Raw genomic sequence first — 144,179 nt, 5'->3', positions numbered from 1 at the left:
AGTTGCTAATTAAAAAGTTGTGTTGTGAACTTAAGACTGTGTGTATGAATTATTTTGTCTGTATCTTGACTTCATATAATGCGATGCGATCAAGCAAAATCATTCGGAACTCGGAAATATAAAATTTTCGATTTCTTATAGGACAGTAAAAAACATTTACAAAGCTGCATTTTGCAGAAAACCCCATTGAAATTGAACAACCAGTTCCAAAGATATTAGCAATTAAGAGTTTCCAAAACAAAAGGAAATATTTTCTTTGTTTGGCTATATCTCAAAATCAATATTTCCGAGTTCCAACTGATTTTGCTTGATGCTTGTATCTACTGGGCAGTGGCCATTTTCTCTCGTTTCCAGCAATACCAGGCAACCCACAGTCCAATACACCAACAACCGTTCTCCCTGATAGCTGTAGGAAATCTCCCCGATTCCAGGATGTAAATGTTAGCATCTCTAGCAGTACTGAAAATGTTATTCTGATCCGCGATCGCCTTACGATCACGTCACACTGTTGTGTTTCTACCGGCAAAAATGCCAGGTGTTGTACGACATGATGTACCTCGTACTACGGTTAACTGTTGCATGGTGGCCGCCCACACTGCATCCCTTTGAACGGATCTGTTTCTATTGAGCATGTTAACTGGCAACACTCCACACTAAACCACATCACCCAGTAAACCTTTTCGTAATAGAAACACAGATAGTATACACATGTGACCAAATATTTAAATGACACTTCCACACATCACAGATCCTGGATGCTCTAAGCAAGTTTTCAAATGCCCCTAAACAAGAAATCTCATGCCAAATTTTCCCAAGACAAGTTATGTACCCTTGTGACAAATAATTGGAAAGTTAAAGCCATATTATAACATTTGCTGAGGAAAATGCCCTCAATGGAAATATTAGTTGAACGCGTACACGATGTTCATGAACAAATAATAAGGACCTCCCTCACCGATTTTTGAAAAAGTCCGGACGATATACATGTTATTTTTGTTACTTGGCCTTATCTATTTTGTATGGAAATGTTATAATATGGCTTTAACTGAATATGGTGAGAAGAAACGCCCTTTTTCTTGAAAATCAGTGCCTTTAAACCCTGTAATTGTCAAAATAACAATAACAAGACAAGTTATGTACCCTTGTGACAAATAATTGGAAAGTTAAAGCCATATTATAACATTTGCTGAGGAAAATGCCCTCAATATTTTTTTAAATTCTGTTTTTACATAATTACAATGTATTTTATTAAACTAACATACCCTGCAAAAATCAAGACTAAAGGTGCTGTAGTTTTTTGTTTCAAAATCCGAGAATTTGAATAAAACGCAGGAACCATCGTTTAATTACTATGATGGAAATATTAGTCGAACGCGTACACGATGTTCATGAACAAATAATAAGGACCTCCCTCACCGATTTTTTTAAAAGTCCGGACGATATACATGTTATTTTTGTTACTTGGCCTTATGGCAAAGAAATACTAATCTATTTTGTATGGAAATGTTATAATATGGCTTTAACTGAATATGGTGAGAAGAAACACCCTTTTTCTTGAAAATCAGTGCCTTTAAACCCTCTAATTGTCAAAATAACAATACCTTGTAGTTTGGTCACAATGTGTGTACAGCATGTTTCTTGGGGTGTCTGACTGGAGTGCATAAAGTGATGGGCACTGACAGTTTTGCTACAGGACTAATCTGGAGTGAGAGAAACTAATTTGAAAACACTGAAGCTTTGTTTGCTAGTTTGTTGCTGCAGCCAAAGAAATTACAGAAAAATGGTGCTGCATTTTTGCAATAGCTCGATGGGGGAACCAGCCATTTGTCAATGTAAATTTTCACTTCGGGAAGCATGTCCCCCACCCTATGCCTTTATTCGCTGGCATAGTGCACATTAGAATACAACCGGCATGTTGCTTTCTTTGTTATGAACCACTGATCGAAATGATCACAACACAAAGCCTATGGCATATAATTTGGAACAGGTGTATGAGCCCATGTTTGAACCAGTAACCAATGATTACTAACGTGCCCTATGACGGCGAATAATATGATGAACCTCTGAAGCACGAAAGAACAATTTAAATCAATTGGCAATTCGCTGGGGTAGTGCAGTAAGTGCATGTTAGAATATGACCGTTGCTAGGTCAACTGGCTCACCCTTTCTTTGTTACGAACCACTGATCGAAATGATCACAACACAAAGCCTATGGCATATCAAAATTCGGAATTTGGTTACTAACGTGCACTATGGCAGCGAATTGTCTACATTTATGGCAATTCGTTATTCTCAGTCAGGATTATCCTTGGTATAATAAGATATTCATTGAGGAACTAATTATGTGCTCTTACAAAAATGATAAATCAAAATATATATTTTTGTTACTACCACCCTCTCCACTCTCCCAAGTAAGTATGCAGTATCCGATTTTATTTATGTGTCATGAGAACAACAAAGGTAACATCTGTGACAAAATATTATAAAGAAAATCAAGATTTCAGAAGAGCAGGAAAGTGATCTTCGGAACTCCAGGTTGTGTCCTCTAGCACTTCAGATCGCGTCAGATAAGAGGGCCATTTTGTTGAAACTGACAATACAGGAAGGATCAGGAATTTTCAACTGATTTCACAATATCTTCACTTTCCATTCTTTATTCTGAATATTTAGTAAAACAGATCACTTTCAGTATGTTTTAAAACAATGTATGCACATGTTATCGCTCACAATGTCCTTTGTAAACTTCAATAGATACAGTAACTATTCATTTAAAGTAAATCAACAAGAAAGTAAAAGATGTCCTGAACATGTTCCTTTAGTCTTAGAATACATAACAACCATGCATGTCAAAAGCAAAACATTCATTGTTTTGAGATAATCGGCTATTCTATTTGAAATCGGCCTTACGCCTGTAGAAGATTTAAGAAGAGTCTTCCACAGAGGGAGTACGTTTTTAAAATGGAATTGGTTAGGAATATTATTTTGACACTCGTATTCCCTGTATATGGCTTTACCCATATATTCTACAACTGGAGTGAGGTAGGAAGTTAACAAATTGTGTACTCTATTGTATCTTCTCCCTGTGTAGAAGACTTTAGCTAAATCTTCCACAGGCGGAATATGAATTCCAAATGGAATAGCCCAAAGGATAGGCAGAGAAATCTTACTGATTTGATGTGACTTTTCTTTTGCATCTAGCACTGTGTAAGTTTGCATTTTGACTTGATTACAGGAGACAGGAATATAATGGTTTAATGAACATAATATTTGTTAATTTACAAGGGACTACTTCAACAGAACTTTTCTGAACGGAAAAAAGATCATCATGTCTTTGCTGCATAACGACAAAGAAAAGCATGCACCATCTGCGTTTGTAAAACTTGCCATTGTCTTCACCATTTTTGGCATCACTACAGGAACATACACGTATATGGATACATGGTCATTTATTAATGATCGACATAACAATGGACCATCAATAGCTCTAGTTTGCCACACCAAGACTAATATAGAGAGTGAAGACACAACCCAGTTTCTTAGGTGGACATTTGATGGTAAAATCTTGACTGAGAATGATGAAGTGAAAGAAGCAGATCCATCGCGGTATAGTGTCCGTATCATAAACGATCCTGACCATTACAGTATTACCACTAAACTGCTAATTCATAATATACTGAAGGAAGATGAGGGTGTTTATCAATGTCAATTTGAGTATCAAATTAATGGAAATACTCACATCGACACAGAAGAAGTGGACGTCAATCTGTTGGAACACTATCTCCCATCTCCAAGCTACCCCGAATGTAGTATTGATCCATCGGCTACTCTGATCGATAAAAGTATTGCAAGATTCAATTGCTTTGTTCGGAAATCATCTGTAGATATTACAATGAATTTGACCCTTCAATATCAAAATGGGTTCTCTCTGTACCTTGGTAATGCTTCTGTTGATAGACCTGTTTCCTTGGAAGACAACAATGCGACTTTTGTCTGTTATATGACGAGTGAGACTTTTCCAACAGCACATCGTAAATGTTCTGTTGGTCCTATGAGAGTGTTGCAACAGGTTAGTACTGGACCCACCAGGTTTGTAATACAGCAATCAACTACAAGACCGTCCACAAAAGAGTCAATAACGCAATTTGAAGTGAAAGAAACAATTATTGCGATATTTAAGTCACCAGAACTTGTTACAGAAGATATTACAGAAATGGCAAGCCATGAGACATCCAGAACAGCATCAACAACAAGCTCATTTAGCAAGGTGTCGCCAACATCAAGGCAAGTGGGTGAAGACACCATGGTGAATGATTCAATCAAAACTTCATTCATTTTCAACATCTTATTTATAGTTGTAGGTGTCCTAATTGTCATCTTGCTGATAACGCTAATACTAATAATTGTGTGTGTATTCCTCTACAAGCACAATAAATCTGACAACTCGGATGGGATGGTGACAAACCAAGACACTTGCACGCAAGACGGCGCATCTTCAGTAGCTACTGCAACTTATGATAGACATATCGTCAGTTGTCATGGTTGTGCAAAATTACGATTAGTAACTGGACATGAACGTTACTCTTCCGATGAAAAACATTTTACAAGAGTATGCGCAGATGGGTACACAGCCGGATCAGATACTGACAATACCATATATGAGACCTCGCTTGGTTCGCTGTGTTTTCCCAACCATGAAACAAATGTACCAGAACAAGCATCTCCAAGATCAGACATCGATGGAGCCATCTACGAAGCAGCACCTGGTCAACCATATTCATCTAGTCGGGAAGGAGGGATACCAGAACATGCATTTCTAGCAGGATCTGACGTTGTTGGAGTTATGTACACGGCACCACCTAGTCAATTAGCTGCGTGTTTTCATGAGGTAGATATACCAGAACATTCATCAGCAGAATCAGCCATCAATGATCCCATTTTTGCAGCATCACCTGGTGATCAACCATCGTGGTCAGGTCATAAAGCAGGCATACCAGACATGCCAGAACATACATCTTCAGCAGTTTCCAACATCGATGGAGTCATCCATCATGCCTACGAGGTACCATCTGGTCAACTATCTTTATATTGTCATGAAGCAGATGTGGCAGACAATGCGTCCTCAGCAGTCTCCGACATCGATGGAGTCATTCATCATGCCTACGAAGTACCACCTGGTCAACTATCTTTTCCTTGTCATGAAGCAGATGTGGCAGACAATGCGTCCTCAGCAGTATCCGACATCGATGGAGCCATTCACCATGTCTATGAAGTACCACCTGGTCAACTATCTTTTCCTTGTCATGAAGCAGATTTTGCAGACAATGCATCTTCAGCAGTCTCCGACGTCGATGGAACCATCCATCGTGCCTACGAAGTACCACCTGGTCAACTATCTTTTCCTTGTCATGAAGCAGACTTGACAGACAATGCATTGTCTACAGTATCAGACATCGAAATCGATGGAGCCATCCACCATGCCTACGAAGTACCACCTTGTCAACTATCTTTGTCTTTTCAAGAAGCAGATGTACCAGACAATGCATCTTCAGCAGGATCAGACATCGATGGAGTGATGTATGCAACGATACAATGATCACATGGTCAATAATATTTTGCTGAACTCAGTTTTTGAAAAGTTTCGTGATCTTTTTCAAACTCAAAACAGTAAATTGTACCTCATGTAAAAAGGTTCTAGGACTCTAATGCACTTTCTGCTAACAGGTTCCCAGCAAACACAATTAAAAAAACACGTTCTAAACGCTTTTTGGGTTTGGTCGAAACGTTGCAATAGCCATGATAATATTTAAATTTCGGGTTATATAAAGGTCGTGAAAGCATTATTAAAACGTATGATATGACAGAACACTACTACAACATTTTTTAAATGTTGTCAAAATGTTATTGCAAAATATTTTTGGCAAACATTTCGGCAAAATATTTTGTCAACACTTAATACTGTTAGAACGTTTTTAATCAAGTTTAAAAACAACATTTTGAATGATATTAAAACGTTTTACACCCTTTATATAAATCGAGATCATAGATGTCAACGTTTTATGTAAAACGTTTTGGATTTTCCAGGTTCTTCCGATGAATGTCAATATATATGGGGACATTAATTTCGCTACATTCATTTCTTGTCTGATTCCCTTTAAGATTGACATGTCCATAGCCATTTTCATGAAAAGGGTATTTATAGGGTCCAGGTTATTGTTAGGGTTAAATAGTAACCCCTGACCCTAATTAGCAAATCGTGATGGTTTGTCTTAAATGACACAAAGACCCCACCCAAGACCACACCTATAAGAAGCTGCTATAATTGCCGCTAAGGTTAAAGGTCATCTTACAATAGACAGAACATAGAAATATTAATTGTGACTGTTAACATGAAAGACTTGTACAATCAGCACTGCATTGAACCATTGATATCATATCAAGTCAGATTTGCCATGATCTTTATTAAAATATAAATAATAAATAAGTAGATAGCCGCATTTGTCAAATATTGCTGTGCACGGAGAGATCTTGTGGTCTCCTGCTTCGCAGCCAAAGGATGATGATGGCAGACTTTTTAAATATTTCCAATTTATTTTAAAGAGGCAATATTTCACTGGATGGAAGATAATTGAAAACATAGGTCATCGCCGCTCACTTTCATAATGGAGTCTCCATATGCCAATAAGAAGAGGTGTCGAGGAGGAGAGCTTGGGATTTTTAAGGGGAGGGTCCTCATTCATGAGACACACATGCAGTTTGACCCACGTGTTACAGTAACCTTTCTTCTTCAAATTCCACGAACAAATCATGCAAAAGCAAAACTAAAAGGCGGATTTAATACCAGTAAGAGAGATCTGAACCGCAAACACAAATTAGGTAGCATATGCAAATATATAATTTTGAGATATTATTAGAGGTCCAAGCGACAAAAAAGAGTGAGCTTCAGAGCCCCTGGTCGAGCTCTGTAGCGGTCAGCGGACCAGTTCGTGCATAGCTTGTCCCAGGTACAGTAATAGCTTGTCCTGGGTACAGCAGACCTGGAGGGCCATTTTGCTGAACCTGGCAATACAGACATTTGACATTTAGAACTCATTTTCTCATTTCACTTTCTTTTCATTTAGTCACAAGTTACAACATTTTATTTAAGGATCACTTTCAGTGTATAAAATAGAATAACGTACATATGACTTTGCTCACACAATGTCCTGTATAAACTTATGACAGAAACGGTTGATGATAAACACAACAAGAAAGTGAAAGATGTCTATGGTTCTTTATAGAATACATGACAACCATAGCAATAGCAGAAGGTTCATTGCATTGGTCTTGTAACTATCTTGAGCGGCATTAGAAAAGTGTTTCACTCGTCTTTATACTTTTGCCAGGACTTTTGCACCAAATCGGTGCATGTGCAAACTTATATGTTGACGGTTCGAGTTATACAAGTAAACTTTAAGTAGGCGACATCACCGTGACAATTTAGCATGTTTTTACAGAATTACACCCAACAAATACCAGTTGTTTGCTAGTATTATTAGTGGTGCGAGTTATGCAGGTCAACTTAAAGTAAGGGACCACAGGAACAAATTCTGGAAGAAAAATTCGGCATGTCTGTACTGCATTATGTCCAACAAATACCATCTGTTTCTGTGAAACTTGTCATTGTCTTCAGCATATTTGCTTTGACTACAGGATGGTACATACGTACATGGACATTGATTGATGATAATCACACGAATGGACCATCAATCGGTTTAGCCTGTCTTACCCACACTGATGAACATGCTGTCAATAAACTTCAAAGCTGGATATTTGATGGTCAAATCCTGACTGAGAATGATGCATTGAAAGAAGCAGACCCATCACGGTATAGTGTTAGTGTCTATGATCTTAACAGCATTCACACCATATATCATCTGCTGATTCATAATATGCTGAAGGAAGATGAGGGTGCTTATCAGTGTCAAATTGAGTATCAAATTAATAAAACAACCTACAACGACACAGAAGAAGTTGAAGTCAGTAATTTAGTTCAATATCTCCCCTCTCCAAACTATCCTGAATGCAGTATAGAACCATCAACTACTCTGATCGATGGGATTATTGCAGGATTCAATTGCTTTGTTGGGAATTCATCTGCAAATATTACCCTCAATTTGACTCTTCAATATAAAGATGGGTTCTCTTTATACCTTGGAGATGAATCGATTGCAAGATCTGTTTCTGTTGATGACAACAATGCTGCTTTTGTCTGTTATATGACGAGTGAGACTTTTCCAACAGCGCATCGCAAATGTTCTGCTGGTCCTATAAGAGTGCTGCAACAGGATAGTACTGCACCCACAGGGCCTGTAGTACAGCAATCAACTTCAAAACCGTCCACAACAGAGTCCCCAACAGAGTCAACAACACAATTTGAACCGGATGAGACAATTGCAATATTTAAGTCATCAACAGAACTTGTTACAGAAGATATATTTACAGAAATCTCAAGCCATGAGACATCCAGAACAGCTTCAACAACAAGCTCATTTAGCAAGGTGTCGCCAACATCAAGGCAAGTGGGAGAAGAGACCACGGTAAATGATTCAATCAAAACTTCATTCATTTTCAACATCTCATTTATAGTTGTAGGTGTCCTAATTATCATCTTGCTGACAACAATACTAATCGTGTGTGTGTTCCTCTACAAGACAATTTGGATGTGATGGCGACAATCCAGGACATTTGCACTCAAGACACATCTACAACATCCGTCCTCTGTAACTTATGGGAGATCTGTAGTTAGTTGTGTAACATTTTGGCTTTGAAACCAAACATTAAAGTACCTCTCTGGTGAGCATTACTAAAATCCTTGGCACAGGAAGGACACGCGGATAGGTACAATGTGTATAGCTGAATCAGACATTGATGATGCCATGTATGTGACGTCACTTGATCATCTGTCTTTTCTGATAATGAACAAGCATCTTCCACCGGATTTTCCCAATATAATCGGTAGGCCTATATATTTTGCCAATTCTTTTAAATACAAGTCGTTGAACAAATAATAGAGCGACATGTAGAATCACGGTTGAAAAGTATAAAAAATGAATCTTTCAATATCTTATTAAGGGCAGATTGATTGCCGAAAATTATTACTATTAGCTGCTCAAAGACTTGAGATGAGCATGTATATCTGGATTTATCCCGAATCATCTTTAAAATCTATCCTTGTTCAAGATTGAAAATCTAAATATATGGGCTCCAAGTCTTTGGAAATTGCTGAAATAATTTATAGCTTGCGATGTACGACTGTGTGCTGTTATTCCTGCTTCGTTGGAACTGAGCGTCAATCAAATGAATATGGCAAATGTTATGAAAAGATACAAATGGCAGAAGTTGTTATCAAGAGATATCATGGTACTATAATTTAAGGATATAAGTAGTTAATTTACATATGTTTTCTATTATTGCAGACATTATAGTTAAAACACGATTTTACAGTGTATTATTTAAAGCAAGTGAAATTGATTTAACTTAAGTCCTCATTTTATTCACTTCCTTCTCTTGTATTCATAATAAAAGTTATTTTCAATTAAGAAGGATCACTTTCTGTGCATTGTATAGAGCAAGCAATAAACTACGTATATGTGACGTTGTAAGAACAATGTCCTTTAACTTTGACCATGATGACAGAAACAGAAACTATAGAGTAAATAATTTATTATAAAAAACGAACAACAAGAAAGTGAAAGATTTTACCCGAGAGTATAGAACACAATATGACAACGCGATTACCGAATAGTACAAAAGTTAATTAGTTTCGTAACCAGATCAATAAATTATATCATACAATCCATAGTGGTTGAATATAATTTAATAGATTTTACCTTTGCACAAAATCTGTATGTCTTTGGTATTATATCTGAGGAATACCCAAAGAGCAATATTTTCGTGTGAACTAAATGTATATAACAATAAAATATGCATTGTACCAAAGGAGTACCATCTGCTCCTGCAAAGTTTATATTTGTCTTAGGCATATTTGGCTTGACTACTGGACAATATATCAGGACATGGACATGGACTCATAATCTACACAACAAAGGCCCGTCAATATATTTAGGATGTGATATTCAGACTGGTGTATATGCCACTCACATGATTCATAGGTGGATATTTGGTGAGAAAGTCTTGACTGAGAATGCTGACATGAAGGACGCAGATCCATCGAGGTATAGTGTTTTTTATACCATCTGGAACGGTCATGACTTCGATAGCAATCAGAGCATTTATACTATGAGCGAACTTTATATTCACAATACACTGAAGAAAGATGAGGGTGTTTATCAATGTCAATTTGAGTATCAAGTTGATGGCGATTTTCAAAAGTACACGGAGGAAGTTGAAGTCAACGATATCGATCAATATCTTCCATCTCCAAACTACCCTGATTGCAGTATCGACCCATCAGCTACTCTGATCGATAAAAGTCTTGCAGGATTCAATTGCTTTGTTGGGAAAGCATCTGTAGATATTACACTGAATTTGACTCTTCAATATCAAAATGGGCTCTCATTACACCTTAGTAACGCTTCGGTTGACAGACCTGTTACTTTGGAAGACAACAATACTACTTTCATATGTTACATGACGAGTAAGACTTTTCCCACAGCGCATCGCAAATGTTCTGCTGGTCCCATAAGAGTCCTACAACAGGAACAATCTAATACTGGACCCACAAAGCCTGCAAGACGCAAAGCAATTATAGGTCCTTCCAGAAACAAAGGAGTGCAGTTTACACAGCATTCCGCATCCATAACGTTTAAGACCTCAACGAATTTTGTTGTAGAAGATGCATTCACATAAATGTCAAATAGTGAGGAGACATCCCGTTCAACAATGAGCCCAGAGTCGGGCCCAGAATTGTATAGCAAGAAGTCACTAACATCAAGGCCTCGTGATAAAGAGACCTTGGTGAATGATTCAATTAAAAATATGTTCTTTTTCAATATCTCAATAGTTGCAGTTGTCCTAATTGCCATCTTGCTGACAACGATTGTGTGTGTGTTCCTCTACAAACACACCCCGTCAGACAACTCGGATATGACAGCTACAAACCAGGAAACTTGCACTCACGACGACGCATCTTCTGCTGCAACTTATGAAAGACCAATAGTCAGCTCTGCAACATTTCGATTAGGAAATTGTACACTCTTCATAACTGAACATGAACGGCACTCTTCTGATGATAATCATTCTACAAGAGCGTACATAGCCGGATTAGACGTTGACGATACTATATATGAGACCTCGCTTGGTCCGCTGTCTTTTTCCGGGCATGAAGCAGATATACACGCATCTTCAACAGGATCAGAAATCGATGGAGCATGCATCTACGAAGCACCACCTGGTCAACCATATTTAGCTAGTCAGCAAGCAGATATACCAGAACATGCGTTTTCAGCAGGATCTGACATCGACGGAGTCATCTACATGGCACCAGCTGGTCAACGGTCTTTGTCTTTGTTTACCCAGGTTGGTCCGTGAGGAACACATGCTAATCCATGGAAAACCATGGACCGTTCCAAGCTCATACAAATGCACAAGCCTGGATAGCCAGTGTAGGCTAATATATGCATGCTGGCCTAGATAGCTTTGATAAACAAAGCAAGAAATGGAAGAAAATAGCTAGGAAAAAGAAAAAAGAGAGAAGGCCACTCCCAAACACAATTGTACAATTTTACTCTTAGCCCTTACTTCGTGAGAAAGGAAACTGGAATTCCAATCTCAGGCCCCGATGCAAAGGCTGTCATGAATCAGATATTCCAGAACATTCATCAGCAGAATCAAACATCGATGACACCATTTTCGCATCACCATCTAGTCAACAATCTTGGTCAGGTCATGAGGCAGACATAGAACATACATATTTAGCAGTCTCCGACATTGATGAAGCTATCGTCGCAGCATCACCTGGTCAACCATCTTCTTTAGGTCATGAAACAGGTATGCCAGCACATACGTCTTCAGTAATAATCTCCGACATCGATAGAACCATCCACCATGTCTACGAGATACCACCTAGTCAACTCTCTTTGTTTTATCATGACGCTGATGTGTCAGACAATGCATCTACAGCAGGATTAGACATAGATGGAGTCACATATGCAACAGTACAATGAATGATCACATGGTCAATGAAATTTGGATGAACTCAGTTTTTAAAACTTTCAGGAACCTTTTCAAATTCATAGCATTGAACAAGTTATTAGGACTCTAACTCTGATGATTGTCAAAATATGAGGAAAAATACTTCACTACATTTTGGGAATTCCTTGTCTTGTCAGGATCCCTTTAGGATTACATCATGTACGATTACAGAGCCATTTTCATGAAAAGATTTATGTTTATTCTACCAAGAAGCTGCTAAAATGGCTGTTAAGGTTAAAAGACAGAACATAGAAATATTCGTGACTGTCAACATGAAAGACTTGAACCATTAACAATGATTAATATCAATATATCAAGTCAGATTTACCATGTTTACAGAACATATTATTTTTTAGATAAATGATATGTTCAATTTTCTAATGATTTGTGTATAAATACTAATATAAATAGTATAATAGATAATACATTAAGAAGCAGTTGTTTTCTTTGGTGTCAGGGCTCAGAAAAATTCGATTACCAGGTTGAGAAATCTTGAAAGGGCATTACATGTAGGTCTGCCAAAAGAGCGTGCCATTATGTGACAGTGTGATCAACTATAGAGTCTTTAATACTATAGAAATGTTGTAGCAATTTGGCAGACTTCTTATCTTACCAACTGTGTATGGAATCGCTAGCTGAAACTAGGGCACATGTTTCGTCTGCCAGAGGAAGAACCTGCTAATGGTATACTGTCATGCACCTCATGCCAAAAGGAGACTTTGAAGCCCACGCACCTCCTATTTCACAAATATCAAATGTGTGCTAAGGTACGATGAAGGCATGATTCAAGCAGATGCAGAACAGATAGCGGCATTCGCCAAAGATCGCTTTTCATTGAGAAATCTTGTGGTCCCCTGCTCCGCAGCCGAATGATGATGATGGTAGACTCAGATATTTCAAATTGCTTAAAAAGTGCAATATTGCACTAGATGGTAGATAATTAAAAACATGGGTTATCGCCGGTCATCGGAATAAACAAATCTTTGAAAGGGGGCAATTTGGACTATAGATCATCGTCAAGACCATTACGTTTAAGCCAGTCTACTATGATAATAGTCCCCACCGGCCAATAATCTTCAATAAGAAGGGGTGTAGTGTAGAGGAGGGGGAGAGAAGCTTGTGATTTTTAAGGAGTGACTCGTCATTCCTGAGACACACAGTTTGACTCACGTGTTTGACTCAAGTAACCTTTCTCCATAAACGTACAAAACATGCAAAAGTAAAACTGAATGGAGGATTTAGGTCCAGGAAGAGAGACCTCACCAGCAAACACAAAGTAGGTAAGACGGGCTATATTTAATACATTTGAGATATCACTGCAAAAACAGTGTTTAGAAAGTGATGGCAAGAATGTGTTTAGAAACGTTATGTTTAGAACATGGATGTCAGATGTTTAGAAATTAAACACCATCACTGACCAATGTTCAGAAATTTGGCACATGATGTTTAACTTCTAAACGTGTTTACAAAGTGATGGCAAAATTGTGTTTAGAAAAGTGTTTTATCGCTAAACACTGTTTTTATGTGATGTTGAGAGGTCCAAGCCGCAAATTGCCGGGATGAGAGAGGAGTTAGCTTCAGGGCTCGTGGTCGTTTCCTTCAGCGGCTATAGCAGGCAAGATCGGGGGTTAGCTTGTCCTCCCAGGTACAGCATCCCACCCATTTTGCTGAACCTGACAACAAAGAAACATACTTATTTTAGGTATTTGACATTTTCAACTGATTGAACTTTCTCATTTTGTTTACTTTCTTTTTTGTTAGTCACAAGTTTCAATGTTTATTTAACGATCACTTTCAGTGTGTTTTAGAATAAAATAGAACAATACTACGTACATATGACTTTGCTCACACAATGTCCTGTATAAACTTGAAACAGAAACGGTAGCTACTATAAACATTGAAACAACGAGAAAGTGAAAGATGTCCAAATGTTCTTTTAGAATCATGCGTGACACAATCATAGTAATAGTAGAACGTTCGTTAGATTGGCGAGCAGCATTATAAAAGTATTTCACGCGCCTTTTGTACCAAATCGCTGTGAAAATTGATATGTCGGTTCCAGTTACAGAGCTAAACTTTAAGTTTAAGTAGGCAACACCACCATGACAAATTCTGAAGGAACTTTCAAGATGTTTTTACAGAGTTACATCCAACAAATACGATCTGCTTCTGTAACATTTGTGCTTTTCTTCAGCATTTTTGTATTGAGTACAGGGACGAATATCACCACATACACATCGGTGGATGAGCAACACAAGAATGGCCCATCAATAGCTTTACATTGCCAGATCCAGACTGATGTAAGTAATGCTACTGATAAGATGCAAAAGTGGATATTTAATGGGACAATCCTGACTGGGACAATCCTGACTGAGAATGATGAAGTGAAAGCAGCGGATCCATCACGGTATAATGTTACAATCACCGACGATGGCACTGTCTACAAACTTGTGATTCATAATCTAATGAAGGAAGACGAGGACGCTTATCTCTGTTTCTTTCGTATTACTAAAGTGTCATTAGCGTCATTAGAAGTATATCTCGAAGATCACGAAGATAAAGTTGAAGTCAATAATATATCTCATTACCTCCCTTCTCCAAACTACCCTGAATGCAGTATTGATCCATCAATTATTTTGATTAATGGAAGTATTGCAGGATTCAAATGCTTTGTTGGGAAAGCATCTGCAGATATTACACTGAATTTGACTCTTCAATATCGAAATGGCTTCTCTTTATACCTTGGTAACGCTTCTATTGATAGACCTGTCTTCATAGAAGACAACAATGCTACTTTTGTATGTTACATGACGAGTAAGACTTTTCCCAAAGCGCATCGCAACTGCTCTGCTGGTCCCATACGAATCCTACAACAGGATCCTTCTAGCACTGGACCAGCAGAGCTTACATCAAAGCAGCAACCAACTTCGCAACCCCTCACAGCAATGCAGTCTACAACTTCAAATGCGTTAGATTCAACATCAGAACCGGGTGTCTTCACATGGATTCCAACCCACGAGGACTCAACAGATAAAGAGACTAAAAGGAATGATTCAATCAAAAGATTGTTCTTCCTGACTATGTTTGGAACTATAGCGGGTGCAGTTGTCATCTTGCTGTTGATGGCTGGATGTATGTTCCTCTTCCAAGGAACTAAATCGGGAAACACACGCCATCCTCCAGAGTTGATGGTTCCAAACCAGACCCCTGGCACTCCAGATGATGCATCGTCATCAGCAGCTGCGGTAATTTATGATAGACCTGTAGTAAGACGTCCAACACATCAAATTACATTCGTTGTAAATGTACATGAAAGAAACTCTTCTGATCAGAACCCTTCTCCCAATGGACATCCAGCTATACCTGATGGATTTTCAGCCGGACCAGATGTTGATGGAGTCATCTATGCAAAACCATCTGCACAACTGTCTCTGTCCCGGCATGAAGAAGATATTCTAGATCAACCGGCATCTTCAGCAGGACCAGACATCGATGGAGCCATATATGAAACATATTTGCTCGGTTCTGAATCGAACAAAACTTATGCAAATTGCTCTCGCATATTCTAACAGGGATCGAATGGGACATTTACCAATGATTATTGAGAATTGTAAATCTTTGGGCAAGTTGTTGCGTTTGTATTTATCCATGTGTAGTTGTAAATTTCAAGCTTAGTAAACCGCACTGAATATCATACTGGAATAACACATTGCACGATGATTATGTTCTTAGTCAGTGGCAGCGGAAGCATTAAAATGTAGGGGAGAGGCGCATATTTTCGAGGGAAAATTTTTCAACAATACTTGAGACTATATGAGTCCAAAATGAAAATGAATTTGGGTATTTTATAGTGCGCGTAAAATATTGCAATTTTATCCTACTTTATCCCAAAACATGGTATTTTACGGGCTAAAAAGGAAGCGATGCACACGGCAATTATGGTTTTTTCATTTCCTATTACGATTTTAGTGGCATGTACCCCAACTCCTTACGCTTCGAGCATGCTCTTAGCGAAATGATTCAAAATATCCTAGCACAATAGTTACTTCATCAATACCAATTAATATCAGCAGATCATTTATTACTTTATTAATCCCAATCTCGGTTGTAGTTACGTACTTCATCAATACCAATATCAGCAGTAGATATAGCTACTTCATCAACACCGGTATCAACAGTAGATAGCTACTTCAGCAATGCCAATATTTGCAGTAGATAGCTACTTCAACAATACCAATATCAGCGCAGCAGTAGATAGCTACTTCATCAGCACCAATATCAGCAAATAGCTAATTCATCAATACAATATCAGCAGTATATAGCTACTTCGTCAACACCAATATCAGTAAATAGTTACTTCATCAATACCAATATCAGCAGTAGATAGCTATACTTCATCAATACCAATATCAGCGCAGCAGTAGATAGCTACTTCATCAGCACCAATATCAGCAAATAGCTAATTCATCAATACAATATCAGCAGTAGATAGCTACTTCGTCAACACCAATATCAGTAAATAGTTACTTCATCAATACCAATATCAGCAGTAGATAGCTATACTTCATCAATAACAATATCAGCGCAGCAGTAGATAGCTACTTCATCAGCACCAATATCAGCAAATAGCTAATTCATCAATACAATATCAGCAGTAGATAGCTACTTCGTCAACACCAATATCAGTAAATAGTTACTTCATTAATACCAATATCAGCAGTAGATAGCTATACTTCATCAATACCAATATCAGCAGTTTATAGATAGCTACTTCAGCAATGCCAATATTAGCAGTAGATTGCTACTTCAACAATACCAATATCAACAGTAGATAGCTACTTCATCAGCACCAACATCAGCAAATAGCTACTTCATCAATACCAATATCAGCAGTAGATAGCTACTTCATCAACACCAATATCAGCAGTATAGATAGCTACTTCATCAAACCCCATATCTGCAGTAAATAGCTACTTCATCAACACCAATATCAGCAGTAGATAGCTATACTTCATCAATACCAATATCCGCAGTAGATACGGTAGCTACTTCATCAATACCAATATCAGCAGTAGATAGATACTTCATCAATACCAATATCCGCAGTAGATAGCTACTTCTCATCAGCACACACAAAGCAAAGCACAAAGCTATTATAGCTGCGTCATTAATACCAATATCAGCAGTAGGTAGCTACTTCATCAATGCCAATATCCACAGTATAGATAGCTACTTCGTCAATACCAATATCAGCAGTAGACATCGACACCATCAGTAAATAGCTACTTCATCAACACCAATATCAGCAAATAGCTAGACCTACTTCATCAATACCAATATCAGCAGTGAATAGTATCTTTATCAATTCCAATATAGCTTCTTCGGTTCCAATGTCCGCATTTGGTAACGGTACTAACATATTCCAATAAACAGTGGATTTTCTTCAGCATATGTTCAGTTCTAGTCTGAGCAGGAAATTATCTAACGTAACAGTCCTGTTAAAATCACTAAATGGTGGACATGTGAGCAAACCAACTTAAACAGAAAATTCCGAGGGGACATAAAGACAGGTAATTGAGAAATTGATATCGATTGCAAGTGGAGGTGCCGGGTCCAAAATGGGCTGATTTTACATAACATTCTTTCTATTCCCATTTCATCCGAAAATATTTTCCCAGGCGACATTCTGTTCACTGCAAAAACAAGTGTTTATATTTTAACACTTTATCAACATTTTGACACTTGTGGATAAATGTGCATATTCCCATAATATTAAGTATATAGTGTCTCAATTTCATGTTGTAGATGTCTAACAGGCTCCCACACAAGCTATTATCACAAATTATGTATAAATGTTGTGCATTTAGAAACTATTATGATTGTGTTAATAATAAAACGTCATAGTGTTAACTTACTTATGGTAATGATTATAAACTAACACCAATGTGCTATTTTGAAAACACTGGTAACATCAGTATGTATTTCTTAACACATAAGTGTTGTGCTCATAGTGTTTATAGAATGACAACCATATTTTACAGCACTCACACACCCCTCATTATGCTCGTGTCTGTCAGTCTGTGGTGAATTATTGGTCTTGCTTATACTTATAGTAAACTAGATTTCGCGGTTCTCGGGTTGGGCGGTTCTCGTGATAGGCCTATCTCTAATTACCCAACGCCCGTTACCTATAATACTTCTCCTGACCTTTCAAACTACTATACGATATACGTCTCTCAATGATCAACTGTAGCTGTGACGCTTACTTCGGAACCTATAATCTGAAAACCCATCGTTCACCTCTTCCAAACCCTGTTCTCGGAGGACCCCAAAATACCCCGAAATTTTAGTAGTGTCTGGATGTAGGCCGTCAATTCAATCGGGAGAAATGTGAACGCAAACGGGTATGTTAATCATGTCTTTAAAATAGGCCTATTGGTCCGATGAGATGCACCTGTTAGTTACTGTAATGCTTTCCGATGCTCGCACTGCGCCCGTCGGTACTCCCCCAGACAAACAAGAACCTAGACCTATGACTTTGACTCGCGTAGTGAAGCCGACACTGCTTAGCAACGAATTTGACAAGGACGCATACCCGGACGCAAACAAGCAGACATGTTCGCGTCTATGGAACATGTTGCATTTGACGCGGCGATAACGGCGCAGTAATCACGCAAACGAGCGCGTCAAACATGTTTGCGATATTTCTCCGCGCCTAGTAACCCCGTCAATCCGTCAATATCACCTTGGATACGGGGCTTCACCTCCCGCTGTGGTAAAGGATGGGCAGTAATAGGTCTAGGTTGGTATGTCTATGGGTACTCCCATCCGCAGCACTACGCGATAGCGCACCGCGCACACGCGATACGCACCGCGAGCTCGCGTTATACGCACCGCGAGCACGCGTTAGCGAGCCACTCGCACGCGATAGCGCGCGGACAGAGGACGGACACGCCATAATTAGTATTAAGATGACACTCAGTATTAATATCAATACCGGTATTGCAAGTTTGGTATCAAAATAATAATCTTACTATAAATAGGCTAATGTTGTGTGTATGTATGTGTGTCCACGCAAAAGCTCTGTCAGTTTCGATCCAAATGTCGCCAAATTCATACGGGAGATCGAGGAATATACGACAATGTGTTTAAAATTTATTTGGTTGAAAACGGTCAAGAATTGGCCTCAAAATCAGTAAAAAGTGGGGTTTTCGGGCAAATTTATAGCGGTTGTTTCTTTACGGCCTATGCCAACCAACGCGTCCACATGTCTGCGCGTCGGCGTACATGACGCGCGCCACTTGACTTGCACGCACGGGTGCAGCGTGCGCATAGCCAACTTGCGCTCAGGGTTATGGTGTACGGGATATGGGATAACGGGATTAGGCCTATGAAGACATAAATATCGTAAGGGTACGGGAGGGGGAAAAGAAAAGAAAGAAGGACATAAAAAGGTAGGCCTACTTTGGATGGATTACGGGCACGGGGTTGTGGTTTAACGTGATGGGGTTACGAGATTACCAAGGTGATAAAAATCGTAAGGATTCGGAAGGAATGAGGAATTTTCAATGAGTTTACCTGTACAGTAATTCCTCCTGTTTGAGTGGACGCTTCCGTTTACTCATCTAGCGGGGACCCGCGCGAAGCGCGGGTGTCCCGCTAGTAATGATAAATTGGCTTTGTCGTTCCTGTTGTTTTGTTATTTTGAATACAATAGTCATGAGCGTTTCAAAATGGTCATGATGCATTGGTAGTGTGACTTTGGGGACAACAGACTTAGGGGCACTGTTGCGTTTTGATTGAAATACACACATTCAAAAATCTGTGCAACTAATGGGACTATTTGCGCTGTTTGGAAATGAAACAACATTCTTCACGTTTAATTTTAAAAAAATTAGATCGACAATGTAAGTTTTTCAGTTAAATTTGTCTTTTTTTTTTACCTCAAACAGTAATTTTTGAAGCTTTTTACCTCTCAAAATCGGGTACTACAGCAGTGATCGCCATACGCCAAGTGTTTCTAGAATGCTGCTAAAATAAGATAATTTTTAATGCTAATTTATTGCACATTCTAGGGAAGCGTTGTTACCTTTTTTTTTCGCCGAGTGGGAGGGTTTTCAATGAAATATTTTTTGTGTTAAAACTGAACCCCGCCTCGTGATACCAATTCTGTTTCATTTCATTTCATTTTCATCATGTGGCAAATCATTATAGGCTATCTAAACGGTAGGCCTATTAACATGATTAAAGTTAAACGTCATACTCTTTTCCTAGAAATCGAATACTTTTCCGGGTTCAGACCATTATGTACGTATTAGTTTGGTTATTATTTATTTTCAACCCTGACTTTTTGGCATTAGCAAGAAGGAATAGTCAAACACTTTAGCCCTAATTTGCAACAAATTGTTTCAAACTTTTTTTTTCAGATTCATATTTGCATGAATTACGGGTGTGAATCATTTTGAGAGTATTGGTTTGCCACCGATTTTCGTTTGGAGCTTTGGTGAAGCCAATAAATTATTACTAATTTTGTTGGATTTCAAACAAATTGACCTGTTTTGCGAGTGGAAATAAATGGTATGAAAACCCGGAAATAAGGCCAAAAATGTTTTCTTTTTCTTATTTTTTTTCCCTTAAAAATAGGCCTAATAATTATAAAGATTTGACTTTTATTGCCACTCAAAGTTCCAACTATTAAGGACGGATTAAGGCAGCTGTGTACTCTAGACATTGTTTCTTTCGCAAAATTGAGTTTTTTTGATATGTTTGTACTTTGTTATGTTTTTTTATAAATACAAGGAATGAAAATCCAGATTTGTAAACTCCAACTGCAATATTTTAAGGATTTTATTTCACTATTCCACTCGTGTTTGAAATTGAAAACGAAAGAAAATCTTTGTTGTACCAGCAGGGTACACGCGCGTATCGCGTAATTTGTTAACGCACAAATACGCTACGCATACGCGACGCTTATCTGCATGCGCGGCGCATCTTATGGAAACACCACGGAAGCACAAAAACCTAGTGGTCAAATGGCTCCGTTTTAGCTGATAATATGTGGGTTTTTTTAAGTTCTTTCCCCCGATTTAAATATCAAGTTATGAATGGATTTCGCTCAAACTTCTTAAGGGGCCGTGGATTGACCCGATGTTTATGTATAAATGTAAGGTAGAAAAATAAAAACTGCCGCATTCTCCTGCGAGATTCGATGAAAGTGCAAAATGTGACCACTTTAAACTTCAACGGCCATTATTTCAATGTTCATTTTCTCGCTAAAATGACGATTTAGGTACACGATAACTCAATAATTACAGCATCTACAGGTAAGCAAATATGATCATCGTAAAAAAGCATGATCGACTCAAGAAACGGTTTTCTCATTTTTGGTCTATTTCCGATTTTAGGCATCATTTTGTGCAAATAGGCGTTTGTGAATTTTAAAAAGTTCAATTTGATGCCTTATATGGTCAATATCTCAAAAATTAAGGCCAATATCAAAAAAATAAAAAAAACCGTTTTTGGATAAAATCGATGTTGTGTCATATTTCCCTGTTTTTAATTGTGAACTTGACTTACTCATTCTTTCATTTCTCTTGACAATTTTTCATTTGCCCACCCTATTCCTTTTAAGAAATTTTTATTGGATGGAGCCTCAAGATTGAGCTAAAAACAAAATAAAATATTTTGGAAAGAGTGTTTTTTTGTTATGATGTACCTAACGAATATTGCCAAAAATTCACTTTTTGTGATTTTCTTCATAATTGTTGTTTTTACCCCAAATCTGTATTTATATTAAGATTTATTGATGTCTTGCCTTCATAAAAATGTATACTTTTATATGTCTTGCGCGAATAATTACAAAGTTATTGCACTTTTACTACATGCATGTCTGAGAGTACACAGCCTCCTTATTAAGATCGGGCTTTTGTTTCATTTGGCAAAACGAGAAAATATATATTTTTAAATCACCAACTGCTGTATTTTCTGGAATCGAGAGGTCTTGTAGGTCTATAAAGTTTGGAAATTGCAGCAAGATTTGCAGATGTTTTTATTTGAACAGTACCAGTTCACCAGTTTTGCTAGTTTTCCTAATCTTTGGGCTAAATTAATAGCATCGTGAAGGTCATATATATCATTTTATACTGACAGCTTCGGCATGTAGAAATACAGCTTGTATGTGCATTGTGTGCAGTGTGTACTGTACATATAGGCTATTTACTTTTCAAATCTTTGATGCTTGTATAAGGTATTATAGACAAATTATTAGAATGCATGTGTACCAGTAGAAATGGCCCAGGTTGAATAAAATAAATAAACATATGAATGAATATTTTATTCCCTGGATTATTTTTGTTGGGACAATAATAATGATATAGTTTGACGCTTTGAAATACAGTTATGTTAATCATAATAAAGTTACAAAGTTAAAAAATAATATCGAAATATTGTAAAATCAAACATTTCCCCTCATAAGTTGCAATACAACATATTGAGGAAATTGATATGACAGATTTTTAAACTTTGATATGGAAAGATACCCCAGCCCTGTTGTCTCACCAGAGAAGATGAGCAGAAGTCTTTCTATCTGATGATAAAAAAAACCCTCTAGGTATGATTACGAAAATGTTTTAAATAACTATTATCTACAAAAGTTTTATAACCATGTTTTATATAAAATGTTAACATAAAACGTCTTGTGTTATGATGTGAAGGGTTAATATAAAAACAGGGAAAATCTGTTCCAACTGACCAGCAGAGAACAAAGGATAAGCAATAGATCAGATTAAAATCAGGAAAATATGACACAACCTCCAATGGGGAATAACAAACGTATAAACGTATAAAGTTAAAAAAACTCTTTTAACTTTATTTATACGTTTTGTGTTATTCCCCTATTGGAAATCGATGTTGTGTCATATTTTCCCTGTTTTTAATTGTGAACTTGACTTACTCATTCTTTCATTTCTCTTGACAATTTTTCATTTGCCCACCCTATTCCTTTTAAAGGAATTTTTATTAGAGTTGTCCTTCATTTAATTCTTCCTTGAAAGAGTTAAAATCACTCTTTTCAGAGTGGTTTTAAAGTTAAAAAAACACATTTTCACTCTTTTTTGAGTGGTCTTAGGCCTAAAATGAAGCACGCTTTTGGGGAGTGAGTTTTTCACTCTTTTACATTAGGGGAAAAATAAAGGAAAACCCAACGGGACCCAGAAGAGGAGGAAGAAAGAAAACTTATACCGGGGGTAGATAAACAAATAATCATGGTTGCCAAAGGTTGCCCTCACTGTCCTGCCATGCTAACAAAAACTTTTTTGATGGACTGAACAACAGAGGACGCTGATCAACCAACTCGGCAATGAAACTCGGGTGTTGTTCGGAATTGTCCGGTAATCACCGCGTTTCATCGGCGTCGTTGCCGTGGAGAGAGAGTCAACATGGCGGCCTTCAGGGGCACGAAGTAAACAACGATTTTTTAAATTTATGCAGTGGTATTACACCGTATTTTGATCTTGATTTAACAACGAATGTATTTGTAGCGAACAAAATGAGAAGGTAATGAACTAATGGTATTGTATTATAAGTTAAACTTGCCAGGATTTGTAAGCTTTACTAAAATGAGAATGTTTTTATTAAAAAAAGTCATGAAAGTTGACGAATTCGACACCAAACACTTAACACTCATGAATGACACTTCACTACTATAATCAAATTAAGTAATTCTTGGCCAAACTGGAACACTGTGAACGCTAGTGGCTCCACGAATATAGTGCGGTACCGTACAGAACAGAAGAAAGTATACACGCGCCTTACACTGGCACGCGTACACGCTTATACTTATAGAAAAATGAACAAATTCGTGTACATCGTGGAACATTCAACTACGCTTGTTACTCCGTGACTAATCATGCTAATACACAAGCGTACAACGCTACTCTGCGCGTCCATATATGCGAGGTTATCTGCGTACAACAGCGTACTACGCACAGCCACGCAAAGAGTATGTTCCACGATGTACACAAATTATAGGTATGCTAGGTGAATTCAAATTTGCCATCAAACTGCATCATTTTACATATCAAATTAAAGCCCTTGAGTAAAGAAAGCCAAAACTGAAAACATTTTTGTCATAGCACTTTCCGTAACAAAGTTACATCTTGTCACAAAGATTGACTTTCATCAAAAAGATTCTGCTAGCAAAATTCCCCAAAATGGCATTTAGGGGTGTTTCTAGATCTTAGTCTCATGGTGATAGCAGCTTTTTTAATGGAACTGCTATCAAAATCCTCTAAAATTCCATGTGCGACTTGATTATCACCATAAAAATCATATATTTGGGTCAAGTGAAGTATAGAAAACATATTTATGTAGGTTTCCTTCACCGACCTATTCTCGAAAAAAATTCAAATTTCTATGTAAATATGCATTGTGTTTGGGCCCCGGTCTCGGCGAATTTCGCTGACTAGCAAATGTGTTAACTAAGGTTTGCCTGGGATACCTACAAATTAAATATTTTTTAGTACCGTAACATGGGGTGGCTTTGGACAATTTTGATGTATTGTCGTAAATATTTTTATAATGATCAGTAGAATTCTGAGTTTCATGTTGGGTTTGGCAATTGGCAAGCACCAATATAGGACAGTTCATGCCCATAAGGTCAACTCGAGTTTATTTTATTTTACAATAATTTTTGGGGGGCAAAGTTTGTCCAAAGTCACCCCTGGGTTTGGGGTGACTTTAGACACCATGTAATCAAGTGCATGTCCAAAGTCACCCCGACCTGAAGAGTAGAGCAATGGAGAGGGTGGAAGTAGTTGTGAGGTGGGTAGGAGCACAGAGGGCACTGTTGTGGTAGGGCATGGTCACTGTGGTGTATTTTTAACAAAGTGTCAAATTTTTTTGTATTCATTTGTTATGTCCAAAGTCACCCCGGAAAGGAAGCCAAACCCTGGGGTGACATTGGACACAGCCTGCTTTTAAATTCTTAAGAGTGGCTAGATATCATGACTATCCAGGTAGGTTCTTGATTCATCTGTGTTTACTATCCAACCAAAAGGCTTGAGTTTCCACTCTTATGTTCCGGTGGAGTACCGAAAGTTTGACCACCACAAAAATCCTGTATTTTATGGACCCCGCTAAAAAGTTCTGAAAAACATATAAGATAACACATAATACTGGAAACCTTTGGTCATTTGTAATGTCCATACATTACCACATAAGAACATAAAAAAATATTCTTAGAAATATTAAAAGGTAAAACAGCCTACCGGTACATGAAATAATAGTTTTTCCCATGTGTGTCCAAAGTCACCCCAGTGTCCAAAGTCACCCCATTTTACGGTACACTACATGGACGCAACACGCTTGTTCCAGTTTGGCCAAGAATTACTTAATTTGATTATAGTTGTAGTAACTACAAATTTTGAACGTTTGAGGACTTGTTCTCAAGTTGTAGGTACTCCCGTAGGATGCCCCCCCTTTTATTTTGGCAAGTTTGCTTTAGTATATCTGGTAAAATACTCACTTTAGAAACCTGTGTTACTGATGTATGTCATCTGTGATAGCTAAACTTGTTCTATGCATCAGCTTTTGTCCAAAGAAATATTTAAAAAGACGATTTTTTGAGCGATTTTTATGAGCAGCGAAAAGTCCACTCCCCGACTATGTACATATATCTGATGCGATTAAGCAAATCAGTCGGAACTCAGAAATATTAAATTTTCAGTTTCTTTTAAGATAGTAAAAAGCATTTGCAAAGCTGCATTTTGCAGAAATCCCCATTGAAGTTGAACAACCAGTTCCAAAGATATGAGCAATTAAAGATTTTCCAAAACAAGAGGAAACAAAAAGGAAATATTGCCTTTGTTTGGCTATATCTCAAAATCAATATTTCCGAGTTACGACTGATTTTGCTTGATCGCATCACATATGGTGATGAATGCACGCTAAATCGCAGCGGCACATACACAATACACATAGCTCCTTGGAACTCACGGTCGGAGCCGTGAGTTCCAATTATTGGAACTACTTCACTACAGGTAAAGCTTACTCATGTATTATTAATCACGTAATATTATTATGCAGGTAACAGATCACAGCAGTCGTAAAACATGCCGTGTGATTTCAATTTGTTGGATGGGAGTTTTAGGCAGTAGGCTATAATTTTTGTCAGAATTCCTTAATTAAAAATTAACCGTCCAGCGCGTATTATTTTCCACAACTCTCTAGGCTATGTGCACGCTTGACGTCACGCGCGTAGCCGTAGACGCGATCATTAACGCATAAAAGGAACTTTGCAACAGATTATAGTCTTGATTCAAGCCCGTATTAACGCGGCTGTTTACTCTAGCCATTGTTTCTTTCTCAAAATTGAGTTTTTATGATATGTATGTACCTTGTTATGTTTTTTATAAATACAAGGAATGAAAATCCAGATTTGTAAACTCCAACTGCAATATTTTAAGGATTTTATTTCACTATTCCACTCGTGTTTGAAATTGAAAAGGAAAGAAAATCTTTGTTGTACCAGCAAGGTACATGCGCGCAACATTCGCGTTGCGTATCGCGCAATTTGTTAACGCACAAATACGCCGACGCTTATCTGTATGCGCCGGCGCATCTTATGGAAACACCACGGAAGCACTGATTTCACAAAAACCTAGTGGTCAAATGGCTCCGCTTTTAGCTGATAAAATGTGGGTTTTTCAAGTTCTTTCCCCGATTTAAATATCAAGTTATGAATGGATTTCGCTCAAACTTCTCAAGGGGCTGTGGATTTACCCGATGTTCACATAATATAAGTTACAAAAACGAAAACTGTCGCATTCTCCTGTGAGATTCGATGAAGTGCAAAATGTGACCACTTTAAACTTCAACGGCCATTATTTCAATGTTCATTTTCTCGCTAAAATGACGATTTAGGTACACGATAACTCAATAAATACAGCATCTATAGGTAAGCAAACATGATCATCGTAAAAGCATGATCGACTCAAGAAACGGTTTTCATTTTTTTATATTTTGGTCTATTTCCGATTTTGGGCATCATTTTGTGCAAATAGGCGTTTTTGAATTTTAAAAGTTCATTTTGATGCCTTATATGGTCAATATCTCAAAAAATAAGGCCAATATCAAAAAAATAAAAAACGTTTTTGGAATGGAGCCTCAAGATTGAGCTAAAACAAAATAAAATATTTTGGAAAGAGTGTTTTTTGTTATGATGTACCTAACAAATATTGCCAAAAACTCACTTTTTGTGATTTTCTTCAAAATTGTTGTTTTTACCCCAAATCTGTATTTATATTAAGATTTATTGATGTCTTGCCTTCATAAAATGTATACTTTTATATGTTTTATGCGAATAATTACAAAGTTATTGCACTTTTACTACATGCATGTCTGAGAGTACACAGCCACCTTAAACACGTATCCACCTGGCCTGGGTCCACATACTGTATGTTTACAGCCAACGACGGTGATTGATTCTCTAGTGATGGGGGTGCTCAAATATAGGTCTTGATCAGTTTGTATTAAATCTCTGAGATTCCAGATTTTATGTAGACTACAAAATATTATAAAATAGTGAGATGCCGCTGAATATTCATGACTTTAGCCATCCAATCATGTACCAAGATCTTGTTTGTCATTTACTCGCGCCAGTGGTGCATGCACGATGTGCAGCACAACTGTTTTGACCGCAATGACAGCAAATGGGCGGTCTGATCATGATCGTACAACCACCAATGAAAACAGCATATTTCGTCAATGCATTGCCAATTGGGTCATTTACATACAAACATTAATGAGCTAAACAAGTTGTACAAGACGGTTGATCACGCCTTCACGGTCTGTAAAATCATGGAAGATATTCTGCCAGTGTCAATAGGTGTGAGTGATCGCTTCGCTTGCCAATGGTGCCAAATATAAATGATTGATCAGTGCAGAAATTTTGTTGATGTTATTGGCCGTATAAAGCGGCCGGGCTTGAGGAAATAAGCTGGCTATCGTATATTGAGACCGTCTTGAACAAGACTAGCAGTAGGCATTTGGTCGGTCGGTCGGTCAGCATTTTGCCGGGATTTGGCTGTTCCATCTCGCACCCGGACATGAGGACACTTACTGTTGCACTCAATGGGGGAAAATCACAAAACATGTCAAAAAAGAAATATCGGTACCTCTTCAATTTGATGGTGAAACATTTCAAAAAGTTTGATTTCCTATCAGGCAGGGGAATAGATAGGGTTAGGATGTTCATAAAATTTTGAAGAACTTTCAATATTTAATAAAAGTTCTTTCATTTGAAAGATAATCAAATTACTTAGATAATAAGGGGTCAACCATGTTTCTAGTGCATATACTTTTGAAGTTACATACAAAAATATGTCACCAAATTGCCCAAAAGTTTTTTTTATCTTTTTCGTCCATGTTGGAACCATTGGAGTATGGAAGAAATATTCATTAACTGACTGAAGTAATGCCACAATTTCTCTGTTTGTACCGGGCATTTTTCGACACAGAGATTTCTACAAATTCGTCCAAAGGTTACCAAAGGGTTTGGGATTGCATTTTTAACTGTCACTATTCCTTCGGAGTTGAGGTCAGACAGGGTCTAATTCTGCATAAAACCGGCAACGCTTATTTCTATAGATCTGCTGCGCATTCAAATTGCATTGTATTGCATCGTAATTTCATTTGTGTCTATGCTAATTATGTTTACACAACATGAACTCACGTGTTTTCAAGCAAATTCGCCGATAATAGGTGATCAAAAGCGATCGGAATGTTACAAAAGTACAGATCGCATTCAGCTTACTTCATATGAGATGATCTTTGGAAAAATACAGCATAATTTGTCTTGGTGTTTGCGGAATGCCATGCAGTAAAATATTAATACGCTATGGCAATTCATGATTGACAACTAACAATCGGCGTGTCCTTCCTAGCCTCCACTGTCAATTTCTTATCCACTCACTAATCCTCACAAAAGCTTTGTGTTGATTACGTAATGTGTGGAGGCAAATTGCAATAAGTACAATGAAATAATGAGTAGGGCGGGCTCCGAGGCGGTTTCTTCTTCATCTTACGTAACAGTATTGTTCTCCAAAAAACCCGGAAGCTTGTTGTTTGGAGCTCTAGCTGAAATACAGCAAGATAATGTAAGATAGTAAATGTAAACCTGTATTTTAGCTAGAGTATCTCGAGCTAGTTGAGGTCAACTAAAAAGTAGACCATTTTGAGGGCTGTATTTGGTGTACATGTCACGTTTTGAACAGAGTAAAAAGCGACCATACATTCAAAGATTTGCCATACCACCACGCAGCAATACTGCATATTGCTGTATGACCCACACATAGAGCCCCTGTACAAACCAATAGGGATTTCTCGAGGGTGTCCCCTTAGATTGCGTGAGAAGTCTAGCCAAGAATTTGCTCACCGATAGCTTCACATTCTAGGCTAGAGACCATTGCATTCAAAATCTGGTTGGATTCGTTGAAGCAATACACATTGTAAAGCAATGAAAGTTCAGACTTCAGAAGTTAACACAGCCGATCACAACAGGCGATTGCATCAAAAATGTTGCTAAAATTACACTTCAGCACAATTTTAGCCTGCCCAAAGTAGGCAAATCTTGCTCAAAAGATACAGTTGACTCATCGAAATAAGGGCCGTCCATAATTTTTCGCCAATTTCACTTATGTACAAAGCGTAAAAGCGTCGTAAGAGGGAGGGAGGGGTAAAATTCTGGGCATGTGTACGTAAGAAAAATGGCGATTTGTTTGAGCAATAAAAAAATGAAAGTGAAAAATTATGGTATTTTCCAATATATTTTTTATACATAAGTTATAACCAATTGACCTAAAATTGTTCAATTCGTTTTAACAATTTCTATAAAATTGTTCAATTCGTTTTAACAATTTCTATTACATGCCATGCAAACAATGATTTCTCTTTAATTTTGAATCTAATATCATGCACAGTAGTGGTCCTATTTTACATTATGCTTAATTGATTTCATACCAAAATACTTAAAAAAAAGTATTTTCTATCTGCGCTAGGATCAATCGCAGCAAAGGCTCTAGTGTGGATTGTCACTGTTGCGACAAAAGACATAAACCCCATAGTTTAATGGCAAGAACATACACCAAACATACCAAAGGGATGTCCCCCTGTTCGATGTGACCCCGGGGATTCTCAATGGAAAATCAATGGAAAAGAGAGTATAGGATGTTCAGCAGATTTTGGAGTGCATTAGTCATTTAGTTTAGATTCCGGCTGCATTTTAATTTATTGATGGCTTTCGCTTTCATGAAAATATGGTTTTAAAAAAGTTTTTTCAACATTTCTCAACTTACGTATCTGTTAAAACATTAATCAAAACCAACTGCCCTCCTGGAACACTAATATAACCTTAACCCCAAACCTAATCGAACCTTTAACCTGAACTCTAACCCCCCACCTCAACCCAACATCTCAATTTTGCTATTAGTAGTAGGCCTACTCGTGGAAATCTTTCGCCATTTTATTTGTACGTAACTCGAGGGAGGGAGGGGGGTAAAAAGTTACGTACGCTATGTACGTAAGTGAAAATGGCGAAAATTATGGACGGCCCCTAACTTTCATCCAAATTTCACCATTAACAGAATAAATAACCTCCGGTGCACAAAATTGCACCGCTGTCCGACCGAAAAACAATAGCAAAGCCCTCTAGCATCTTTTGCATAACTATCGTATGCAATTTCGAAGCTAGAGTTCTCGAGTAACCCTTAGACAGACGTGTGAAGTGCAATCATGGATGGAACAACCCTTACTCGAGAACTCTAGCTTCGAAATTGCACACGATAGTTACGCATTCGATGCTAGAGTAAGTTGCTATCGTTTTTAGGTCGGACAGCGGTACAATTTTTTGCAACATAGAATATATTTATTCTGTTAACGTGGAAAATTGGAAATTTGGTTCTCATCCGGATGATTTTTATGAATTGATGTGGGAGGGAGGGAGGTTTTTTTTTTTTAAATGTAAAATTAGCATTGTTAGTAATTATTAGTAATAGAAACGGTGATCGGGGTAAAGAAGGCCATTTTTTTTTTTTCAAATGTGATATATCTGAGGGATATGGCCCTCTTAGAGAACACAAAAAGACTTGAAAGTGATCCTTGTTCTCTAATAAGCTTGTTTATAAAGTTTTCCGAAGTCTTCAAATTTGTTGAAAAATCTATAAAAAAAAAGTCAAGTCAATTAAAAACATTGATTAATTCCTGCTAATTCCACAGGGAGTTACTCAAGAGGAAGAAGATGAATGACCATTTTGACAGATTTTATGCATTTTCTGCATTTATCCAAAATGATGAATGTATCTCTCCTTTCTGACATTCTTGCGCCCTTTCCGCTCATCTTTTTGTGTGACAGAATAATGCTAATTTTATGAAGGTGTGATTTCTTGTTTTCTGATTATATTTAGATTATATTGGGGGATTAAAACACCCTATTGTGGTATGGTAGCTGTATAAGTATGTACCATGTTTGCAGCGGGAGTTGTTGTAAAAAAAAGATAAATCTGTTTTATTTTTCATACTTAATCTCAACAGGTAGTTTTGCAAAGGAAAATTTTGAACTATAGCCAACACAATGAACGGGGTCCACAGATCACCGGTCAGAGATGTGAGTGGCAATGGAACACCAGATGACCAAAGCCTTGGTCTTCCTGGTGTTGACCAAGAGAAACTAATCAGTAGACTGTATTCATATGCACCCAAACAAGTTGGTGTCAACACAAAGGCATTGAAGTTTAACAGATTAACACCTGCTCAGAGAGTGACAAGGGCCAAGCCTACTCAAGCTAAACTTGAACCACTGGTGAGTTGAGGAGTAAAGATAAACGATATCATATGCTAAGTGACTGAGTGACAAGGGCCAAGTCTACTCAAGATACGTGCAGGGAAGGGAAATACGTGTGAACTATATCATATTTGTTGCTTAAAGCCATATATTTTTCACAAGCTTGATTTGTTGGCATATTTGTAATGTTAACACATGTTCCAACTTACACCTAATTGGAATCAGCTAAATTGGATGTGTATGTCAGGTAAAAAGAGCAGCTTCGCACATTAAATCCCCCGTAGAACTCCATGTTAAACAGCCAAAATAGCCAGTGTGGTTTCTTTCACGTTATTTTGTTATTTCGGCTTAAAATGGACAGAAACCTCTCCTGACAGTTATTAGTATTACTAATATTATTTCAGCACTTTGAATAAGCATCAATTAAAGTTTGCTGGAAATTGTATATTATGGCTTTAAAATCCAAATGCGATGTTCTCAAAACTTTGATCAAACTTGCTATTGCAGCCACTTATTCAAAACAATTTGAAGTGAGACTTGAATAATGCCCAATTCAAAATGAACTGTTGAATTTGAATGACAATTTCAGAAAAGTAACAACAAAATATCCAACTTATTGTTTCACAGCCTGGGCTAGCTAAATTTCAAGCACACAATCAGCCTGAATACAGGCGGCGTAAAGCAGCTGAGGAGCTCGCCAAATCACGAGGAGGCAGTATCCAACCAGAGAAAGGAGATGGTGAACCTGATAACAAGAAGACAAAAAGGAGCATCTCAGTGGATCCATTGGACAGACCGTCCAGTGCATCACCTTTGCCTGATCTACCGGATGATCTCAAACAAAAACAGGTAAAATCATCAATGGTGCATTGGCTCTATGAGTATCCTACAGGGTGGATATGTGCAGAATCTGTATTGTATAATTTTATTGCGTTTCAGGTAATATACATGAGGCATAATGGAATTTCCAATAAAGTTTCTAACATGGTTTAGTATTACAGGAATTTGGGAATCAATTCTTGTAAAAATTTGGTTTAATTAAAGTCAATATAAAAGTGTATGCAGTCCAAGCTCTTTTATCTGGCCATGATGGGATTAAACAATGTGAATTATGTGTGATTCAGCATTAACTGTCTCACCAAAACTTGGACAACAAAAGATTACTCAATATAGGGTAATAACACTAAAATATGGCATTTGAGTGGTGAATGCAACATATAGGTATGTGCTTCTACTTGCTTCAGAGCATGAAATTAAGGTAAAGCATCAAAAACATGTTTTCCTGAAAGATGGCATTTGAGTGGTGAATGCAACATATAGGTATGTGCTTCTACTTGCTTCAGAGCATGAAATTAAGGTATCAAAGCATCAAAAACATGTTTTCCTATGAAGATTTCACACCGAATAACAGAGATCTGTATAAAAGAGGTCGGGAGAAGAGAGGATGTACATGTATGAAGTTAATTTATAAGATTATATAAATCCAGGAAAACTCCCTTGCAAGGATCAAGATTCACATAGTTTTCAGTGAAATTTTAATCTTTTATAATTTCTTTATTTTCATTTCATTTTAGTTAACATAATTTAGGGCGGAAGTTGGTTACAAGAGCTTTTTAAGTGTGGGAGTTATGAAGGATAACAAATATCAAAATCCCATAATTCATTTCTTGTTTGAAAATGATGTCCTGTACACAAGCTAATTATCGAAATTAAATCTAAATTATCCCTAACTGCCCAGAGCAGCTGAAAATCATTCTTCGGGTTGTAGTAACACTTGAAAGTTTACTGGGACTTTTGGCGAATTTCCCGTAATGCTGCTGGACTACTTGATCTTTTGGTTCACACAGAATTTGGGGTAATGGTTAGCAACTTGCTACCTTTACCAAATGAGAGAGTTTGTGATGGATCCACTTTAAAGTCTCCAGCTTTGCCGGTCTAACCAAGATAACATGTTGATGGGCAACATAAATGGAGGATTCCATAGCTGAAGTTGTGGAACTTTAATACACAAAACTGTCTTGAGAGTTAGGGCTATAAATGTTTTAAAGATAAGAACATAAAAAGGGAAGTTATATGAAATCTTGTTTTCTCTATGTGAATCTTTTCAGGAGTCTCTCAATGGCCATGCACCACTGCGGTCACCAACCCCACCTAAAGATCCTAAACCACCTAGTCCTAGACATGGCCAACAGAGACACCAAAGAGGTACAACAATCACGCTACCAGTAGCACACCAAGGGGACACCTTGGAGGGGATGTGTGACATACAAGAGATTATACGCATCATGAGAGAGAGACCTAAAATGGGGTTCCTCTATATGACACCAGCAGTACCCAAGTCATCCATTCACTATCACCCGTACAACCTTCAGTAAGTGCCAATTATACAAATGCATAAATTTTACTTTCTCGATAAATGCAACATGTTTTGAGGGGAAATAGTATATATTTCATGCACAGACACAACATGAACAATTTGAAAGCAAAAAGTGTGTCTACAAGCATTCAACATGCATGTGATGCTGTAAACTACACCACACAACTTGACTAGGTAGTCAGTTGCTAAGGTTGAAGCTTCTGCGAAATACGCTCACACATTTGATACAACTCTTGGCACATACACTTTTGTCTGAAAATTTAAAAATAGCAACAGTAGTTCCAAGATGGTTGATGATTATGATTGCTCATCTGGTAGTAGTCGCAATCATCCAACACCGAGGGACCAGTAGTTTCACTACCATACTTTCCTGGACAATAAACGTGTTGTATTTCTTTTATTATACCGCAGTAATATTTTCACTATCACATGCATAAACAATTTACACATGCGTACAAAACGGCTTTATTATAGGTCTGTGTATGCCTATACCGATCTAAAGATTTGGATTGCAGTCCAGATTGCTCATTTGATGAGGCACTAGACTCTTGTGGGTGTGGGTATGAGTTCATGTCCCAGCAGTGTTTACTCTTGTGAAAAAAAAATGTGTGGATCTCATCCTGGCTGTGAAGGTTTATTGTGGTACATCTAGGGTGTGCTCTTAGTTGGAAGACTCTAAGTTGTTGTTAAATGGTTTATGGAGTGCAGGCCAGAGCCTTGGTGATCAGTGAAAATCTTAAAGTGTGCAGAGACCTTGTGGGTTTTGTGAATTTAAATCTATGAATTTTTAAATTTTGCATTTTGACAAGTTTGGAAGTAACATTGAATTTCTGGATTCTTGATGTTAACTTCCTGCAAAATACAGGCAATACAGGCAATTTGTAAAATAAAGTATTAACAAAATTACGTAGTTTACCAGTATATGCACGAGTGGTACTGACAATAAAGCAGACAACTAACATGTTTTATCAGTAGTATAATTTAAGATTTGTCAAAACAAAAGCTATTTGAGACCTAGATGATTTCATTCTATCGCAAGCACACCCCTACATGTGTTTGCCAGCAAACAGAGACCCTGTACTGGACTGGCAAACAAGATCATGCTTTTTTTCTGATATTCTGTGCCTAGCCGGGGACGTTGACCTGGTTTTACACAAATTATACACACTTTTTTTAAGGCTATCAGCCGTTGATTGATCTTTATATCAACAATTATAGTGGACACAGTCTCAAATATGCTTTTTGCAGTCAATTGCACATCATAGCTAAACAAGGATGATCCCCGGTTTTGAAAATGTTTTGAAAATGAAGCCACACAGACTTATTAGAATGGCAATATGTGATAGGTTGGTTATGTATACAGTTTTTGTTAACTAAAATTCATCATTTGTTCATTTGTATTTCCTTCTCCCAGAATTGTGAACCATAACAACATCCAGCCAGCTGATTACTACACCATCAGCCGGAAAGGAGTCACAAGAATGAGGAACAACGAGGCTGAATTCACAGAATTGGATCGCTGGGAGCAAGAGTATAAATACTACACACGACTGGTCAAGATACCCACATTTGCCATGTTCCGTAAGTGGAAGGCATTTACAACATGGCGCAAGAATGTTTGCTCCAAAAAGATTACCAGTTGTAAGAAACAGCTGGAGGAGAATCTGTTTATTGTTAATCCGGTAAGTTATTCCAGATATGCCTTAATTCCTTAATTTTTATAACAAAACCACTAAATATTATCATCTGTAAAGTTTGTCCATTTCTTCCTCAGGAATCATTATTCAGGGATTGAGTTTTAAGGAGTGCAAGTGCAATCGCACATCATAAATCACCTTTCCGGATGCCATTTATAGCACACCTCCATTGCTTAACTTCTTACCGAGTGCAATTTAAAAAGCACACCTGACAGCCGCCTTAACATGTCCAGAAGTGCAATTTGTAGCACGCCTATTATTTGCAAAACTCAACCCCTGCTTATCAACACTGTGCAACACTCTTGCACTCCCAAATGTATTCATTTTTTGAGCATTGCATAGTTAAAGCATCATACTCTTGTCGGAAAACATTACTTTCAAATGCATCCCAGAATTGAATATAGAAAAAGTTAGATCTTGTTTACAATATGTATAGTTTCAATAAATGATAATTTTCCATATTCATAATTTTGATTATTCGATGCATTACATGTGTAAAACTAATGCTCTAAAATTGTTGACTGTGAATGAGAGATAGAAGTTTAACCAAAAATAAGACTTTGTATTATTATCTATTATTGCTTCTTATCTGTAGTCCTTGAGACCAGCTTTGCTGAATGTAAGGGAGATGTGCTACCGTATCAGTGATATGGGTCTTTGTAAAGTGGAGAAAGGACGTACCTACGCATTGGATGCATTCACACAGGCACAGTTTCATCAACTCAATGAGGTAAGTCATTCCATTGAATGTAAGGAGTATAGTGCTACCGTATCAGTGATATGGGTCTTTGTAAAGTGGAGAAAGGACGTACCTACGCATTGGATGCATTCACACAGGCACAGTTTCATCAACTCAATGAGGTGAGTCATTCCATTGAATGTAAGGGAGATGTGCTACCGTATCAGTGATATGGGTCTTTGTAAAGTGGAGAAAGGACGTACCTACGCACTGGATGCATTCACACAGGCACAGTTTCATCAACTCAATGAGGTAAGTCATTCCATTGAATGTAAGGGAGATGTGCTACCGTATCAGTGATATGGGTCTTTGTAAAGTGGAGAAAGGACGTACCTACGCATTGGATGCATTCACACAGGCACAGTTTCATCAACTCAATGAGGTGAGTCATTCCATTGAATGTAAGGGAGATGTGCTACCGTATCAGTGATATGGGTCTGTGTAAAGTGGAGAAAGGACGTACCTACGCATTGGATGCATTCACACAGGCACAGTTTCATCAACTCAATGAGGTAAGTCATTCCATTGAATGTAAGGGAGATGTGCTACCGTATCAGTGATATGGGTCTGTGTAAAGTGGAGAAAGGACGTTACCTCGCATTGGATGCATTCACACAGGCACAGTTTCATCAACTCAATGAGGTGAGTCATTCCATTGAATGTAAGGGAGATGTGTTACCGTATCAGTGATATGGGTCTTTGTAAAGTGGAGAAAGGACGTACCTACGCATTGGATGCATTCACACAGGCACAGTTTCATCAACTCAATGAGGTGAGTCATTCCATTGAATGTAAGGGAGATGTGTTACCGTATCAGTGATATGGGTCTGTGTAAAGTGGAGAAAGGACGTACCTACGCATTGGATGCATTCACACAGGCACAGTTTCATCAACTCAATGAGGTAAGTCATTCCATTGAATGTAAGGGAGATGTGCTACCGTATCAGTGATATGGGTCTGTGTAAAGTGGAGAAAGGACGTACCTACGCATTGGATGCATTCACACAGGCACAGTTTCATCAACTCAATGAGGTAAGTCATTCCATTGAATGTAAGGGAGATGTGCTACCGTATCAGTGATATGGGTCTGTGTAAAGTGGAGAAAGGACGTACCTACGCATTGGATGCATTCACACAGGCACAGTTTCATCAACTCAATGAGGTGAGTCATTCCATTGAATGTAAGGAGATGTGTTACCGTATCAGTGATATGGGTCTGTGTAAAGTGGAGAAAGGACGTACCTACGCATTGGATGCATTCACACAGGCACAGTTTCATCAACTCAATGAGGTGAGTCATTCCATTGAATGTAAGGGAGATGTGTTACCGTATCAGTGATATGGGTCTGTGTAAAGTGGAGAAAGGACGTACCTCGCATTGGATGCATTCACACAGGCACAGTTTCATCAACTCAATGAGGTAAGTCATTCCATTGAATGTAAGGGAGATGTGCTACCGTATCAGTGATATGGGTCTGTGTAAAGTGGAGAAAGGACGTACCTACGCATTGGATGCATTCACACAGGCACAGTTTCATCAACTCAATGAGGTGAGTCATTCCATTGAATGTAAGGGAGATGTGTTACCGTATCAGTGATATGGGTCTGTGTAAAGTGGAGAAAGGACGTACCTACGCATTGGATGCATTCACACAGGCACAGTTTCATCAACTCAATGAGGTGAGTCATTCCATTGAATGTAAGGGAGATGTGTTACCGTATCAGTGATATGGGTCTGTGTAAAGTGGAGAAAGGACGTACCTACGCATTGGATGCATTCACACAGGCACAGTTTCATCAACTCAATGAGGTGAGTCATTCCATTGAATGTAAGGGAGATGTGTTACCGTATCAGTGATATGGGTCTGTGTAAAGTGGAGAAAGGACGTACCTACGCATTGGATGCATTCACACAGGCACAGTTTCATCAACTCAATGAGGTGAGTCATTCCATTGAATGTAAGGGAGATGTGTTACCGTATCAGTGATATGGGTCTGTGTAAAGTGGAGAAAGGACGTACCTACGCATTGGATGCATTCACACAGGCACAGTTTCATCAACTCAATGAGGTGAGTCATTCCATTGAATGTAAGGGAGATGTGTTACCGTATCAGTGATATGGGTCTGTGTAAAGTGGCGAAAGGACGTACCTACGCATTGGATGCATTCACACAGGCACAGTTTCATCAACTCAATGAGGTGAGTCATTCCATTGAATGTAAGGGAGATGTGCTACCGTATCAGTGATATGGGTCTGTGTAAAGTGGAGAAAGGACGTACCTACGCATTGGATGCATTCACACAGGCACAGTTTCATCAACTCAATGAGGTGAGTCATTCCATTGAATGTAAGGGAGATGTGCTACCGTATCAGTGATATGGGTCTGTGTAAAGTGGAGAAAGGACGTACCTACGGATTGGATGCATTCACACAGGCACAGTTTCATCAACTCAATGAGGTGAGTCATTCCATTGAATGTAAGGGAGATGTGCTACCGTATCAGTGATATGGGTCTGTGTAAAGTGGAGAAAGGATGTACCTACGCATTGGATGCATTCACACAGGCACAGTTTCATCAACTCAATGAGGTGAGTCATTCCATTGAATGTAAGGGAGATGTGCTACCGTATCAGTGATATGGGTCTGTGTAAAGTGGAGAAAGGACGTTCCTACGCACTGGATGCATTCACACAGGCACAGTTTCATCAACTCAATGAGGTGAGTCATTCCATTGAATGTAAGGGAGATGTGCTACCGTATCAGTGATATGGGTCTTTGTAAAGTGGAGAAAGGACGTACCTACGCACTGGATGCATTCACACAGGCACAGTTTCATCAACTCAATGAGGTGAGTCATTCCATTGAATGTAAGGGAGATGTGCTACCGTATCAGTGATATGGGTCTTTGTAAAGTGGAGAAAGGACGTACCTACGCACTGGATGCATTCACACAGGCACAGTTTCATCAACTCAATGAGGTGAGTCATTCCATTGAATGTAAGGGAGATGTGTTACCGTATCAGTGATATGGGTCTTTGTAAAGTGGAGTAAGGACGTACCTACGCATTCGATGCATTCACACAGGCACAGTTTCATCAACTCAATGAGGTGAGTCATTCCATTGAATGTAAGGGAGATGTGCTACCGTATCAGTGATATGGGTCTTTGTAAAGTGGAGAAAGGACGTACCTACGCACTGGATGCATTCACACAGGCACAGTTTCATCAACTCAATGAGGTGAGTCATTCCATTGAATGTAAGGGAGATGTGTTACCGTATCAGTGATATGGGTCTTTGTAAAGTGGAGAAAGGACGTACCTACGCACTGGATGCATTCACACAGGCACAGTTTCATCAACTCAATGAGGTAAGTCATTTCATCTTATCTATACTTTGTTTTAACTTGAGCTTGGAAGTGACATCAGCGCTTTGCACTGCAAGGTTGCTGACATGCAGCTCTTGTATACATGTGTATACGCTCTGTAGTTAGGTAGCACCCAACATTTGCTACCAAACGTGATATAAAACAAATATTACTCCATTCCAAACCTTACGTTGGTGTTCACTTGATGGTAGACATAAGAGAGTTCATAGGTTGCAAATTCTACTGTCAAAAATATAAATTGTAATTTTTATGTCACAAAGAGTTATGATGCATCATAACTTTCAACACTTCCAACACATTATAACTCTTATGTTTTAGTTATAGTTACAATAGACTTACGAGCGTACAATGGGATAAAGGGCTTACAATACTTTGTCAATGTTAATGAAGTTCACCCTAAGTTTAGTTGAACTTTGTTTCCTAAAATCAACTTTTTTTCGAACAAGCTTCAAAAGAGGGGTAAAAGGTTGAATACTGCTGTGAATCCCTACCAATTTGTCTGTTTTGTAATAAACACTGTGATGTGTCTTGTTTATTTTAATAATTTGGGCTGATTTTAAAGTCATAAAATCTAATGTCATGTATTGCCAAAACAAATGATTGTGATAAATTTGGTTCTGACATATTTTGTAACAAAACAGAAAAATAATCAGGTTTTCTGAAATAAAAAGAAAGAATTATAGCTGTAGAAATTTTGAAAGATAAATTTCATCAAAATAAGAAGATAATTCTGCATAACATATCTAAAAATGACTATATTTTCAGTTACTTTTTGTTAAATTCAGCTGTATATAAAAGGTGTATGTTTACATCATACTAACCATGTTTTGATCCTGTATGTTCATGGTCAGATAGTCAAAACTTCAAATTTGTACAGAATACATTCACAAGTTTTAGTAAAACATAATTTCCAACACTAAAATTGTTAATATTGTACCAATTTTTTTACAATTTTTATGCAAAGTTGGCACTATAATAGACGTGATAAAAATTTTGTGAGAAGCCGCTTCATATGCGAATTTGGTGGTATGCACCCTTAAGTATATTCATGTTCAATTTATGCAGGTGGCTGGTCGTTTAGCTGAATTCCGAGAGTTAGTGAAGGAGGTGGTACGTAGTGCTTGCCGTACAGCTTTACTAGAGGCTGGGTTTACTCCAGATGATTACTTCACAGATACTGACACACCTGCTGGAGGTATGCAAATAATTGGTTAAAATATAGGTATAATATCCTTGTTAAAAATGAGTTATATCAATAACATGCTTGTTTCAAACTGCATTGGGCTATTCCATTTGAAATCCATACACCTATGGAAGACATAACCTGACTCTCCTACACAGGGAGTGTGAATTTCAAATGGAGTTTCCTGAATGGGAATTCCACTTGAAATCTACACCCCCTGTTTTGAAAATTAAGGCCACATCTTCCATAGGGGTGTTTCATGAATGTCACCTGGAATAGTCCACTCAATCAGGAAACTGCATCAATCACTGTTGAGTAAATTTGTTAAATAATCCAAAGTTTGCTTTTGAAGAGATTTATCAGGAATTCAGAAATCAGGTAAAATTCCAATAAAAAGTGTTCCTGTTTGCAATTGTTTTGCTTTCTTTGATTGTAGATGGTAAGGAAACTTAGTAGTACATGTAGGTGATATTATACCACTGTTGAACTTGTACAAAACTTGATGGAAAAATAAGATGTGAATAATTTTCATCCCACATGAGCACAGTTTTGCATTTATGATTTATTGTTGTCCCTACACAGAGGATGGACCACCAGGTACAGCAGCCTCCAGTTATCTGATGCAGAGTACCTTTGATATGGATATCTATGGTGATGCTCCAGACAAGATGACATACACAGAACAAGCTAACAAAAGGAGTCATTGTAGAAGACTTACATGGTTAGTGTAAAATCCTTGTTGATGTTGAAATGTCTGCAATATTTGAATGATGACTCTTACTTATTATCTCATGTTGTTTAATTTAGGCATACTTTTGTGTTCTCTATTTAACCTTGTGTAAAATTAAATCCGTACTGAGGTCTGCTCTTTTGGAGCTGTTTTGAAGCCCTATGTTAGAAATACTTAAAATGACATTATGATGTAAACATGCCAAAATGGCAATTGTTTACAGTTGAAATGCATACCCCTCTTCTAATTTTCCACACAGGGAGTGTAAATTTTTATATGGGGTTGCCTGAAAGGGTGACTCCATTTGAAATCAACACTCCCTGTGTGGGAGATTAAGGTCATGTCTTCCATACGGGGTGTATGGATTTCTACTGGAATAGCCCATTGGCAACAGAAGCTGAGGATCATGTAAAAATAACGGGATCAAGATGAAAGTATCCGATAAACACTCATATTTGAGAGTGTCTTTTTGAAACATTCCTTCTGATATGTTATAAATATACTGTCCAGTAGCCACAAACAAATCTTTCATGAAGTAATCTATATTATATGGTCTTTTGTAGTCCCTTATAATCCTGTACTGATGTTTTTGAACATGATTAAATAAATATGTATAAACTGAAAAATTGTATACACTGCAAATATGAATGCATAACAATGTTTTTTATAGAATGTAAATAAAGTTTAATCTAATTTACTCTGATCTAATGTAATGTAATGGAATGTAATCTAATCTAATCTAATCCCTTGTTATCAACAGCTTTATCCGTTTGGCCGACTACTTAATCGTGAACACCATGCATGTATTAGCCGTCAATTCAGTGACATCCTTGCTGAATTACCTGAAGGAACAGTTACAGAATACCCCTACTCCAGCACAGATACAAGCTCTTAATGAAGCCATACCGGAGCCTGAAGATAATGATGATGATGATGATGACGATGACAAGGTAAGACACGTTTAATGTAGAAGCACATTGATTCAAAGCCTATAGGTGACCCCGGCCATCCGGGTACATGACGCTACAGTGCCTACACTTACGCTTTTCAACCCACAATAGACCATGGAGCTGTGCGACTAGTTGAAGACTTGTAGCAGAGGCTGATTCAGTCTGTTTACATTTTTTTTTTACTCGAATCAAGCTAATTTCTGGGCCAATTTTGGTAAAATAAAGGTTAAATACTTGGCGAAAATTGCATTTTATGTGAAGCTGAACACATGAACATGTAGAGGAGTGTCTTTATTTTTTTTGTTGGCTGGAGGCCCCATGTCGAGAAGTTATAGAAATGGTAGTATTTTGGCCAACTTAAAAAGGGACAAACCACAGAAAACTACAAATTTGATCCAAATTGAGATTTTTGCATTTTTTGGAACAAGCATAGGTGTGCTACTGATGTGGACAATTGGCAAATGTGAAAGCAGTCAGATTAAGACAAGATTGGACATAAAAATAAAGATGAATAAAAGTATGTCTGCACTTTTTATCGCACAACAAGACACTATAATTTGGTTCATCTCAAGTTTGGTAGTGACGTATGTGCGTAGTTTGCGCGCCTCAGTATCGAATCGCGTGCGTAAGGTTAAACGCGCTGAGTGTACGCGTACAGAGGCGACTTATTGGCATGCTTGCGGCGGAACCGCGAAAAAGCATTGACGTCACTACCAAACTTGAGGTGAACCAAATTATAGCAGTGTGCTCAACACATGACACAGTGTATTCAATGCATCACCTCTCCAACAGGGTCGTACTCTTGTTTCACAGTGCGATAATCAATCTTGATTCTCGCTGAATAATTTTGTGGGAATCATTTGATTCTTGCATATCAACTTCTGTGTAAACTATCAAAGTTTTCAAGAATCAACTTTGATTCACACAAATCTTTTTACGAGAATCTTTGCATGAAACGATTTTCGGATTCGCGCCGACCCTGTAATTGAAGGTCACATGTTTCAAATTTGGTGCCTTCAGAAAGATAGTGATATGAGGAGTATGAAATAAATTAACTTTCTCATGGCATACATGCTTATCAAAGACACACGCACCCTATTTAATTAAGTAATATATACAAAATTGTTGTCAAAATTTCTTCCTCTGTAATATTTTGCAGGCACCTAGTGCTGGTGCAAACACAGCTGCACCGTCAGTTGCAGGTACCAATGCAGGTGGTGCCATCCAAGAAGAACCAGAATCAATTCTGCCACCGCTGTACCTCACAGAGTTTGTGTTGGAGCCAAATCAGATATCATTTACTCCAGAGGTAGACGACTACCAGGAAGGCATCATGGAAGTCATCAAAGAATTCCAGGAATGTGTGCTAGGTGTTGAGAACCTGGTTCCTGATATGTACTTTGATGCATTTACAAGGTAATGTTAAAGCAATTGGAGGTCTTGGGTACAATCTGGAGCTCTAAAAGGCTATCATAGTAAGAGAGCCACATTATTGAGGATGCTAGTTTTAAAAGGGGCCTGAGTGTTCTTTGAGATAAATGGCAAGGAAGGTTGTTGTTATGTCTATGTAGTTTCAATGCAATGAGGTGGTTTTGAGTATGCAGTTTCAATGCTCTATCACATTATTACACTATGAAACTTGCACAGAGGGTGTAGATAAACCACCTTGTAGCAGAAACTGACACTTTTCATGATTTTGTGACTTAACCCCTTTTAGAACTACCATCCTCATATCAATTGTTATCACTTTGGTTTAATTATGTACGGTTGGATTTTAAAATGAGTTATCCCCGTAATCCCTAAAATTGAGCATTTTTGCGTTTCTTTGCCCGCGGTTACAGTAGGAGCTGGATGTTCTCAAATATGCCAGTCTAGTTATGCTTGCCTTGTTTACTTGCAAGGTTGTGAGTAGCGTTGTTCACACAGCTTTTCGCAACAGAGGTAGCTCGTAAGTAGCATGCTATTTGTAAGAAATTATTGTTGGTAACTGACAAGTAAGTAGCTTAACAAGTTTGTTCACATGGGCACTAGCTACTAGCTTACCAAATTGCAGGCTTACCAACAACGATCGTCCAAACGTGCCTGTTGTTATGATAGTATTAGTCTGGTATGTGACTGCAGATTTTTCAAGTTTAAAATAATGCAATGTTTGTAATTTCAGACCAATTATCAATGGCAAATTCGAAGAAAAGACTGCTGGAGATGGACCAAGCCTGCCCTCAATGTTTGAAGATGATAAACACCTACAAGGGGTCATTGGGGGAATCAGGGTGAGTTGTGAATGGAAGAGAATAATTATAAAATGCCATATATCTAAGGGCTGTCTGGTGTATTTTTATGTAAATATTGCTATTTTATGTAGTATAATATTTTGCAAAGCCAATATTTTGAAACTGACCTGACATTTTGTATGTCATGGCTGACATACTTCTTCAGAGTGATTGGTATCCCATCATCCTCTTTGCTGGTGGTAACACAGCTCCACCCCTTGAGGCATGTTCTTGAGGAGAGGGCGGGTTAGTGTAGTGGTCTTCTCACTCGCTTCTTACCACTGTGGTCGAGGTTCAATTCCCCGCGGTGCCACGTGATCCATGCTCGTCCTCTCAGGTTTTTCTCCGGGTGCTCCGGTTTTCCTCCTGCAGCTAAAATCGGACATCTTCCCATATCCCTGTCCCGTCAAATCCGGATGGCATCCCTTGAATTTAGTAGCCTCTGAGCACTATTGGGTTTAGCCTGGCTTCGGCCGAATATTATAAATAAAATAATAAATAAAAAAATACACATGACTCAAATGGAGGACCCCGGCAGAAAGGAGGATGGGATATAATCTTGGACCCAGCATAGAAGATGATGGGATATAATCTTTTCCAAGGTCCGTTTTAAGCATTAACAATCATGTATACATAGGCACCGGAGTTTTGGGGGTCCATCACGATTTTGGTGGTCCATCGTGAATTTTGAGAATTTTGCCAAACACACTACTTTTCAATGTAAATTCACCAATATTTACTGTTTACGTGAGTCCAGACCAGCACAATATCCTCCCCGCCTATGTATACACATGCGATGTCAAGCGTGTGCATAGGACCTCATGCAAAATAATACGCACTGGACGATTAGTAATAGGTTACCACCCAGAGTTAATTACTTTTTGTGAATGTTAATTGAAAACTGACAAAAAAACTATGATGTCTTTTTCATTATTATTTCAGGATTCTCTGAACAAGGCATTTGATGCTGTCAACATGTATGCAGATACATTTGAACCATTCAGGGAATTCTATAGGGAGAATGAAAGCCTGGATCTAGAAGCTATCAAAGAACAGGATCATGGTGAGTTAAGGGCAGGCAAAGATTGTTTGGAAACAGTGTTGTTTTTCCTGTATGAAAATTGTTTCATTTATCTTTTATGTTTGAAAATTGTTCCTTTATTATTATTATTATTATTATTATTATTGTTTATTTGTATTTTATATATCTGTGTATGTATTTTAATACTTTTTGAAGGAAGGAAGAAAACGTAAACAGTTTGGAAATTACTAGTTTGTATTATATGATTTGAGACCTCAAATTTCTGATGCCAATATTTCTATTTTGATCAGGCTTGGTAAAGGGGGATGAAGCTGTCAATCAAGTTCACTCACCTTTAAGGTCCATGTTGTTTATCAATTATTCATGTTGTGATTTTTTTTAGATGTTGAATTCTTCTCCACGTCTCTAAGACGATACCACCATCAAAACTTACAGGCAGAAGCCATCAAGGAGAGATGCAGCATTGGAATGCTGCTGGTAGACTCATCTCAGATGAAGAATAAATTGATCCCATCACCATTGAGATGTCTTCATGTAAGTGTATTGGGCTGATCCATTTTAAGTCCACACTCCCCCTGTTGATGATTTTGGAAATTTCTTCCACAGAGGGAGTATGAATGTCAAATGTAATGAGCACTTTACCAACTCTATTTGAAACTCATCAGCCCTCTGTGGAAGATTCAGGGTGAATCTTTCTCAGAGGGTGTATATTTAAATGGAGCTGCCTAATGTGTTAATTCAATATTAAATTGATACTCCCCTGTAGCAGACTAAAATTTTTTGACTCAAACTTTTTGCAGATTTTGTTTACTCTTTAGGGTCATTTGCAACCTAAAACTAAAATATTTTGCAAAAAAACCCCAAAAATTAAAAAGAAAAAAAACACACACACGCAAAAAGTTTTAATGCCTTTTCATACACAATTTACAGCTTTACACACATTTTAAAAAATGTGTGTAAAAAAAATGCCGACCGACCTACCCTAACTTTTTTTTCTTACGCCAATCAAACAATGTTTTTAGGCCCTACCATGATCTGTCCTCCCACAAGTAAGGATTTTTATTTGCCCAATGTGGACTTTCATCTTGCTGATGCTAAGTCTATGTTAAACTAACTATTTTAGTGCATTGCTGAACATGTTCAGTAGGACTGTTATTGAACATGAATTTCTTCTTCATTTTTACTGCAGTTTGATTTTTTTTGGTACCGGGGTAACTATATATCATTTTCAGGGAAAGACTACCTTTCTGACCTTTTGGGCATTCCGCCTTTTCCTCCATAATTTGTTTATTTATTTCTTTTATGAAACTCGCCCTCGAATTAAGGATCTGAAGGGGCACGTTAATAATTGCCTTGGATTTTCACTGAAAAGGCAAGGCAGCATGGCAGTTTGTAATATTTCAAGAGGGCATCATGGCAATTGTTCAAAATTTGAGAAGGGCACCAAGGCAATTTCTCAAAAGCGAAGAAAACACACAAACAGTCTGATAGATGATTTTATAATGAAGGGGCAGGGCTGGGGCACTGATGGCAACATCATTAAAGGGCAGGGCAAGTGACTTCCGTCGGCAAAGGACATATTTTGAGGGCATTACGGCAGTGGGGATGGGCACCCACACCCACAGCATTATGCCGTGGGTGCCGTGGGTTAATTCGAGGGCTGAAAACTGATCGTAATAGGTTGGTTTATTTTCAAACTGATCGTCTTATCTTGACTGTTTTGCAGCACTCCTGCTTTATGGAAATGGTTTCTAATTATTGATTGATGTTATGAAGTTTTCAACAAAAAATCAAGCATTGCTTAATATGTATGTATGTTTGTTTCAATACAGGTGATAAACACCATGCTTCCTAAGCTAGCCAAGAAAGCCACAGATGCGCTGATAGCTGAATGCCAAGATGCACAGTACAAGCTAGAAGTGCTCCCAACATCCACACTGGAGTTTGTTGATAGCTTGACATTCTTAGATATTATCCAAGAGAGAGTAAGTAGAGCTTAGTATAGTTCACAAAGTGTAAATGAGCTATTCCATTCAAAATCCACACTCACCCTGCGGAAGATGTTGGAAATATCTTCCACAGAGGGAGTATGAATTTCAAATGGAATTAGCACATTAATTAATTCTATTTGAACCTCAAGCTCCTTCTGTGGAAGATTCAGGTTGAATCTTTCTCAGAGGGTGTATAAAGTTCAAATGGAGCTGCCTCATGTGCAAATTCCATTTAAAATTCATACTCCCTCTGTGTTAGATATTTCCAAAATCTTTCACAGGGGTAGTGTGGATTTTAAATGGAATGGCTCAGTAGCCGTAAAAGCTACAGATGCACTGATATATAAGATAAGATACTGTTATTTCCATCAAAATAATTTTAAACAACAAAACATAATTAAGAGTCTGAGAAATAATGCATCCCTTTTACAAATGAATGCAACAAAAATACATTAAACGCATACATAAAAAGAAAATCTGATATAGATAAAATATACTCGTATAGGGCTCATCTGTGTAAACATATAACATATGCAATCATATAATATGTCAAATGTTGTTGAAAATGTTGAATAGAGACAAATTTGTTTACAAAGATCCAACTTTAAAATGCATGATAATAATAAAAGTAATATAAATAAGAAGTCAGAATAAAATTGTTGGGATTCAGATGCTTTCATCAGGTTAAAATACATATAGTTCAATTCACACTTGATTGAATTAACACCTAAAACACACTATTGTTATTCTAACAGATTGATCCTCTAGAAGCAGAAGCCGGTATAGTCAAAGATATGTACCACCTCATCGAAAAGTACCATGTTCCATCCCCACCAGAGGACTTTGCCGTCTATCAAACTCTGTCGCCTTCTGTCACAGCTGTGCGTAACGCCATCGACAAGGCCGTGGGAGAACGTGATGCCAATATTGATAAATTCTGCAACCATTTGGACAAGGATATATCAGAATTAACCAAAGATGTGAGGAGTGTGAAGCAGGAGTCACAGGTACTGTATACACAGGCTTTCCTGATTTGATTGTCCACACACATGGGTACATTGTTTTGGGCTTGTTCATCTCCTTAACATTTTTCACTGCTGCACAGTTTTGTCACAGGGGAAAAGTCCAGTGATGGACATGTGTTTTCAGGCATTTTTTTTTATGATGTATTGTTTATCACACAAAAATAAAATGTTTTTGCTACCGATCGACCCTATTTTCGAGCAGCACCCGGGGAGCAGCATGCAACTCTAACCAAAGAATTAATGTTTCCACTGCCTTAAGTTATACATTTGTCTTTTTTCTTCTTTTTATAACAGAATCCTTTGATTTTGGATGTAAATGCAGACCAGGAGAAAGTGAAAGCTGTGCTGCTCAAACTAAGTAACAAGCTGGAGTCATTGCAGAAACAAGCCTTCCAGTTTAAGAACTTCCAGAAGAACTTTAAGGTAATTGATAATTATAGCTGTATGCATACTAGACTGAATGGGCTATTTTAGTTGAAATCCATGATACACTCACTATCACTCTGGAAGATTTGATAATCTCCCACACAGTTTTTAAATGGAGTAACCAATTCAGGTAAGCCTATTTGAAGTTCGCACTCCCTGTATGGGAGATTAAAATCCTGTCTTCCATAGGTGGTGCATGGAATTCATGCAAGAATGTGGCTCGTCGGATGTGTCTATTGATATAGAATGGCATGCACGCAGTTGGGCGCAATGCTTACGCTAGTTGTGCATTGCGGAATGTGTGACTAGCGCACGCATTCCAGGTGAATTTACACGAGCTTGATTTGGCACTTTATTGACGCGCCCAGTAACAAAAGCCGAATAATTTCTGCCTTATATAAGGGGAACAAACTATAGGTTTGGCAACAAACTATAAAGATCATAGCAGGTTAAATCTGGGCAACAGGCAAATAGACCAAAAGTTTGAGCTTGACTGAAGTTAATGACTCAGTGAATGTCTTTGACGAAGGTACTACAGGAGATGTTGTTGAGATAATATTAAAGGGTACATGCCACAAAATAGTTTTCCATAGACTTTACGTGCAAAATAGGGGTCACGTTTTAGGCTATAAGTTGAGTTACGTCTTACTTTGAAATATATATTTGATATCATCTTAATCAGAACAAAATTCTGCATAACATATCTGAAAATGACACCATATTTTAGGTCTACTTTTAGAGAAAAATAGCGCTATATAAAAAATGACCTGATTTTCCCCTGTTTACGTCCGACTGCTAACCGCGTTTTGACCTTGTGTGTTCATGCGCTCATCGTCGTAAACATCACTCAAATTTTCGCGTTTTCTGTTCAAATTAGTAGATATCACATTCACAAGTTCTAGCAAAACACAATTTGCAACACTAAAATTGTTAATATTGTACCGATTTTGCACATTTTTGATGCAATGTTGGGACTATAGTCGTGACAAACCTTTACCGGGAACCGCTTCACAGGCGGATTTAGTGGTATGAACCCTAAAATCAATATTATTGAGAATTAATGTTAATGTTCTTTATTTCTACTATTCAGGTTGAGGTGACCAAATATGAAGAATTAGAAGAAACACATGCCGAGTTGAAATTAAAGCAGTTGTTATGGGACTCTTTGGAAGAGTGGGATGAGATGGCAGGAAGCTGGACTGATGTGAGTAATATATACATTGACAGGACAACATAAGGACACATTTAATGGGGTACTACACCCCTGCCCAATTTTGTGCATATTTTTGCATTTTTCTCAAAAATTATAGAGCATTGGTGACAAGTAAGATATGTAGGCCTATATTATAGGGGCAAGGACTACAACTGCTACACTGGAAATTTTATTTCAGCACAGACAATGGTTGGGAGTTACAGTCAAAAATGAGGGAAAACCAATATTTGATCAATACATCGATAATTACTTGCCTTGAGTTGCTGAATTTTCAGTGCAGTAGTTGTAGTCATTGCCCCTATAATTTACATATCTTACTTGTAACCAATGCACTATAATTTTTGAGAAAAACACAAAAATAAGCAAAAAATTGGCTAGGGGTGTAGTACCCCCTTAAGGTTGCTTGATTTGAATTGGATATACCTTATGTTATACGTCTGCATGAGTCAGTTAACCGCAGTTAGTTGCTAATGGGTTCAATTTGAACATGCTACTACTCCCGATTCCAGAAAAAATACAGCACTTTTTTTGGAGGGATTTGAAACATATTATTCTTTTTTTGCCAAATGAAACATGGCTAAATCTTAATCCTTTATAAGTTCTAACTGGCAATAAAAGTCAAATTGTAAAAGTTTAAGGGGAAAAGGCCCAAAAACATGCAATTTTGCATGATTTCTTAGAAGTGCAGTCATGAAAGTCAAAATACTTGACACAAGCATTCAAAATAAATTTGGAGTAGCTACGAGTTTGCTCATTAATTTAATATTTTATATGCTAATTTTGATAATTTGATATTAGAAAGTATGTTTTCCAAAAATTAGAATGCATAACCTGAAATTAGTCTTGGTACAAGCCTTTGGTGTTGATTGTCACAGCATATGAAAACAGCCTAAAAGTGCATGTTTTTGGCCCTTATTTCCTAAAATTAGCCAACTATTCAAATTTTACTTTTATAACCAGTTATAACTAACTAGGATTAGGCTGTGTGAGCCTGTGTCTCCTTTGGCTGCACAGGATTATATGATAATATTTTTTTAATCCAAAAAATTAGTGCTGTATTTTTCTGGAATGGGGAGTAAGAGCTGGTCTCTACACCTTCTATAGAGCTTGTCTAATTTGTAGCATTAGGCCATTCCATTTGAATTTATACACCCTATGGAAGACATGACCTTAATCTTTTACACAGGGTGTGGAGATTTCAAATGGAGTCACACATTCAGGTAACCCCATTTGAAATTCACACTCCCTGTGTGGAAGATTCAGGTCATGTCTTCCATAGGATGTATGGATGTTAACCGGAATAGCCCATTATGCTGTCAAGTATCATCTTTTATTCAAAAAGCAAGCATGCAGGTATGGAGAAATGAAAGGTAAATCAACTGATAAGGTCACTGTGTTAATAATTTGCAACAAAAATAATAACATAATTAAACTTTGACCAGGATACAAATACATGTCAAAAGTTAAGATAATACATTATAAGGTTTCATTTTCATCTGGAAGAAAATGATACAGATACTTCATATAATGAACCACTGTAGTGCATATCTCATTTGATGGCCAATTCTTATAACAAACTTATATTTTTCAGTGCGAGTTTGAAGAGTTAGATCCAGAAGGTCTGTCTCAGAATGTGGCAAAGTATGGCAAGGCAGTGACTCAGCTGGAAAAAGGACTACCACCAAATCATGTTGTGCCTAAACTCAAGGAGAAAGTAGAGGATATGAGAGAAAAGGTGAGTTTTGGGGATGTTCTTTTAATAATAAAAATAAATGGTGGTATTTATACAGCGCCTTTCACATGTGCACATGTACCGCAACGCTTTACATTTATTCTGCTGTTGTTAGAATATGTCAGCTGCCATACTATGCCCAAGGCATGCTCATACCTTTGGGCGGCACTCAATGTACAATATTCATAACAGCTTCCCACTTCATCCCTGGGTAGAGAGAGGCAAGTAAGATAAAGTGCCTTGTCCAAGAGCACAACACGATGGCACCGCGGGGGCTCAAACTCGCAATCCACTGATTGCAAGGCAGAGCCTGTACCACTGTGCCACCATGCTCGGACCAATTTATAGTGTCACACATTTCGTTCAGTCACAATGGTTCATTATGTAAAGAAGAGGCTGTTTTAAAAGTTGTACCCGAGTTCATAGGATTCAACTTTCCTTAAACACATGAATAGGTCTGGCCTACTGCATTGTTTGAGAGCTCAAGAACTTCCATTATGTAAATATTAAAATTTATCCATGTGTGCTTGCTTATGTATATTTATGAATTTATGTATGGTGTCTACATCTGTTGTGGCCACACCACATCTCTGTTTTTCACAAGCAAAAAAAAAACCCCAACTCATACAAGTTCTAAACTAAACTTTTTTTATTTCAACAAGGAAATAGTGTTTCCTGCTTCTATTCATCACATAGGAGAAATCACTGCACTGGTAATCAGGCTTAAAAAAAAGTTGACTTGCCCTTATCGACCGACACAAGACTCTGAAAAAACATGGTCGCGGTGGAATTTGACTATAGGGAAATGTCATATTTTGGTTTATAATATTCAAAATATGTGTTTTATTTATGTTAAACTGCAGTATAAACGTATAAAATCATCAATTACTCGCAACTCAATTTCTGCAATTGGTTTGTTAATTTCAGCAGCGTTGGTTCGTTAATTTTAGCAGCGTAAACATATGCTGTAACTTTAACTCTAAAATTCTCTATGCAAAGTATTAGGTGTCACATCATATTTTACAGAAATTGCCAAAAATTAAAAAAAAAAAAACCCCAAAAAATATCGACCGACCATCCCAGGTGTTGGTACCTAAAAAGGGTAAGTCAACTATTTTTTAACCTCATTGCAAACATAAAACAAATACGTGGAAACTGAGGAAATGTGTGCGTCCAAATATTTTGTGGGATTTTGCATTTGTGGTACAGTGGTTGTGAAATTTATCGAAAAAAGCATGAAAATAAGAACCCTGAATATTGTCTATTTTACTGTTTGCAAATAATGATATGTAAATAATTGCATTTAAAGTCTCATTGCTATTGATTTGAGTTTCACACATTGTTGAATTAGTTTCAAATATTTTCATTCTTCACAAATATATAAATTTTCAACATTTTCCTCTGTAAACATTTTGATAAACAAAGCAGTCATGGACATGTAATATTTCCTGTTATTCACCCGATCTTTTTGTAATATACTTACCAGTTAGTGTAAACAAGTCAATTTTATCAGGAGGATATCAATTTGAATATCATGTGAGGTTTTAGGCTGCAAAATGATTCTTTTGTTTGTGCCTACTTTATGAAATTCAAATATGTGACCATCTGCCAAGAATGAGATGTAATGTGAGCAGAACTTGTTTTGTTCCATTGAACCTCTCATAATACAATAGAAAACAAAAGATTTCCCAATTCTTTTTCTGATATTTTACTACCTTGCAAGCAAGCAACTGGGACAAAAGGTTATTGCTGATAATGATTGATAGGCAAAAATGATGCATACTGGGAATGAAAAGGTCTCAAATTCGCTGTCACACGTGATGAATTGGATAGCTTTTGAGCCCTTTTCATTCCCAGCATGCACCATGCTTATGTAATGTTTTCATTGTAAAGCTAAATTTAGTGGTTTAAACCTTTGATTACAACACAAAAATGTGCGTATCTGGAATTATCAGTCGACACTTTAACTTTCATCAGCAGACCTTTGTGATCAAAGGTTTAAACCACTAAATTATGTTTACAACCAACACAGATGAACTTTCATTCTATTGTAAAGCTTATTTTGAGGAGACTTTGCTTGTCCAATATCTCTGAAAGAAAAAATGCCGACATTACAGCAAGTTTGTGGTGGATGGTCACATATAGGCCTATTATATGCAATTTTTCTGCTGCTGCTCGTTGGGACTCATGGAAATGAGACGTTTTTGTGTTTACTCACCACCTCCTTCATGCCTATCTCTTCCACAGCTTCCAGTGATCACCAACATGCGCAACCCATCCCTAAAGCAGCGGCATTGGGATGCCATAGAGAATATCTTGGAGTACAATTTCACCAAGGAAGAACCGATGACATTGGGTCTTCTGACCAGCCTGGATGCTTTTGCACACACAGAGGAAATTGAGGAGGTGTCTGGGCAAGCGTCTAGTGAAGCTGCTCTGGAAACTCTGCTTAAAAAGGTATTTATTTCGGAGTTGTTGCAGTCGAATATCTCCTTAAAGAACATTTAAAGCACTATCAGTGATTGTTGGGAACAATTTTCATAGAAATAGATCAGAAGGGAAGAATTAGTTCATAAAATTGTCATTAGGTATTTGTTCTTATGGTACATTCTTATTCAGTGGGTGTGGTCTAGTTTGTAGATTCAAAATCTGATTTGACAATTGCATGAATTCACATGTCGTCTATCAGGCTGTAGACAACCCTACATCATCATACATGATGAGTATTGATAATATCGAATATGCTTGTGGCATGTTGTAGACGTAGGCCTGGTGGGTAATACTCGCACGCGATCTCAGTACACACAACTGAAAACGTGAAGCTTCATTCATTTTAGAATAAAGGGAGTTTTAATGATGGTAACTTATTTTTGATAAGTAAAATTGTTTTTTTAAAAGAAATATTTAACTGCCTAAGAATTGAGAATAAATGACAGGAATATTTGTTCTTACTATAGATAGGTCCAATATTTTATTGTTGTGGATACCGGCACAACTATCATATTCTTTGATTCATATCAAAGTTTCAAGCAGTAGTCAATTTGACCAATCTAAGTAATTTAATATAAAACAATAATATTTATTTCTTATATAGCCCATTACATTCAAAATCTCAATGTGCTTTACAATATATTAAAAACACCAAAACTACAAAGATTAATTGCACAGATAAATTTCAACTATATCAAATAATATATAACCAATACCAAGATAAAAAAAAAACTCAGAACCAGCTGAGATGAGAATAGGTTAAAAGGTGAAGTGAATCCTTCAAGATCTGGAAAAAGACACTATATAAATCCGAAATTTACATTTTGTATGTGATGTGACTCACCTTTTAATGTTAAGACAAAAACCTGTGCATAAAAATGATGGATTATGGATATTACCTTTCTGTTTTGAGTGTGCAGGTGTAGTTAATTAAGAGGTTGCAATTTCTTACACATTGGTGGTTACACCTGTTCACCTATTCAAAATCACTCTCATGTGACGTGATCTGAATAGTTAGACAGCGTAATCACCAAGGCGTAAGAAATCGGAAGCTCTCAAATATCTGAATACTAACTTCCTTGGCAAGTGTCCAGGTATATGATGGTGTATACCCTGGACATTTAATTCTAAACAGTAGCTAGATATAGAGCAGTATATTATTTCTGTTGAAACCATTTCCAGGCACCTAGTGGCAAAGAGCTTTTAAATAGAAATAGAGTCGCAATAGATTATATAATCTTTTGTTGCTTGATGCCGATTAGAAGTTGCGACAGGCTATTCATAAAAGTGGTACCATTGTTTCAAACAAAGGGGTTCCGCCATTAAATTGGTCACTGATCCGGCATCATATTAACGCTCTACACAACAGGCGAGTATCAATAAGTGACCACACTACAGTCATGTGTAAGGGCAGTCATGTGTAAAGTGGTACCATTGTACTGATGTATCCCAAATGTGTGCTTGTGTGGGTCTGAAGACTGTAGCTGTCGATGCAATCATCTTTACCACCCACCTGACGATAGGTGTTTCATTTAAATAAATTGAATGCTCTTGGTGATCGATTACACATTAGAATGTATGAAGGCTGCCATTTCCAGTCCATATATCTATATTACACTATAATGGTAATCGCTATACGTATACTTGTAAGTATAAGTATAGGCCTATAAAGGTTGTTCTTAAGAACTTTCCATTTAATTTTATTTTAAGAAGGAGATTGGTATAGAAATAGTGGCGTACCCAAAGAGGGGAGGGGGTTGGGGAGGGACAGATTCACCTCTGTGAGAAGTCTTGGGAGGGGGAGGGAGGAAGAGGGGAGGAGGGGATATGGAGAATGAGAGAGGGCTGGAGGAAGGGATAATAAAGACAAGTATAGATAAATAGAAATATAAGGAAAATGATGGGAATGAGAGAGGGAGGGTGAGAGGGGACAATGAGAGCGAGGGAGTGATAAAATGTAGGCCTAGGAAAGAATAAGTACAGAGAAGGAAAAAGAAAGGAATGATGAATACATTTAATAATAATTATTAGGCCTATATAATAACTAAACACATTACAGCACTGGGCAGCCATTCGACGATGTCAATGCCTTTATTCGTTACGTAATTAAAACGCCCAGTCATATGTATTTCACACCTACCAAACACAACTCACCCAATTTCGCAAACTGGACGTTGAATGTACACTCTCATGAATATTGATTGGCAACATTTTCCAATATGTCAGCGCTCTAATTGGAAACAATAGAACAATAGACCCTGCAGAGCGTTGCCTAGTGGTATTTAAGTGTACATATAATATGTGACCGTACACCACGAATGAGCCGTAAATGTCCTCAATTGTATTCTGAGTTACAGTGTAAAATGGGCATGAGGGTCATATTCGATAAGCATTTCAATTTGGTGCTTTCAGTGTATCTCATGAATGACGTACCTTCATGCCCATTTTACACTGTAACTCAGAATACAATTGAGGACATTTACGGCTCATTCGTGGTGTACGGTCACATGTGGTATATATCCTAGCGATGAGGTACATAATGGTATTTAGGTATCCATACATGTATGTACTTTGTGGTAGATCTCAGTGATGGTATATGCATATCCTTGAGTGTATTATAATATAAACCTGGAATCATGTCTAAAAGTATCTACTCCCTATTCTAGAAAAATACAGCACTAATTTTTGGGGATTAGAAAATATTATCCTGTTTCAATTCAATTCAATTCAATTCAATTCAATTCAATTCAATTCAAAGTAGTTTATTCGCAATATGCTTTTATATCTTGCATAGCAACAACAATAATAGAAAATGAATAAAAATAATACAGTATAATAAATTAAAACACGATACACTTTGTAAGATTGCATTCTAAGCAAGTACACTAAATTAGTTTGATAATAAACTATAATCATTCCAAAAATGCATGTTTTTGGCTCTTTTTTCAAGAAATTAGTAAAATAATGAACTTTTTCTTTTATTTCCAGTACTAAATGAATGATTAGGATTGAGCTACATTTTATTTGGCAGACCTTGATAATATTTTTTAATCCCAAAAACTTAATGCTGTATTTTGCTGGAATGGGGAGTAGGTATTTTAGTGGTATTCATTGCAGCTAATTCATCCTTTTTAAAAGTCTATTAAATTTGGTATACATTTGGTACACATTTGGTACATCCCTGGAGTAGTGTAAACAGGATGAGTAGGAAACATATTATGGTAAGTGGGTAGGTAAGTTCAAAGGTTAGTCTGCATTGTTACAGTGCACTTGCCTGACCAATTAGACACCCAAGTATGGAGCAATAAACTCTGGTAGGCCATCCCTTAAGGTCCGTTCATACTACGCTGCAATTGCTTTGGGGTGCGGTGCGTTGCCGTTATATCCATTACTTTTTGCCGCAACTCAACACAACTCGTCACATTTCCAAGTTAAATAAATATATTTAACTTTATTACGATACCGCAATGCAGTACGATGCAGTGCGGCACTGCAAAACAATTGCGGCATAGTATGAATGGATTTTTACATATGCAGATGTGCGGGGCTCAAGCAGGACACTGGACCAAAATATTAACAAGCACAACCATCACATATTTACACTTCCTTTCTTGAATTATTCATCTAGGTTGAAGATGCATGGAAAACAACAGAATTTGTGGTGCTACCACACCGTGATTCCAAAGATGTGTTCATCCTGGGCGGTACTGATGAGATCCAGGTGTTATTGGATGACAGTCAAGTTAACGTATCTACTATTGCCAGCTCGCGTCACGTCGGTCCCATAGCTCCTAGGGTTGAAGAGTGGGTCAGGAACCTAGGACTCTTTAATGAGACTTTGGTAAGTTTTATTCTTCATGAGCTTTTGTGTGGGGTGGGTGGGTGTGGGTGTATGTGTGCGTTTATTACTGCCGTCAAACAAGGATGTTTTGTTGTTCTTACGTGTCCAGCTGTGAGTAGTCCACAAAGAAAGTTGACCCAAAGAGTACAGAATCCATCATGTTTGCTTGCTCCTCCTGGAGGGCAAATTGTGTACCTTTGATTATCCCACTAAACTTCTGAATTGTTTGTGTTATGCAAGTAGTGCGTTGTGTCATTAACATGTACAAGTTCTACGTGCACAAACCTTTTTAAAGCTCAAGACCCAAATTGTCTTTCGTCATGTTGTGTTTGTCGTTTTGTCGAAAGCTCAGAAAAGTGAACAATTTTTCATTACACAATGCGCATCTAGTGTAAGTACTGCACTCTACTGCATACACATTATTTTATAACGATACACAATATCATGAGTCTAAATTTTTTCCCGTCAATTATAAGCTGAACAAACTATAGCAGAAGTAATAAGGTGTATGATAATAATAGTTGAGTACTGTTTAGGTGGTACACTGGTACACCACCATGGGAATGAGCCTACAAATGTTTTGTTTATAGCATCTTAAAGGAAACATCCTGATTTTAAACTTTTGCTGGTTTTTTCATGAAAATAATGTTTTCCCCAAATGCAAAACTCTCAATTTTGATGGGTAAAGTGAGGGTGATAGTAGGTGTTTGCTGACAAATGAGGCCATATTTATGGTAACACATGTAAAAATACTGTTTAGAGCATGTATATCAGGGTGTCCCCCTTTAGATAGTACCATCTCATGGTGTGTATGTCCATGGTATGTCGATTCACTGCAGGAATGTGTGTCCTTGATTGGATAGTACAGTGCTTTTTTTACTTTGTACTTCCTCGTTTGGAGGCGCTTACATGCAGGGTGTGGGGTGATAGTGGGGTGAAGGCTGTCAACTGACTTTAATAAGTGAGGGCAAACAAGGAACTGTTTAACTGTAACCTATTAATTATTTATTTTTTATCTATTTACATAACTGGCTAAAATACATCAAAGTTCACATACATAGACTGATTACAATTTATTCGTTTTATTCGAAAAACTCATTTCGATCAAGACCAAAATTAGCAAGAAAATTGAATTTTTTTTCTCGTGGAGCACGCATTTCTTTTTGACAGAGTAGTAAATAACGGTTCCAAAAAAGTAAGTCCCCCCTAAGACATTTTGGTATAATCCAAAAAACGGATTGATCAATTCTCTTGTTTTAAAGTTTGGAACATAGACTGATTAGTTATGCATCAAGTGAAGGGGTTTTTGTTGCTACTTTTTATCATCTTCATTGCAAAATACAGCCATTTATAAAAATTTTCGGCCAAAAAAAGTTTCATTTTATGCTTCAATTTGTGTTTGACAATTTTGTTCCGTTTAGTGAGTAATTTAATAAAAAGGAGCATATTTAATTTAATTAAATTTAAGCTAGTCCTGATTTAGGTGTCACACATTCAAAAGTAGTTTTGATGGTTCAGTGAATAAATTAAAGTGAATGCTGCAGATTATACAAAGCATGGCATAAAATAAAAAATTATAAAAGATTGTCCCGGTAGGCTAGCTAGGATTATAATAGTCTATTTGATTTCTGAGAAGAGTTCATGGGTACACTGATCTTTTAAATTATCTACCACAATATCACTAACAGGATAACCTATTTAATACGTTCAAAGAATTTTTTTGAGAGAATAACACGTTCTGGTCATAAAAACAGGAAACTGGGCTGTCATGTGCTTGTCATATAAGGGAAGTTTTTTTGGTTTCACTTATTGTTGAGCAATAAGGCCAAGTAAAACAATAATGTGTTTCTTGGCCAGATTTTTTTTCAAATCAGTGAGGGAGGCCCTTGTTATTTATTATTCTTAGATTTCTTGTTATTTTCAAGTACGACTCTGGTCTTTGCCAAAAACAAAATGGTACGAAGTCCTGAAATTTTGGTTTAAATTGTAACAGCTCTCAGTTCTTCCCAATTGTGTACATCCATATCAAAAGGATGCACATGTAGCAGCCGACAAGTTTTTACTATCAATTTGAGTCAATAGCAAAGCTAGTGAGTTCCTGTTGTTGACTCAGCACCACTAGTGAAACTTTTACTTGCAGCACCAGTAAGTCCAAAGATTTTGCAAAAGTGTTGACGGAAACGAGCGATGGTAAGCGCATAAAGGAATGGGTTGAGGGCAGAATTGCACCAAAGGATGTAATTGACTATCTGCCAAGATATATCCAGGACACATTCCTCGCAAAATGCGTACAAAATGGACACCACATAGTAAGGTGTCAAACAGACTAGAAATACACCAACTATGACAGCTAATGTTACGACTGCTTTACGATGGCGTTGGAACTCCTTGCTCTTCTGAGATTCATCCTTGTTTGTGGTTTGAGTAAGATTGGATGTTGAGGCAGATGATGATGCCTCAACTGCTGTTGAATTACTTGAGATGGACCTTGCCTCTTGAGATTGAATGTTTCTGGGTTTGCCTTGTTTGAATGGATGTGGAGTTTTAGCTTGAACTAGACCATGTGAGTGAGTACTGATGTTATAGTATACGATCGCATTAAATGTAATGATCATCAACAGAGGAATGATGAACTCCTCAAACAACATTGAAATGCTAAAGGTAGCATTGTATAATGCCTCCAAGTCACATTCATTGGAGTAGTCAATAACAGACTGACCAGCAACTAATGGCTCCCAGATGAATGCAGTGGTGAAATAGAAAGCTAGCACTATCACCCAAGAAGCTGATATCATCACCTTTACTTGTCGCCGAGTTTGAAACTCCTTATATTTAAGCTTCTTCGTCACCAACCAATATCGATCTAAACTTATCAGCGTTATCATGTGTATGGAAACCAGCGAGATACTATAGTCTAAGCTTAGCCAAATCTGACAGAAGAGTTTGCCAAACGGCCAGTAACCAAGCAACACGTTGCAGGTGTTTATGGGTAATGATATCAATCCCACAATGCAATCTGCTATACTCATGTTCAAAATGAACAAGTTGGAAACATTGCTTTGGATTTTCGTGTCCTGATAGAAGGCAACCATGACAAATATGTTGCCTATGACTGCCACCATAGCTATGAGACCTATCACACTGGCTACCAATGTGATGCGAACGATATCCACAGTGCCATCTTCTGCAGAGGTGTCATTTGTAGCGTCGTTGGATGAACTTTCCATGATGATTGCTTACTCAGCAATACCTGGATAAACACATGTATAATACATGCACAAAAATGAATGAAAAGTGATTGGTAAGTTTATTTGAAAGCAAGGATCATCAGATTTTGCTCTATGTTTGAAATGAGTTATTGTCTACTGGGAAAAATTGAGTTATAATCCTAATGGCACCATTATAATGTCATGGTCAAAATTGACAAAGGCATATGGTCACGATGGCTCATTATACGATTGACAGAAGAAAGAATCTGACAGAAAAAGGACCTTAGCCAAACGCTATTTGGCTAAGGTAAAAAAACATGGAAACGGAAAATCGCAAGCTTAGCAGCAATTATTTTTAAATGGAACAAAATTGGCACATGTAGAAGAAACTAAAAAGAAAGAAAGAAGCTAAAATGGAAATGTAGGCCTATGGAGGGTCACGTTCAGATAAATAAAATTTACCTTTTCAATAATTCTACCTGTTCAGTTATTCCTCCTGTTTTAGTGAACGCTCCCATTCACTCATCTAGCGGGGACCCGCGCGAAGCGCGGTTGTCCCACTAGTTTTCTAATAAAGGATACAAGGGATTCAATCATGTTTCACTGTTGATCATCATCGATTAATCGGTGATGAACAACGGTGAAACATGATTGAATCCCTTTCAACAACGAAAACAAGCTAAATATTGTCTAAGTCTCTTTTCATTAGACAACTGAACAGCAGAATCTTTGAGGTGAAGGTGAAGTAATTATCAGGGAGAGAAAGAGGAGAGAGAGAGAAGAAAGAAAAGAGAAAACTTGTAGGAAAAGATATCGCCATATCTGTAGAAATCGCTAACTTAATAACCAACTCACTACCTACCTACTCACCTACCTACCTTTACTGTATACACACTCATTCACTGACTCCTTGACTCTCGTCACTCTACACAAACACCCACAAGCACACCCATCCACCCTCACTCATACGCACCCCCTCTCACATATACATGTATACACCGACCCACCCACCCATCACTTGTGTGACAAATTTTTGAACCAAAAATGTACCCGTAAAAATTCATAACTTACCTGCAGTTATCCTTTGGTTTAAATGAATACACAGATAACTTCAACGTTCAAAATAAAGAACTCCACAGGAAACAACACATAAAATGCTCTTAGCTGCATTCCAAATATGCTTTGTCCATTTATTCATCAAGATGTAAAAATATGTAAACAAAGATGCATTAAACCTGCTGCATTATCTTTAGTCATATCAATTATAGTCGCAAGTGATTTGAGAAAATCAAATTATAACTGGAAAGTGAAGTAAACGAAGCACTATAGGTCAAGTAATATGGAATTGCAAACAAAATTGACCTGATTGTTTATGAATAGAATAAATTGTTTTCCCCCAGTTACTTGCAGAGTATGCAATTTGATTGATTTAAATTCGGGGTACTCAGTACAAATGACCATACGGGGGACGTGCTGCAAACATGGGTAACATTTTCGGCCTTCTGGTATATCAATGACCCCTTTTTCAAAGCCTATTTTGGTATATGAATGGGTCCTTTTTTCAAAATGTTCTCAATTTTTTCAGAAAACAGCCAATCTAGCCAAAATTTTCAAAATTTTCACAAAATTTTGGGAAAATTTGTAAAAACTAAGACAATTTTGGTTAAATTCGGCTGAAAATTTTGACTTTTGGTATATCAATGGGTCAAAATTTCTTGAAAAATTGGTATATTTATGGGACCACTTCCAAAATCTCAGCGGCACATCCCTACCAAAACCAAACTTGAGTACCCCCCCCCCCCCGGGTTTAAATTAGACAGTTATTTTGTTGAGTTCTCATTATAACAGTTCTGCTATTGAGGTAATTGGTGTTTCAAGGGCCTTTAAAAACCAGATCCGCCTGTGTCCAAAAAATGGTATTTTGAAAAAAAAAAAACATGTTTTAAAAATTGTGTTTGAAACCAAGTACTATTGTGCATAGATGTTAAATTTATTTGTTAAATTCTCTCAATTAATCCATTAGTTAATTACGATATAAAATGTAAATACATGCTTCCTGTGACAAGTACTATACCTACTAATGGCAAGTTGCTATCAACGCTCTTTGAACAGTGTTGAATGAAATGGACTTATTGCCATTTTTAATACAAGAATACTGAAATTGATTACAAAAAATTTGACATAAAGTTAAGTCAATTCTGAATTCAGGCCAGTAGCCAGGATTTTTTTTTGGGGGGGTGCTGTTTTTGAAAAAGTTAACTTTTTTCTGGGGGGCCAATTTTGTGACAAGTGAACTTTCTAAAATTTGGACCTTTTTTGACCAAAAAATCTTATTTCTTTGCTCGCTACGCTTGCAAATTTGGGGACTTTTTGTATACTTTAGCAAATTTGGGGTGGTGCGTTGCACCTCCGCACCCCCTGGCTACGGCTCTGTCTGAATTTGATTCTAAATTTGCAGTTATATTTTTGTGTGATGGTCAGTAAGAATAAAATTTTGAAATAACTACACTTTGGCAAGAATAGTTATTCAGAAATTAACATTTCACTTTAACAAAATTGAGGCCCGATCACAGGGGATGACAAAAATAGCAACAGGTGATGTCAGCAATCACTTGGCATCGTTCACACCATATGATCCTAGTTCTGTGATTGGTTAAAAATGGGCATATCCCTGAACTATGATTGGTTTGAAGTTTATGATCACTTATGCTGTTATGCGTGATCACCCCATGTAATGATTGAGTTTGCATCTTATTACTCAGAACAAATTATTATTGATTTTATAAATATCTGGTGGTTTTCGACATGAAATTAATCGGGAAGTATGATTTCTAGAACACTGAGCCACAGATATTGGACAAGATCAACTTATGCTTGCGCCCATGGGCATAACAACAACAACACTATACTTATAATTGTATGCATGGGAACACAAGTAAACTACACTGATGCATCTAGGCATACATGATAGAACAGTATTATTGTTTACAAGTACAAAATATGTGTGCAAGCCTATATAATAATGATACAATATATACTTCTTGAGTGCATCATGCAATTAAGCTTCTATATGCTATATGTGCCCTACATAATGCTATATACACTTGTAACATGTAACCTGTATGTACAATAAGAAAATCAAAGGTATTATGCATGTATTCATGCCTATACATGTATAACTTTGAATTTAAAGGTAAAAGTTTGTGAACTAACTACACTTATAATTACAATTTATTTCTCGCTGATAAACAGCCCTCTAAATAAACGCCCCACATATTTTTTTCAGTAAAAGTGACCGAAATGTATCAATTGCCATGCCATAGCATGTAGGTAAGCTTAAAACTAGCATTTGTTGGGCGTCATGATTTCCGAAGTGGCAGATCCGGAAGTAGTTTTTAATAAAAATAAAACTTAAAAGGAAGTGGCCTATATTTCACCAGTTTAAGCTAACATTTTTTTGTCTAAATTCATTTCTAACAAATGACCCCTTTCGAAAATGATACACCTCTGGGCCTTTGATAAGAGAGAATATGGCAAATGTGCAAATTGTTAATCTATTTACATTTTTTTTGGTGTGAGTTAAATTTTAAAACAGTTTTCGACATATGGACATAATAATATCAAAACTTAGACCCTATAAATTTCAACAACATATCCTTTCTAGGGTCTGGCTTTGCATGTTTACATACAAAAATATATAATGGGGGCGCCAGCCACAATCAAGGAAATAAATAGTTGACACACTCTGACAATATGTTGGAACTCTTCATTGCCGTTCTGAGAGTTAAGTGAAATTAGTATAACAATGTTTGATGAGAAGTACAAACCTTCCCCTTTCCCCTTCCATTTCCCATTTCCTCAACCAATGTTGGGGAGACTGGAGAGCCCAATGGAAAAAAGCGCTTTCATCAACATTGAACTGGGGGAGAGGGGTGGCAATTTACATTTAGTATGCCAGAGTGTGCAAACATTAATTTCCTTGATTGCAGGTTTTGCTACAATACTGTGTGGTAAGCAAGTGACCATGTTATCCCATAATACTGATGTGCAGGTGGTGCATAGAATCTTCATATTCTTAGTGTGCTGAGGCTTGTGGATCAACATCTAGGCGTTGTGCCTGTGCGTAGCGCACTATAAATCACTGCGCTTTTTTATATTTTTTAGATTGGTTTAAACCAGGAATGTGCAATGTGTTTCACCCAATATATTCTTTATCAAATTGCGCGGGTATCAAATACTTCAAGTACAGACGATAGCATCTGATGAAGACACACCCTGTGATAAATTAAAGTGGGCACGTAGCACATCAAAAATTATGATTTTACACAATTTAGGTGCAATATTAAGCTAATACATAGTTTTGCTTAAAAACCTCACTACAGAAAATAGTATTACAAACATTTTTAATTTCTGCGCTGTCCATTGGCTGCATGCAGCCCAAGGGCCATAGGTTGCCCATCTCTGGTTTAAATGGTGGCCTTCATCATGATGAGGTAACATAATTGGCATTGCACAAGTAATACCATGTGAACATAATGCCTATAATAGAATATGCTGTGATTGTGACAAAACCCAAGATTTTGTATAAGAGCTTGAGATTCTGATTCCAGAGGTGAAAACAGCACTGAACCACAACTTAAGTTTTGAAATAATACAGCTATTGTTTTCCTTCATATTTTACCTCTTTTTTGTTGCTCAAAATGAAAGGGGATCTTTCTGATTGTGAAAACTAACATTATCGTATCATTACAAGCAACACGACATCATAATTTGTTCAAAAATCTAACATAATTGTTTTTATACAAACTTATACTTAACTTACTTAAATTATTCTTGTTTTGTTGATGCTATACAGGATGAGTGGCTAACATGTCAACGCAATTGGTTGTATTTAGAGAGCATCTTCAGTGCACCAGACATCCAAAGACAGCTGCCATCTGAAGCCAAGATGTTCATGCAGGTAAATACATTGGTTGATATCATTGGGTTATTCCAGGTGAAATCCATATGCCCCGGGACAACCATAATCTCCCACACAATGGGTGTAGATTTTGGACTTCAGGTAACCCCATTTGAAATACCCACTCCCTGTGTGGGAGATTAAGGTTATGTCTTCCATAGGGGGTGTATGGATTTCAGCTGGAATAACCCATTCATGCATAGTGATGAATACCAGATAACTGTAAACCGTCCCTTATAACTTGTCAAGTGCCTCGTTGTCCAAGCAACAATAACAATGGCATAAACTTCTTTGTACTGCAGAAAAGTTGCAGTCTATATATATTATAATACAATAGGACCAGTTTATTTGCTATCTGTGATTAAATGCAGAGTTCTGAGCAAATTCTGAGTGCCTCTGAGTCTGACCCATGTCTTTAATAGTCCAATGTAGTCCGAGTCCAGAATTGAGTCGGTCTACTTGAGTCTTCCATTGAGCCCAGTGGCGTAGCATCATAGGAGCACCGGAGTGAAAATTTGACAGTTTTCATGGAAAAAAGCCTGGTGCCCCCTCTAACAGACACAGTGCCCACCCAATCAGTCCCGGTGCCCCTTTCTTGGATGAATCACTCTATGCCACTGGTTGAATCCTCCAACATTGGTGTCTAAATCCCTAGAAACCATGTAAGATTCAGCAGGATTTCATGAGCATTCAACGGGTTCTGCCGTGAGATATTGTGAAGATGATCTAATGAAAAGAAATCAAACCAATATAAAGAAAAGCAGTGATGATCACAATATTTATGGACATAATACATATTTCACCAGGTGTTGTTTGGTTATAATATTTTTCACCCTGATTTGGCAGTGATGTCAGCACGTTGGGACATCTGTTTCACGCATGCATCTATAGACTATATTGCTGATCCATTGATTATCTTTTTCTGGTGCATTGTGGGATAGAAAAGGGGGCAAATTGATCGCAAATTTTCCCCCTTTTCTATCCCACAATGCACCAGAAAAGGATAATCAATGGATCAACAATATATCCTATGCTGCATCTTTAAGCATGTGCATGAAACGTGCATACGCCAGGGCTTTGACCGTTCGTAGCTACTTGAAGCAGTGCCCAATGAAATGCGCATTGATGTCACTGCCACATTAGGGTGATATTTGCGTTTTTAACATACATCATGCAGTGGCTTAGCTGCGGGGGGAGGAGGGGCAGGCAGGACGATCACCCCTGGCAAAATTGCCTATTTGGGCCCCCGCCCCTAGTGCAAGGAAAAAGGAGGGAGAGAGAGAGGGGGATAGAGGGAGAGGAGGGAAAGAGAGATATTGGAATCCATACGATATGCAATACCATACGATTAATATCAATAAGCCTGGCAAAATTGTCTATTTGGGCCCCCGCCACCCTAGTTTGGGCCCCCTCCCCATACAGGCTTGCCCCCTGGAAAAATCCCAGCTACGCCGCTGACATCAGGGGTTTTAAAAACTGCAGAAAAGAGAACCAGCAATATATATGTATGGTCTGGTCTTTGGAATGATTTCTGTACAAAAAAGCAACAATTAACTTGCTGATTACACTCATTCTAAATGTTTTATTAATTTTAGTTATCTCAGTGAAAAAGGTCCACATTTGAAAGTCCTGTGCCCTGTCAGGCTGATCAGGCTACAATCCTAATTACAGAACACATGTCCAATTTGCTAATAGGATGCATGTGGAATGTGTAACAACACCAAAGGAAGCCATTTTACAAAGGTGTTACAGAAGCCATTTTTCTAATCAGCCAATTTGTTTGCAATTTATTTGATACTTACCTTGCAATATGGCGTCCCTAGGGGTGGGGTCGTTCTCAGATTTAGCAGTAACTATATGAATTATTTGGTCATGTGGACTATTTATAGCTGGAACACAGGTATCTTCTCTTGGCATCTTTATATTGGACCTGGAAAGAAGATATAAGAAGAGAGAGATCACATCCATTTTATTATACATATAAAAAGAAAAATCCAACAGTAAAGGAATGCAATAAGCCCAGCTCATATATAAAAGATCATGCAGGGCGGACAATTACGGTAAAATAACATTTAAGGTTGGTCTTAACCCTGGAATTATGGAAAATGTTGGGCCTCATAACTGCCAAATTGTTGGTCTAAAGTATATAAAAGTATACATATTTAGAATGGCAAAGACTTGACAAATCCATCTTTGAGGTCAAATTTGGCCAAAAATGTGAGAAAATAAAAAAAATCTGTAAATGTAAATCAGTAAATCTGTAAAAATTTTTTGGAAAACGTAACAAAAAAATTCTTTTTTTAGTAATTAACTCAGGAATCCTTGTTTTCAGGGGCGTAGCCAGCTTTCTTGGTCGGCGGGGTTGAGGGTGGGGGGCAAATAAAATTTTTGTGGGCAAAAGCGAAAAACAATTCCCGGTTGCATAATTTTGAGGGTATTATATCGGGTTTTTTTATAGAGAATGTGCATAATAATAATAATTATAATAATGGAGGGATCTTAGTAGGCGCACAATCTTCAAAAGAACTCAAGGCGCACAAACAATAAAGACAAACAAGTTTCTTATGTGAATCTGGAAAACACGAAGAAAAGATGAGTTTTAAGTTGCTTTTTGAACTGAGTAAGCGAATGTGTGTTACAGAGGCTGTTTGGAAACGAATTCTAAACAGCCAGAGCAGCGAAATGAAAGGAGCGTTCACCAGCCGATTTCAGATTAACACAAGGAGATTTCAATAATCTTTCAGTAGAAGATCGAAGTGATCGAGCTGGTTTGTACGTGCAGAGCGTAGCAGACAGATAAGTTGGTAACGTATCTTCAAAATGCCGAAAAACAAGAACAGCTAACTTATACTGAGTCCGAAATTCTAAAGGCAGCCAGTGAAGCTCATATATGACGGGGTGATATGCTCATACTTCCTTTTCTTCATGATTAAACATGATTAAGACATGTAAAGTCTGAGCTTAAAAAGAGGCCTTATTGGGACAATGGGCACACAAAAATTTTGTTTTTTACACTATTTTGGCCCATGATCGGGATGAATTGCCCCATTTCTATTCCTTTGCCTTCCAAATTTTCTCTTTCATTTTTTGTCAGGGGGGCAGAGGCTACGCTACTGCTTGTGTTTCCCCCATCCCAATTCTCATGCATTGCATTGGAGGACCCAAGATTTGAAAAGTGGTCAAGTTACTGGAGGGAGGGCAATTAGGGGGATTTGGATAGTGATGAGTCACCTATCTACCAAACCATATTGAGTACCCTCTGGGTTGGTAACCCCTGCAGAGGTTGATTTTGTCTGATGTATTACATCTAACACTAACGTACATATAGACTTGTTCTCTGGGAGTTCCTGCTGGATCCACTATTACAATGACACTAATGCATTTGATACCTCTCCCTCCATACTTTAATCGGGGATTATCTGCAGAGTACCATATTTTGGGATCTGCCAAGATTAAGGTCATGCCCCCGTGGTAAAAGTGGGGGCCAATGGCCATGACATGCTCTTAATTGTATACCACAAAAACCAGCACAAGGAGGCATAATGACACAACTACAACTAGTGGCAAATGGTGGTCATAGACCACAAACCTAGCTGGGCGTGTTGGTGTTGTGGAGGTATCTGACCCCTGCAAAATGTTCCAAAAATTTTCCCCTGGTTATGAGGTTTGTTGTCACCGAGTTTGAGTCCCGTACTCCTTACAGATGTCCAGATAATAAAATTCTAAGATTTGGCCCCAGGTGACCTTTGACCTGACCCTTGCAAAGTGTTCCAAAATGTTCCCCTTGGCCTTAAGCCCCGTACCCCATAAAGATGTCCAGAAAATGCATTTCTAAAATTTGACCTCTGCGTGACCTTTGACCTGACCCCTGCAAAATGTTCCCCTGGTCATGAGATTTGTTTTCACTGAGTTTGAGACCCATACTTCTTAAAGATGTCCAGAAAATAAAATTAAAAGGTTTGACCCCAGATAACCTTTGACCTGGCCCCGGCAAAATTTTCCAAAATGTTCCCTTGGTCATTAAGTTTGTTGTCAGCGAGTTTGAACCTCGTACCCCTTACAGATGTCCAGAAAATGCATTTCTAAAATTTGACCTCTGCATGACCTTTGACCTGATGCCTGCAAAATGTTCCCGTGGTCATGAGATTTGTTGTCACTGAGTTTAAGCCCCATACCCCTTACAGATGTCCAGATAATGCAGTTAATGATCTTAATGACCTTTGACCCCAATTCTGTGTGCAAGTGATGGGTGCTGGGTAAAGCCGATGCACATGTGTAAGTGACGTCATTGTGCTATGTAATATGTGGCAGAAGAAGCATTTTGAAGGTATTTGGTTATATACCAAAAATGCCCCTTTAATGACCTTTGATCCCAATTCTGTTTGCAACCTATGGGCACTGGATATGGCGATACATATGTGCAAGTTACGTAATTGTAGGGTGTAACATGTAGGAGGAGAAGCATTTTGAAGTTTGTTGCCAGAAGAAGAAGAAGAAGAAAGAAAGAAAGAATGAGATCTGATTATGCGTTAGCCTGCGATCATGAGCATGCACAGCCAGCAGTGACAAATGAGTTATGACCCCGAATCTGAGAGAACCGGAAGTGATCCCTTAATTACCTTTGACCCCGCAAAAATATTACATAGTGCTTAGGATGTCATAAGGAATATTCCTGGTGCATTTCAGCTCAATCGAAACTTATACATGGATTTTGATTTTTTAAAATTTATGATTGACCTTTTGACCCCTTAATGACCTTTGACCTCAATGAAAATAAAACTCTATGTACACCGACAAAATGCATTGTTCCAATTTTAATTAAAAAATTCTACTATGTTTAGTTGTCAGGATAAAAATTCTTGAAGTTATTTAGCTAAAAACAGGAAGTGACCCCTTAATGACCTTTGACCCCCAAAATAAAAATACCATGCATATATCAGGTAACACTGATTCATGTATATTACTCTGGTCTGTTTACATTTTGAGATAAAATTTTTTTAAACATTTTTGATAATTTTGGTTTTTGACCGGAAGTAACCCCTTAATGACCTTTGACCCCAAAACTGTAGACATCCTAAAGACCCTGGCTAGTAGCGATGCAAGTGTGCTAATGGCGACTCTCTGCTATGTAATTTGTAAAGACAGTGATTTTTTGATTATTTTTACAAATTTTTCAGTCTTTTACCGAAGTGACCCTTAATGACCTTTGATCCCAATTCTGTGTGCAACTTTTAGACACTGGCTATTGGTGATGCATGTGTGCAAGTGACATCACGGTGCTATGTAATATGTGGAAGGAGAAGCATTTTTAGTGAAAATCACGGTTTTGGCCACTGACCGGAAGTGGATGACATTTGATCGGAAGTTGATCATGTGACATCTGTGGCACCACCCAATAGTCCTAGTGACCAACTATGATCAACATGGCTGAAAGCATGTGGCTGCGATGGCTGATTATGATGTTGACAGAAAGAAAGAAAGAAGAAAAACGCAGAAAAAAGAATGCACAGCGCCGATGGCAGCTGTGCAAGAATCGGATAGCAAAACAGTACCTAGCTCGGGGGGTTGAAAACCCCCCAGCTAGGTAATAAGACCACATAGGAATTATTCACTTGCAAAATGACACAGCAGATCTACATATATATGTATGTCTCACAACATAAGAGCATTTTAAGCCATGCCCTCTATGTTTATTTTATATATTTGGATTGTTTAGTTTTAATTTCTCTGAAATGTTAATTTTTGCTGAACCATATTAGTCAAATTTCCTTACTTCCTTACTCAGCAACCTTTGGGTCTTAAATGGACATAATCTCAAAATGCCAAGAATGCATGAATCCCTAGTGGTGTTACATGAAAGAGAAAAAAGTAGAGAATATAATAACAATATTCCCCACCCGGGGTGACACTCATTATAAGACCTGGGTCAATATTTATAGGGGTCATACCTTCTTGGCATTTCGAGTTATATAACTCGAAATGCCAAGAAGGTATGACCCCCCAAGTGGTGTCAAATGAAAGAGGAAAAAGTAACAAATATAATAAAAAATAATTTCTCCACCAAGGGCGACACTCCGCACAATATTCATATTTTGGATCTTTTTCATATCTTGAAATGCCAAGAAGTTATTGACCCCCGAGTAATGTCAAATGAAAGAGAAAAAAGAAAAGAATATAAAAAAATATTTTCCCTCGCGGGGGTGACACTCAACATAAGACCCGGGTCAACATTCATATTTTGGGTCCTTTTCATATCTCCAGGTATGACCCCTAAGTGGTTTTAAATGAAAGAGAAAAAAGTAAAGAGTATTATAAAAAATATTTTGCCCACCGGGGTGACACTCCTCATAAGACCCAGGTCAATATTCCTTTAAAAGACTTAGGTTAATATTCATATTTTGCACAGAATTAGAGAAGGAGAACTATCTTGACACAGGCGTGGAGCAAAAATTGGGAGCATTTGGTTTCCCTCGGAATGCACTCCAGGCAATCGTTGTCATGGTGGATGATGAGGGCATTTGAGAGACGTACTTGATGCGACCTGCACGCGATGCCAAGACGCTTCAGATGAGATGCAGAATTCTTTTCGTTCGTCTCCGTGCACTGTCGGCAAGGACCCAAATACCCCCAATTTACTCCCCATAGCTGACGGCGCTATTGTACATGGTGGTATAAGGAGCCCGGGTTCTCCTCTAATTCTGTGATATTTTGGTTCTTTCCTACATAAAATATCTCGAACATTAAACAAAAGTCTGACTCCCAGATGGTGCCATATGTAAGAGACGGAAAAGTCCGAAACGTGCGACAGTGGCATACCAAAATATACCGTCAAAGTCCCATGGTTCAGCTATGGTACGGTAACCACTCTAGTCACTTACCTTTGTGTAAAGTAAAAACTAGAAAATTCTTTTCCAACTGACCAGCAGGAAACCAAAATGATACAAGTGTGTCACACTATTAGGGTAAATTTAAAACAGCAAAAATGTGACACGTACAACATCCAATGGGGGTAAAAACAAATAAGGACACAAAGTTAAAAACCAACTTGTCGAAACGACAAAACTTGCAACATGTAGTATATTACGGCAAGCTGCAAGCTATGTTGAAACCATACAGTCTGGTGATAATTATACGGCATTGCTAAAAACAGATGTGTGACATAATCAAGGGAATAAGTCACATGTCGGCAATTTTCAATTAGAAAATTTTCACATAATTTTTCTGGCAGTTTACGAATGCTACATTTTGATGCAAACCGCATCAAAATTGGACATCTGATGACCGTGTTATGGGCAATTTATCAACGGCTGTAAACAATATAAAACAAAAGAATTTGAATACTGTTTTTGCCAATATCTCAAAAACAATATTGGTGACATCCAACTCATTCCCCTTGATCATGTCACATTTACCAGATTTACCACATGTAGATAATTTCCGAAGAATAACAAAATGTTGACCTAATAATTTGATATTGAACAATAATAATTGTAATTATTATGAGGTTTTGGAAAACCCCAGTTTTAGACCTTTACAATACCAGCAGCTATCACACTATTTATGTACACATATATTTTTGTAGTTATTTTTGCTGAACCAAAGAAATGGTATCAGCCTAGTCTATCTAACTTACTTTATATACACTCGATTTTTGGTCTGAAATAAGTGTATCTCCAAATGCCAAAAAGTTAAGACCACCTGGGTGGTGTCAAAGGAAAGGGAAAAAATGAAGAATATAATAAAAATATTTTCCCACCCGGGGTTGACACTCATCATAAGACCTGGGTCAATATTCATATGGGTCCTTTTCATACTCAACCGGGGTCACTCAGGGGTCATCTAAGGTCACATTAATAAAGTTGGTCGTATGGGCATGATACTTGGTAGGTACAGTCAACATTTAAAGCCAAATTTTTGGAAGGTCATTTTTCGGTCATCTGAGGTCACTGGGGTCATCTAAGGTCAAATTAATAAAATTGGTCGTATAGGCATGAAACTTGGTGGGTACAGTCAACATTTAGAGCCAAATTTTTGGAAAGTCATTTCAGGGTCATCTGAGGTCACTCAGGGGTCACCTGAGTTCAAATTACTAAAAATTGTCATATATGCATGAAACTTGGTAGGTACAGTCAACATTTAGAGCCAAATTTTTAGATGGTCATTTCAGGGTCACCTAGGGGTCATCTAAGGTCAAATTAATAAAATTGGTCGTATGGGCATGACACTTGGTGGGTACAGTCAACATTAAAGCCAAATATTTGGCATTTCATTTTGGGATCATGCGGGGTCACACAGGGGTCATCTGAGGGCAAATTACTAAAAATGGATTTGTACACATTTAAATCGCCCCATGGTGGAGGCATCCCATTCGACGCCTTGCGTCGAAAACCGTGACGTTTCTAGTTTGTACTTGATTTGTAAACACGTTTAAAACCTAAACACCATTGTCAACTTTTCATGTGTTAAATTTCTAAACACAAGGCATTCCTAAACATATTTACAAACCGAGGACAAGGTCTAGAATTTGCCGTAGATGATGTAACAGGATTAACTACCATAGCAATAGGTTAAAACAATTTTTAAATATGTCATACTGCATTAGTACGTTCATGCAATACCTCTGCATTGAACCATAGATTGTCAAAGAACAGGGATAAAGACCTGGATCGTAATTCTATAGATTATTCATATTATGCTGATCACTCGCACCTGTAAGATTAGTATCTTTGAAAAGAGCGGTATTGTATTCAATCTATGATTGCAGACATGCACAAGTGATGAGAGAAATCTGCGACATATTCAAAAATTGTTTTAACCTGTTGCTATGGTAGTTAATCCTGTTACATCATCACTTCTACGACGAATAGTGTTTTTATCTCTAGACAGTTAGGCACTGTTTTGCAATGTATGTTTGTGTGTGCTGTTAACGGATTTGTGATGCGTGATCAATACACTCATTTTGGAGGAGTCAAATCTCCCATTTAGCTCTTATCAACATCAAAGTGCAGGTTACCTAGACTTGATTATAGATCAAGGGAACAAACCAAAAGTTTGATGAGGCCCTATAAATGAAAGTCCTTTCATGTCTCTTTGTGTCCTTGAGCAAGGCACTTTACTCTACTTGCTTAGTGCTTCGGAGGCCACTTTAAGCCGTCGGTCCTGTGTACAAGTATTTCTCACATAGTGCAGTGTGCATGTTAAAGAACGTCACAGGCTATTCAAAAAGAGCAGGGGATCATCGCGGTACCAGGTGGCGAGTGGCATGATAGAGCCGGCAACTTGTGAAACCGCCCGGCCGTATGGCATTTTCCATATACTTGGTTAGTTTTGTGGGGTTCATTATCGAACCCCAACGGTTTTAGCTTGTATTTATATTATTTATGAACATTTGTTTGTGATATTTCAAGCGTTTTAAAATTTCAAAATAATCCCATTCAATTACACGGTTGACGATGGAAATTTACTGAATTTAGAGAATGCACATCATTCACCACCTGCCCGGTACTGTTGACTCTACTTCAAAAATACACTCATCTACTCTAGGTTCCAGAGTAAAAATAAGCACAGCTGGTCTGTACGCAGTGTGATAATACTCATACATATGAGGAGGCACTAATATGGAAGAAGAAGTCCAAATACGTTTGTAAAAAACTAGTTAAAATATCGGCCAAAGAACTTTGATCTTTTGAGTTAGAATTTTCTTCATTTCACACTTACATATCAGGGAGAGAGGGAAGGATTAGGCACTTTAGTTTATCATCATCAAAAGTTTGGTTTGTTCCCTTTCTTTCTTTCTTTCTTTCTTTCTTTCTTTCTTTTTCAAATATTAAATAATGCTTCTTCAATTAGGGGACATTTGTAAATTTTGACTTCTGGGTACGTGTTAGACCTGTTAAATATAATCAATTTAAGACTAGTCTTTCAATAAAATATTAATTTTTAGTGAAAAACATTGATTTTTTGAACAAATCTGTTTAAAAAACATTGCGACCCTGATTTTTCAGGATTTAGGGTCGGTCAATTTTTTTTTGGGGGGGGCTTACATGGGTCAACAACCTTTTTAAAGCAGACAGCTGTGGAGTTTTTCATCAGTCCAACAATAATTGCAAAATGTTTTATTTTGTAATATATTTCTCTTTCCTTTTCCTGGTCATGAGACTGCCTGCATGCCCGGGCCTGCATGCCACGTTGCTACATTTATATGCTAACTTTTTGCACACATGACATCGTTTGTTGACCTGAACTTGAACATTGTTTCTTGCAGTACTTGAACTCTCTATGATCTGCACTGTTTATGATTTTTTCACCAGTAACTGTGAATAAGTTAGAAGGAGCTTGGGTTATAAGTGCTTCTTGTGGCCAAGTTTGGTCAAGATTGAGGCGAGTGTCTGGCATAGCATTTTAAACGAGGGTTTGATGAAAGAAATGGAGGAAGCAGAAGAGTCAGATTCGTCTGCTCAACAATATATCAGTGTGGCATTTCATGTCACCTGATATAAACAAGCACAGTGTGATTATTTGTAGTATATTTCTCTTTCCTTTTCCTGGTCATGAGAGCACAGTGTGATTATATGGCGGGGGGATCAATCATATGGGGAACGTCTCAAACAACTCAACATCATGGATCTTAACAACAGAAGGAAATATTTGTCTATCTGTTTTGCCTGTACTTGTATATTAAATTGTAACGCTTTTGGTTTCAGCAATTGGTCTGTAAACACACGTCACTCAGACAACTTAGTTTTTAATCATAATATCACACCCAAAACTGACAGTTTCAAATTTACCATTGCTGTAAATTTCCCTCGCCTGTGGGCTGGTTTGCCAAATTCTGTAAAGGATCATTTTATCTTGTACATGGGCACAAAGTCTTTTAAAAAACATTTGAAAACTTATTTAGTAAATAACAGTACTGAAGAGCAGGACTCTTAAATTTTGTTGTCTTGGTTTTCTGCTCAGTGACCTACTTTATCCGTCTTCATGGCCTGTGTTGGTCTGGTGGGTGGGAGTGGGGTGTTGCTGGGTGGCTCGGTTGAGTTCAGGTGGGCCAGGGAGGAGGGGGGGGGGTAAATCCATGTGTCTGATAGGTAGGGGTCACTGAGCAGATTTCCATCTTGTAATAATGTAATAATGTGTACATCCATATCTGGAGGGTGGGCTTGTCAGCTGCTGCATGTGTCTCTTTTCATTTGTTGGCCTTGGGTGGATGCCGGACTCGTCCCGGGTCCCGGTCGCTTGGGATCGTCCCCGGGTTGCCTGGTTTGGGAATGTTTTCTGTATTCCTTCATGTAGGCAATGTGGCTTGGGGTTGATTTGGAGTGGCCTCCATGTGGCATGGGTCTGGTTTTTGTTCCTGGCTGGTAGGTGGGGGAGGCACATATGATGGCTGGCGGGTGCATCCTTGTGATGTGGATGTACACACAATGTGTTTAAACAGTGCAATAGTATATATCTTTTTATGTAATTGCCCCAATGGGTTGGAGGAGTCACACCTTTTGGTGACAGTGTCTTGATGCTTCTGACTCTTCCTGGCTAGCCCATTGGGTCTATTTTACTTTTGTTTCCTTTTGTATGTATTGCGTAATTTTACTTTGCTTTTTGATGTATTTTAGCCGAATTTGTAAAATAAATAAATAAATAAATAAATTACCAGAAACATGCACTTTACTTGGTTTCTTTTAATACTCTAGTTTTAAAGGCATGCATAATCCTGTCTGTCCATTGTGGTTTTTTTTTGGGGGGGGGGGTATATTTAGCCTTTATTGAATTTTATCATGTTGAATATAGGCTAATATGAATTTTTTGTTAATTTGATGTGTTAGTTTTTTGTCTCTGTTGTAACATACCGGCACATCACGAAAAACAGCATTGAGAAAATCGCATTTGAAAATTTTTCAATTTTTGAAGACTTACTGGAGAGCATTGAAATCAAATGTGGCTATCATTGTTAAAAAACATTAATGAATATATATATATTTGTTATGAGCATGCTATATCAACAAATTGCAATCATTAATTATGAGCAATTCTAATTAAAAGTCGCATTTAGTTAGGTATGTCAGAACAAAAAAACCCTTCCTACAGTGATATGCCAGTATATCATGTGTCCGATGATAGGGAAGCTGCGCATTCAAGCTCGCTTAACAAATTGCATCGCTGAGGTTAAAGCATGGATGTTGAAAAACAAACTTAGGCTGAACGATTCCAAGACAGAGTTCTTTATTATTTCGTCTCAAAAACAAAGAAATTCCATTCAGCGCGCGTTGACCTGAAGATTGGTGAATCTCGATAGCTCCTGTGCCTTCTATTAAGAACTTAGGTGTCATATTTGATCCTTGTCTCAAAATGGATTTACAGGTGTCTTCACTTTGTCGTACTGTTAATTTTCATTTGCACAATATCTCACATATTCGTCATTTTATAGATCAAAATACATGTGCACATGCAATACGATCTCTTGTTCTCTCTCGGCTGGATTATGGCAACTCTTTAATTAGGTAGCATTTCAGCTTTCAATGCACAGCGGCTGCAAAGGCTTCAAAATCGTGCGGCACGCTTGATTTACTGTGTTGATAGGCGCATTTGAGCACTTCGCCGTTATTGCGCCGAACTTCACTGGTTGCCAGTCCAGCAGAGAATAGACTTCAAGCTCCTACTGCATGTGTACAACTGTGTGTATGAATTAGCACCTATGTATCTCCAAGACCTTCTTCGTAGTTATACGCCTGGTCGAGCTGGCCTTAGATCATCTAAAGATACGTTGCGCCTTGAAGTTCCATCTACTAAACGCGTCATTAGCGATAGCGCTTTCTGTGTTCTTGGACCCAAGCTTTGGAATCAGCTTCCCATTAAGATCCGTCAGGCTCCCAGTGTAAAAGTATTCAAAAAGTTATTAAAAACTCATCTTTTCCCCAAAGAGTAGCTTTCTTTGCATATAATGTTTTTAAATATTTTTGCTTTGGTGTAATAATGATTGTAATCAATGCTTGATTCGGTAATATTGAATTGATGCTTTTATTTATGTGTAATTTTACTATATCATATTTGCATTGTATTTTATATTATTCTGTATATTCTTTCGTGTTTTTAAATTGTGTATTTTAGTATTTATCTTGTAAAGCGCCTCGATCTATTGAAGAGGCGCTAAATAAAATGAGCAAATAATAATATCAGAATAATAGGCAACTGCAGTTACATGGTGGCCTATATGGTGGCACATTGTGATATGCCAGTATGCCAGAACACAAAAGGAGATTTTCAGGCAGGTTGTATGTAAAAACCATGGTATATCATACTAATTGGTGCTTTAATATCTCATGAACAAATTACCTTTTTGTCTCATTTTTTTGGAGAGTAAGAGTTTCATTCGTAGATTATGAAATGCAACTTGATTCAATTTGTGAAAAATCGTCATGTGCTGGTATGCTAGAACGTCCAGCAACAAATGAATTACGGTACACACTTACCTAGTCTTTAAATATGAGGTTTTGTATCAATAAATTATTTGTTTATTGATTACTTAATTATACAAGTATTTACAAATATTTATATTTAATTACCTTGATAAGTGTCTATAGAACTTTGGTCGCTCGTGGCTGCTGCAAACTAATTAGATGGTGGCTGCTAAATTCGGTAATGTTGTTTATTTCCCGGTTCATGACCTTTTTTATCGTTGATAATTTTTAACGAAAACATTGATAAAAATATTTCTAATTAGAAATATGTGAAGAAAAATGTTTTAAAACCAATGCTTTTAATAAGTATGTAATTTCTTTAAAAAACACTCAAGTTTACTGCTTGAGGTTGCATAGACATGGAATAATCTTTCAGCGATAAATAACTTTGTATATTTTCACAGGCTTGCCATGTCCCCAAATTTTACTCTTAAAACTTTCTTCATTTTTTCCTCTCAGCAGCAATCATTTTACTTGAATAGTGTCAAAAATGCTCATATTAATTTGAAACATAACAATATGTGCTTATATAAATTGATTCAGATTCAAGAATGTAAAATCAAATCAGGGTAATATGAAAATCGTAATAGAAACTAGCAACAGGTTATCATAAACCAGTAGTTAATGATAAATCAACAGTGATGTGTTAGTGGACTTGAGTTATGAGTGTATTAGTAGAGATTTGTTTGCCTTTTGATTCATATCGATGATATTTGACATTCACACCTAATATAATATAATTAATCAGATATGCATTCTCTCATATAATTGCAAAACCAAGCTTTCTGTTTGAACAAGAAATAACTTGAAATATCAATATTGCTACCTTAACCATAACAGCCACCTGCTTTTGGCAAAGGGAAAGAAGGAAAGGAAAAAGAAAGAAGATGAAGAAAAAAAGTTGTTTTCTCACCTTAGTTTTGAACCACTGACCCCTCGGGTATTGAGCAGCTGTCTGGGGATTGTGATTACACAATCGGATCATTTGGGCTTCATGGTGTTTTAGTTGCTTTGTACACAGCCGTTTTCGCCGAACGTTTGTCAAACAATTGCCGAGCACAAACGCTTGTCAAACATTTTCGTAACGCCCATAAGCGCTTGGCAAACGCTTTTGATTGCTAAATGTTTGTCAAACGTTTGGCGAAAGCGGCTATGTAGAGTAATATTTTGTAGTACTGGGGAAAGTTAGTATTAAAAGGGCATTTCGTGATCCACAGCCTCATCCCCCACTTTTCTCAAAAAAAGTTGAGATTTTTATATCACTGGAATACTCTGGCTACATAATGTTTATGTACAAAATATTTCTTATGGATTAATTTGATTAAATTTCGTTCTGGTGCACCAGAACAAAATTACAACGTATTGTCTATGGAGCAGTGTAATACACATAATCATGCATAACTCACAAACGCAAAATCGGAATCAACTGAAATTTTGGGAATATGCTTTTTTCGTGGATATGTACTGAAAAATGTCATAAGAAGAGGATACTAGGATCACAAAATACTCCTTTAAGTCAGATTAATTCAAATTGCATGTTATCGTTTGCCCAATCTTAACGATTTTAGGCATTGTATTGTTTGCTTTAATCCAAAGAAATTCTTGTTATTGAACACATAGATAACTGTACAACAAATAATCATAATCATGCAGCTTATGACGTAATTGTTCAAGTTTTGAATATATGTCTTATTATTTCTGTTATCTTTCTCATGGACACAGGTGGACAAATCATGGAAGGAGATTATGCGTAAAGTGAACAGGCTTCCGCTAGCCATGAGAGCAGCCACACAACCAGGATTACTGGAAACATTCAAGAATAACAACGCATTGCTGGATCAAATCCAGAAATGTCTGGAAGATTATCTGGAATCCAAGAGATGTATCTTCCCAAGGTGAGTAATGGTCTATTAGAGTTCAAACAGGGACTGCCTTTTGATGAGAGCAAGAGCAATCACTCTCTACTGCTCTCCTTAAATCTTATATAGGAGAGTGATTTTTAGCTCTTCTTAGTTGACCATTCTCTCCTTACATTCTATTGTAAATGCTCTAAACAGTTCTCCTTAGGCCCCAGAAGAGCTATTTAATGCTCTCCTGCAAATTCCAAAAGACAGTCCCTAATTCAAACCCTTACACACCCTATGGAAGATCACAACTTTAATCTCCCAAGTGTTGATTTCAAATGGAGTCACCCATTCAGGTAACCCCATTTAAAATTTGCACCCCACCTATCTGGAAGATTAAGGTCATGTTTACCAGGGGGTGTATGGATTTCAAATGGAATAACCTAATAGCTCTTTCATACTAACGTATGCGTATGTAAATGACTGGATTTGAAGACTGTTCCTCATACAGTACAATCTGAAGCAAGTTAAACATTGGGAGCATGGTTGCAGTTTCAAGTTCACATTATTAACCTAAACAATAATTATGCTTTGCTTTAGATATGCATTCAAATATATTCGTTATCAATATTTTTTTTTTTTATTCAGATTTTATTTCTTGTCCAATGACGAGCTTCTAGAGATTCTGTCTCAGACACGTAACCCACATGCTGTCCAACCACATCTCAGGAAGTGTTTTGACGCTATCGCAAAACTGGAATTTGGTGGGGCGCCACCCGCTAACGATGGAAAAGCATCACCAGGCAAGTAGAAAGAAGGTTCATGTGAGAGATGAGTGTGTGGGTGTATGTATGAACACCAACAAACGAGGACACACGCATACAAAATCTGTGTAAATGATGATATGCAGGAACTGCGGATGTCCACTGTTCCTGGTCAGTGTTTCTATATCAACTCGACAGCAGGTACAGATGTAGAGTGGATCCATATTTGGATAGTGAAAACTAAAAGGGTTGACAGTAACGTGAATAAAAAACTCAATCTGTGTGTTTGCTGTTGGATAGTGAAAACACACTGTGTTGCATTGCTGTCCACTGTTACCAGTTTTTACACTGGGTTGTGAAGGGGGTGTATATGTGTGTGATGACTGTCAATTGCACAGGCTAAAAATTTAATTGATTCTGATATGTCAGTGATTGCTGATCAATAAATTGAGTTGTTCTTTTCCTGTTAGAGCAACTGGATGTAAGGATGTAAAGACAAAATTGTCATCAACATGTTACACCAGTATACTTTTGGTTCACCCAAAGTTCGGAAGTGCAGTAGGTGTATATTTTGCTGGTCAAAATATCGAATTGCACATGTGAAGTTAATCGCATAGGGCGTACACAGATGTACAAGGATGGCTTGTTGGCACGCTTGAGGTGCAACATGCAAATAAGCATTGATGTAATAAACTTGGGGTGAAACATAGTATAGCAATTGTCTAGTGTGACATCATACTGACATGACCAGTAAAGAGGAAGCCCAGCCAGAGCAGTTCTTCTGGGTGAACCAAACCTGCCTGGTTATCACATTAATCAGTGACAAGGTTATATCTCAATTTGACAGGTGCTAATTGATGCAATAACATTAAAACATCAATTAGCACATGTCAAATTCAGAGATAAAATTGTCACTGATTGATTTGATAACTAAGTAGGTTTGGTTCACCACAGAAGAACTACTCTGGCGGGAATTCCCTCTTTTACATATAAGCTAACAACTGTACAAGATAAAAATTGCCAATCATTTTTAAACTTAAAAGTTGCTGATAAACTCAGCTCAACTAATATTAAGTATGTTTGTGACAATGTAACAGAACCTACCGCATCAACTGGTACCAATGATATCCTTGCCATGTTGAGTCCAGAAGGAGAGAAGGTTGGCCTGGGTAAAGGCCTCAAGGCTCGTGGGTAATGTGGAAGATTGGCTGGGCAAAGTAGAAGAAGCTATGGTGAGCTCGCTGAGGAAGACTACCAAGATTGCATTAGCTGACTTGGAGAATAGGTCCAGGGAGGAGTGGCTACAGGATTATCCATCACAGGTAACATACAAATTAATTTTTATGCCAACATTTCAAGCATTGTGTGTCCTGGTTGTACGTCTGTCAGTCTGTCCGTCTGAGTTTAAGCGCACAATGTCTTAGAACTGGTAAGGCATAATGATGTGAATTGACACATTCTTTATTCTTTACGATATTTACCGTAATGTATTTATTTATTTTGACACATTCTAAATTCCTTACGATATTTACCGCAAAATATGCTAATTAGGTATCTCATATGTATATCTTGTGAGCATGATTTTTTGGAACTGGTAAGGTGTATGGTAGCGACACATGTGGATGAAGCATTATGGACCTCCTTCACACCAGATGAAATTTTTGAAGTGTTCACTACCCAAGGGGATCCTCCCCAAGGGCCTCCTCTCTTACAATACAGCTCTATTCTAAATCTGTTAATCAGTACACCATCTTTCATTATATTTGAATATTTCTCCTATTGTACTGTTTGTTGGCAGGTTGTGTTGACAGTATCACAGACAGTGTGGTGTAAAGAAGTAGCAGATGTCTTAGAAGTTGGTGGAGCTGAAGGAGTCAAAGAATTTGAACAGAAATGTTTTGATGTAAGTCATAAAATCATTAGAATAGAAAGTATACTTTAACCTACTCACTTCAATTACATTTTAGGCGATAATAGATTAGATACCCTGTTCTATGGAGGCCCTTATGACGCAGATTTATTTTTTGGAGAGGTTTTTTCTTTAGCTGTATGCATTTAACCCTATGAGAACTACCTGCCTATTGGTCAAAAAGAAGTTTTCATTATCAATTGGACCAATCAGCAACATTGTTAGAATAATTTCACCACCCAAAAAACTTTTGATGAATTATTTGCAAAGCTCCATTCCGATTGGTGATTAAAATGAAGATATCATGTAAATGACCAATCAGAGGCTATGTTAGATCGGCAGGTAGTGCTCAGGGGGTTAAAAATAGCTGTTTTCTTGCTGAAGTGGATTGATGTTGACTAATTTTATTTTCTCAGTGTTCCAAATTTGTATGCAAAAAATGTTCAGATTTTTTTGATATTTTTTAAGCTTTTGTTGATTTTTAGGTAGTCTTCCAGAAAAACAAAAATCCCGACCAATTGACCGTATTTAGCAAATCCGCCCGCCCGCAGAACAAGAGTTTTTTTTTTACTTTAGCTGATATTAATTGACAAAAATTTGATTTTGGCATTATTCCATTATATGCCAACAGGTAAAGTTTTCTTTTCATGAAAACAAATATTTTATATCTCTAAACATATTTTCTTTCACATTGTGATTTACTCTTTCAGCGTCTTAACAGCCTTGCTGCTCTTGTGCGCGGCGTGCTCCCCAAGCTTGTGCGTAACATCCTTGGTGCCCTCATCACCATCGATGTCCATGCCCGCGATATCATTTCCACTATGGTGCAGATGGGGATAGATAATCCAAATAGTTTTGAATGGCTGAAGCAGTTGAGGTATTATTGGGATCAAGAGTTGGATAACTGTGTGGTGAGGATGTCTACATCACAGTATGTCTACGGCTATGAGTATCTGGGAGCTTCAGCGAGACTGGTCATCACACCACTGACTGTAAGTTTAAAAAAAAATTAGTTTCAAATTTTACGAATAAAACGTGATATACGCCATGTGTTGGCTGCCTTCTGTGAATTTTGATAATTATTTGCTAAATACGTGCTGCTTAAACACAAACAAATCATTTTGTTACACGCTTGCACTATATATTATATACAAAACACTTAATTCCTTGTATTGATATACCTGCCTGTGTGTGGACGTGATAGATAAAGTATCTATTCCTCGATCATGAGAGCCAACTTAGATATGCACAGATATTTGCGTTGCGCGTACAATGCAAAGACCACATGCTACAGAGCAAGCACAGCTTTTGAGAATTGACCAATCACGGTCTTCGATTACTGTTGTCGCTAGGCAAGGTTAAGGTTCGGTCATGTAGGTCGCCCGATTGTGTTATTCCACGAAAATTACACTGATGCAGCAATACGTAGAAGGTACGTGCTCTCATGATCGAGAATTAGTTATTTTACCTATAGTAATGGGCGGTCACATATTTTTGATATCTTTTCCAATTGAGGACTCAGTTATAGGAGTGAACTTAAGATAATATAATATTGATGTGTTTTTATACAATTTCATCTGCACATTCTTGATTTTATCCTTAAAAAAATATGATTCTTATCACAGGATCGGTGCTACCTTTGCCTCATGGGAGCTCTTCAATTAGATCTTGGCGGCGCTCCAGCTGGCCCAGCAGGTACCGGCAAGACAGAAACCACCAAGGATTTAGCCAAAGGTCTGGCCAAACAATGTGTGGTGTTCAACTGTTCCGATGGTTTAGATTACAAGATCATGGGTCGATTCTTCTCGGGATTGGCTCAGTCTGGGGCCTGGTGTTGTTTTGATGAGTTCAATCGTATCGATATTGAGGTGTTGTCTGTCATTGCTCAACAGCTTATCACGATTAAGAATGCTAAAGCATTGAAGGTAAGGAAAATCATACGTAATCTTTCCATTGTTAATAATATTGATTTAGTAATTGCTCTATGATGAAACAAAATCTCAGTGACAAGTAAAACAAAATGAGTAACTAAATGGTATCAATTTTGGTAAATTAGGCCTACAAGTTGAGTGCCAATTTAAGACTGTTAGCTGGAAGTGGTAGTGTGTATGATACTGTGGCATAGCCAGAACTTTTTCAAAGAAGAGCTAGTCAATTTTCAAGGGGGGAGGGGGAATTGATGAAAATGGTCAAAGAGCACAAAAAGGCCTAACAATCTTAAATATGCATCCCACAGATGGGGGGGGGGGCAAGACTTCTCACAGGGGGGCAGCTTCCCCCTTTCCCCTGGCTACGCCACTAGTATGATGACTTCAAAAATTGCTGCTAAGTTTAGATTTAATTTAATATTTGCTGCACATAACCATATAATATAAGTTGTGAATTATCCAGCCCTATTATAAAACAATTAGAAATATTTTTATGATTAACAAGATAGTGCGCCATTAATATGATTTCATATTTGGATTGCCATCCTTTACAGCTGTCTCGATTCATGTTTGAGGGTCGTGACATCAAGCTGATTCCGTCCTGTGCTGCGTTCATCACCATGAACCCTGGCTATGCTGGACGTACAGAGCTGCCCGACAACTTGAAGGCCATGTTTAGGCCTATAGCTATGATGGTGCCAGATTATGGTAAGAAACTTGCAGAGCTAATTTGTGATATATGCCAATATGGCTTGCATCTTGTACTTAATTTTGAAACTCACTCTGCCTTGGGTTGATTGGCAAAGGTGGATCCCACCAGGGAATCGAACCCAGGACCTCTGAAACAGTGCCCTATACTTTACTAGGAGGTACAAAATACAAATGAGGTCCTCATCATCAACAATCATCAACCATACTAATCACTTGTTAGGTTTATGACCATGATGACTGTGATTGCGACAAAAAAAAATTAAAAATCCTGAGCCCTCAGACAACACCAAGAATCGTTATGGCCTTTCAATAGTACTTGATTATAGTAAGAGAATGTTACAAATTTAGAGAGAAACAACAGTGAGGTCGAAGGTCATTAGCACGGCAATTTGAACCACTTTGAGTGACAGTTTTATTGAACTTGCCACAAGCAAAGCATGAAATTAACCTGATTGTGCTGTTTTTGTCAAATTTGATAAAAATGTCTGAAAACAGGTGGGTTTAGGTAATTTTGCGTGGCAATTTCGGAAAATTTGTGATTTGCGCGATTTGTCCAAAATATTCCCAAAATATTCATGGCCGAATTAAAAATTTGCGATTATACCCAAAATCTGCAAATTTTGGCGTTTTTTGTGCGTCACGTATTCTCCCGGTGCTTAGGTTTAGGCTATAATTGTCCAGGAATATCAAGTAATAAATACCTTAAATGTACCATCTACATCCTTTACAATGTTCTTTTATTAAATTTTACCAGCTTTAATTGCTGAAGTGGTGCTGTACTCCGAAGGCTTTGAATCCTCAAGGAATCTCGCCCGTAAAATGACGCAGATGTACAGGCTCTGCAGCGAGCAGCTGTCTCAGCAAGATCACTACGATTTTGGTATGCGTGCCGTCAAATCTGTGTTGGTTATGGCCGGCTCCCTCAAGCGTGACAATCCAGACCTGGGTGAGGATATTGTGCTGATTAGAGCACTGAGGGACAGTAATTTACCTAAATTCTTGTCTGAAGACACAGTACTGTTCAAGGTAAGATATAATGTATTAGCCAAAAAAAAAAAACACTGTTTAGTAAGGGAGTACAGCCAAAATGGTTTGCTGAGCCCAGCCAAGCTTTGCTGCCTTCACTGATTGTTCAGCTTCGCTAGAGTATTCAATACTAACTGGCGAACTGTAATCCTGTTTGCTGATATGTATCAGAGCCTTCAGCAAAGCAGCAGGATTATAAACTTGGGTCGATGACACAACCATAATCAAGTTCCTTTGTGTTCAGTAAGTGCATAGCGACCCACTCATCTAATGCTCAAGATGAGTGGGAATAGAAAGTCAAGTCAAGGGGTTGTCAATTCAAGCATGGTCGTAAAATATATTCCATTGATTTTTGGTCAATGGTGGTATCAGAGCAGTGTGTGTAAATTCAGCGAAGCCTACCCGTTTTCAACAAGCTTTTATGGGTTTGGGTTCCCCATTATAGGTGCACGAACAGTAATATATACCTTTGTAAAGGCCCATTCAGTGATTTGCTCATCCCGAAGATCATAAAAATCATCAAAATACAGATTTTGTCACCTTTGTTGGTGTCTCAGATGTGCTAACAATGCCTACTAGTGGTTAAGCCGTAAGCCGTGTATTAAAGACAAAATAAGACATTTTACTCAAAAGAAAGAAAATTAGCTACATGTATTTGAATAGGGCTTCAACTTGATAAAATGTTCTGGAAATACTTTTCCAGAAAGTGTACACATACAGATGTTTTAGTTTCAGCTGAATTTTTTTCCCAACCCATCTATAACAGGGTATTCTCTCCGATCTGTTCCCTGGTGTTGCACTCCCCGAGCATGACTATGGTAAACTCCAGGAGGTGATTTTGAAGACCATATGTGATAGAGGCTTACAACCTGAAGAATGTAGTCTCAAGAAGGTGATTCAGCTCTATGAGACCATGATTGTCAGACATGGTGTCATGTTGGTAGGACCAACTGGCGGTGGAAAGACGTCATGCTATGAGGTATGGTATTGCTATTATAATGTGCACAATTTACACTTAACCATTTAGGGACTTGCAGCTTAAAAGTGCACACCCTGTGCGTACCACAATACGCCATCGCAGCCAGAATCAGAAACCAAAGTTCTCGTACGGATAACCGAGACAATGACAGAATGTTTTCTGGATTAATGCAAATTTCTGTTTTTGTTTTTGTTATTAAAAAATACATTGCAGGGGGATATACCCCTAGCCTGTTCCTCAATTCCTCATGTTTGCTAAAACAATTGTTCTCCGAGCAAGCGCTTGCCCTATTTTTGGGCAGATCCTATAATTTTGGGGGTTTGTAAATATTGATATAGCTGATTGTTTGATTACTGATTAATTTTATAATGTTTATAAATGTCTTCTTGATTTATGTTTTCATTGACTTGATTGATTGATTGAATTGATTGATTGATTGATTGATTGATTGATTGATTGATTGATTGATTGATTGATTGATTGATTGATTGATTGATAATACAGGTGTTACAGGATGTACTGACCACCATGCACAAGCTAGGAGAAGATAACCCACAATACAAACCAGTTCACACGTATGTGATGAACCCTAAGGCCGTCAGTATGGGAGAGCTCTATGGTGAAGTGAATAAGCTGACACTGGAATGGCAAGATGGACTCATGGCTACTATCATCAGGATTACATCTAGTGTAAGTATATAGATAGTGTTTTGCATGTTAGCTTGTATAATGTGTGATAAGCCATCAGTATGGGAGCTTTATGATAGCTGTCAATGCAAAATTTTTTGAGTGGTATGGTCACAACATATATCAAATAGCTGTATACAATCTAAGACCAAACAGCTCCAACTCACATCAGTTATCCGGAAATACCGCCTTCGGTGGTTTGGTCATCTGCAGCGAATGGATGAAGACCGCACCCCCAAAAGGCTCTACCTTTGGAAGCCAACCCACTGGAAAAACAAACCTGGTCGTCCAAAGACATCATGGAGAGACGTCACCCATAGAGACAAGGCTGGACTTTAGGTAGGCTGAGGTTGCAGCTCTGGATCATAGGACTTGGAAGCATCTTTGAGCTAAGGTGCCGAATTGCATGATGCTGACTGGTAGGTAGGTAGGTATAGTTCAGTGAATAAGCTGGTTACGAGCATGGTTTGAGTCATGTTTTGCGTGTGTTAAAATTGTTTTTACATACTTTTCATTTTGCCTTGCATACAGGACACAAGTGCTGATCACAAATGGGTGATCTGTGATGGTCCAGTCGATGCTCTATGGATTGAAAACATGAACACAGTGTTAGATGACAACAAAATGTTGTGTCTGGCTAACAGTGAGCGTATTAAGCTGTCTGAATCTATACACATGGTATTTGAAGTCCAGGATCTAGCTGTAGCATCGCCTGCTACTGTCAGTCGGTGAGTCAGTGGTCTTTTAGTTTATTTGTTGGTGTGTACAGGGATGTAAATCTTCCGGAAATTCCCGGAATTCGGGAAATTTGTCCAAAAAAAAAATCCGGAAATGTAAATAAAAATAAAATCAAAAAATTATTGTTTGCATTTTTAGAATTGGATGATGGATAATTCATCATAAAAAGAGCCAAAAAACTTTTTGGAGGGGGGTGATACCCTCCAGCCTATTACCCGGACAAACCCCCTAAATGTTCAATACCGCGTGCAAGCCTTCGGCCACCTGTCCAATATGTAGTTTTCTTAAAAATTATTATATTTTTTACTGAAAATTTTTTTTTGGTTACATTGTCCAAAAATATTGGGTCAAAAAAACATTTTTTGTAGAGATTTTCTCCAAAACTGAGCATTTTTGCCCAAATTTGACCTTGCAGATATATTTGTCAAGTGTTTGCCATTCTATATTATGTATATGTTTACATACTTTAGACCAACAATTTAGCAGTTATGAGCCCCAAAAGTTCCAGGGTTAGGACCAACCAGGGTTGTTGATTTTTTTAATTTATTTTATTTTAAAATTTAAATCGATTTGAAATTTTTTTTTTATTCCAAGAACTGCTATACCCCATGATAAAGTCAAAAGAGTACAAGTGGAATGCTAGTCATATGCGCAATCCTACCAGATATTTACAAAATATCAAAACATGTTTTTACATGTGAAAATTTCAAAGAAAAAATTTGGTAAAATCATGGGGAACAAACCCCATTGAATTCTGCACCTTGAAGATGAATTTTTAGCAATAGATAAAGTGACATCATAGAGGTATTTCAATTGTATCCAAAAGTTGTAGAAGCATTAAGAATGAAGTAAAACAGTCAATTTAAGCAAGAAATTAACTTACATTTATCAAAAATGGTAAATAATGGAAAATGTTGATTTAAATCAAGTGATTTAAAACGCGATTTAAATCAATGATTAATTCGGTGTGATTTAAATCAAACAAGCCTGGGACCAACCGTAAGCACTTACATCCTTTTTGCACAAAACCACTGCTTTAGATTTGTCATACTAAAATGTTTCTGATTTGGTTCCAAACAGATGCGGTATGGTATACATTGATCCAGAGGACCTCAAGTGGTTCCCATACGTCAAAACATGGCTGACAAGGTTCAAGAAACAGATGAAAGAAGAGACCTTCAATTATATCTTGGAGCTGTTTGAGACTTACGTGGAAGCAGGGCTCAAGTTTGTCACCAAGAAATGTGTGCAGGCTATTCACCAGGTTTGTGTTGACTTTAATACTCTGCATGCTAACCATGCGCTTTAACAGAAAAAGTTGAAGTTTTGAAATATTTTCTCAAAATTTCAAGAGCTATCTGAAGAACTACTGAACCAATACTAGGCTTGTTTGTACTCATTTTAATGCATTTTTCATGCTGATTCCAAATATGGTCACGAAAATTTACATTTCTGAAAAAAAAAAAATTGAAACATGTCATCTGCAGTGGACACCCGCGTGAAGAGAGTTAAATAGGAAAATGATGGCTGTAATAATCGGTAATAATTACAGGAATTTTAGTCCTACCTTCATGTAATAAGTAATCATGAAAATTGCTTGACCCATATGCATATGTGATCAGTTACCGGAAAATGAGTCTTAAGTTTGTAGTTTAGAGACGTCCTGGCTGTTGCGTTGGTGTTCTTTGCTTCACACGCACCTGTTGAAGCCAGTAGTATGTCTGTTTGTCCTTTGTGAATGGGGGCACAATGGGCCAATCACAAATGACATACTGCTGGCTTGTAGAGGTCGCGGCAAACAAAGAACATCAACTCAGCAGCCAAGATGTCCCAAAACTATCAACTTATGACTTTACGCTCATGGTAGCAAGTCACATGGTTTTATTAGTACACACAACATGATTTGTCTTATCATGAAGATAGGCTCAGCCGGTCTTATTGTTAGGATTGCTTTCCAGCAATGATGGGACCTCTTCTCCAGGGTTGCCAAAAGATTTCAGCCCGAATCGCGGGTCAAATAATCAAAATGTTGCCCAATTTTTCTCTTTACCATTGGCTTCTATGGGGCAGGAAACTATCGGAAGTTGCGGAGCCAATGTTGAAAAAGTCGCCCAAATTTTTTTCTTAACCATTGGTTTCTATGGGACAGGAAATTGTCAAAAGTCGCGGAAAAATCTTCAAAAGTCGCCTAATTGGGCTACCAAATCGCAGGTTTGGCAACCCGTCTCTTCTCATATTCCTCTCCCATCTTAGCCACCCATTTCACCTCGTTTTATTAAAGCTGCATTAAATTGGGTTTCACAACAATGCCTTGATATCCACTTGTAGATCTGATTGTGATAAGGTAACAGATAGGATTAGGGTGTTGTGGAATTAAAGCCATATTATAACATTTGCTGAGGATGCCCTCAAAAAATTGTTCAGTTCTGGTTTTTACACAATCGTTATGTACTTTAGTCAATAAAGATATTCTGCAAAAATCAAGTAGTTTTGTCAAAATCTGAGATTTTGAATAAAACACCGGAATCATTGTTTTATTATAGAAATATTAGTCGAACACGTATGCACAGTACGTACATCGCGTTCGGTATACACCTACACACACACCCCGACGATCGTACCATCTTACAACCGCTGGAGTAACATGCATTGGCGCTAGTAGTAAATTCCAATTTTCTATGTTTTGCCTCACTTGTTCGGATCAAAATTAAAAGGGGACATATCTGACAGTAAACGCTGACATTTTATGGAAAATAAATACTTATCTATTTTTACAGAAATGTTATAATATGGCTTTAAAGCAATAATGTATGATTTGCATAAAGAATATATTGATTCCTTATTATTTCGAGCCAAACAAATGAGGTAAAACAAAGAAATTTATATTTCATACCAGCGCCTACAATGCGTGTATTAGCTCGCCGATGGTACTAATATCATGATTATTGGCGGAGATTCACGCAGCTGGGATGTACAAACAAGACGAACAGCGATATGCACACAGTTTATACGTCGCTGATTCAATGACTCAATGATAAACATGTACACTACGTGTTTAGCCATCACTCAATCGGTGAACTCTGAATAAAACCGGAGATATCCAGATTTAATATAAAACTTAAATTTTACCGTAATTAAAGCACTTCAGGCTTAGTATTTCACATTGTATTTTTGTGCACCACTGGGCATTACAATCATGCAAAAAGTAGAAATTCAAGAAAAATTGAGGGCGTTGGTGTGGAGCATTATCAATCTATATTGCATTGCATATTTCAGGTGGATATCAACAAAGTAACCACCCTCTGCTGTCTACTGGAATCAATGTTATTTGAAGCCAAACCTCTGGATCTGGTTGATGGAGACATGAATAAGAACCACTCTGTCATCTGTACACTCTTTGTCTTCTGTTACTTGTGGGGTATTGGTGGCAATCTGATGGAGAACAGCTGGGACGCCTTTGATTCATTCATCAGGAATCAGTTTGAGGATAACGGAGATGCAAAGGTACGAGTTGTTAAAAAAATTCTGGTTTTAAATTTAATCAAATTGCACTAGGATCCACAGCATGCCCATCTATCAAGGCACAGTTCTTTAACCCAAATACATTTGCACATTCATTAAATGACCAAAACTCATACTCTGCAACTTGAGGTCAAATTTTGCACTATGATTGTTTAATTGAGGTTATTGAACTATGCCATTGGGATGAGGCCATTGTGGTCCATAGTGTTGTAATGTGTGGTTTTGTCATATTTATTCGACCTTAAATAGCCTCCTCTGTTGGTACCTTTGGTTGGAAAAACTTTGTCCTTTGGTCTTATTTAAGTCCTAAGGCACCAGGAAAAACTTTGTCCTTTGGTCTCATTTAAGTCCTAAGGCACCAGGAAAAACTTTGTCCTTTGGTCTCATTTAAGTCCTAAGGCACCAGGAAAAACTTTGTCCTTTGGTCTTATTTAAGTCCTAAGGCACCAGGAAAAACTTTGTGCTTTGGTCTTATTTAAGTCCTAAGGCACCAGGAAAAAATTTGTTTGATCTTTGGATTGACCGTCGATGCCGCTTCTATGCTTGTTATTAATCAGAATTAATGCTAGATTTATGTAAATATCAATACAGGCAAAGCTTCCTGTGTTATCACAATTAACAGGGGGAAACAGACACTTTTGGGCAGGATCGTAAATGGAGAAATAGCCAAAAATCTGCCCGGGTGATTTTTTCACAATTTGGGTTTGTTATTGAATTTGTGATGTTATTAATGTTAAAAATATTGTCTGATAGTTTCAGACCGAATATAATTGGCATCTTGTATTTTTTGAGACATTTTCAAGGTAATTCCTACTCTCAACATTGTCAATAATATTTTTAAAGGCCGATATCTCAATTTCCAATTTTATATTACCATAACTTATGAACTCATTATCTTCGCTTAGGAATGTCCGATTTCATTGGGGAAATGGCGTTATGGAGCAAAATATCTCTATATTTAAGATATGTAAAAACCTCAACATTTATAACCTGCCCAAAAGTGTCTGATTTTGACATGACACGTCACATATGTTCATGCAATCAAGATTTATGCAAATGGTTTATAAGCAAAAACTTCTAGTTTAATTTTTTTGTGTATTTCATACAAACAGCTGTCTCAGACGGACTCACTATGGAACTGCTTCCTGGATATGAAAAACTTCCGCATGGAATTATGGGAGAAGATTGTACCTAACTTCAAGTATGACCCAGAGGTGCCTTTCTTTGATATGTTGGTACCTACCAATGATACCGTACGCTATGGATACCTCATGGAGAAACTACTGACTATTAAGAAACCGGTCCTGTTTACTGGTACTACTGGCGTTGGCAAGGTAAGGTTAAAAAATAAAAAAAAGTTTGTTTCTTGTAGAATTTGTATTTTATTTTTAGAGTCATGATGTATGGTAACATATGCCTTGAATTACTTCATTTTTCATCAAATCAGTGCAGAGTAGGTTAGATGTGAACATTTAACCCCCGGAGCACTACCTGCCGATCTAACATTGCCTCTGATTGGTCAATTATGTGATATCTTAATTCACTTTATCACCAATCAGAATGGCGCTCTGCAAATAATTCACCCCAATTTTTTTGGGTGTGAAATTATTCTAACAATGTTGCTGATTGGTCCAATTGATAATGAAAACTTCTTTTTGACCAATAGGCAGGTAGTAAAGAAGGGTTAACAAAATTATAGATTGATTTTCATAAGATAATTAGTGGTTCATATTGTTTGTAAATAAAATGAATGAAAAAAAATCATTATACAAATTTTTTTCTGAATTTCTCAAATAAAAAAAGGAAATGCGGTAAAATTGGTCTGAAAAACTAAGTGCGTGCAGCCTACTGGAATCAAACCTTTTAAAGCCTGAGATGGCAATTTCTATCATTTTTCTTCACCCAGTCTTTGAACCTTTATTGTAAAAATGGCTAAGAAATGTGAAGCTATTTCCAATACTATACCCATTGAAATCCATACACCCTGTATGGAAGTGATGACCTTCATCTTCCACACAAGGAAAATGAATTTCAAATGGGGTCACCTGAATGGGTGACTATTTAAAATCTGCACCCCCTGTGTGAAAGATGAAGGTCATGTCTTCCATAGGGTGTATGGATTTCAACTTGAATAGCCCATGTCCTTTCTTTTGGTCAGAAATTTTGTTATTAAAGGTCATTGACAAGTCACTTATCATTGATATTTATTTCAATTAAAAAAAACCTGATGCTTATTTTAAATATTTCTCTTTCAGTCTGTGATCACCCGTGCCTTATTAGACAGTGTGAGTGAGAAAGCCAACTATGTACCGGTGCTGTTGAATTTCTCAGCTCAGACAACCAGTATTAGAATACAGGAAATTATTGAATCTAAACTGGAGAAGAAGAGGAAAACTATCCTGGGTAAGGCAGTTATTCTTGACTTGCTTGAAGCCATGAATTTAAGACTTGGTTGAAGGCTTGAATTTAAGGCGGTAATGTGTGACTGATAATAATAATAAACGCCACTGCGCTAATAATGCCCGACATATTATCGATGCAAAGTTATTAATCTCATTCATAACCATCACTTTCATCTCTTCACTTTACAAAATAACACACAATTTTCCTCAAAAATAAACAATGTTTATGTTTTGCCTTTTCAAAAATCGATTGGGCTAAAACAGGATGACCAATAACAGAAGCGGGAATCACAATCTGTGCAAAAATGGTAATGCACAATCGAAATACGGCGGCCAGTGCTCTCGCAATTTGTTAGACGCACAACACAATGCGCGTGGAGGTTACTAATATTAACGCTGACGGCGCGGAGGTACACTGTCGAATATTAGTAACCGCGCTCAGCGTTTGCATTTTGGCAAATAAATAAAAATGATTGGATCGCATGTATTGCGTATATTAATGAGGTTATGAATTCTGATTAATTAGTGGTTAGTTCATTAATAGCAAGCATCGAAGCAGCACTGACGGTCGATCCAAAGATTGAACAAATTTGTTTCTGGTGCCTTATGATTTCCAGGATAATTGTCGTCAACACATCCGCAAATAGATTCATCAGGATTGTCCATTAAAATTATATTAAAATGTTCTCAAACAAATCCAAATAAAGGTGATGTTAACATACCTCAATGACGTTTCGTGCTGTAACACAGCACATTCTCAAATTGAATGACCAGCTTTGACCTTTGACGTCGGCTGCTTCCTGTTGGTAGCTGACGTAGGTCGTGCTGTCAACAACTGATCATAGATGTGCGGAAGGAAGTTAGTTAGTATATAGAAAGAAGACACATACAGATCAATATCTGCACTTCCAATCACATCACCCCTTACAACACAAACTTAGTGTTATCCGAACTCTCATGGACAGAAAAGATAAAGTAGTAACCGAGGAAAAAGACAGAGAGCTTGAGGAGTCAAAAATAAAGGAAGCTCTTACGCGTTGCGGCTACCCGGAGTGGGCCTTTTGTGATGTGCCCTGAGTAATTTAATTTGATGATCTATCTTTGTTTACAAAGTTACATGAGTGATGACATTTTGGGGGAATTCCCCTCTCACATTGAGCAAAACAAGTTGAATCATATCTAATTTGGAATATTTGGAAACCCCTGAGGTTGTAAAATGAAAGTGATGTAATGGAATTCCCCTAAGGAAGTGATGTAATGAGAAAGGTTAATGTTATAATTAAGACTTTGGAATTCCCCAGATTGAACATAATGTGAAGGTAGTAAATGACCCATAATAGAATGGGGTTTTTCCCAGGCTTGATATATAAGAAATGTAAACACAATTATTGTCACAGTTGATAGTGTTGATCTGGGCTATGCTTACAGTCCAATTCCTTCAAAGAAAGGAAATTGCAAACCAGAAATATTTTATGTAGTCAAAGTACTACTATTTACCAGTGTTGTCGGAGAAGATCTAGAATACGTCAAAGAACGTTATTCTTCCAAGAAAGGAATATATATTCTTCTGTCGACTTGCTGAAGTCTGGTGTTTTGATTCAACGCAACTGTCAAAATAAGTGGGGACAACTGCATCGCAGTCCTGCTTCCTGAAGATATTGTGTGAAAGGTGGAAATAGCACCAAGTTTGGAGAAATCAGCGCAAGGAGTTAAATTTGGAGAACTGCGCAAGGAGTTTAATATTGGAGAATGGCGCAAGGAGTAAAGTGAGTTGGAGAACTGCGCAAAGAGTTACGAATGTGTTTGGAGAACGACGCAAGGAGTTTAGTACTTGGGAGAAAGTAACACCATTTTCGTATGAGGATTTTATACGCAAGGATTTATCAATGCAAGTGTACAAAGGACTTTGCTGATTTTCGCAGGACAAGTGAATAAGGATATATTACATCAGTAGTCCAGAACATTGCAAGAACTTTATGATCACCAAGAAGAAGAATGCTGGCTAAGTACTAAATAGATAAAGAGCGATTATATTTGATTATTGTGTATGTGCATTGTTGTCATACATTGTACCAATAATAACGTGCTTTCAATTAAAGACTTAGATTTTGTTAGCATAATCAAACAGTGTATTTGTGTTGTGCATTCGTGTGAGTTCGGGTAAAAGGTGATTTTGGCCTTGAGTCAAGTACGACTCGTAACACTTTAAAAAGGTTCAGGAGCCCAGTAAGCCAAAAGTCATTGACCAATCTCAAACCACCAAAAGTTGTGGCTTTGTGTGCCTCCCTTATAAGCAGGGCTTGTCGGAAAAGACAAGAAGAATTTTCAAAAAACACGGTTACCAAGCGAACTTTAAACCACACAAAACGCTTAGAAATCACCTGGTGCATCCCAAAGATAAACGGGATACCAAAACAACAGCAGATTGCGTGTACGAAATTCCCTGCCTAGGTTGCCCCAAATCCTACATCGGAGAGACTTCCAGACTTTTCGGTACAAGGATGAAAGAACATAAAACTGAATCGGACCTGGCATCAGAAAAACCATATACCAGGGCCCAAAGGAAAACATCTGTCGCCAGCGCCCCTAAGAAATCCGCTCTCACGTACCATGTCGCCGAGGACAATCATGTGATAGGCTGGGAAGAAGCCAAAATAAGAGACATTGAAACTAACAGAAAAAGGAGACACATCAAAGAATCAATATGGATAAGGAAGAGGGGCAGGCAAATACTCTCAACAGGGATTGTGGGAACTACTTCCTTCCGCACATCTATGATCAGTTGTTGACAGCACCACCTACGTCAGCTACCAACAGGAAGCAGCCGACGTCAAAGGTCAAAGCTGGTCATTCAATTTGAGAAAGTGCTGTGTTACAGCACGAAACGTCATTGAGGTATGTTAACATCACCTTTATTTGGATTTGTTTGAGAACATTTTAATATAATGTCGTCAACACAGTTGTAATGATATCAACTCAGAGGTTAAATAAACTACATGTGTAACTATTTTACATATTTTTCTTCTTTTTGAAACAGGTGCCCCAGCAGGTAAGAGAATCATCATCTTTGTTGATGATCTCAACATGCCAAAGCTAGACACGTATGGATCACAGCCTCCAATAGAACTACTGAGACAATACTTGGACTTTGGTGGATTCTATGATAGAGAGAAACTATTCTGGAAGGAAATTCAGGTAAATTTGGATGCCAAATTTATATTATTTATATTTTTTAGGATATCCTGGGGAATTCTACATGCTGACTATTCCCAGATTTATTGCTATTATTAACAAATTCTTACATGATCAAACATGATCAAACATGGGTAGCAAGCATGCCAAAATCGCTTTGTTGGTTTGTTGACTGAATTATTGACATTGGCAGATAAGATTGTATTGCGAATAATCAAAATTATTTGATATCAGAAGGACATTCTTCGTATTCAGAATGCAATTCGATATGTCTTGTGTGCTCTCATTTCCCACAAAAAATACTGTCCAAATGCTCATACCCCATCCCTTAACACCCTACTTAAAAAATTCCAAGATTGGAATTTTTGAAAACATCAAAAGTAGCTCATACTTTGGTATTTTTTTTTTTTATATTGACCAGCTATATTTGCCTATGGGTCATTCCATATGAAATCAAGGAGGCGTCCCACCTGACCCCTTCAGATTTGCTTTATATTGTAGTCATATGTTGTACCTGTAAAAATATTAAAAACCTGCAAATTTGAGGTCTGTAGCTCTTATGGATTTTCTGTGGCAGCCATTTAAAGTTGGAGTAGGGGGTCTAAATTTGGACCCAAAAGTTGCCCTTTAAATAAATTTCATCTTTGGGAGTCTGTGCCTTCTTTATAAAAAAAAGAAAGAGAGGTCTGAAACTTTGTATACACACTAACTGCATGCCCAATTTGTCAAAAAGTAAAAAAAAAAAAATTTCTGTAATTACGGGTTGTGTTAAGTTGTCATTAATTATGCAAGAAAAAATGTAATATTTTGTAAACTGGCAAGTTTAGCCCCCCTAAATTCACACTTTTTGTCAGATTAATTATTTTTTGTTATCACTGATGCTATGTATAGGATAAATACAATGCATATCCAAAAAATTGTGGTCACAACTCATTTACATTTCGAACAGCGCCCTCACGAAGATGAAATTTATTGCAAATTCAACATTTTCAGGGGGCCCAAAGTCGATGTGGTCCACCTTCAAAATTTATAAAACATCACTTTTATATAACTACTAGTCTTAAATTACAACTTTGGTAAGTCCCAGTAATTGTATAGGTTGACTTCATATAAAATGACAAGCTCAAAGTTGACCATTTTCTTATGATTGAATGTAGTGCAAATGTGCCGAATTCGGAAGGCTTGAAAGTCAAATTGGCCACAATATTAAAAATATATGATTAGATGAGTAGTTATTGGTCCTATTTACTTTTATTTCCATTTCATTTTCAATATACAGATTTTCTACGGTAGCCATTTAAAGTTGGTGTAGATGAAAATTAATGCAAATTCACCATTTTCAGGGGGCCCAAAGTCAATGTGGTCAACCTACAAAATTTATAAAACATCACTTTTATATGGCTACTAGTCTTAAATTACAACTTTCCTCAATCCCAGTAATTTTATAGATTGACTTCATATAAAGCGACAAGCCCAAAGTTGACCATTTTCTTATGATTGCATGTACTGCAAATGTGCCGAATTCGGAGGTTAAAAAAGTCAAAATGGCCGCAATATTGAAAATAAATGACTAGATGCGTAGTTATTGGCCCTACTTACTTTTATTTCCATTTTATTTTCAATATTGGGGCCAATTTGACTTTCAAGCCTTCCGATTCGGCACATTTGCACTACATGCAATCATAGGAAAATGGTCAACTTTGGGCTTGTTGTTTTATATGAAGTCAACCTATACAATTACTGGGACTTAGCAAAGGTGTAATTTAAGACTAGTAGTTATATAAAAGTGATGTTTTATAAATTTTGAAGGTGGACCACATCGACTTTGGGCCCCCTGAAAATGTTGAATTTACAATAAATGTCATCTTCGTGAGGGCGCTTGTTCAAATGTAAATGAGTTGTGACCTCAATTTTTGGATATGCATTGTATTTATCCTATATATAGCATCAGTGATAACAAAAAATAATTAATCTGACAAAAAATGTGAATTTAGGGGGGCTCAACTTGCCAGTTTACAAAACATTACATTTTTTCTTGCATATTTAATGACCCCGTGACACAACGCACAATTACAAAAAAAATTTATTTTTTATTTTTTGACAAATTGGGCATTCAGTTAGTGTATATACAAAGTTTCAGACCTCTCTTTCTTTTTATAAAGAAGGCACAGACTCCCAAAGATGAAATTTATTTAAAGGCCAACTTTTGGGTCCAAATTTAGACCCCCATACTCCAACTTTAAATGGCTGCCACCGAAAATCCGTAAGAGCTACAAACCTCAAATTTGCAGGTTTTTAATATTTTTACATGTTCAACATATGACTAAAATATAAAGCAAATCTGAAGGGGTCAGGTGGGGCGACTCCATGATTTCATATGGAGTAACCCCTATATCTCAAATTGAGAAAAACTGATATTTCTCTTTTTGTATCTGAACTCAAAATGGCGATTCCATTTGAAATCCACACTACCCCTGTGGAAGATTTTGAAAATATGTTCCCCAGAGGGAGTATGAATTTTAAATGGAATTAGCACATTAAACAGCTCCATTTGAAACTTGCCCTCCCTCTATGGAAGATTCAGGTCAAATCGTTCTCAGTGGGTGTATGAAATTCAAATGGAGCTGCCTAATGTGCTAATTCCATTTAAAATTCATACTCCCTTTGGGGAACGTATTTCCAAAATCTTCCACAGGGGTAGTGTGGATTTCAAATGGAATCACCCAGTAGATATGATAATTTGTACATGTGTGAGACTCCGATATAAGCCAGAGCCAAAGCGTGTAAGTTTTGTTTCTATATATATATACTGTGTACTAGGGGTAGGGAAATCTTACCCTCTCCCCAACCCTGGTTATATCATTTTGTAGTATTATGCAGCCATTTAATGAAAATATTTTGTTTATCTTTTTTTGTGTAGGATGTGACCCTGGCAGCAGCATGTGCGCCCCCAGGTGGTGGTCGTAATCCAGTCACTCCTCGGTTTATGCGTCATTTCAGCATGTTCTGTGTACCCACTGCATCTGATCATAGTCTGAAACACATCTTCAGGGTAAGCTATGACAACAAGATTCCTTAGTTATGTGTATGTGTATTTCTTCAAAACAAAGTGAAACAATTTTATGTAGCTAGCTGGTCTAGCTACATAACTTAAAAAGGTAAAGGTAAAGGAGACGATCCTGTTTAAACAGTGATCAGAGTGCCCATCTCTCTTTTATTGGCGATTGGGCCAGACTCCTCCATGTAATGTTGCTATAGGGGATCCCTACACCTCCTCCATAGCGAGTCTGTTACCTTCCCAGCATTTAAGAATGCCGGTACCCATTTATAAACCTGGGTGGAGAGGAGTAATCGAGATAAAGTGCCTTACTCAAGGGCACAACACGATGGCGTCGCCGGGGCTCGGCCACCGTGTACATAACTTACTCTTTTTTGGAAAAGCACAAAAAAATGAACAAAAAACAACAGAAACCACAAACCTCATATATAAAAGATCAATCTCTACAGGGACCTAGGGAATGTAACTAAGATAGTGCTATGATCAGTTTCAGGCCAAAATATTCCTTTTTACATGGATTTTGCTTTACATGGCTAAAAACAATGTAGACTGTGTTGAAAATTGAGATTGGGATCTATATGACAGACACAATAATTTTATTTGATGTGTCTTGATTTTGATCACTTTAATTTTGATTATGACACTTGAAAAATGTAAATAATGTAAGTTCTTCGAAAGTGCTCCAGGTAAGCGAAATAAACAAGTAGTGAAGTTTAATTTAATTACTTTTCTTTTTAATGTAAAATGTTCTGGAATTGTGTGTTTGTTTTATCGAATGCTTGCTGGATTTAATTAACTCACATCATTCCATATAGTTTGTTATTTCTATTGTTGTGTGTAATGTGTCCATATCGTTGTTTTCCAGGCTATCATTAATGGGTTCCTGCATGAATTTACGCCTGCTGTGAAAGGCGCTGCTGATGGCATTGTAGGGGCTGCTGTAGAGATCTATGGACGTATGAGCACTGACCTGCTGCCTACACCAGCTAAATCACATTATGTGTTCAACTTGAGAGATCTGTCAAAATGTGTTCAAGGTAGGAGTCATGATAATATGTAGATCACAGATTCAAACCACAGCAGCTGAAGAGAGTATCCCATCATGCATTGCAGTGTATCTGCTTGCTCCAGAGCAAATGTTTGCAAAAAATATGTTAAGTCGCTTAGATTTTGAGATTTATGGCTAGTTTCACAATTGTTTAGAGGTCATATTTTTGACATTTTCAAACAAATGTCTAGGCACCCCTGATTTAAGTGAGTAATTGAAAGTGAGGAATTTTATGTACATTTTCAATGGCACATGCATTTCTATTATTGTACTGCAATGCATGTTGGGACAGTCCTCTCAGCTGCTGTGGATTCAAACATATTAAGAAAGTGAACAAGTACATTTTACTTGATAGCAAAGCTTGGGTAGCACTAACTTGTTATAAGTTGCAGGAAAAAAATGAGAATGTGACTTTTTTTCAAAATTTGCAGTCATTGGGTTCTAATCTGTGTTGTATATCGTCATTTGGCAGGAAAAACCTCCTTTGGCCCGCGAACATGTTTAAAGCAAAACCTTTTATGTAACCTGTTAGCAGTTTTGTTTAAAACATGTTCAGGGGCCAAAAGCACATAGGAGGATTTTCCTGCCCAACAACGATGATTTTCAAATTGATAGACAATTGGGTAACTTCCATTTGAAATATTTCATTTATGAAAGATATGGCTAAAGCCACATACAGGGGCAGTATGGGCTTCAAAATAATAACTAGTAATATTATTCCTAGCCAATTCCACTAAAAGAACACTCCATCCAAAGTCATGTCATTCATATTGGGTGTATGGAAGTGGAATAGTCCAAGTTTACCAACCTGTTTCATGTGTTTATGTTATGACCAGGTGTGCTGCAAGCTGACCCAGGTGTTATCCGTGACCAAAACGGCATCTTCCGTCTCTTCTGTCACGAATGCCAGCGCGTCTTCCACGACCGTCTCATCAATAACGAAGACAAGACGTACTTCAATGAGATCCTTGCCGAGATGGCCAGCAAGCATTTTGGTGTTAATATTGATCCCATAAGCTTTGCTACCAATCCAATTATCTTTGGTGATTTCATGAAGATGGGAGCTGAGGCTGAGGATCGGTTCTATGAAGATATCATCAACATGGAGAAACTAAAGAACATTCTCCAGGATGTAAGTAATGAGGAATTATTACATATATGTGACCGTACACCACGAATGAGCTGTAAATTCGGCCCCCGGTCATTTCTGTTTCATTTCTGTTTTATTTCATGTTTAGAAAATACTGTATAACTTGTCAAACTGTAAATTATGTTTTTGTTTCACATTACCTTACCTTTATGCAGTACTTGGATGACTATAACATGAGTTCGTCAAAAGAGATGAAATTGGTCTTCTTCTTAGACGCTATTCAACACATTGCCAGAATCATCCGTATGATCCGTCAAGAACGTGGTAACGCCCTTCTGGTAGGCGTCGGTGGTACCGGCAAACAGTCTCTGACACGACTTGCTTCACACATATGTGGCTATAAGTGTTTCCAGATAGAATTATCTCGAGGGTATAACTATGACTCCTTCCATGAGGATTTGAAGAAGCTGTATGAGATTGCTGGGGTACAGAATCAGAATACGGTGTTCCTCTTCACTGATACGCAGGTAGGTCAACAATTTGAGAGGACCCACAACTAATTCATTCATTTTACAGCCGAGTTGTTGTGTGCATCTCATCACAAGTTCAGAGTAACCCCATGTTGGATTTTGCAGCAGCAGATTTGAATCAGTGCCTTTATGCAGTTGCATCACCAAAGTACGGAGAAATCACATTTCTAGGTGTGTACATATGCCCACGCCGGATCAAGTTAGCGTGTGTGATTCATATCTGCCATTGCGAAATCCAACATGGTGTTACTCTCAACTTGAGATGAGACACACTATTTTTGATAGTGGCTATACCTTCTAGCTGTTACTTGAAATAGACTTAAATTATTCCAAAAATGTTTAGACTGCTGAATCAAATACAACACAAGATTCAACTAACTTGTAGGCAAACGTTATAAATGGTCATAAAACTATAAATTGTGGTTATTTCAAGAGGATCTTATGTTATATTTGGGAGAAGCAGGCTTTCCAATAAACATCAAAACTGATGGATACCAATCATTTTGATACAGCCTGTAGATGATGTGAAGCTGAGGATAGCATCACATCACTACTGAGTATCAACTGACAAAATGTGATCCTCTATGGTAATGAGCTATGCAATGATGGAAATAAAGCAGACGATATGAACAAAATTGTGTACATCCATATCAGAAGGATGCACTTGTCAGCTGCTACATATATCTCTTTTTACATAATAGCTAGGAATAAATATCAGACTCATCTCAAGTGGAGGTCATTTCCAATCATCTCCAAGTCACATGGTTTAGGAATGTTCTGTATTCCTAAATCATGTGATGTGAGGATGATTTGAAGTGACCTTCACTTGTAGAAGAGTCTGTTATTTATTTTTAGCTATTGTGTGAAAAGAGACACACGTAGCAGCCGACAAGTGCATCCTTTTGATATGGATGTACACAAATGTCTTCTCTCATCTTTTCTAAATGTTCAAAGTTTGTATCTCTTAAGATTCCTAGGTGTTGAGGTTTCCCTTCTGTCTGTTCTGACGTTGATTAAAAAACATGATCCTTAGATACCAGGGCACATCCTCTTTGGGCAGCCGCATAAGCAATGTTGTGCTATATTATATTAGAAGGATTGAATTGAGACTTATAATAAATTTCATTATAATGCAATCTTATCATTAAATATGATTTTTTCTTTTCAAGATTGTTGTTGAAGAATTCTTAGAGGACATCAACAACATCCTCAACTCCGGCGAGGTGCCCAACCTATTCGCAGCAGACGAATACGAGCGTGTCGTCATCGGTTGCCGAGCAGCGGCGAAGGAAGCCGGTGTCCCAGAAGGCAACAGGGATGAAATCTTCAACTTCTTCATCAACAGAGTGCGTGCTAATCTGCATATAGTGCTGTGTATGAGTCCTGTGGGTGATGCGTTCAGGTCTAGATGTCGTATGTTCCCGTCACTGGTGAATTGCTGTACTATTGATTGGTTTATTGAGTGGCCTAAGGAAGCTTTGCTGTCTGTGTCTCAGACTTTCTTCCAGCAGGTGGATCTGGGAGCAGACGAAATGAAGGTAAATTAATTAGGGTGTCTCAAAATCTGTCATATAATGATATCAGGCATTTAAGGCTATTTCATTTAAAATCCACACTACCCCAGTGGAAGATTTAGCTTAAGTCTTCCACAGAGGGAGTATGAGTTTTGAATAGAATAGACAATTGAGTAACTTCCATTTCAAATACTCACTCCAGTTGTGGAAAATATAGTAAAGCCATAATACAGAGGGAGTATGGGTTTGAAAATGATTAACCACAACCAATTAAATTTGAAAAACATACTCCCCCTGTTGAAGATATTTCCAAAATCTTCCACAGGGGTAGTGTGGATTTCAACTGGAATAGCCCATTTCAGGTAGAATACAGTATATTGTTCCTGATCTCCTCAAGCAAATTCAATAAAGAGACTAACTAAGAGAATCTCAGTAAGGCAAGTTTTGCTCTGATCTATGAGAACCATTTGGTGGCTGTAATTTAATCTGCCCAAATTGTGTCTTGTGATGGTGAAGTTGTAATATTGTCCTCATTTTTGCACATGTCGTATTTTAATCGAAGCTGTAGATTACAACTTCTGTGTCAAGATGATAATATTATTGTCTTAGATTTACATATTCAGATTGATTTTGTGATTGTAATAAAAAATACCAAAAAGCCTGTGAAGTTGAGTTAATATTAGTTGAGATTAAACCTAAGTCAGGAAGATGCTTTTTTAAAGTGTACAATATCATATGCATTAGGTGTTATGTAATGTGTTACATGTTGGTAGGTTCTGAATCGGAGAAGAAACTTACACATCCCCCAGTGCCCAGTGCCTTTCTTCCCTGTACTGATTAGCTGTTCGGTGCAATATGGGTCAATAGTAATAAGAAATCCCTCTATTGCAAGATGTGTCTGAAATAGGTAACAGAATTAAGTATTAATTGATCTCCTCCTAACTGCATAGTGTGGAGTCAGTGAGCATGTGAATTAGAGAATAAAGGTATTGTTTTAGCCACTGGAGTGCATCTATCGTCTCATATAACACGGGCGACATCATTATTTTAAGTAAAACAACGAGGCGAAGCCGAGTTGTTTTACGCCAAAAAACTAATGATGTCGTCCGTGTTATACTGAGACGATAGATGCACGACAGCTGCTAAAAACAATACCTTTATTCTCATTCTTAAACACTTCAATGCAAATATAAATATCATAAGTATTACAAATTTTAATCAAACCAAATCCTACATTTTTGATACAAGGAACTACCTAGGGCTTAAAATCGATCAGTCCTGTTGTTGCTATGCGCCTGCCATTGGTTCAAATAGCGAGTACGCGTATCGCGTTGATGCACACCCGCTGACCCGTGTGATATTGTGTCATATCACACGGGTAAGAACCAATAAGATTGCAGGAACGTTCTCAAGTGTTTAAGAATTGATTATAATACCTGTACCAAAATAAAGATTATTCCAAACAGTTGTGGAATGTATAAAAGATGTATTTTGTGTCTTTATCAACCCATGTTGCACTGAATAACAATGCAATACAGGGAAGAAATGCATGATGGCAAGTCTAAGATATCTTTTCTGGTTTTGAATGCTCAAGAAACAGGTGTTCTGTACTTAACAAATCCATCAGACCTATCAGGTGGTTAGGATAGCTGATGTTTCATGGGAATCTTTTTAATACACCCTTTCTAGCCTCATTTGTATAAAATGATAGGTGTGTTTTTACTGATAACTTTATTATCATCTCAATCTCCAGGGCAAGATAGCTGAGATGTGTGTAGAGATCCACACTAGTGTTAGTACTATGGCTGAACGCTACTATGCAGAGTTGAGGCGTCGTTATTACACCACACCTACAAGCTACTTGGAACTTATCAATCTCTATTTGTCTATGCTGGCAGAAAAGAGAAAGTAAGTTTTTATTTCTAAACTCTTTTAAGTTTGGTGGTGCAGTATCAAATTGCATAATGTAAAGTTAAATATGCAGATCCTTGCACACACATGTACAAGGGCGGTATGCTGGCATGCTTGTGGCGCAACCGTGAAAAAGGATTGACGTCATTACCGAACTTAAGGTGGATCAAAGTATAGGAGTTGACTTTATGCACAAGAATAGCGTTTACTTTATTAATCATATAAAGATAATTATTTACTGAATTACACCAATATAAATCTCATGACATGTATCTACTTTTGAGTTTGCAAATCCAAATAATTAAGAGAAAAAATCTACCAACAACAGCAACATTCTTCATATGTTTTGTTGGTTAAATTATGAGAAAATTTTGTGTTACTTTGATAAATTACATTCCTCTTTCAATTTTTGAAATATTTTCCCAGACAATTGGTAGATGCCAAGAATCGTGTCAAGAACGGTCTGATGAAATTGCTGGAGACAAATGACATTGTAGCAGAGCTGAAGATTTCCTTGACTGCATTGGAACCAGAATTGAAGCAGAAGTCAGCAAATACAGAAGCTTTGATGGAGAGGCTGGCTGTGGATCAAGAAAAAGCTGATCAGGTAACGGCCTAGTCCATCTAGCGTCCACACTCCTTGTGTAGAAGATTTTGGAAATGAGTGTGAATTTCAAATGCAAAGAACATTAGGCAGCTCCATTTGAATTTCATACACCCTCTGAGAAAGATTCAAACTGAATCGTCCACAGAGGGAGGGTGAGTTTCAAATAGACTTGGTAACATTAGTAAGTTTGCAAAGTCAACATGAGCACTAATAAGGAATGAGCTATACGAAGGTTAAATTTAGATGATGTTAATCTCATTTGTTGTTTCTATTTCACATAGGTACGAAAAGTTGTGTTAGAAGATGAAGCATCAGCCAAGGTGAAGGCTGAGGAGACTCAGGCCATAGCAGACGATGCTCAGAGGGATCTTGATGAAGCTCTACCTGCATTGGAGTCTGCTCAGAAAGCTTTAGATTCACTGGATAAGAATGATGTTGGTGAACTCAAAGTGTTTAATAAACCACCAGATATGGTCATGACTGTGATGGAGACCATCTGTATTTTGCTGGGAGCCAAGTGAGTTGAAAATTATTTTCGAGTACTGTATATTTATTTATTTATTTATTATTCATTAGGCATTTCAACAAAAATATACAGCAAAATTAGACCAGCAAGCAAGGGCTGCCAGGGCCCAACAAAAGTGGCAAATAAAGCACTGACATCTAAAAGATGAGTGGACCCCACCCTTGCAAGCTGGTCATGAAAATAAACAAAGTATTGCACTATAAATACACATAAAAATTACAAAGATTATTAACACATTAAAAGTACAAAATTTTTTTAAAAACAGCACTATGTTAAAATAAGTAATGAGGGCATGGTGGCGCAGTGATAAAGACTTCAACTTTAAAGTACAAATAATGGAACTTTTGTCACATAATATCATTGTTACAGCATGAATTTCATGAATATACCAACATGAAATCACAAAAAAATACTGTATATATATATGGTAGCTCGAGGGGGGGGGGGGGTCGAATCCCCGCAGTACCAACTTGCCTCACCCAACCCAGGTGTAATGGGGAACTGTTAGGGGATAAATAAAATACAATCTTAAGTGCTGAGAGTATGCTTTGGTTAGGCACTTGTTGGTTATACTTGACCAAGGTGAAGTACTTGTTAAATCACAAACAAGTTCATATTTGTGTACTGATAAATTTACGACGTAACCGCTACTTGTAAAATTCACTAAAAAACCCTTTGGAAAATTATCACCTCTATAGACGGTCACTTTATCCTGTCCATTTTGCTTGCAAGTTATTCATAACAATATGTTGTAACCTTGATGTGAAGCCTCAGCTTTGCAAGATATTTGTGATAATATGAAACAAAACTACTGAAAACACTTGGCAATCTTGAGAATTTTCCTGTTTAAACAGGAATTTATGTTATTTTGTTAACTAATGTCCATTTTCTGCAAATAACATTTTGTTGCAAAGATACATCATATATTGTAAACAGCAAACAATATCCAGTTAAACAAACAAATATATTATGCAACAATTGATAAATGTTTCATAATATGAAAATGCTGTAATTCCCATGTTATCTATTTGCTACAGAACTGATTGGCCAACAGCAAAGGGTCTTCTCAGTGACCCTAACTTCCTGAAGCGTCTGATGGACTACGACAAAGACAACATCCCAGATTCCATACTAAGGAAGCTTAAGAAGTACATAGAAAACCCTAAGTTTGTTCCAGAGATTGTGGAGAAGACGTCCAAGGCTTGCAAGTCTATGTGTATGTGGGTGAGAGCCATGGATTTGTATTCTAAGGTGTTCAGGACTGTGGAACCAAAGAAGAAAAAGTGAGTTGTTCTTATGTCATTCATTTCAAGTACTTCCTTACATTACGGCTTACAATCATGTGCAACTGTCCATGGGACACTTGTTGATATTTCATTGATATATAATTTCAGTCTATTTCAAACCCCTCCAACAACCAATGTTTAGTTGGAGCAAATGTAGCACACTTTTTAAATGAAGAATTAAGTGCTCAGATAGGGACATTTTCACTTTTTTGTGGGACCTGAGATCATATTAGACATACCAAATTGCATTTTGAATACAAGGAATGTCCTTCGTATGGCAATTTTTTGATTTCTTGAAATTCGTGATATAATACATATTTTATGGCAAATTATTAAAAATTGACATTTTTGACATTTATAAAATTGAACAAATTAAAATATTTGTGTTTTAGGTTGAGAGAAGCTGAGAGTGAATTAGCAGCAACCATGTCAGTGCTGAAAGAAAAGCAAGACAAGTTGGCTGGTGTAGAGGCACAGATAGCAGAGTTAGTAGCCACTTTTGATGCTAGTGTAGCAGAGAAGGAAGCATTGACAAAGAGTATGGCTCAGACCGCTGCTAGACTCAAACGAGCTGGCAAGCTGACGACTGCCCTGGGAGATGAACAGGGAAGATGGGAACAGAGTGTTAAGGTAAGGAAAAACCTGGGGAGTTTCTTCATTAAGTTTTGCATTGTCAATCAGGAAAGGATCATATCACCCCGTTCAATGTTGCAACCTATTGATTTGGCCATGCCCCCATAAAGATACCCAACATCTATTTGTAGGGGAAAAGGGAGGGTTGTAGTAGTAGGAAAATGCTCAGACTTCACACCAAAAAAAGCAAAATTTTAGAATATCAAATGTAACAGAAACGAAAGTATGGTTTAAAACTGGTTTACTTTTACACAAATGTTCCAACACTTTGACTGGGACTACCACATTGCAAAAATAGTTCCATATTGTTAACACTATACTATTCAGCAAATTACTTCAGCGGTGTCCGTCTGCTCTGTCTGATTATCGCGTAAAAAGAACTAGGTCACACGATGCTACGCAGTTTGACTAGCGAATGAGGTGCCGATGTAAAGATGATGTGATTCAATTAGCCAATCAGAACCTCACTTCCATATACGCCATAAATTGCACCAAATTGGCAGACCGCTGAAGTACTGTGCTGAAAACTATAGTTGCATTTTCCCTAAAAATATTTAACCTCAACATCTCATTTGTCCCCTCTACTTTTAACCATTTTTTGTAGGTAATACTTTTAAAAACTGTGTTTTATATCACTCCAGGACTTTGAAAAGGAAATTGACGCTGTCGTTGGCAACGTCTTCATCGCTGCTGCCTGTGTGGCTTATTACGGTGCCTTCACAAGCTCATACAGAAATGAACTCGTCAACAACTGGACCCAAAGATGTCAGGAGTTAGAGATTCCCGTCACAGATGATATGAGTCTGGTGAAGATTCTTGGAGATCAGTTTGAAATCCGGCAGTGGAATGCCGATGGTCTGCCAAGAGATGCTGTATCGACGGAGAATGCATTGTTGGTGACTAGAGGCAGAAGATGGCCACTTATGATAGATCCTCAGGATCAGGTAGGGTTGCAACATAATGATGCTAGTGTTAAAATCCACACTCCCCCCTGTGGAAGATGTGACCTTAAATCTTTCCACAGGGTGTGTAGATTTCAAATGAAGTCGCCTATACAGGTAACCCTGTTTGAAATTCACATTAATTTCATGCCTTCCATATAGGGGTGCATGGATTTCAACCGGAATAGCCCATTTTTTATGTTAAATAAGATAGACCACAGTAGATCTATAAAAAGTATTATATACCTCATATATAGATTCCTGTCATCTGATTGGTTGAAAGTGCAGTCATTGAATTAACTATGCCCGCAAAATGAACTATGGACCGGTCCATGGAAATGAACTATGGACCGGTCACGCGCGTCAGGATCAAACTGCGCGTTTTTCCCAGCGTAAAATGATATTACGCACGCGTTAATGTTTTCACGCGTTACGCAGAAATCGCAGATTGTAATCTGTGTGCCGTTCGCATTGAAACTATTAATTTCTCTTCTCAAAATCGATGCTTTTAACCAAACAGATGACAAGAATCTTAAGATTTGGTATATAAAACAAATATTGACTGCTTTTTATTAGGGAATGGTTAAAATTATAGGCCCGGTGATCTCAAAACCATGACTATGCCCTCGGCTACGCCTCGGGCATAGTCATGGTTTTGAGATCACCTTGGGCCTATAATTTTAACCATGCCCCTCATAGCAGTCAATATTTGTATAATATGAAGTCTTCTATATTTCACTTTGGAGTTTGAGAAATCCGTCTGTAATATTGTACCATTGGATGTATTGGTAGAACAACCTTGGCCATTCAGTTTGTGTCGGCAAATCATAGAAAAAGGGCAGTGTGCTCAACTGTGGTGAGCAAAAGTAACATTCAGAAGCTTGCTTTGGAGAATCTTATGTTTGGAATGAGTACATTTTGCTCTAATATTTGATCAGTGCTGCAGATAGACATATCCAAAAAATAGTAACAAACAATATAGATTGTGTGGGTTACAGCGTACAACAGTTGCAGAAATATTACTGATAAGAGATAAGGTAACATTTCATGAAACAAAAATGATATTTTTTCCACAGGCAAATCGATGGATCCGTAATCGGGAGGCCAGAAATGGTTTGAAAGTTGTGAAGCTAACAGACGCTAACTTTTTGAGGACTCTTGAGAACGGTATCCGTGTAGGTCAGCCGGTACTGCTGGAGGAAGTAGAGGAGACTTTAGACCCAGCATTGGAACCAATCCTCCTCAAACAAACATTTGTACAGGTAGGTTTTATTCTCTTTTTTTTCTAGTTTTAAGGAGGAGATGCTTGGTGGTAAACTATAATTCGATAATTATGTTAGATTTTTGTCTCTCCTGATAAGGCAGGAGACTATATAATCACTTTTCCGTGTGTGTGGGGGTGTGTGTGTGCGTGTGTGACAAATTTGATTAAAGTTTTGGTTTTCGCCTATTATCTCGGAGACTAGGAGTCGCACGTTTCTCAAACTTGGTGGGTGGGTGCATCTTGACCCGAGACAAAACCGGTCGTATGGGCATGAAACTTGGTAGGTACAGTCAACATTTCAAGTCAAATTTTTTGAAGGTCATTTCAAGGTCACCAGGGGTCATCTGAGGTCAAATTAGTAAAACTGTCGGATGGGCATGAAACTTGGTGGGTACAGTCAACATTTAAAGCCAAATTTTTGGAAGGTCATTTCGGGGTCACCCGGGGTCATCTGAGGTCAAATTAGTAAAAACTATCGGATGTGCATGAAACTTGGTGGGTACAGTCAACATTTAAAGCCAAATTTTTGGAAGGTCATTTTGGGGTCACCAGGGTCATCTGAGGTCAAATTAGTAAAAACTATCGGATGTGCATGAAACTTGGTGGGTACAGTCAACATTTAAAGCCAAATTTTTGGAAGGTCATTTCGAGGTCACCAGGGGTCATCTGAGGTCAAATTAGTAAAACTGTCGATGGACATGAAACTTGGTGGGTACAGTCAACATTTAAAGCCAAATTTTTGGAAGATCATTTCGAGGCCACCAGGGGTCATCTGAGGTCAAATTAGTAAAAACTGTCGTGTGGGTATGAAACTTGAAACTTAGTGGATACAGTCAACATTTAGAGCCAAAGTTTTGGAAGGTCATTTCAGGGTCACCAGGGGTCAAATTAGTAAAAACTGTTGCATGGGCATGAAACTTGGTGGGCACAGTCACCATCAGCCAGATAATCGTGCCTAGTCGATAACCGCCAAATTCATTTACCTCTACCAAAAGTAATCACGAAAGCAGGCGAGACTCGTGGTTCGAGAACCGCCTTGTCTTAATAGTAACAACACACCTATGTGAGTGTTCATCGAAGTTGGATTTATACATGGATTTTGCGTACACAATTTCTCCTATTTTGTCAAACTGTTTGACATGACTTGTGTGATAGAAGAATCCACAGACATTGTGGTCTTGGTTGATTTTCCTGATCTCCGATCTTACTACAAGGATTCTACAGTTTTGGGATTTTTGTCAATACATTTACATTTGTTCATTGCTAAATAGGGTGTTATGAGACGTATTGATTAATATATATATTTTTTGAATCATCTTAAAATGTATATATTGCACTGGGAAATATATTTTGTGCCCTTTTTTTCTGTAACAGTACTGCATGGGTGCAAGTAAGAGCTAAAATCGTACCTCATGGTAGGGGAAATATAGTGCATTCAACGTCTGGGCAGTGTTGCCATCACATGTCTGTTTTTGCTTATGACAGTGGCTGCTGCCGTATTGAAATGATGTTGGCCACCGTCTTCTGGCTAGAAATGTTGAAATAGTAATAAAAAATAGTAAAAAAGTGACTCTGCAGCATTAACTGTCAAAAAATTTGTCTTCTGAGTTGTATCTTCCTCATCTTACAGCTGAACTCATTCAATTCATTCCATTTCATTTTAGTACAACTCAAGTCAACTTAAGTTCAGTTTATTTAATCGTTTTCCTATTCTGCATTTACACCATAGGGCGGTCGTCTGTTGATAAGACTCGGAGACAGTGACATAGACTATGACAAGAATTTCCGTTTCTACATGACAACTAAGATGGCCAACCCTCACTACCTACCAGAAGTATGCATCAAAGTCACTATCATTAACTTTACTGTCACCAAATCTGGATTGGAAGATCAGTTACTCAGGTATGAAATGTCATGGAAAAAATATCTAGAATATCCTTTCTTTATGAAACCATAATCCTAACATAATCAAATTTCTCTTAAAAATGCACATTCACTGATTTTTGCGGATAAACATGATCTCTGACATACTTATTGCTCATGTTAATTAAATTAGATATAAAAGTTATGCTTCATACTATTTCAATTTTAATATTACTTCAAACTCCGTATTGACTATGCATTTATGTCTGAAGTTTAAAATTCTTTATGTCATATTATGACCATTTGTGTATATCCATATAAAAAGGATGCACTTGTCAGCTGCTACATGTGTCTCATTTTACATAATAGTTAGGAATAAATACCAGACTCATCTCAAGTGGAGGTCATTTCTAATAATCCCCAAGACACATGGTTTAGAAATACAGAGAACATTACTAAATCATATGACATGGGGATGATTTGAAGTGACCTCCACTTGAGATGAGTCAGGTTTTTATTCCCAGCTATTATGTAGCACCCTTTTGGATGTACACATAATATGTGCTTCTAACTGGCACAATCCAGTATTGGAAATCAAAATTGATGTCTCGAGCATCCTGTTTCAGCAAAATTTTAAACTGTTTCTTTGTCTTCTGACAGTGATGTCGTCCGTCTTGAGAGACCCGATCTGGAGGAGCAAAGAAACCAGTTGATTGTGAAAATCAACGCTGACAAGAACCAGTTGAAGGCCATTGAGGATCGTATACTGAAGCTTCTGTTTGAATCAGAAGGAAATATCCTGGATAATGAGGAACTGATTAACACACTGAATGAATCAAAGGTGAGATGGGCATTAAATGTTTGGTAACTCAAAAATGATCGGAAGCTCGTGGGTTCGATTCCCATGCCGGCACATTCCCTTGCTTTTTTTTTTCAAGTTGGGTTGTGTGCCGGTCGGGATTTGTATTTTGTTGTTGCCATGTTTAGTTCTCGCGTTTCACAATACGATGCACAGCCTGCGGTTGCTTTTGGTAGTCAAATTTTTGACTCCAGAGTCGACATCGATGTTCTAGCTGCTATTGAATTTTCACGCGAGTGTGATAATAAATAGAATGTGATCAATAGATAGAAAATGGATCTACTATAATTGTAAATTGTTGTTTTAGTGTGCATTCGCATGTAACATCATTATAGTGACATTTTAAAAAACCCACAATGATGTATGTTCCTGTATTGTATTCGTATTACGTGGGCTTTGGATGTTGACATTTTCTCATGATGCACTGCGTATTTTGGCCTCGACCCAGCGACCACAGAAGGCGCATCGTATTGTGAAACCCAAGAATTGTTACACTTTGACAGTATGTGCATACACCTGATACAAGACATTTTGATAAATCCTTCATGAAAGTAATATAAGTTCTGGTTTGTGGTAGAATAATTTAATATGACTTATTTATGTTACTTACATATTATGTTTTGAGTGATAATTTTGTACTAATCTGTTCAAATGTTTAGTTAATTGCTGTGAATTGACACTTGCTAGAGTATCGATAGTGCAGCCCTCTGATAAGGACCTCTTTGGGGAAAGATTAAATGGACATTCCAGTTGAAATCCACACACCCCCTATGGAAGACATGACCTTAATCTTCCACACAGGGAGTGTGAATTTTAAATGGAGTTACCTAAATGGGTGAATCCATCTGAAATCTACATCCCCTGTGTGGGAGATTAAGGTCATGTCTTCCATAGGGGTGTAAGGATTTCATCTGCAAAAGCTCAATCCTACTCATGTCTATGGTACCGACCTAGAGTACCAAGTAGTTTGAAATAGAATCATCAGTTAGGGCACAAACTTTTAACAACTGCCTATTTTGAAGGATGAAACAGCAGCAAGTTAAACTCAAATCAACATCACAATGAGAGCAAATGTTTTTCTTAGTGTTTTAATTTCTTTTTCTATTGCCTTTATTTTCAACCATTTTACTACATCAGGTAACATCTGGAGTCATCATGACCCGACTCAAAGAAGCTGAGACAACGGAAGAGAAGATCTCTACAGCTCGAGAGAAGTATCGTGTGGTGGCTACCAGGGGATCCGTCATGTTCTTTGTAGTGGCATCACTGGCGGAGATTGATCCTATGTATCAATTTTCTCTCAAATATTACAAGAATGTGAGTGAATAAAAAATTCTTTGTTTTTAGTATTCTCAGAAGCTATTTGTGATTTCCATTTTTATCTTCTTCAAATTAATCTAACATTAGCGGTTTTAGAAGCCCACAAAGTAGTAATCTTGGATACTGGAGTTATGAATTATGAGAATGGAAAATGGTAAATTTGCAGTTTTTGTGAAGAAGACAGCTTTTATTTAGTGGGAATAAGGTATAGGTTTTCCTAGTGATCATCATTATCATAATCAGTATTGATTTTGTTATCACAAAGCATTGATTTTGTTATCACAAAGCATTGATTTTGTTACAAAGCATTGATTTTGTTATCGCAAAGCATTGATTTTGTTATCGCAAAGCATTGATTTTGTTATCGCAAAGCATTGATTTTGTTATCGCAAAGCATTGATTTTGTTATCGCAAAGCATTGATTTTGTTATCGCAAAGCATTGATTTTGTTATCGCAAAGCATTGATTTTGTTATCGCAAAGCATTGATTTTGTTATCACAAAGCATTGATTTTGTTATCACAAAGCATTGATTTTGTTATCTCAAAGCATTGATTTTGTTATCACAAAGCATTGATTTTGTTATCTCAAAGCATTGATTTTGTTATCACAAAGCATTGTTTTTGTTATCGCAAAGCATTGTTTTTGTTATCACAAAGCATTGATTTTGTTATCACAAAGCATTGATTTTGTTATCGCAAAGCATTGATTTTGTTATCGCAAAGCATTGATTTTACTTTCCTTGTGATTACAAAAATATATTAATACGCACCATTTTGTTACTCCGTTTTGCAGCTTTTCAATCAATGCATAGAAACCAGTGAGAAGAGTGATGACCTTCCCACCAGACTCCAGATCCTCCTAAAGGAATCCACAGTGACAGTGTACTGTAACGTGGCCAGGGGTCTGTTTGAGGTGCATAAGTTAGTCTTCTCATTCATGCTGTGTGCTGATATCATGAGGCAGGGAGAGAAGATCTCAGCTGCAGAGTGGAACTTCTTCCTCAGGGGAGCTGCTGGAGTGGAAGAGGTATGTATCCTTGTGGATCGGAAGGAGGGGCAGCATCAGGGTAAATTGGTAGGAGTGGAGGTAATTTATATGGGGTACAGGGTAGTGTTGGGCGATATCGCGCCCTGCGATATATCATGATATTAGATCCTATCGTGATGACGATATGTAGAAATAGTGACAGGTGATATACTTATACTTGGTCTCCCTCAAGCATTTGGCCAAGACCGACATAATGTTCATGCATAATATAAATGGTGGCGTTTGTGGTGAAATCTTGGAAGTACAGTACAACCTCTCTTATCCGGTCATGATGGGACCAAGCATTGTCCGCATAAGTGAAAAATCCGGATAAGTGAATTATATGTAATACTGCATTGCCTGTCCCAAGTACTGAAATGGTGAGAACAAAAGATTGTTTAAACATGGTGTAATAACACTAAAAGATGGCTTTAGAGTGCTTTTTGCAACATAGATGTCATTCTAAGCATTCAGAGCATGGAATTACCTGTGGTAAATCATCAAAAACATATTTCCCTGTGAAGATTTCACATCTGGATAACAGAGAGATCCATATAAAAGAGGTCCGGATAAGAGGGGTTGGACTGTACTGTAGATTGTACTTACAAATATGGTAGGTGTACAATACACAAATGGATTCATACTGGTTTTAATAACGTTTCGGATATCAAGAAGCTGTTTTGAACGATGGCAGTGGATTGAAGTATGTTTTGTACTTGTTTATTTGTATACTTGTTGCTTCAATGCTTGCCGGGCCGTTTTGGACCCGTATAACAGTGAACTTTCTGATATGGCATGTATGGATAAAAATATCGTCAGATGGCGATATTAGGATATGTTTTTGGCTGCGATCTATGAAAGACTGATGATGTCCAAGCCTATTACAGTGGCACAGCCCCGTGATGGAGGTCAGAGGTCTTAAAAAGGCATGATATTTTACAGCAAAGGACTGAAAATCACTTTCAGCTGCATAACAGTTGTACGACTTTCTTGCACTCCATGAAAATTTCAACAGCTATACAATGTTAGAATTTAAAAGTAAGCAATTGCTTTGTAAACCTGTTGTATACCATAAAATGTTCTCAATTTACCTATGTTTTCATAATCAACCAAATTTCATCAAAAATAGTGCATACCGGACAAAGTCAGTTTATGCTTATTAGTTCTGCATGGAAGGACAATTTGAGTTTTAATCCTTATGTGACTGTTTGTTTCATTTTACAGGAACGTCCAGCAAAGCCTGATGCAGACTGGCTTGATGATACAGTATGGAATACATGCTGTGATTTGGAGGCATCGGTACCGGTATTCAAAGGAATCAAGACTGATATCACAGCTACTCCCATCTACTGCAAGAGTGGCAGGCTTGATGTATGTATATCTACTTTGAATACTTTGGTACTCAGTTATAAGTACAATTGATTCATAAGTTAACCTGAACTGAACTTAACAATGGGTTGTTCCATTTGAATTGCACACCCCCTGTGCAAGATGAAACTGGTATCTCAATTCCTGTTGAATAGTTACTCCCTTCTTTTTTGCTCAGTTTATGGTAAAATGCAGCTGAAAACTAGGAAATTATGTTTGGAATTCCAAAATCTTCCATGCTATTTCTACTGTTTTTGGATGACAAACTGGAATTACTGGAATGGCTAAAACAGAATTTGGTTTAAGTTCCGAAATGTTCCTCATTAGAGAGGAAGGGAGATATGAAAATGGAATGCCCAATATTATAAAAGTTACATAGGTCATATTTTCTTTCAAATAATTAATTCAAATAAAGAGCATTAATCATCAAATAAAGATTTATTATAGAATCATAATCATGTCAATGATTTATTGTGATACTGAAGATGTATGAATTACAAAATGTATGAATCACATTTTAACAATGGTAGAATTTGCACATTTTTAGGCAAGTAAATGGGGTTGTTTGTCATATCTGGAAATTTGCCTACTGTGAGAGCTTTTGAAAGTTAAAATTTTCATTAAATCGTTATTGATCAGAGGTTGTTGGATTATGTTAGTATATTGATTTAATATTTTCCATGTTAGTGTTAATTTTGTGGTAGATTCTACTACAACACTGATATTTGTGAATGTTAAGACAATGAAAACTGTTCTTTTATAATCAGGTGAGGCCAAATCCAGAGAAATATGATGGTTATGGGCCAGAGCCTCCACCGTCGTTCCACCCCAAGAGGAGAAGAACAGGAAGAAGCAAAGGATGATGGGAAACCTAAAGGTCACTGGAATGACAGGTTAACAAGCTTCCAGAAACTGATAATGGTGAAATGCTTCATGAATGAAAAGGTAAGACTGGGTGAGAGTTTAATGTATACTATTTTGCAGAATTCCTTTTACAAGTTAAGCGTACTGCTGATAGTCCAGCGCATATTATTTTCCATAAGATCCTATGCACACTTTCGACGTCGTGTGCGTACTGCGTATACACGATAGTTAACGCATAAAAGAACCTTGCAACAGATTATAGTCTTTGTAAAAGGCATCCAAGAGTAGTTATCCTTAGCAGTGTACCTGAAGGAAATAGCCAGTTTGATTCGTAGCTAATAAAAGTTATCAGCTTGACAAAAAGTTTTACTTGCCTGACGTAATGGAGTCTTATATAAAAGTACCAATAAGTGCTAGTATTTCTACAATTACACCGTTGGTTATCACACCGGTCCAGTCGGTCCATGTGTGAGTGGTCAAGCTTTCGTCAGATGTGTCTCTGAATTGAGACTTCATCAGGTCTCTGACTTCATCAGTTCTGATGAAATCTGAGACACTTCTGACAAAAGCTGGCCCACTCACACAGGGACTGGCTGCACAGGTACTGTGATAACTGACAGGGCACTTGTAGAAATACTATAGCTATTATGAATTCCTGTCAAGAAAGCCTATTTACTTATAAAGCACCAAGTTGATACAATTACAAGTCAGGCTGTCAGTCAAGTATACCAACCCAACACCAAAGTTACCAGCAAATGGTTGTTGGCCTGAAGTTATAGCACATCCCTGGCTATCCTAATGTAAAATGCTGTGGACTTTTAATTGCATTTGTAAGTCTATTAAATGTGTGATTCCTTTCTCCTCAGGTTGTGTTTGCTGTGACAGACTTTGTCAACGAGAACCTTGGCAAGACATTTGTAGAAAGTCCAGCTCAAGATCTTGCCTTGCTCTACAAAGATATGACCTCTTACACGCCACTTGTGTTTGTGCTCAGCACAGGATCAGATCCTATGGGTGCATTCCAGAGATTTGCCAAGGAAAGAGGCTATCTAGAGCGTATAAAGGCTATATCACTTGGTCAGGGGCAAGGACCAGTGGCTGAGAAACTGATTGATGGGGCTACAAAGTCTGGAGATTGGGTCTTCTTACAGGTGAGGATTTTAACCCTCTTCACGTGGGTGTCGACTACAGACGACAAGTTTCAGATTTTCTTTTAAAATTCAACAAATTCAGGATTGTATCTTGTCATGACCATATTTGGAATCAGCATGACAAATGCATTAAAATGAGTACAAACAAGCGTATTATTGGTTCAGTGGTTCTTGAGATAGCTCTTGATATTTTGAGAAAATATCTCACAACTTGGGACTTTTTATATTGACGCCTATATGGCTAGCATACATAGCATTAACAATGGTGCTAATCTGTTTTCAATAGTTAGGAAGTTTTTTTGAAAATCCGGACAGAAAGATGTATTTGTGTACATACAGTACATCTGAGTTTTATTTCAATTTGTTTAATTTTGTGGTGACTCAATATCGGCACCCTTTTTGGAATCCAAATCGATTCTCACAAACTATGTCTGACAAGAATCATGAAGGAATTATTTGATTCTTTGTTGAGTTTTATGCATGCTTTTTTGAGAATCAATCTTGATTTTAGGAGAATTGGTGCAAGAATCTTGTCAAATTTGAACCCTCTTTTATTCCCCTATTATGCTACATGCCTTTCAGAAAAGCCCTTAAAACCTATGACAGAATCAGTGTAATAACATGCACATGGTTAACAATAAATCCAGAATCATGTTTATTTGTTCAATAATACAAGTGGTCAGAATTTTGATTTTGCAAGAAAAATATATTTGAAGTTATTAGCTTTTCAAGTCACAATTATGACTAAACTTTTTGGGCTTGCAAGGGTCAAAACAATCTATATCATAATGTGTGTTATTGTTTTCCCCACCAGAATTGTCACTTGGCGGCATCTTGGATGTTGTCAATGGAGACCCTCATTAAGGATATGGGTGAACCAGGAGCAGAGATCCATGAAGACTTCCGTCTGTTCCTCAGCTCCATGCCGACAACCAAATTCCCTGTGTCAGTATTACAGAACAGTGTCAAAGTCACCAATGAGCCTCCAAAAGGTCTAAGGGCTAACGTTAGGAGAGCATTCTCTGAGATAACTCCTGGATCATTTGAAGATCACAGTAAGTACTGTTTATATTTCTTTTAGCTAACTATTATTTCTTAGTTAACAATTTGTTGCCTAAATAATTTAAATTGGAGCTAACAATCACTACCGCATGATTTGAAGGTTGTTATAAGCTTTGTCAAGCTGTCATTTCTCATAGGTCTATTCCAATAAAAATCTGTCATACCCCAGTGGAAAATTCATGACAAGTCTTCCACAGAGGGAGTATGTGTTTCAAATGGAATTGGCTATACTCTGATCAGCTCGTAATAGGCGGGAGTTATTTGGTTTTTGTTACTTCAATCATGCAATACGCAAATACAGTTCGCGTAGGTGCTGCGCCCAGCTGTATGAATGCCACTGTATATCAATCCACAATGTAAAGAGTCCCGCCGCTTACGAGCTGATCAGAGTATAGGTTAATTTCTCACCCTGTATTTGGCTTTACCTATATCGTCCACTACTGAAGTGAGTATTTCAAAGGAAAGTAATTACCCAATTGTTTATTCTATTTGAAATTGATATGCCCTCTGTGGAAAACTTTTGCTAATATTCCACAGGGGAAGTATGGAATAGACCATTGCTACCAAGTTAGATGGGGGATGCACATATTAAGTGTGATCATTCCTTGTTTTTTGCACCTAATGACTAAATATTTGGACAAATAGAATGCAGATACATAAAGATTGATTTGTATTTATGCTGACTTGTATTGTCATCTTTTCAATTTCAGTTCTTGGTATCAAGTGGCGTAAGATGACATTTGGGTTGTGCTTCTTCCATGCCACCATCCAAGAAAGGAAGAAGTTTGGCCCACTGGGATGGAACATAAAGGTTGGTTTCATGTTATTTTCAATTACATAAATAATATTGACTTTTTGGACTGGAAATAAATGACTCACACACTGTCTGTATGTTACTACTAATATAGAGTTATTATTGTGCAATGCATACAGTGAACGAAAATAATAATGGATGTTGTACTTGGATGAGCTAAACAAGGTTTTCAGTCCTGATCCACTGTTCCTTACATAGACTTCCAGGATCTGCTGGGGCCCTCTAAAGTGTGAGAGCAGTCTTTGTTGAGTAGGAGTCATCATGCAATAATGTTAGGAGTCAGCTCACTAAAGAATGGGAAACCCCAGAATAATGGCCTGCAAAATGTTGGGATCCCGCAAGCCTGCCAAATACTTGGGGTTGCACATGAAAACATGTATGATACAAATTTGATAAATAAAACAAATGAGTGAACTCAGCAATACATAGTGTTTACTTACACAGTAATTGCAATGGTACAGGGTCAGCAAACTCCATACACAGGCAATTCCTTTATGTGTCTTCTTTACATTGGTTCGCTATAAGTTCGGTTGTGACATCAATGTTGTTTTGTGATTGCCACGCAAGCGTGCTGGCAACCGCCCATGAAAGCATACGTGTACACACTTCGCGATTAACTTTACTCGCATAATTTGATGCTGCAGCCAGCGAAAAATGCACATTACCGAACATGAGGTGAACCAAATTATAGTGTGCAGTACAGATTTTTTTATATCTACCCATGGTGCACCTGTGTAGTATCCATATGTTATGAGACAAGATCAAGCAACATGAGGTCAATGTTGTGAAAAGTACAGTTTTAGATTTTCTATCTCATTATGAATTTTTCCTCATGACCTCATTTTTCTCATGACTGACTGATTTAGCTGTGATGGCCTGCGGCCGACATCCATTGACCTTCGGTGCCAACGGATGTTATTTGGATGTTGGAGGAGTCATGTAACCTAGCCCTGTGCGTGGCTATGTAACTGTTTTTTGCTATTTGCTAATATTGTATACATCATTCTGTCTCTGCTTCATTTCATTCAGTATGAGTTCAATGATAGTGATAGAGAGTGTGCATTGGAGAACCTGAAGATGTTCTTAGCAGATGGGGAGATCCCATGGGATGCCTTGATATACATCACTGGCGAGGTACGTAACATTTCTTAGTTTATTTACTTAGATGTCAAGAACACAAGTCCAAATCAGTCAAATTTAAAATGCAACTCGAACCAAATTATGTGCTCAACTACTATTGATTTGATGATTCTTGTCTTTTATATGCAATGAATTTCATCATCCATCGCCTGATATTTACTATATTGAAAAGTTAATAAGCTTTTTAGTATGTTATAGAATGTAAATAAAGTCATGATATACAGCGTGTTTATACTGAGCGTACGGCTTTTTGACCCGCTACTTTCCGGGCACAAAATACCGATCATAATCCGACCACTGTTACCCAGCTTGTTTCTACTGAGTCCAGAAAGCCGTGTCTCGCACGATGCACAGCATTTTTTTCCTGTAAACCGGAAGTACGGAAAACAGATTTGACGGTTGTATCCTAAATTTAAATGTCCACGCATGGCAGCTCATGGCATATGACCTACAATCACAATTTAGTGTTTTCGTAAAATCCAAATTGCATTAATTTACCAGTGGATCTAGTAAGTGGCTATTATGATAATTAATTTACAGCCAAAATATAACCAACTCATTAACTATAAAGAAGTAGGCCTAGACTAAGTAAAGTCATATCCATTTTACTTCATCAAGTTCATGCGAGTCACACATGTGGCCAGTGTATATAATATCTGAAAGAACTACATTATAGGCCTAGACCCCTACTGTACAAGTAGAATATAAAAGCTCATAAATCGCGTTATTTTTGCAACACGCATGACCTCGACCCGCAACCGATCACACGGCTCGTTTCTACTGCGCGGATTACACGCTTTGACCGGCATGATCCACCTCAAGAGGTGGATCACGAAAGGCGAGCACATGACCTGGCATGACACGGCAACCGATTACCCAGATCGTTTCTACTGGGCTTGTTACCCGGTATGACCCGGCACGGCACGGCATGGCACGGAATTTGGCCCTCAGTAGAAACATGCAGATAGATGCATTTGTAGGATTGTACAGATCAAAGATTGTTTGACTAACAAATCCAGTAATACTCACAAATATTTAAGACATTCGCTATCTTGGATGATGTTTTTCTCAATATGACCACTTGGGTCCATTGCTCTTCCCGCCAGATTTTCCAGCATTTCTGGTGATGAAAATTTTATTTGATATAAACAAAACTGCTTTAAAGTATTAAGAGTAAGTCTGAAGTCCAGTATTGTGACAATACTAGGTAGATATGATATCATGGCAATTGATTATCAAATTGTATCCATTTTCAGATCACATATGGTGGACGTGTAACCGATGCTTGGGATCAACGTTGCCTGCGTACAATCTTGAGGCGGTTCTTCCAACCCACAACGCTAGAATCTGGCTACAAATATTCAGAATCGGGTAAGAAAACTGGTTGTGGTTGGTTTGGAATCCATTGTACTCATATCATTGAGGCTTTTCCAAAGGAGGACTGGCATTTTATCAAGGATACTGGAGTCTTTTTATAATATAGGACAAGCCACTTGTTTGCTTAACTGAAGTCAGTTGTTGATCTTGTTAACAGACCAGCAGAAGACCCTAGACTTGGATCAAGACTTAGTGTCATACAACGTAGCACAGCGGTTCCCAAACTTGTTTATAAGCAACCCAATTTTTGCCTAAGATATTTGTCGCAACCCATAAACTATTATTATAGTGGTATATTTCCACAGATATCTAGGGAAATAGGTGAGACCAAAGATTTACTCTTCCAGCTTACTAAACTTACTGTGGTTTTGTTGATATTTACATTTACAATGCTAGCTTTGTGATTTTGTTTCATAAGGGTTTTGCTTGTGACCCTTTTTAAAATGGCCTGTGACCTCTAAAAGGGTCGCGACCCACATTTGGGAACCGCTGGTGTAGGAGTTCTAATTTGCAGTTTGATACTTACTTAATGCCAGTCATTCTCCAAAATTTCACTTGTTACCTACCATGCAGTTTGAATACATAACTTCTGTTCTTGGAGTAACCATATTAGAGTGGTTGCAAGCCCCATCCATAATCATAACCCTAACTTCTTAACCCTAATCCTTACTCTAACCCTAATCCTTACTCTAACCCTAAAACCTAACCCTAACCCAAATCTCTTTGGGTGGCGGCTTTTACCATGTTCATTTGTAAAATATTCCAAATGAGAATCATCAAGAAGTGCAAGTAGCATAAATGGGCTATTCCAGTTGAAATCCATATACCCCTTATGGTGACTCCATTTGAAATGTACACGTCCCATTGTGGTAGAATAAGGTCATGTCTTCCATAGATATCCAGTATCATATGAAATTCTTACTATGCTATTATTTTTAACAATTTGTGGTTGATTTCTAGGTATTTGAAAAGTTGTTAAGAAAGAGTAATCTTTTAACCAAGTGTGTTGTTGCCATGTATAGCTAACTATGATACATTGTATCGTTGCAGGTATTTACTACTCTCCTGACATGGACACACTCGCGGAATTCCGCGAGTACATCGTAAATCTACCCGTCATAGATGAACCAGAAATCTTTGCCATGCACGACAACGCCAACATCACATTCCAGCGCCAAGAAACGATGTCACTCATCAACACCATCCTAGAAGTCCAGCCTCGTATGGCCAGCGCAGGTGGGGGTAAAACTAACGATGAGATCGTCTATGAGCTGGCCGATAGCATCTTGACCAGGTTGCCGGATATGCTGGATATCGACCTGGCATTCCAGTCCATGTTTGAGCCGGATGACAAAGGTCGGCTGAACTCGTTGACCACTGTGTTGTGTCAAGAGGTCGTTAGGTTCAACAAACTTCTGAAAGTTATCAAGGTTAGTGTTTACTAATTATGAGATAATTGGGCTATTCTGGTTGAAATCCATATACCCCTGTGGAAGATGTGACCTATTAGTCTCCTACACAGGGAGCGTGAATTACAAATGGGGTTACCTGAATGGATGAGTCCATTTGAAATCTACACTATATGTGTGGGAGATTAAGGTCATGTCTTCCATAGGGGGTGTATGGGTTTTAACTGGAATAGCATAATCTGAGCAGAAGGGGAAGATATCTACACTCAGGGTTGCCAAATCTTTGATTTGGTAGCCCAATTGGGCGACTTTTTAAAATTTTCCCCGCACCTTATAACAATTACCTGTCCCATAGAAACCAATGGTTATGAAAAAAAATTTGGTGACTTTTCAGCATTGGCTCCTGCGACTTCCGGTAGTTTCATGCCCCATAGAAACTGGATGGTTAAGAGAAAATTGGGTGACTTTTCAATTATTTGACCTGTGATTTACGCTGAAATGTTTTAGCAACCCTGGCTACACACATACATACTACACAAACAAACACCACTACTTGTACCCCTGTTTATTTTGCATGTCAACTGTGGACATACAACTGCCAAACATGGATACACATGCAGCAACATACTGTTAACATTTTTTATTGACTACCTTGGGACTAAAATAGTGAGGACTTTCTTTTTTCATTATGTTTATTTCAAATATGCAACTTTCAAGTTCACTAAACATCCATATCTTTATGTTTGTTTAGACATCTATGCGTACCATCCAAAAAGCCATCAAAGGTTTGGTGGTGATGTCTGAGGAGCTGGAGAGAGTCTACCATAGCTTCTTGAATAACCATGTGCCAGATCTGTGGTCTAACTCTGCATACCCATCTCTCAAACCACTGGCTACCTGGGTCAAAGATTTACAGCTACGTGTTGGATTTATTGGGGTAAGTAGTGGGAATTAGCTGAAGCTTTCCTTTTAATTATTGGTTAATAACTGCGCATCGAAGGGAATGTTAAGCCGTCTTTCCTGTGTACAGAGAACCATATCCAATATTGAATTTCCAATACCCAATATTGAATTTCCAATATCCAATATCCAATATTGAATATCCAATATTGAATATCCAATATCAAACATTGAGTATCCATACCTGTACATGTATCTCACAGCCAATTTCGAAAAAAGTAGGGTGTTAACCCTTGACTGTTCCCAACACATCCCTTTGTCAAAATGGACCCCAATGAAAATAAGCTTCAATATAGGCTTTCTTGGGTTATCCAGGGATGTCAAATCTCCCCAAAAATCAAATCAAATCAGTTGTTTAGATGCCATTGTGAGAAATCTAAACATTTTGCCTTTACAACTGAGGGGTATTTTGTGGTTTAAAGCAAATTTTCAGATTTTTCATGATGCCCGACATAACTGATGAAAAGTTTTGAACCTAATTCATGACAAGATTTTATTCTATGAAATTTGTAAAAATACAAATTTTTAACAACTTACATATTGCCCATCAAAAAATGGAACCGATTAGAACGGACTTACACATTACAGCAGCGAGAAAACCCAGTATGTACCAATATGGTGGTTGCACGAGCGTGAACTGTTCTGTCCCATAGGATGCGTGCATGAGGAAGTCATTGTACCGCTGCGTAATCCCTCCCCACATCACACATGGAGGTCATTGATGGATATCTATAATCTCTGGGTGTTTTGTGAGTGGATCAGCTAACAGGCGAATGGATATCAATAACATCTGCATTTGATTTCACCTACAAACATGGATTTTGAGTCCACGCTTATGTAGTGAAAAACCACACATAGCGAAATGTGGACGTCCACGATCGGAAGACAGTGGCAGAGGGTGCTATTATACAGCATAATGTTACATATGGGTAGGGATCTCTATCATAGGTGCAATACCAGATCCATGGTTAGTTGATTAATTATTAGTTGGGGTAATCACTCACATGACGTAATCAAAAAGGAATATCCCGAATGTTAAGATTTCATTACAGCTTCAGCATCTGCTGAAGACACTAGTTGACCTAGCATAAATGTTCAGGGTGAGCGAAAAATAGTGTAGTGTTGAAGTTAAAGTCATTATTCTTCTTTTTTGCAGCATTGGATAGAGCATGGACTGCCTAAATCCTACTGGCTGTCAGGATTCTTTTTCCCGCAAGGTTTTCTCACAGGCACCTTACAGAACCACGCCCGCAGATATGACTATCCAATCGATCAGCTAAGCTTCCATTTCCACGTCATACCGCACTACAGAGACCAGGCAGATGTCGCTGCGCAGCAGGAGACATTGTCATTTGGTCAGACCACTGATTCTGACAAGGAGGTAGGTTTAAAATGGATGCATATTATTGAGGATAGATTTAGTGAATGACCGCATGCTATTTATCACTGCATGTACTAAAATATTAGAAACAGGGCTGTTAACTTTTTGGAATTGCTTGGCGTGAGAGTACTGTTGAACAGTTGTGTACCGGGACTGAATTATTGTTTGCCGATTGATTATTTGAGCAAGGGCACTCAAGAATCTAAAAAGTGGGGGAGGGGGAGGGACAAAAATTTATTCTGATGATGCATGAGATTTTGAGATTTACTACCTTGGCATGAGATTTATTACCTTGACATGAGATTTTACTACCTTGGCGTGAGAAAGTGCCCAAATGTGTGAGTCTCACGCTCATTGTGTGAGAGTTGACAGCCCTGATTAGAAAGAATGTAATTTGCATACACTGTTCATTTGTCATCTGTTTTTGTAAAACATGAGCCTATTTGAGTATAATTTCATTCAGAATATAAACATTTCATTTTGTACAAAATTCATCTGTTAAATGAGCTTGCATGTGTAGATATGTTATGTATGCATGTTATCAGTATACCAAATGTAGTATCATCATCTGATTAGTTAATTGCATTTATGGATCACATAGCATAGCAAGAGTCATAATTTCATCAGCATCATTAAAAGTATCAGATGTGTTAATGTTTTCAAAAGTGAACAACATCGTTATTGTAGAATAATGTATTTATCAATATTTGTTTTTGGCTTGATTTAAAAGACTATAACTAGTAGTTTTGTTCTCTTTCAGTGTGCCGGTGCATAAATAATATCACCAGCTTTATATATTCTGTAATCATACTTTTAACCATTCATTGTGTCTAAAAACTTGCCCTAACCATTTGATGTTTTGGAAATGGGATATTCCAGTTGAAATCCATACACCCCATGGAAGAAATGACTGTAATCTTGCACACAGGGAGTGTGGATTTCATATGGAGTCACCAATTCAGGTATACACCATATGAAATTCACACTCCCTATTTGGAAGATTAAGGTCATGTCTTCCATTGGGGTAGTATGTATTTCAACTGGAATAGCCCAATTGGTAAGGGCTAACTGTGTCTATCCTCTGTCTATTTGTCTGTCATTATTATTCCCTGTCTTTCATCTTTTAATACTATAAACAGAAACCAGCTAAGACAGCCAGCCAGATCATAGAATGTGTCTGTGTCAACAATACTGTAAGGACATTTTACTTAGGATTTTTGGTTTTGTCAAATTACATAGTTGCATTTGTCAAAGAAATAAGCAAGACTTTTTTAAAACATTTTAAATTGTTGTTGTTAACAGTTGAATTTGTTGCAAATAATTTTGCAAAGGTTTTTGAGTTCTTAACAGTGTGAAATTTTATTGTTACATTTGGCAAATAATTATGCAATAATTTTTCATATCTTAATTCTGTTGAACACATGGGTTTCCAATTTGATTGCCTTGAGAGGATCTGAGAAGGTAGGTAGGTTATAGGGGAAAATACATTCATACTGAGACTTTGGTAAGGATTGATTCAAATTATTAGCTACGGTTAATTTGAACTGAATTGAAACTGGTTTCCTCAAACTTCTCTAGTTCATTAAGCTACCACATGTAATCTGATCTCCTATATCTGTCTTGTCATTACCCTGTTCTTAATTTATTAATTTTTTTCATGTTCATGTGTTGAATTACGTATTTGTCGCATAGTTTTACATATTCCATTGGGCTAATCCAATTAAAATCCACACACACACCCATGGAAGATTTGGAAATATCTTCCACAGGGGGAGTATAAATTTCCAAAGGAATTAGCACATTAATGAACTCTATTTGAAACTCACCTTCCCTCTGTGGAAGATTCATGTTGAATTTTCTTAGAGGGGGCATGAAATTCAAATGGAGCTGCCCAATGTGTTCATTCCATTTGAAATTCATACTCCCTCACTCAAAGATATTTCTAACATCTTTTGCAGGGGTAGTGTGGACTTTAAATGGAATAGCCCATAGGACTGAATTGAGAGTAACTAACTATTTTCCCTCCAATCATCAAAAATCAATTTTGTTTTCATGAGTAATAGTATTTCATGCAATCATCCATTCATTCATATGCCATCATTTTTGTATCTTTTTTACCCGCTTTCAATCATATTTCCACATAAAAATTATCATGGTACAGAAATGTGAAACGCCTTCAGAGGAACGCGAAGTAAGTAGTTTGCTAGTCGCATATTTCAGCACCCAAAACTTGAAGCACAATATCACTCTCTTTTATCACAGCATTAGTAATTTGGTGGCGGTACATTCTAGTATAGTATATTGGTCAATTTGTGGGATGAAATTTTGATAAGTTTTGTCATATATTAATGACATTTTGTCGATGAAAGCGTATGTTCAAATAAATAAATCTAAATCTAAATCTAACCCTAATTAAACAAATTTGATCAGAAAGTATATAGATCAAGTGGGTCTGATAATGAGAAGTTTCAAATTCTTGAAAAAATAGTGAAATAGTTATTGTTTAAAGCTTTTATACAAACTCTATCAAAATGATTGGAACAGGATATGTGATATTTTCAAAACAATGTTAAAAAATAATATAAAATTGCTAATAATTTTAGTTCTTTTGTACTAATAGAGAGGGCATATGTGAACTTAATGATCTGATAATCTGAAGCCAATATGATGTTGCATCTGGGAGCTATTATTTAAATGTGACATGATCTGGTCCATAGGCGCCAAAGGTGGCAAATTTGAAACTGAGATAAAGGTAAAAATATGGAGTAAAAAACAATAAAATACATAAGAAATGAGACATCAAAAAACTTCATAACTTTAGAACCAAGTATGCTAGACCTTTGATGTTTTCAGTAAATGATAGCCTATTTATTGTATGTATAATGTAATAATTACAGTAACTCAATTTTCAAAAAAGCTTCCTTTGGCCCCCATGGGCCAGATCGTGTCACAAATGAACATGGATGCGTTCATAAAAAAATTGAGCCTAAGTAGGTACATAACGTAATGTAAAAATTCTGCAAAAACAACAAGTCAAAGTTCAAATCATTTTGATACAGTTTGTTATATATGACATGTTTCTTGATTGTCACGTAGGGCAAGAATCAACATTGATTGATTATTGTTTGATAATTTTGGCATATTTTTACTTTCCCTTTACCCAATTTCTCTTTTACCTTGACTATATCAAGCAAATTAAAAAGCATCATCAGGAAAACCCCATATTCCTTAACTTATTTCCTTTTAAAAAATGTATAGTTTTATATACTTTGGACATACAATTAAGAAATAATGATGCTCGAAAAGGTCCATGTTCTCTCCCAATACTCTGGCCTTAAGTGCAGGCAAAACTGATCAAATAGTATAAATAAAAGCAGCACCCTCAAGTGCCTTTTACTACATAATAACGATGAAAAAGGCACATTTTTGATTGAAAAAATAGCAGAATTATCTCCAAACATGGTTGATTCATGCCAAGACACTTGGTTTAAGTACTCTAATGGTGTATGGGTGTCTGTCTGCAAATTTTGCACATTTTTGTACAAGGTAAGGTATTGGTTTTAATGCACTTTGGGGTTTATTCTGTCAATGGTAATAAGCAATTTCTTTTACTCTATATTTTTTGCACAGTTAAAAATTGGAATTTTTATGTGTGTTCTGTTCTGTATATTTTTAATTTCATTTATAGACTCACTTTTCATTACATGGTTTGTTATCAAAAACATCATGAAAGGGAGGTGTGTTGCCTAACAGGTTTTGATAGCAAAATCAATTGAAAAAGGTTATTTTTAATCACAACATGAGAAAATGGGATTCTGCAACTTATGTCAAGTTCAGATGTAAAAATCAAAATGCCCATTTCTCTCAATTTGAGATATAGGCAAATATTAACTGGTCAAATATAAAGACAATAATGATAAAATATGGACTTCTGTTTTTGGCAGAGAAGAACGGCAGTTGTTTACATTTTGAGAGCGTGCAGAGCGTAATCACAGAAGTAGGGCTGAATCAATTGTCTGACAATCATAGCAACAAACCGATAATCTGATTGGCCGATTATGCATTATGACATTGGTCGGCGCAGATCGGCGCCCTTGAAGAAAACTCAAAGCTCTGTGTATTTCGCTCATTAACAGGGTGCTCACATCAATCTGCGCAAATGACTGCCGTCCTTTTGTGAAACCAACTACAGGTAAATTAAAGTCATTCTTGGCCAAGATCGAACACTATGAACGCTAGTGGCTCCTCAGTGAACACACACGCAGATAGCGCGGTACAGAAGAAAGCATACACACGCCTTACATTGCGTACACGCTTATAGGACGCTACATGGATCATGTTCCAGTTTGGCCAAGAAATACTTAATTTACCTGTAGGTCCGATCACATTTTCAAAAAAATTTCCTTAGAATTTTTTTGAAAATGGTGTTTATCAGTTTTTGCATCTGAACCCTTGATATATAAAAAGTTTATGTTTTTTTATGAAGAATGGAAACTGAGTCTATAAGTTAATTGAAAATACAATTTCAGTTTATGGATTTAAAAAAATGTATGAGACAAAAGAATTAACCTTGATTTTACTTTGCATATCTTTTGCACTGATTTTTTAAAATATATTTTGCTTCTTAAAATAACAAGTTCAATGTTAACAGCAGTAGCACTGGAAATAAAATTATTTAGGAACAGGGTAGGGGCAAACTTGCATTAAAATGTCCAAAATGCACTTGAAATTTGCACCAATCTCATTATGTGAGATGAGAAATTACTATATTTTGAGAGGCATAAAAGCCTGGAATAAAATGTTGAATTTTCTTTCTGGTGTAGCAACTGCTAATTCGGCTATCTTACCATATTTCTGTTATACAATTTGCCTTGCAGTTTGCTAAATACGTATAATAACAATTTCTAAGTATTACTAACCCTGCACAGTTGCACAGCAATTATATAAGCTCCATTGGTTTAATCTATTATTTTTTATTGTTTAATAATTTTATAATTGCCACTTGAGCAAGTTAAGAGTTAAGCAGTCCACATAAATGAATTGTAAAAATAGAAGGATTTGAATTTTTTAGATATTTCTGTTTATCAGAAAAGCTATGTACACTTGAGCATAGAGGAATCTGATTTTATTGACACAATTCCTAATTCAAATTTAGATTCATAAAGGGCATACTTCTGGATATTATAAGAAATTCCAATTACACCTGTACAGTATATTCTATATACACTTATTTTTTTTTTCCAATCAATTAATTTGACACCAAGACAGCTGAAGGGTGGCAATCTCTTTTGTGATTCTTGTCATTCAGATAGAAAACACAGCTGTCAAGAAGATTGAAACTTTTCACTTTTGATATTAGTTTATCATTTCCATGCCTCATTTCTCCTTCCTCATAATCTTTCATCTGGTTCCACCCTCAGTTACCGACCGTGAAAGATGGTGTCCTTGTTCACGGTCTCTTCATGGACGCTTCCCGATGGGATGATGATACAATGACACTAGCAGACCCTCGCTTTGGCCAGATGAATCCTCCTCTACCAGTGATGCATATGGAACCTGAGATGAATTTCAAGCCTGATCCTGGAGATTATATTGCTCCATTATATAAGACTGGCCTCAGGGCTGGTACACTTTCAACTACAGGTATGTCAAGGATCATTGTTTTAATAGTCCAGAGGTTCCAATCAGTGGGCCATGACCTAAAATGGGATCACAACCTCAAAACTTATCGGGTCACAAGCCTACGAAGTATGGCTGCAAGCTTACAAGAAATGGAGCCACATTATAAAATGGGTTGGGAGCCCTATCCTATTATGTTTCTCTCAAGATAACAGTGACAACAACATACATGCCATGCTATTTTGACAGGAAGATGTGTAAATCATTCTCTATGTTGTTCTTTATTAAATGTGGTCATCAGGTAGCCATGTCCTGGACCCATCAAAGTTTGACTTCTGCTCTTGTCTGTTAGCATCACTTGTCCGGTTGTTAATCTGAGTTTCTTAAATCTCACTTAATAGCACTCATTAAACACAACTTTTAAATTTAAAAAGGGTCGCAGAACAACAAAAATAGTTTTAGTTTTGAAATGCTGGTAGGCAAGTGGATAAAAAATATGCATGATCCCTGAGACCCATGTATGCATACGTACAACATGTATTGAATTGGCAGTAAACTGAGGATCCTAAAAAGGTTACAATTTCCAACCGAAAGTCTTGAAAGGCTGGTTTGTTGTTCTCCTGTAGGAAATCCCAGTCACAATATCATTTAAGATACAATTTGACACTCCTGGTAAACATCCAAGAATGGGTGTCAAAATTAAAAAGTTAGAAGTGAGCCAGAAAATTAATCAATAAACTTTTGTTGAATTTTTGCAGGTCATTCCACAAACTTTGTTGTAGCAGTCCACCTGCCATCTCAACAGCCACAGGATTACTGGATATCAAAGGGCGCTGCACTTCTAACTATGACTAATGTATAAGGAATAATTCTATTATCATACGTACGTGTGTAAATCAATGAACTTTAGAGGGCTTGTACTTAGGCTACTATGGTAAATGACAGAGATTTGTATATAATGATGCCCTGCTAATTCAGACTAATATTTAAATGTATACATTCAATGATACATAATGTGTCAATTAAGTACAGAGGGCTTGTACTTAGGCCACTATGGTAAGGAATACAGAATTGTATATAATGTATTATACAATTTGAATATACAGGTTTGCATTGATATTTAAACATTATTCAAAGAATAAGTTCATGTTGAAGAAAAAATATGGAAGAGGACAAATAAGGAAAACTATGTTGTACTAATTGTTTGCAGAGAGTGCAGACTGAGTTACCTTTGGTATTTTTAATTGATACCAAATAAATATTATAAACGTATAAACATATATAAAGATATTTTCAGTTAAATTGTAAGATAAATGTACTTGTTTAAAAGGAGTAATGTCAGAAAACTATTGTACAGAAAGAATTAGTTTTTTGGCAAAAGTGTATATTTTAAGATGTAATGCCTAGATGTAGTTTATCTTCCTGATCTGGGTGTGTGTGTATATTGAATACAAAATATAATGAGCAGCATTAAGGTCAGTCTTAACCCTAGAATTATGGAAACATCATCATAACTTCGGGCATCATAACTGTAAAATTGTTGGTCTAAAGTCTATAAAAGTATACATTTTTAGGATGGCAAAGACTTGATGAATCCATCTGTGAGGTCAAATTTGGGCAAAAATGCTTAGTTTTGGAGAAAATCACCAAAAAGACATGTTTTTTGATCCAGATTTTTTCGGGCAACATAACAAAAAAATCTTCAGAACTGAGCATTTGCTCAAATTTGACCTCACAGATGGGTTCATCAAGTCTTTGCCATTCTAAATATATACTTTAGACCAATGATTTAGAAGTTATGAGACCCAAAAGTATCCATAATTGCAGGGTTAAGACCAACCTTAAAGTAGTGTGTGTATGATAAAGCAATAGTTTACATTGTGACATGCACATGTATGTGACATGTCCTTGCAGAGCCACTTATTTTTAATGAGGAATGTGATGCATAATTTCTATATAATATTTTTAATTGGGAAAGCTATCATAACTATTTATTTGTTAATGTAAATAGTAATGACGTTTATTATGTAAATTTATGCGATGTATCTTTATCAAATTGGTCATACTATGCAGAGTGCACTAAGAGAAATTGGGCTATTCCTGTTGAAAATCACACTCCCTGCATGGAAGATTGAGGTCATGTCTTTCATAGGGGGTGTATGGATTTGAACTGGAATAGCCTGTTGAAATCCATCTAAATGCAATATTTTCAGCAGGTCCATAATGTAAATAACTAAATTATACTATGTAAAGGCCAAGCAAAAGATATCCATAGTGTGTAAGGGATGAAATAAAAACTCGACTGGCGGGATGACCGCCGGTTCCGCCCGGTTTCCATTGTTTAGAACATCCGCCAGTGCGAATTTTGATTGCATCCCTAAACGCATGTACCGGATTCGTTCCATAACTGCCCATGCTCCTATAAGGACCCATCCAGTGACTTTACAACAAGCAAACTGTGATATTAGTTTATTAATTGCCTGTGCAAATCTGAATTATGGTCTGAAACATTGATGATGATGATGATGGATGAATATTTTGGGCCTTTTTTACGTATTGTAAGCCTAAACAATGTACAAAATTAGCACCCACCAAAATGACTCTGTTAAGCGTCCTGGGCAGTTAGTGGAACGAATACGGAAAATGGGAGCAGAACCTCCAGCTGGGGGGGGGGGGCATTTTCACCTAATTTTGGCTAAAAAGGTTTTTTTTTGGGGGCAGACCTTCTGTCTGGGGGGCATTTCCCCCATGCCCCCCCTGTAGCGCCGCCACTGGAAGGGATGGCTAATGTACAATTTCTTTGAAAGTGATTTAAAGTATAAAACTACTTCTTGATTTTGGGATATAATTTCTATTAAAATGTGGGGGCATGTATGTATGTATGTGGATGGGGGTGTTTGTTTGGGCTATATAAATGCCACTAATTGGGGACACATGTGAGAAATTGCTGTATAGTAGTGAGTACTCAGGAACCACAGTTATCTGCACTTGCTGGATAGTGTTGATAAATTGAAAATTGCATAAAACACATTACTGAGCTATGGGATGTAGGGTACATACTCAGTGGTAAGAGGGCCATTATTTTCTTTAGATGTAGATGTAGATTTCAAGCTCCATTTGAAATTCACACTCCCTGTGTCATAAGGGGCACAATGACCTGCTCTTCCATAAGGGGTGTAAGGATTTCAACTGGAATAGCCCAAATATCATCCGTCCATTCCACTTACCATAATGTGGAGCCATTATCCGTCCAACTTTGTAAATATTTTATTTGTTTGAAATGTGCAGATTTATATTTGATGCTTTATATGCATTTGTTGACCATATTACCACCGTCCAGCATCAAATCAGTATTTTTGTAGTGTAATGGTTTAGTACAAAACAGGCAAAGATATCACTCCGTCCGATATCACTCCGTCCGATATCATTCCGTCCATATTGTCCAATATAAATGAATATCTGATCTTTTGAGATACCCGTCCAATATTCTTATTAATTTTGTGATTTAAATATAAGTTGAGTTTTTGCGGTAATTGTGAGAGCAAAATAAAATTGACAACAATATATTTATTGTGTAAATTTTCATCTTTTTACTGTGCTTTGCTTATATTATTATTATATTATTATGATTATTTTAGGCTGCATGTGGGTAAGCATCATTAATTGATCTCGTACACTGGTATGTAATGTGGTTACTGCTCATATCTATAAGTATCAGACTTGAGTCCTGTTTATCAGAGACAGTCTGTGTATCAGTGGTTAGAACGCTCGCCCGACAAGCGAGAGGTCTGGGGTTCGAGTCCCTGCACAGGCAGGTATGTCCGGAGTTTTTACTCTGGTATATCTGCCTATGCATGTCTTGTTTCCATTTCTAAATTCATGTTTAATTGCACTAGTGTGCGATGCGTAATTCTTCTTTTCCCCTGTATATTGATATATAACGGTTAAGCATCATTGATTTGATCTTGTGTGCTAGTTTGTAATATATGAATGGTTCCATGTTCCTTGTTTTTTTTTTAATTTCTACTTTTTTGGTCACATACATTATCAAAGAATGGCCTTGAACTTGACAGCCCTTTCCTTTTTTACAATACTTTTCTTACAATAATTAATATCAAAAAGCAGTAACTTTTAATAAAAATGGTGCGTCATATATCTTTGTAGGTCTTGGGGTTTTTCGAGTTTCAAAATTCAGGTTATTTTTTCTTACTGTAAAGCCGGTTGGAGCAGTGTTTGTGGTCAAATAGTGAAGAAAATAAGCCCACACAGGGAAAGGATACGTGAGATCTGAAGGCTCAAGTGTGCATCATTTTCAATGGGAGAGGGAAATAAAGAAAACTTTTGTTTTGATATACTAACTCAATAACTGCAATATATAATATATAATGGAAATATAATTGTGACCAGTGGCTTCATTTTCCAGTGAGTGATCAATGTATTACTCTGCTGAAATAACTATTATTTAAAAGGGCATTTCGTGATCCACAGCATCATCCCCCCAGTTTCTCAAAAAAGTTCAGATTTTTATACCACTGGAAACCTCTGGCTACAATAATGTTTATGTACAAAAAAAACATCTTGCAGATTAATTCGTTTAGCAAAGATATCGTGAAATTTGAATAATGTTCTGGTACACAACAAAATTTTAGAGGTTTATTGCACAGATCTCATCAGAGCTTTAATTTGAGCCGTCAGCTCCATGGTACATTCCTAACTGAAGTCCCATTTGAAATGTAATCCGACACCTAAAATCGGTTACCATGGCAACCTTACCAATTTTTTTCCTTCATAATGTGCATTTTCCCATGCCAGCTTTCTCATAATCAAGTTTCAACTGTTGTGGACAAGTAGAAAGTGTACAAACCAGAATTACCTAACTACCTCCTTTTAAAAGCTTAGGAAAACAGAACAAAGATGCTTAAATAATATGCACTCGCATCATATACATGTATATATCTAGATCAGAAGTTAAGTTTGCAAATTGGGATCCCAAAAATTTGGTATGTGCAAGGGGGGGGGAGGCAAATGATTTTTCGTGGGCCGAGGGGGATTTTTAGCAGGCCGTTTGGAAATTTTACTCCCGGGCTCATAATTATTTCACAACACCTAAGCAAAATAACCAAAACTGGAAACATGCCCTAAAGTTCTGACTCGCCTTAATCTTCAAAAATACTGAGCTGACCATTAAGTTATTCAGCAAATTACTAGAACATTATGATGGGGTGGGGTACTCCCACTTTGGAGGCAACCCAAGGAGGCAACCAGATTTACCTTTTGTTGGCCCATATGGCTAGTACAAGGAACTTGTACGATGTCCTCATTCACAAACTGATGGCGAGCGGTCCGAATTTTGAACCATACAAGTTTATGTACCATATGGCACCAGTGGCGAAGCCGGATTTCGGAAGTGGGGTAGGGGCTCAACTTGTAAATGCACCACTACTGAACATGTTCATCAGGACTTATGAAATCTCGTTTTAATTGTAAATGCGCCGACGCAAATATTTTTTTCCGACGGAAGTTGTGAATTGTTGACTCAATTTTTTTTCGATGGTTTGAAAAAGTGACGAGCAAAAAAAAAAGGAGCAATTTTTTCACCTTTACCCACGGCCTTACATGTAATTACATGAACCGACGCCCATGATGAGGGGGGGGGGGCATTGGCTATGCCACTCCATGGCACGGCAACAAGATTGGCCCCTGGCTCTTCGGATTGAAGTGTTACACCCCTCCCCACTCAGTGCTACGGGGTTTTTTTTCAAAGAATTCTGCCGAGCCTAGGGAAGTTGCAACTTTTTATTGATTTTGTTTTTCCATCTCAATATGTTGCCCCCGGATCGAGGCCCCTGGCCGCCGGGCCCAGTGTGCCCTGTGGTAAAAGGCCCTGAGCGTCGGGTCCAAATTTCTTGGAAACTTAGGCCTATACACTCTAAGAAATAAAGGTTCTAAATAGAACATTTTTTTTCCTCTTGAACCTCTCAAAGTTCTTTAATTTTGGAGAACCTTTAGCGGTACTCTAAAGAACTGAAAACGGTTCTGTATCACATTTTGGGGCCATTATCGACGGTTTTGGAACTATTTTTGGTTCTTTAGATAACCTCGAAGGGTTTTCCTGAGAGGACAACTTTAGAACCTTTTTTTCTTAGAGTGTATGGATGGGTCCACTTTAAAATTCTTAGTTGCACATATCATTAGATTTATAAAGTTTACTTCGAAGAGTGTTAAATATCATTAAAAAAATACAAATTTGCCATAAAATTTGTGTTTTATCGTGAATTTCAAAAAATCTAAATTATCGGATATTTTGATGTCTGATGTGCTCTCATGTCCCACAAAAAATAGGCCTACTGTGCAAACGTTGCTATCCGTTTCCTTAAGACATTGAATACTCAATGAATAGCAACGTTTGCACAGTATTTATTGTGGGACATTAGAGCACATCAGACATCAAATCGCATTCTGATTACGAAGAATGTCCTGATATCGAGTAATTTTGAATTTTTTGAAATAGGCGATATAAATCACATTTGATGGAAAATCATTTTAAACAAGAAATGTCTTTAAAAAAGACAATGCCTCAAGAGATTCCAGCGGGCACCATTTGTTACTTGAAATGCTAGCTTTAAGCCATCTTGCAATGGTAATAATTCTGTTGTATTTAATGTAGGAATACCTGCATGCCGGGTGGTAGTCCGAATAATCAGTCCCAAAACAAAATAGGCCTAGGCCCTATTCATTTACTGACATGATCGATGGACCCTGCATTTTTCAATACAGGGTGTATCAAAATTAAGTATACATTTTGAAAAATGCCGCTAGATTAAAAAGTATGAGGTCTGTGGTCAAAATTCTCTAGTTGATAACTTAATCAACATCTTGTCTTGCTATAGCTGGAAAATCACTGGCGTGTGACCAATAATAAGGATTTGGTGGCAACTTTTGTGAATCGAGTACAAAAAGCAGTTGCGCGAAGTCAATAAAAATCAAAACAACATACAAATCACAAAAAAAGTATCACCACTTTCTTTAATGTTTACAGTTATTGACAGTTTTAGTCTTGGTGTTCCACTTGCCCACAATTCTTCTGTATGCAGATTTCGGCTCTTCTCAA

The 144,179-nt window shown here is 37.4% G+C and overlaps 1 protein-coding gene across 1 annotated transcript; it reads left to right on the top strand.

Moving 5' to 3' along the window:
• The first annotated feature begins 23,606 nt into the window (after positions 1–23,606).
• On the top strand, positions 23,607–139,201 carry LOC140142688 (dynein axonemal heavy chain 6-like). The gene is given in 68 exon segments (XM_072164689.1): positions 23,607–23,745; positions 31,777–32,044; positions 32,654–32,875; positions 34,135–34,397; positions 35,818–36,085; positions 36,696–36,830; positions 41,293–41,422; positions 41,993–42,131; positions 42,901–43,090; positions 44,250–44,506; positions 45,252–45,360; positions 46,303–46,423; positions 46,785–46,936; positions 48,235–48,387; positions 49,149–49,400; positions 49,713–49,841; positions 50,935–51,048; positions 52,649–52,792; positions 55,037–55,246; positions 58,908–59,120; positions 67,185–67,289; positions 82,466–82,638; positions 83,236–83,405; positions 84,449–84,540; positions 84,542–84,673; positions 85,150–85,254; positions 85,971–86,252; positions 86,886–87,185; positions 87,743–87,896; positions 88,654–88,925; positions 89,692–89,904; positions 90,409–90,594; positions 91,123–91,319; positions 92,410–92,593; positions 94,606–94,833; positions 95,964–96,185; positions 97,107–97,254; positions 100,291–100,448; positions 103,366–103,497; positions 104,369–104,540; positions 105,388–105,683; positions 105,857–106,168; positions 107,341–107,709; positions 109,439–109,593; positions 110,023–110,203; positions 110,485–110,720; positions 111,767–112,012; positions 112,408–112,645; positions 113,290–113,592; positions 114,666–114,851; positions 116,583–116,755; positions 117,377–117,557; positions 118,713–118,892; positions 119,690–119,923; positions 121,148–121,294; positions 122,059–122,127; positions 122,129–122,236; positions 123,022–123,306; positions 124,121–124,361; positions 125,079–125,179; positions 126,212–126,316; positions 127,579–127,693; positions 128,750–129,129; positions 129,860–130,045; positions 131,225–131,449; positions 133,611–133,640; positions 136,870–137,092; positions 137,827–139,201. Coding segments are annotated over 67 exon segments (12,663 nt in total). The 5' UTR covers positions 23,607–23,745; positions 31,777–31,816; the 3' UTR covers positions 137,931–139,201.
• The last annotated feature ends 4,978 nt before the right edge of the window (positions 139,202–144,179 follow it).

This window comes from Amphiura filiformis, chromosome 20, assembly GCF_039555335.1.
Source record: "Amphiura filiformis chromosome 20, Afil_fr2py, whole genome shotgun sequence".
In the NCBI taxonomy this organism is placed as follows: domain Eukaryota; kingdom Metazoa; phylum Echinodermata; class Ophiuroidea; order Amphilepidida; family Amphiuridae; genus Amphiura; species Amphiura filiformis.
The sequence above is the reverse complement of the archived record's forward strand: the minus strand, read 5'-3'. Positions and strand labels throughout refer to the sequence as shown.